The 144,179-nt window shown below is 40.0% G+C and overlaps 3 protein-coding genes across 6 annotated transcripts; all 3 read right to left on the reverse strand.

The window, feature by feature from the left end:
* Positions 1 to 34,168: 34,168 nt before the first annotated feature.
* Positions 34,169 to 59,092, reverse strand: tlr18 (toll-like receptor 18). The gene is made up of 6 exons (XM_044207279.1): positions 58,969 to 59,092; positions 47,398 to 48,409; positions 45,377 to 46,559; positions 43,955 to 44,404; positions 37,707 to 37,847; positions 34,169 to 34,501 (listed from the first exon to the last, which is right to left on the reverse strand). Exons 2-6 carry the CDS (start codon positions 48,381 to 48,383, stop codon positions 34,313 to 34,315), a joined length of 2,949 nt encoding a protein of 982 aa, XP_044063214.1. The 5' UTR covers positions 48,384 to 48,409; positions 58,969 to 59,092; the 3' UTR covers positions 34,169 to 34,312.
* A 6,477-nt stretch (positions 59,093 to 65,569) lies between these two features.
* si:ch211-113g11.6 (uncharacterized protein LOC559008 homolog) lies at positions 65,570 to 107,907 on the reverse strand. Of its 2 annotated transcripts, XM_044209506.1 has the most exons (15): positions 107,681 to 107,907; positions 107,243 to 107,571; positions 101,053 to 101,192; positions 97,952 to 98,014; positions 94,069 to 94,164; positions 93,646 to 93,751; positions 89,877 to 89,984; positions 89,322 to 89,461; positions 87,885 to 88,063; positions 85,459 to 85,567; positions 85,009 to 85,216; positions 75,633 to 75,748; positions 74,788 to 74,960; positions 74,241 to 74,296; positions 65,570 to 71,643 (listed from the first exon to the last, which is right to left on the reverse strand). In XM_044209506.1, the coding sequence occupies exons 2-15, from the start codon at positions 107,319 to 107,321 to the stop codon at positions 71,297 to 71,299; spliced, it is 1,920 nt and encodes a 639-aa protein (XP_044065441.1). In that variant the 5' UTR covers positions 107,322 to 107,571; positions 107,681 to 107,907; the 3' UTR covers positions 65,570 to 71,296. The 2 variants fall into 2 exon arrangements, with proteins under 2 accessions (XP_044065441.1, XP_044065442.1); XM_044209507.1 differs by lacking the exon at positions 107,681 to 107,907 and having other exon boundaries at positions 107,243 to 107,626.
* Positions 107,908 to 112,461: 4,554 nt separating this feature from the next.
* On the reverse strand, positions 112,462 to 132,772 carry lingo4b (leucine rich repeat and Ig domain containing 4b). Of its 3 annotated transcripts, XM_044209510.1 has the most exons (4): positions 132,371 to 132,772; positions 123,050 to 123,156; positions 115,870 to 115,985; positions 112,462 to 115,716 (listed from the first exon to the last, which is right to left on the reverse strand). In XM_044209510.1, exon 4 carries the CDS (start codon positions 115,702 to 115,704, stop codon positions 113,890 to 113,892), a length of 1,815 nt encoding a protein of 604 aa, XP_044065445.1. In that variant the 5' UTR covers positions 115,705 to 115,716; positions 115,870 to 115,985; positions 123,050 to 123,156; positions 132,371 to 132,772; the 3' UTR covers positions 112,462 to 113,889. The 3 variants fall into 3 exon arrangements, with proteins under 3 accessions (XP_044065445.1, XP_044065444.1, XP_044065443.1); XM_044209509.1 differs by lacking the exon at positions 123,050 to 123,156; XM_044209508.1 differs by lacking the exons at positions 123,050 to 123,156; positions 132,371 to 132,772 and adding an exon at positions 118,280 to 118,474.
* Between the last annotated feature and the right edge of the window lie 11,407 nt (positions 132,773 to 144,179).

The raw sequence follows: 144,179 nt of genomic DNA on the forward strand, positions 1-144,179 counted from the left end.
TACAAAATTTACAAAAGATTTTATATTCAAAAATATGAAGAACTTTTAAAATATGTAAAAAACTGAACTACCCAACAGTATACGAAATTTGAGCTAAAACGATTAGTGGATTTATCAATTAGTTAATTAGTCAATTATCAAAAGATTAATAACGAATTGTAATAACTGAACCAAAGTGACATTTGCAGGTTCGTTTACATGCTGCTTAACGTGCTGCAGCCGAGCAGCTAATTAGCTATCTGGCCTGCAAACTGATGTTAGCAGTGCACTTTTCTCCAGTGAATGTTTGTATGGTGGCTCGTTCAACAAGCTAAGGTGCAGGACGAGACGTGTGTTCATGTTTGTAAGTTAGATATGAAGGAGGCTTTAGCAGGATAGCTAACGTGGGTTGTTGTTTGGAGTCTGTGGCTCTTGTGTTGTGTAGCAGGCTGCTGTCTGGCTCAGCGTGACTGTCCGCTCTGATAGAACGCTGACATTAGTGCTTTACTGCTTTTTCTAAAGAGAAAAAAAAACATGTGGTATACACTGGAAAATCTTTACCCATAATACACCATTTGTATGATCCTTTACAGGACAATGTAGACATAATTTGACAGACAGTATTTACCTGCGTAATTTACTACAGGTGCACAAGAATGAATGGCATGGGCGAACCTGCAGTACCTCTACTGATATAGAAACAAAGGAATATTTTCAGGCCTCATACACTCAACCTGACCTTTCAAAAACTACTGCAACTAACTACTAACTATTTTACAGTAATCTAAATGTAATGTAGAACAAAATCTTAATAAAACCCACTCTAAACAATGTTAAACTGACCATATTTATTTGTAGAGCACTTTTCATAAAACAGTTAAAAAGTGCTTTGCAAAAGGCAGTTAAAGTAAAAAATAATATAAGAAAATTGAAAAATGTATAGGTAAACAAAAGACGTTAAACTGGAAAAGAATAAAATAGGTAAAAGAAATACCAGTCGTCAAATTACTTGTTGTCTAATACACACCTGGTACCAGTGCGTAGGGAAATTAAATCATACAAAAGAAAACAGTGACTTCCCTTGGACTGGTTGTTGTCTGATCTCCCCCCTCCTCTCCCCTATTTGACATTCTCTTGGTAATAAAAATCACTTATTTTGCATTGTCCCTCCAGTAGTTTCTGTTTCCATTCCTCTATTGTATTCTGTGGCTCTTGAGATACATTATTTGTCTCATTTCATGTTTTCATATAAATTATAGATGGTGTAATTTTCCCAGTGATTTGACTCCTTTCTGAATGGTTGTGCCTCCAGTATAAAGACGTTGTGAGTTCAATGCCTCACAAATGTCTATGACCAGTCTGTGGAGTTAGTGCTGACAGTGTGTGGAGAATTCATTGCTTTCTAAAACAAATATCAGAAAAATAGCATAACAGAAATAAAAACGACTATTCATCAATAAATAATGAAAAACCAAGGTAAAATCCTGGTCTGAAACACTTACAGCAGTAGTGGAAGTAACAGCAACACCAGTACTCATAATATTAATAGTAATAATAACTGTATTTATAGTAGTACGAGTGGACGTAGTGTTACTGAACAGTAGTTCAAGTGTGTGCGAGAGTCAGGTTGATTTTCCAAGTTCCTGTGTGTGTGTTTGTATGCTCAAACACCTGTGTCTGTGCATGTGTGTGCTCCCACACATTCATTCATTCCCATCCCTGCTACTCCTGCTGCTGCTGCTGCAGGTGTTTCATTCAGCTCAGTCCTTCATTCATAAATACAGGCTGTGGTGGAAAAACAAAAGGAAGGATGTTGCACTTCAGCGAAGCAAAGAATGGACGCATTGTGTCGCCACATCGCCACATCCACCGCACATTTCTCACACTTTTCATTTTAAAGTGGACTTGAGGCTCAAGTTCACAATGTTGGGAAATGATCGTTGGGTTCATTTCCACAGTGCACACTGTTTCTGTTATGGAAAGACACAAATCCTGACCCACATTTTGTCATCAGTGAAAACATGTGGCACAGAGAGCTGAGTGTTTTCGCTCCCATTCACTAACCTGTGGTTGTTGTAGTGTTGTCGCTGTTGATCAATGGCTTTCAGATCAGATAGGTTTGAGTCATTATTGCCAGGTCATACATTGTTACCACTACTGTAATGACTTGGGCAGTAATGATTTATCATGGCATGACATGTGCTACAAAAGTGTGATGACATGCATACAAAGCAGAAAAATATGTCACAATATCAAGTAAATCTTATCATTTGGCTGCCAAACAGGTTACATGAATGGTGTGATGTGAAAGACGAGCATCTTTTTGGAAAGGATCAGTGTTGTACATCTCGTCAAAATGATCTCTGGAATGATTTTGCAAGTAATGTCTTTTGGCCTCAAACAGCCAATGGACAAACCCGCCAAGTTACGAATGTTTGCTGTGACAACAAGCAGCAACTGTGTTCAGCTCAACTTAGAAAGAATGATTTCCATACACCAGTTTTACTTTTTTTTCCCTCCAGACCCTCATTTCACAAGTTCAAATGTTTTCAAGTCAAGTGGATGGACGCGTCTTCACTTCAGTTCATGTAACCAACAGCTGAGCAAATTCATTGTGTCTTTCTATTGGCTTTTTTTTTTGCATTCATGCTGCCAGTAAATATCGCCTCATGTTGTTTAAAGCAATTGAATGGCACCATTGCTTCCGAAACCAAGTTCAGACATGCCTCTTTATCTTTAAATCCAATTTTTATTTTCTCACAAACATAATCATAGCAGTACAATGTGCAGTGAGATGCTTTGTTGCCTTCTCTAGTTGCCTTCATTTGATCTTCTTTGCACTGGTTCCCATTTTCTTTATGAACCCCCGAGAACCCCAAGTGCCAGAGAACATCAATGAATTGCTGTAGGTGCTCCAGAGCCCAGTTTAAAATCGAAGGGTGATTGAGCTTTCGCTTTGGAACCAAAGCCCCTATATACTGCATACACTATAGATATAGTATTAACAATACAGACTCTTAACAAGTCCCAAGTTTACCTCAATAAGGTGTGCAGTTATACTACTTTACTCATATATATATATATAGAGTATATGTCATATATTTTATACACATTTTATTGAGGAATAACAATAACTCTTTTTTAGTCTAACTTTGCTATAATACAGCTCTGATGAAAAAATAGCTACTGTTGCTGCTACTAAAACTCATGGTGGCCTACAGGAGACTGTTATATAACCAGAAAGTCTCAGCGTTGCGTTCATCCACACCCAGAAGTGCTTGAGAACAATATGTTCAAAATGTAGAGAGCCATCTGAAAGGCTGATGGGTAAACAGCTCCATGGATTTAAGTGCTGTAATATGTCAATAATGACTCCACATTGAGCCATACAGAGGCCATGACTGACTCACAGACAAACACAGTGTAACAGTTACCTAATATCACTTGGAAGTATATTTATTTTTGCCCCTCCATTCTTCAGAAATGACTCACTGGTGTCCCAATCAGAGCACAGGTGAGTTCGGCAAATCCCCTCGGTCTCCCTTTCTCCACACCCTGGGACACTCATGACCACACCGCCCGCCCTTTAACCCCAGCCTGAGTCACATCACCATGCACCAACCACAGCCCCAGCCTCCAGCTCAGCTGCCTCGGCCTGCAGGACGGCTAATCCTACAGCCGCAGGCACGCTAGCTTAAGATAGGCCAAGCTAACAATAGTCTTGAGGATTACGCTGTGATGAAACTGTGGTTTGAAGAGGTATTAGGGTATTTCTTGTGTATTTACTCCCCATTTCTTTTTGATCCACGAGTATTGTTTTTGAATGTTTTCAACTTGCTGATATGCAGGCTGACTCGTGTGCGGTCAGACTCCACAGAAAGCAAGGCTAGGAATACGCTGGATTGTTAGCAGTGGTGTGATTTCTCTTTAAATGGCTGGTGAGCTGTCTCATACACAAATACACACACTGACTAACACTCACTCATCAAAACACATGCACACAAATAGAGAAACTGATACATAAAAGAAGCAGTCCTATGGAATCACACCACGTCTGGTGTCACATTTTAAGAATATTTCTGTTATTGATAGTGTTGTCACTAATATCATAGCAACTGAAGACCATCCCAACCATCTCAAGACTGAAGAGGTTGTTTCACAGTGACCACGGAGAGAGACCACTGAGAATACATCAACACAGATGTAGGTTCACATACTGTGTAATTAAACACAAATAAACAAATGCACAAACACACAAATGCAACTAAGCAGATTTTCTAAACTTCCTTCATTGTTTCCATTTTGTGAGACCATATATTTTTATTCTGCTTAATTTCACTATAAAATATGGCACTTTTAGCTCAGCTTCATAGTTTGCAAGTTTTTTGCAAAACATATGATGAACTAAATCGGATCGAATATGATATATTACTATTTGTTACAACCAGCCGCTCTTACAGATAAACTGTTAAACGCTAAAAAGATTAGTTTTAATATGGAGTCAGTAATGCAACTCATAATTAATTCTTTCATTACTCTTTCTCAATAGCTTCCTGGAGTTTTCTGTCCATATTCAAAAATGAATGACGCCCTGTACTGTACAAGAAAAAAGAACACATCAAGATATTAAATGTACAAGATAGCACAATCTGAACACCTGGCAAAGACAAACTACATGATTTTATCAGCATTCAACACCTACAGCTCAAATGGAGCTCTGACAGCGGTTCTCGTGGCTAAGACTCATGGAATATATAGTTGTTGATGTTAAAGTACAAACGGACACCTACATTATTTTTCAGCCTCATAGAAAAAATTATGATAGAAACTCTATTAAAGATAATGTGGCAAAATAATCTTAACTCAAAGGCCACTATACTACCTTTTAATCATATCTCATGATTCTGGTGTTTACCAAAGTGTCACACGTAGGTCACGTGAGCTTTTTGCTGATGAAATCCATGCATATGTAGTTGAAAGCCCCAGATAAAGCTAGTGAGCAGACCTTTACGTTAAGATTATTTTTCAACACTTTTTGTCCTGAGCTCAAGAATAAACCGTCATGCTCCAATATTAGGAATAATTGGTTGGATGAGGATAAGGGGACACATGCTAGCTTGAAAAGAGGGCTGGCTCTCCACCGGGGGAAACAGGCACAAATCAAATCTGTCACATCAAATACGTTTTGGGTGAACGTGATCACTCTGTCTCTTTTCTCTCAAATGTAGTTTTCCTCTTTTACCCGTTTCAGTATCAGAAAATTGGTTTTATTCTTCACATTTAAGCCATTTAACTTAACATGAAATATCAAACAAGAACACAAACTGATGCATGGAAGGATGGTAACACATATAAACACAATAAACACACACACACACACACACACACACACACACACACACACACACACACACAGCAGATCTGTGGTAATAACACAGCGGTCGGTTGGCAGGATCCGTTCTGTCCAGCCGTCCTCCTTCATCCAGAGCTTTGACTCAGACCCACCGTGTGTGTGTGTGTGTGTGTGTGTGTGTGTGTTTCTGTCCTTGGGAGGATCAGTTTAAGTTTTGTAATGACATTTTTAGAAAGTGATGGCATTTGTCCAGTCCTCACTTCTTCAAAGAGCTGTTTGAGGGTTAAGACTTGGTTATAGGGTTGAGGTTTAGGTTTAGGTTTAAGTTAAGGGTTAATGTATCTTGTCAAGGAGGGTCCCCACAACTATAGAAATACAAACTGTGTGTGCGGTAGGATGTCTGAATATTCCTTTCTACTTTTTGCTTTGAAGTTTCAGCAAAATCATCCCACTTCTCTGCTGCACCAACACACACAAACAAACACACACACAAGCAGATGTTATGAACATAGTCATTCATCAGGCCGATCAAAAGACACACACACACACACACACACCCACACATGCACAAAGCTCATCCATCATGCAGCAGAAAGTGCATACAGAGACACACAACAAAATCTGCGTGTGTGTGTCTAATAAACAGGCCTATAAATAACATGAGAGGAGGTGACACACAGCATTTCTGTTGTGGTTTGATGTTTTGTCGCTGGAGGATCCTGCAGACACACAAACATCCCCAACAGTAATTAATGTCTCTGTGGACACTGACGACTGACGAGCCCCCTCTCAGCCAATCGCAGGCCAAGGAGGGGACAGGAACTTTCTAACTCCTCCCCCTGGCTTTGGATGTTCATCACGCCATCCATCCGAACTGTCTGTGAGCCAGCAGCGAAAACAGGTGAAAGTCGAATTAAAACCTCCAGCTAGAAAATAAAATGTCCACAAAGTTATCTGAATATGTTCATTTTTATTAGCACAGCCAAGTATGCATGTCTGTGTCACATTATCACATCACTGGCAATTTACAGTGCTGGCTTCCAGTTGTCATGTTGATATCGCCATGTTTGGCATCAACCAATGGCAATTTCCACTTCCAAGCGTCTTTTTCTGCACAGATATTAAAACGTCACATTCCAAACCCAGTTAGGAAATCCACGGCTAAGAAATTAAAATTCTCCGTGTAAACTTCTCTTATCTCAATTAATCCTTAAATTCAGGGATGTTTTTCAAAACTTTCCTATATGCCTCATGTCTTTAGAGACCTGTTAAAAGAGAAACATAGATCGAGCTACAAATTAAAATACCATACATAGTATTACAGTATTTTACAGTTGCTTCGGTTCAGTTTCAATTAGCAAAACACTTAACACGAAATGTTAATTTTGTCCTCAAAATCACAAACATAGCACACAAAATGAAAACGTTTCTATTAAATTAGGTAATGCATCATGCAAGTAAGTTTATCAGAGCATCACAGCATTCTATATGTTTACCAGCGAATTTTAATCATTATTGCATACTAAAATAAAATGGTCTTTTTCAAATATGCTGTCAAACAATAACTAGTTCTCATCAAAACAGAGAATGCGATGGTCATTTCCTCAAGATTATACAAATAGCAATGAGAAAAAAAATGTGCGATTTGTGCACATTTTAGTGATTGAAATGATGTAGATTAAGAATTACTTTTGAAAACGTTTAATTTTATTTACTGAATATGGTGCTTTACTGTAAATATAGATGATGGAGTCGTGAGTATGACTATACAGTACTCTTACCAGGTAAAATAATAATTGTGATTGTACTTTACTGCATCACTTTACGTTTTATGTTCTGTATCAACCAAAGTTCATTTTTATTTAAGACACCAAAGCTTATTTCAGCCACTTGTGAGCATTGAAACATATGCTAATATGAGTTGCGTTTATTCTACGGACTGAGCATGTGATTTCGAGTTTAGAATTTTGAATGTAAGTTTAGCATTTTGTGTTTAAAGGTAAGAATTTAGCAAGTTTGTCCGGCTTTGCAGATTGAAAATGGCTGTATGCACTGCTCACAGTGGTCCTCCGTTTTGTCATGAAGTTCATGTTCTCTGTGCTCTAATTGTCATTGCATTAGACACAGCTTCACTGTGCTGCTCTGCAGTGAACCTGACACATCAACGCTGCATCATCATATTACTGTGACAATAAACAGACATAAACAATCTTCTTGCTCCTTTTGTCTGCGTTGAACTATAGTGACACAGCATGAGCCCAAACAGTAAACACAGAATTGCCTTCAATTCCATGCTACCTGCATACCATGAAAACCATCAGGAAAACGATGATTTTTAAGTTTTGACACCAGAAAAAGGATTTAAAACAAATAGTTTGAGGAATAAAAGGGACTTGAGGGATGAACTGAAGAAAATGGCAGCTAAGGAAATAGGATCGTCATTTATATGTTGCTTAAGAAATCATCTATCAGTAACTTTCCCTTTCATACAAGCGACGCACATGTGATGCAGGTCTACTGATGCATGTTAATTCAGTTACACCCATTCGATTACATTACATAATCAACAAAAGTTTCCGTTTCACATCTCTCCAACGTATATATGACCACTCCTTCTCTCTCACTTTCCCAGATGTACGCACTTTCTGTTTCTCTCTTGCTCTATCTCTCTCTTTTTGGGGCTGTTGACATACTAGTATCTTTAATTTAACAAAATATTTGTAATAGGGTAGTTTTTATTATTTACATTAGATGGATGACATTTGAAACACACACACACACAAGTGCTCAGCCATGTACAAAACACACTGACAGGCTACATTTATGAAAATGAATGTATAAACATGAGCAAATGAATGTACGCATGTGTGTGTGTGAGTGTGTGTGCCTCTGTGCTCTGAGAATAGCTCTGAACAGGAAGTCTAAATCTAGCCTGGACCAGGAAGAAAAGTGTGTGAGAGGAACAAACAAATCAGGAAATCCCACCCCCGCCCCTTCCACCCCCTCCTTTACATCACACACACACAAACACACACAATTCTTTCCTAATTTTCTTCAGAAAGGCACTGAACATGTGCAGACGTAACTCAGTGACAAACATGTCAGCAGTGTGTTGGGCTTCGTGTTGCACTCTGACAATAAAGCCATTTTTTGTCGAAAAATCCTTATTACTACTGCTGCAATGTTGCGAAGCAAAGCAATAAAATGAAAATGTCCAAGGCAGGAGAATGGTAATTGTAGCTTTAAATTTTCAGATTTATTTTTCCTGCTGTCAAGGACATGTTTAGCTCAAGGGTGTTTTTTGGGGAGTTTTTCTTTATCCGCAGCCCTACAGGTGTGTTCAGACAGACTGCGAGGCCATTTTAGAGCCAGCGCGACTGCACATAAAGTCAATGGAAGGATGAGATGGACGCAATTAGACACAAATTCACCTGTATCCGCTTGAGTTCAAAATGTTTCAACTTGAGATAAAAATTCAGATTTGTCCTGGGGTTAAGAGTTCCTGGTGAGTTCTGAGATCAGTCAGAGTCTGAGCTGTCACACAAATACACACAGGGGCACACAGTCAGAGCGTCCCTTTCTAGCTAGCTTACAGCTACCTTCTGTACAGTGGGTGCATTAGCTGTCTGGGGCAAATCAGCACAGACTGCGCAAATTTGAGCGAATGACACAAAATTTGCTTTGCTCTCTGTCTGAACACACCTTGAGGATGGATGGTGTGTACTGTATAATTTGTTTTGGGTTATATTTATAAAAATGACCTGACTTGACTTGACAGGAGTTCTAGTCAGCATTTGGTCTCCATTCATTTCATTTTTGGCTAACTCTTGAAACATGCTTCAGTTGTCTACCTGTCTACATTAATATTTGCATATTAAAGCTGTGCAGTCATTTATCTGCAGATGTAACTATGAGACAAACTAACACACAGACTAGATGTGATGGATTTTCACGACAACATTTTGATCATGTTTTAATGGAAACCAATGTCTGGAAAAATACATCCAAACAAAATAGCATCATTAGCAAAATGGTCAGATGTAAACACACACACACACACACACACACACACACACACACACCGAGGAGGAAGTAGGATTCGTTTTTTCCCTGAGGAAGTGTGTGTGTGTGTGTGTGTGTGTGTGTGTGTGACAGGTTCTCAGGCCGGCCGGTACTTCCTCCTCCTCCTCCTCCTCCTCCTCCTCCTCCTCGTCCTCTTCTTCTTTTGTCATTTGTTCCTCCTCCAGCTGGAGTCCAGACAGGAAACAGATGCTCCCCCCCTCTCTTCCCTCTTTCTCCCTTTTCTCTTCCTCCCCTACTTTTTAATCTCCCTTCCTCCCTTTCTCTCTCTCTCTCCCTCCATCTTTACTGCCATTTCTCTTTTTCCTTTGTCTCTTCTCTCTTTCACGTATCCCCCCTTCTCCACATCCTTACATCTTTTTCCTCTCTTTATTTTGTGTTGTCTCACCCTCTTCCTCCCTCCCTCTCCCTTTCTTTTTAACTGTACCTCTTCCTCTTGTTTTTTTCCTCCTTTCTTCCCCTTCTTCTAAAGCATGCTTTGGTTGTGTTTTTATTTATTTTTCTCCTCTTTCTTTCTCTATCTTATCAGTCTTTCCTCATGTCCTTCTCTTTTTTCTCCTTCCCTCTTTTCATTCCTCTTTTTTTCTGCTGTGTTCTTACCTTCTCTCTCTCACAGCAGCTATACTGACCTGTTGTTTTTCCTCTATTGAGCTGTGTTACACTCGTTTCTTGTCATGCCACCTTTAGTTTATTTAAAGTGCCAAATAAGCATCTCTCTTTACTTAATATATAAAATGACAATAGAAAACTGTAAATGAGCCATTTCGCAGATAGAGAGCGAGATTAAATTGTATTATCATATCATATCTTATCATATTTTATTTATTTGTTGTTGTGCAGTTATATTTTTAAAACTATTTTCTTAATATAGTCAAGTCAGTATTTTTCATTTAAAAACAACAAATATTGACCATCACCAGAAAACTTTCAAATGCTAATTAAAAAGATAATCAAAATGAAAATAAATAGATGGATAAGCAAATAGATCATTGTAATGGACAAAATAAAAGCTGAAGACTCATAAGAAGTTGTAAAAGATCTTATGGTCTTAAGAGATTTATTTAACAGATGTAGTGGACAGGGGAGATCCGACATTAAGGGAGGAAACTGCTCAGTCTGGGTGCAACAATGGAAAATCCTCAATCACCTTTATATAGTAATGCATATACAGTATATTATAAAATAATGTACTACAACATGTAATATACTATTTAGTATGCGTTCCTGATTTTAATTTTAATTTGAGAGAGAGAGAGATGGTGGACAAATATGAGCTGAATGAGGTTAACGAACAAACATTTGCACTTAAATAACATGTAAGAACAGCTCATTCATTTCACAGGAACTGTTTGTGTATGTCTGCGTGTTTGTGTGTGTGTGTGTGTGTGTGTGTGTGTGTGTGTGTGTGTGAGTGAGAGAGAAATACTGTGTTTTTGGCAGTGTGTCACCACCTAGTGTTCATGCTGAGATTGCTCTGGTTTCTTCTCTGAGTTTCAATTTTAGTTTGCTTCTTTTTTCATTGCAGACATCTTGGCTTGTTATAGCAGGAAAAGCACAGCTTTTAATTAATAAACATTAATGAAGGCTCAGTTCCATCCATCATCTGGATACCCACTGTAATGCCATTGTCATTAATGATATCATTTACACTTGTATTTTTCCTCTTATGACATGCCAAAAGGTCTGCTGTGAAAAGAGTCTATTGTCATGACATGTCAATATATTTGTGTTGCCAAAGCATGTAACTCAAGGAAATACTGGAGACATATAATCAAAATAGTTATCTAAGAAAGGAATTATGATCAGTGAAGGTCTCCTTATGATAATCATACAATCTCTTGTGTACCCTCCTGTGTTGTGTCACACATGTGTCACACATTACTTAATTAGATACAACATTCAAGACAGATTGATGTACGTTGTTATTTGTTGTCGGCCTTCCCCAACAGAAAATGTTGATGTTAATTTGCTCTAATGTTTTTGTATTTTGGACATGTGCAGAGGAAATCTGATGTCTTTTTGGCAGTGATTATCGATATGTGACCCTCTCTATCTGTCTGTGCTGCAGGTTGTATTGACCTTCTTGTATCTGGTTTCATTTTGTCGTGTCATGACTTTACAGCCTGTAGAGAGCCTCCAAACTAATAAAACTTCCCCAAGACACTAAGGTCTAAACTCTGAGTGTATATGTGAAAAAGGGAGAGAGTGAAAAAGAAAGCAAACTAAATATCAGTTTGACACGAGATGAAAAGTGCACACCACTGCTGTCTGTTGCTGTATGAAGAAAACTGATAAAGGTTCGGCCAAAGAGAGATGAAAAGTTCCTTGCTTTTTACAGAGGAGAGTGAAGGTTCAGATGTGGGCTGCTATACATTTACACATATGTGGAAAAAAATTCACGATTATGAATGAGCAGAATGGGTAAAATACACATGGAAACTATTTTCAGCTCTGTCTGAGACCACATTTTGTTTTTAAAAATATCCAATAATAATCATCTGTAAAGAGCACTTACTAAACATGCAGATCAAAATTTTCAGGTCATCTTGATTCTCCTGGATCATTACGTACTTCAGCCAGCTGACGCCCTCCGCTTTGCCCAGCTCTGGGGCATTCTCACTGCCTCTTCGACGACATGCTGCACACATCTGCTACCTGCTAGGCTGGCTAGCGCTGCTCAGGCTGCGTCATTAGCTACACTAGCTGGCTAGCTCTAGCTACATCATGACTTGCACCTTCTAATCTGGTTTAGCACTAGTTAGCAACACTACCTCCCTCCCTGGCTCCCTCCACATCAGTCAAGGTAATCGCTCGTTCAACATGCTAGGTGCACGAGAGCGTGCAATAATGCTTCTTAGTGAAGTGTTTTTTGGAGAGACAGCCCAGAAGGGGACTTTGGATGGGGAAGGGGCATCGCCACACGCTCCATGACGGCCCACGTGCTGGATGATAGCTCAGGTCCCCGATGATGGACTGAGCTCATCACTGACATGATGCGTTTACTCTTGGTTACTGTTACCGATGAGGAAGCGGTTTTTATTATTATTACATTTCTATTATTATCCTCCGCCCTTTTGCCCTAACTGTGCCAGGCGTACAACACCCACACAGGTAAGTGACAACACTGATAAAGGGAGTGAAGACCCATTTCGCGGAGCAAATCGTTCCTTTCCATTCATTCATGAGGCCTCTCCGCCGACAGCACAATTGAGAGTGTTGCCTCTCCTCTCTGTTCGCGCCCTCATCCCAGTGGCATTTTCGGGCAGGCCCCTCCCATGTGTTTTCCTCCATTGTGAGACACTAACGACGGGCGGCCCCACTAACCTATCTCGCACGACTCGTGCATCGCTATTCAATGTGGATATGAATCAGTGGTTCACCCTCTGGACAGGATGCTGAGCAGGGGGTACACTCATCTATTCTGACGCCGACGTACTCAGTTCCGCTGGGATGATGGCACGGTATTAGGAAATGACGAAAGGAGCCATCACTAGGTTCAGGAGAAATATGGTTGATAGTGGATCTGCCCATGTTTTTGAACAGCTATATCACGAAATGGCATTTTGCGTGCTGTAAAATCTGCTGATGCATCAAACATGCGACTGGATGACTGCCATAGATGTGACAGAAGCATATCTCCACATCCCCATACTGCTTCGCCATAGAAAACGCTCAGTTTGCCTCCAGGAAGGTTTTTAGCACTTCTGCCTCCCTTTTAGGCTATTATCTGGCTCATGTGCATGTTTTTCCAAGTTTGTGGAAACTGCACAGAACCCTTTCAGAGACAGAGGCGAGAGTGTTAACCTACATAGACGATTAGGTGATTCTCGCTCCATCCCTTCATGAAAGGAAGTTACATCCAGGTAACTACTATTTTCTCCCTCTCTGATGTTTCTACTATTGTTAGTCTGCACGCTGGAGTGTTTCTGTGTATAGTTTCCTTCTCTCCATGTTTGCATAAGTTTCCTCCCACAGACCAAATGCATGAAGGTGAGGTGAATTTGAAATACTAAATTGTAGTGGTGTGACAGTGTGTATGAATGTGTTTTCCAGTCTATATGGTCTGTTAACTCAATGGATTTTACCCTAGAACAGCTATTAAAGGTAGTGTATGTAATTCTTATCCAATACACATAATTTTGTCAAGTTCAGCGAATATCTCCTCAGGTCAGTTCTGTGTGAGCGCTGAAAAAACAAGTGAAAATGACCAAAATCACGTGATTCAGGTGTGACTGTGAGCAGATAGTAAGGTGCACTGCAAATCTCATTGACTACATTGACTATTAGCTTAAGCAAGCTTGCAATGTATGCACGAACTCTGTGTCTAACAGGAACTCCAGTTCTTACTGTTATTTTCCTCCAGATACCTCTACATTTTTTGTTGTGTCTGTACATTATCGAGTAGCACAGGCGCTGACCTCAGTCCGAGGGGAAAGCTGGTCGCTGGACTCATCTTGGCTTATATACGGTCCCATCAGCATTAAAAGTTTTACTGGTTGAACCCAATTTGATACATTTCTAGTTTAAAATTAAGTACTACTTATTAAGAATTTAGTAACTACTAGTTAGTTTGAAATGATGAGATATATTACTTTACTTTTAAAAGCTTGAATCCTAAAAAATAGAGAGACAGGCAAAAATTGTGTCCAGACCTGCAGTATTAACTCAGCCTTGAAGAGTATGAGCAGCTGCAATGTGTGTAGAGTTTTTGCACCTTTTGTCATTAATTCAAATTTGAATTTTTCAGATCCAAATCTGCAGAGATGAGCTTCCCAGTCAGCCTTTCTTTCTCCAACAAGGTAAAGTGAAGACAAATATCCTCTGTTTGTTTACCGCTGTATGTTGCCTAAAGTGAACATGGAGCACAGAGTTCAGCGCTGTGAGATGTGGGGGATGTTTTCTGGTTTTATGATGCCGTGTAATCCTTCCAGTAAAACCAGTCCACTGTAACTACTACAACTCAACTCAATCAGAATGAATCAGAGTTTCCAAGTATTCTGCTCAAATGACCCCCCTCCTCTGCACACACAATTCAATTCAATGGGGCTTTATTGGCATGGGAAGCAGACGTTAACATTGCCAAAGCACACACACATACACACACACACACGTCCTCTCCTGAAGCCACCACAGCAGTCAGAGGAAGCAGCCTGGAGCTCACGGCTGCAGAGAATTATCATCCAGCAGTGGCTGCTCTCTGCTGGATACTTTTTCGGGATGCTGCTTTGCTTACGTCTTCCAGAATTTCCCTTTACCTTCCTTTAATTCATATTTTCTCGCTCTTTTTCTCCTCATCCTGTTATTGTTCATGTCTCCTTCATCATACCCCTTTTCCCATCTCACACTTTCTTGATAAGTCATAATCACAATATGAAAATGCTGACATCAAGCGAACCCATGTGCATACAATTGCAACTGAACTTTGTTGCAGACAATCAAAACAGATGAAAAATATTCAGATTTCCGATTTGTTTTGTGGCTGCGAGGTCAGAAACTTAAGTATAAATTAAATATTCACTGTTAAATAATTCTGCTGAACTGGAAACTATCTTCCATTGTCATTTGGTTGGAGGACTATCTCTGAGTCCAGCTAGTTTTCTTTGACAGAGGCTTGGGACTGGGATTGCCAGGGAAGCGCTTTGAGTAGTCGAAAAAGACTAGAAGGGCACTATATAAGCACAGTCCATTTACCATTACTGTAACTTTTTCATGTAGCCCAACACAAAACATTGTTGCAGATGTGGAATCTCTCTGGGTGCAGGACTCAGAGTCCCGGTGGGACCTCTGAACTGTGATTTTTTAAAAGTGTGAATCCTTACTATTAACAAATCCCAATGTGAAATGAAATCTGATTAAGCTAGTCTTAAAAAAGTAAATTGGAGTTTTGGTTACTCCTGGGCTGAGCAGCTTCTAACAAGTTGCAGTCTGCACATGATGAACCAGTTTTTGAGCAGTTTCTCTAATATGTCTTTTCGTTTTATTTAATTTATTGCTAATTGATGAATTTGGGTTAAGTGGTTGTAAGAATATAAAGGTTTCCTCTCTCTCTCTCTCTCTCTCTCTCTCTCTCTCCTGGTGTCGGGGTTACCTGCTGGTCATCTCAGGGGCCTATCAAAGCACTCATACATCACGTCTTTATTAGGAGGAAGTCATTAGGTTTCTGCAGCGACCCAGCCTTGACCCTGCTGAAGCTGCATTAAAACCCCCGACCCAGGGATCAGGACAGGGGGGTGGGGCTTATGCTAGGTTTCAGCCAATCACAGATGACCCGGGCTCCCAGTCAGCACTTTGGGACAGGTTCCAAGGTTTTCTGTGCCTGTGTGTGTATTCTTCTTGCTGCCCTTAAAAGTTTAACTATTTTTAGTTTTTTCCCACACAAAGCTCTGCCACCAAAACCTGCCCAATCACAACCGTCTGTCAGAGCACACAGAGCACAAAACCTCTTCGTTCAGTGACAGGAAATCTTCCCTAAGTAGTGCTTACGTTTTCACGTTCTCTCCCCACAGTTCTGCTTTAACCACACAGTAAAATTCTCTGTTTTGAAAGCTCTCTGCGTGCAGGGGAGCTTCATGCACTCTATGTTACCCTTTCACCCATAACAGGAAATCTTGAGCTGAACAGTGCCCTGCTAAAGAAACATATTAGCTGTAATTCTGATTTACACAGTGGATGTGGCCAAATAAAAAAACGAGACTAAGAATCTACAGGCACGCTAGCAGCTGGCTAAACACAAAGCACAGCCGAGGCTAATGGAAAAAGTCATTTGTTTTGCAGGTATTTGGCCGTAAACCAAAGTATTGGACAAATTAAAATTTTGACCTGATGATGGCGCTAGAGGAAAAGTCAAAAAGTTATCGCAGAAATATAAGCTGTCAGTGTCCACTGTGAGGAACATAGTGAGGAAATGGAGGACCACAGGCACAGTTCTTGTTAAGGCCAGAAGTGGCAGGCCACATAAAATATTGGAGAGGCAAAGGCGAAGGATGGTGAGAACGGTCAAAAACAGCCCACAGACCACCTCCAAAGACCTACAACATCAACTTGCTGCAGATGGTGTCACTGTGCATCGTTCAACAATTCAGCGCACTTTGCACAAGGAGAAGCTGTATGGGAGAGTGATGCGAAAGAAGCCTTTTCTGCACACACGCCACAAACGGAGTCGCTTGAGGTATGCAAACACACATTTGGACAAGCCAGCTTCATTTTGGAATAAGGTGCTGTGGACTGATGAAACAAAGATTGAGTTATTTGGTCATAACAAGGGGCGTTATGCATGGCGGCAAAAGAACACAACGTTCCAAGAAAAACACTTGCTACCCACAGTAAAATTTGGTGGAGGTTCCATCATGCTGTGGGGTTGTGTGGCCAGTGCCGGTACTGGGAATCTGGTTAAAGTTGAGGGTCGCATGGATTCCACTCAATATCAGCAGATTCTTGAGAATAATGTTGAGGAATCAGTCACAAAGTTGAAGTTACGCCGGGGCTGGATATTTCAACAAGACAACGACCCAAAACACTGCTCAAAATCTACTCTGGCCTTTATGCAGAGGAACAAGTACAGTGTTCTGGAATGGCCATCCCAGTCCCCAGACCTGAATATCACTGTGGGGTGATTTGAAGCAGGCTGTCCATGCTCGGCAACCATCAAACCTAACTGAACTGGAGATGTTTTGTAAGGAGGAATGGTCCAAAATACATTCATCCAGAATCCAGACACTCATTACAGGCTATAGGAAGCGTCTAGAAGGCTGTTTCTATTTCTGCTAAAGGAGGCTCTACTAAATATTGATGTGATTTTTCTGTTGGGGTGCCCAAATTTATGCACCTGTCTAATTTCGTTTTGATGCATATTGCACATTTTCTGTTAATCCAATAAATCTCATTTCACTACTGAAATATTACTGTGTCCTTCAGTTATTTGATAAATCAAAATGAAATTGCTGATCCAAACACCCAAATATTTATAAATGAAAATCGTGGAAATTGTCAGGGATTCCTAAACTTTTGCATACAACTGTATGTACTCCCCAAATACCCTTGTTAGACTGCATTAGTTTTAGCTAGGTGTACCTAATAAACCAACAGCTGAGGGTATATTTTGTATATAATATTATATAGTCCTGTTTATTTGCATTTTGTTATTTTATTGAAAACTCCTCTGTGCTCTCAGAGGATAATGGTATTGCATTATAAGTTCATGCCAGATTCTGATATATTGCTCTGTATTTCTTAGTTATTTTGAAGTTAGAAAAAAAGACAATTGTTTATTTTGCGTATTTTTGTACATATACTGATATAATTACCACCCTCGATGGTAATTTAGAGCGAGCAAATGTACAACTCTAAGTTATCCGCCTTCTTGATATAATCCACCCCACCCTTGTGTTCCAATCAACTTTGAAATCAAACCTACGCCCTTGTGAATCGAGGCCATTTCATAACAAACCATTACAATAAAAAGTTTAGGAGAGCTGACACTAACTATCTCTGGACTCTGACCTTTGACCTCTGGGCTCCTTGTAGAAGTTGTGTGTCAGTGCAGTGTTTTTTTTTGTCTCATCATGGTGGACCCGTTGATGTTGAATGGTACTCACTTTCAGTGGATGATTCAATGTTTCGCCCATGGGTGGGGCAGCTGGGGGTGTCTGTTTGATTGACAGAAGGCATAATGTGGCGCCGAGCGTCCCCTTACCCTCCATCTCCCCTCTTCACCTCTCCTTTCAACTTCCTCTGCCCGGATCCTCTTTCTGGGGGTCAAAGGTCATTCATTAGGATGCCCCTTCGTTCCTGATAATACACACATACACACACACATGTAAGTGTGGGTGTGAGGGTTATAACCGACACAGGACTCTGCCAGGGGTTGCGAGGGCCGGAGAGGGTTGACAGCTACCATCAGTCTTTTAACAACCCCCAAAACCATCTCTATCACACACACACACACACACACACACACACACACACACACTTCACCCCCAGGGGCATTAGTGTCCTTACTTTGCCCTGAAAGGGAGTTGCACTGACCGGTCACGATGATGATTCAGCACCACTGCCTCAAATGGAACTATTTTACATCTTAAAGTGATACTCCACCGAAAATCTCTCTTTTCAGTATTGAACAAGCCCCATAGGCTTGAAAGGTAGCGGTGTAAAGGTTGTAGTTTTGTCCTCTACAGAGCACAAAAGCTGTAGTCAGCTTATACTCACAGCGGTTACACATGATGGACACAGGACGACGGCAGTCGACTGGTAATACTGGGCGGCTCCCAGTAGGAATGCAATGAAATGTGTTGATCAGGGAGGTGCTGCTGGAAACAAGTTCACTGTTTGTCCTCAGTGAGTCTTTACTAGGTAAACACAAAGGTTCATTTACAGAAGGAAGCTGGATTTGTTTTTTCTCTTTAGATAAGAAAAAGCTTTCAGTATGTTTGGAAACGTGTTGCTATCCCTGGTCACCGACCAAACACCCACGCAGGACATACTTTTGATTCTGTTTCCTTAGAATCGGACACTTCAGAATTGATCATTGTTGTTAGTCATTTTGAGCATGGAGGAGGAAAAGATGAAGATTTGGTCTGTTATTCAACTGGCTCAATAAAAGGCAACTGTATTTTCGGTTTCACTGAGCAGTTGCTGCTTTACATGGAAAAATCTGTGAAGGTACAAAACCATCAGATGGTTTTACTGGCAAAAGCAGATTAATTTGAATCTGAATGTGTTTCTCTGGAAATGTCTGCGGTTGGGATGGAAGCTGTCACAGCTTTGTAAGGCAGATTCAGAAGGTCAGTCTGCTGCTAGTCAGTCATTACATGCATGAAGAGAGATAAAAACTGTTTATATTTGCCTTGTTTACACCAAGTAAACATCTCAACCAGCCCACACACACACATACAAGTATATTTAAAGTATGCTATTTAGATTCCAACTTTCTCTTTATTTCCTTTGTACTACAAAAAAAGAAAAACACACACACACACACACACACACACGTCAAGTATGTTTTGATTCATATTTTCTCTTTCTTTTCTTTCATCCTTCGAAAAAAATGCGCACGCACGCACACACACACACACACACACGCACACACACATCTGCTGGCAATTAGTGATGGGCAAATAAGTTCTTTTCAGTGTACTGATTTATTAGAATCAGTTCATTCAAAAGATTTGTTCACCGAATCGTTCAGTGCTTGACTGGAGCTGCGACTGCGTAGTAGAGGTGGGTGATACCGCAAAAGTTGGTTTTAATCCGATACCAAGTAATTCAGGGCCAGAACTGCCGATATCACTACTAATACTTTTTTATTTTTATTATTAAAAGCGGCTTATGTACTTTTATGTAAGGGAGAGCAGTGTGTCATGATTTATGAGGTGAATGCATCATCAATAGGCTAAATCTGAATACATTTTCATGACCACTAAATGATTTGCCAAAGGTTAGCAATCATTGTAAGGTTAGCTGAGTGGTAGAATTTCTACCTGCCACCACCTTGATACACATAACGCAGTGTGCAAGTTTTCATTCACAGCTGTGAAATAGCTCCAAACGATGCTCTTTGTGTTGTTTGAGTGCACACAAAAGCAGTGGAGAAGCAAAGAGTCCATGCACTCAAATGTGCTCACGACAACGGAACGTTGTTTGCACAGACAGTTCTACTCTTTGATGAAATCCAAATGGGTACAACGTAGAAGAGAGAAACTGATCCCTTTTTTGGCATCAATCCTATTGACGCTAGAATCTATCTTCAAAATGAGACGTAGTATCTGCGTAGTCCCACTCACTGAACTGGAACACGGCCGAACGTTCAGTTCAGCTCGCTAACTAGTGAACTGAGAACAGGCGTCCGTAAAGGAAAGCCAGTGAGCTGAGAATTCAGTTGGATAAAGATACTGTTTGCCAACTGAAAGCTGCTATAACAAAGTCCTACCCTACTGTGTACAGCATGTATATTTTCATGACACCTAATTATTAAATAAAATATTTGGTCCTACTTCAAGACTTCAAGACATGAGAGGGAGGGAGGGGCAGAGGGGCGGGCTCGAGCGACTCAGCGTCCGTCTGTCACTCAGGGCTTCACGTTCACTGTGTGCGTTCAGTAAACGAATCACCGAACATGCAGCGCTCCCTCGCAGTGAAAGGATCCGAGACCCGTTTTTTCATATTGCAGGTTTCACCGCGCATTGTAAACTACGAAAGGTGGTGAGATTTAAAAAGAAATTCAGGGATTGTCAAAAGTAACCTAGCTAATTTTAAATGTATTCGAAATCTCATGAGTACAGATGCAGCCATTTTGTCACAGCTTACTCAGGCAAGGAAGACAACAATGCAACCACTCCATAAATTCTATACACAAACACTGCCATCTGGCCTTCATCAGTGTGTACAAATGCAGGGATAGAATCCCTACTCAAGTAGGTCAGTTAAATTAAAGGGGAAAGCAATCACCAATCACTGTGACTCTCAGACACTCAGAATGGAATTGCAAATAACCTTTAAGTCATTCATTGCTATGCATTGAAGCTCTATACACCTTAAACTTAGCAGTCAGTCAGACATTTTGAATAATAATCATTTAAAACATTACATATCACTGTGGACATCAGAATTTTTAATGGCTTAAAGAAGGGCTGTTAGCTTTAATTGACAGGTCTCTTATCTTATCACAGTCCCCTCCCACCTCAGCTCCACCCACGTTAGCTCAGATTAGGATTTTCTGGCACCAAACAATTGAGGAAGATGACGGTAAACTGTGAAATCAAATTCTAGGCTTCAAAATGTCCCTTCAGTGACATATGATGACCTCTGGCAGCTCCAGTGAGCAGCCAACTGTGTTCTTGGTGGTTAAATAAAGACTAAAGAAATATGAACGTATTTACAGTACAGTATGTTCAGACACTGTAGAGCTGCAAGTAAACCTTCTGAATGGTTAATGCGTCTAAAAATCTTCCTCTAGTTATTTTATTAGCTTTTTATCAGGCATTCAAACACACACACACACACACACCCACACACACACACACACATTAATCACTCAGTCATACAGCCTTTACAGGTTGTGGTTCTAGCTGAGCAATCTTGAGTGACGTCCCACATCCGACACTATAAGTATAGCCTTTCTTTGCGTCTCTGGCTTCTTCTTTTTCTTCTGTAGTTGCACAGTGCATTGTCTGGGCTCAGTGTGACAGCTTGATGAGCCATTAGTCGACATAATTTATCTGTGTGTGCGCTCTGCCTGCAGACTCTCTGTCTGCTGTGGGACGTCGTGCCTTTGTCCTGACTGCTGCATTGGGCAGAGCCAGGGTTTGTCACACACATGCACGCACATACACGCACAGTCATACACCACTGACGTAAAAAATATGTTACTGTTTGGTAAGAATGACATGGCATGGTGTTCCAAAGTTTTAAAAGTTCAAAGATTTTGTAAAGTGATAGAGTCAGGTCAACAAAACATGCATCATCTTTAATGGAAAGTCTCACACAGTTGTATGACTGAAATAAACGCATGTGCCATCACTTTTAATTCATTTTTTGTTTTCTTAAGAAAATTGTGTGTTTTTAATAGCATGGTTTATGCTTTCCCCCCCTGTCCTTTCCTGTGTGTCTGTGTGTTGGTTCTGTGTTGCTGTGTCTGTTAAAATTATACATACCATTTTAGCCAAGAAAAGAGAGACCATCTTGGTTAAGTATATTTTTTTTAAAGAACAGAAAAGTATAGAACAACAATAAATAAATAAAAACTAATAAACAATTTAAACCATTTTAAAATAAATGCTTATTTGTATTTCATAATTTCTCACACTCATATTGACTGGTCAAATATAAACATAAAAAAACAAAACTGCAATAAAATAATGGCGCAACAAGCTGTAAACACAACATAAAGTCATATAGTTGATATGGTGATATGGTAACGCTTAATTGAACAGTTGCCTATTTACGCATTGAGCAGACACAGAGCAGCATTAACTTTCATTCGTGTTTCTTGACAACTGATGAAGTGTAAGTCCAATAGGTTTCTAATAACTCCTGTGAAATAATCAGTTTCAGCATTAGCTGCCAAAATGCTTTATGTTCACCAGCTAATCGCTAACTTTGTCTGTTTGCCATGTTGTGCTGGACAGGCAGTGTACAGTTGGTTTAAAACTAAAAACAGCTGTGAGGGAGAACCAAAACAGTAAAGATGCAGACCTGAAAACACTGAACAATAAGATGAAAGATGCTAAAATGTTCCACAGAGCAGAAGAAGAACTGCAGAGATGAGATTATTCTGTGTGGGTTTGTCACTACAAGCAACCACTTACATTACAGATAGTCGTTTGACCAGTTGTTGATATAAAAATCCAGAATAGAGCAGCTTTAAAGCTGCATTCATTTATGTCTTCTTTATTTTGGCCAACATGGGCACTAATGCACATGATCTGTGGGCCCAAAAACTCAGGGGCCAGAAAATCATATACGGACTGTATGGAAAGCAACTTCTCTTAATACATCCATGATACAGAAAGACAGGTGTGACGAAGGAAAGGGCGATGGCTGTGTGGTGGGGGAGCTGATGGTGACCTCTGACCTATAAGAGGAGATCGGGCAGGGGTCATGATGACGGCAGATCTTCACAAAGATTGAACGCTTTCAAAAACGTAGTGGCTGTCTGGAAACATTGTCAAGTTTGTCCAAAGCTATAAACTAAAGTCAGTTTCTGAATTAATTTCAGAGGAAAAATAGGTCATTCTGTGCAGTTACTATTACTGATAGGAATCATGTCCAAGACTCAAACTTTAAGTCTTTCTACACCTCCTGTTAGTTTGGAGGTCTTAAATTATTCAACAACCTATTTACTGTTGGTGTTTTAGAGCTTCTGAAAATATCTGCACGTCACGTCTTCTTTAGGCCAGTTATCCATGACAAGAAACACGAAACACTAAGCTACTAAATGGACATGACATATATCATGTTGACAGTGTTTTAAGGTGGGTTTCTCCTTTTGACTACACCTGCTTTGAAAGGAAAGAGGAGAGGAAAACAGGCGGAGCAGGACAGAGGGTGAACTCAGAGGCCAGAAGAAAGATAAGAAGCATATAGTCAATGTTAGTTACATTTAGGATTAGGGTTAACCTTTCTGAAAAAGGTTAATAGTCGACAACGCAATGCTCAGTCTTTCAAGTTCATAATACACATTCTTCCACAGGTACTGCCCTTTGAGTCCGCTCGCCGCCTGCTGTGGAGTTAAACGTAACGTCACTGGCGTCTTGTGTTTTCGCGGTTTCGGCTCTCACAGCTCTCACTTTGTTGGTGTTGTAACCGGCCTGTTGCTCAACAGCTGAAGCCACTGTGAAGAGAAGCGAGGAAACACTGAGGGGAGAGGCGAGGGGCTTTCTGTCTGGGCGGAGGGCAAACTCCCAGCTCGATAAGAAAGGTGAGAGGTAAACATTGACTGGAGTCCTATCGCTGCTTGTCCAGGTCCATCTTTCACTGGAGAAACTATGCAAACAACAGGGATGCACTGATAACTCTCTTTCACGCCAAGCAGTAAACTTTAAGTATCGTCTGATAACGAGGACCGGAACCCAGGCATCACAGTTTCTACCTTCGTTTAAGGTTGTTGGGCAAAAATGATCCATGTAATCTATTTTTCAACTTCAGAACAATCTGTGTGAAAAGGTGCTGAATGTTTTACCATTTATTATTAGGTGTTTAATTTGAGCAAATTCTCTGATATGATGTTGTGTGATTGCTGTTACTATTTTTACAATCATTACTGTTAGTAGTAATATTTTTATGAGCTTCTTAAATGCATGTTTCCACTGCTGAATTTCCATGTAATCAACTTCCATTGTGGCGGTGCGAATAATGAAGTAAAGGCGGAAGTAGCGTGACATTGTTGTAGTGCTGCCAAACCTCTTAGGAAGGAGGGTGAGATAGATGTTTGGGTCCTCAAAGCATGTGATTTTGAGATTAGAGACTGCTCTTTGCATCCTGTCCTTTAAAAAAATGTCATTTAACCATTGACCATGATCTCTCCCTAACCTTTACCAAGCAGTTTTTAGCCATGGCTCAAGGAATGGCAATGTCAGTTGCAACTTGTCCAGACTGAAATATCTCAACAAATATTGGATGGATTATCATGAAATTTGAGACAGATGTCCGTGGTGTCCAGAGGATGAATCCTAATGAGTTTGGTGATCCCTTGACTTTTCATCATGCACCATCAGCAGGATAAAATTGCTTAGGTCTCAGCTTTGTGCGTCAATATGTCTAATACCTGAGTGGACTTGCTATCAGCTCTGATCACATGGTGTCATGTCCATGTTAAGTGCAGGACACATGATATGACATGTATCGCTGCTCTTTCCTCTCTCTGTGTGGACCTGTTCGAGTCCACCACTTTTTCGATCGGGTCTAATTGTCCTCAGGCTCCTCCCAGATTGGGTCTCTATTTTTTGACAAATGAATCTTTGCCTGACAGATTTGGGTTTTCCATGGGTTTGTTGCGGACCTGTGAAGACCTCTACTGGAAAAAAATACTCACTTGGCAAAGCAAAAAATTGGTTCCATGAAAAAAAACCCCACTGCTTTAAGACTGCTGATTTTCATGAAAGATCAAACTTACAGGGAGCTGGGAAACGAAAATGGGAGGATGAAGCAGTAAATCCACAGAAGAGTTCAAACAAAAGAAGGAAGGTAATACAAGATGACCCATCTGTTAATGTCTAACTGGATCAGTAAAAGTAGACACACACGCTGCTCTCCTACACAGGCTTCATGCAAACCTGTAAGCAAACATATGGATAAATGTAAATGTACACAAATACATCACCAGAAGAGTGAAATGGCCACTCCACAATGTCATTTTCCAATAACGTCGGTTTAACAACCCTCCACTCGTTAAGATAAAAGCAGTCTTTCTCTCAACGTTCCCATTTATCAGCTCTGTTCTCACTTTTTCCAGCTGAAATTCCAGTCGTTGCACAGACAGCATCTCTTGGACCAAAATGGATAGAATTGGTGTTGGCATGGTTCGTTTCACATATCTGACTCTTTAAACACAGCTTTATTACACTGTGATGTCAGAGAACGCACATTCATTCATGCGTGTGTAAACACAACTGTCGCTCCAAACATGAAGTCAGGATATTGAATCTCTCTGTGACTCTCACTGTTAATAAGATACAGCACATTTCCTGTCTATGTCAGTCGTAAACACCCCACCGACCTGCTAACATACGGCACGGCCATGTTTGACTAGGACTGTACATGATGCCAGCTATATCCAATTTAATGACACGTGAAACAAACAGGGAGGGGAAAAAACACTATTCATTTTAAAATAGCTTGCAGAGAAATCTGGACACAAAATTTGGAACCAAGAACCATGCAGGGGCTTAGAGCCAGGTAGGGGAGACACGCTTATCATCGGGGGTAAAAAATGTCGAATGAATCAACATTACCAAAAAACCCAAAAAACGAGAACTCTGATGCTAGCAAGGCTATGAGATTCACGTTAGCAAAATGCAACATGACACCTAAAGTACAAGGTGGACTGAATTTTTACAGGGAAGAAAAGAAAAGCAAACACGCAGTCAAATCCAAAATACGAAGAAGAAGAAGCCTGTCGAGCTTTCGTGCATGAGAAACATGCAGGGAAAAGAAAAATGCAGTTCATGATCTAGATTATGTTATGCAATGAAATTACACTTGGCTCATTTTGTAACTGGTTTACCCAGTGTTGTTCATGGTCGCTAAAAATTGTATTTGTTTTTGTGGGGGGCATGACAGAAAGACTGAGAGAAGACTGTGTTCATGTTACATGAAAGCTACCATTCGCATTACCAGTTATCATTTTCTGACCTGTAAATAGGCTAAAATTCATGTCAACATCATTACTAATAAAGATGAGAAATTTTGTATTTATCTGAAAGTTTCAACATTTGCCCGTAAATAAAACACTATCAGAATCAGAATCAGCTTTATTGGCCACGTATGTGTGCACATACAAGGAATTTGACTCCGGTTTTTCATTGCTCTCAATGTACATACACCCAAATAAACCTACATTTGTTGGGTCTCTGTAAATAATGTTATAAAGAGTACGGTCTAGACCTGCTCTATAGGAAGTGCAGTTAGACAACTGTTATGAATTGGCGCTGTATAAATAAAATTGAATTGAATTGAATAAATACAGCTAAAAACAAGAACAACAAGCTCAACAAGGTAGACAAACATTAAGCAACTATGTGCATATACAGTTGATATATATATTTTTAAAAACAGTAACAGACAATTAGTGCAATTGTGCAGAATGTAAATGGGGCTGAAATAAATATGATTAACAGGTTGCTTTATATACATGAGGTAGGTGGATATGACAGTATATACAGTATGTACAGCATGCGTAGATTTAAAAAGTGATAATATCAGCCAACACGACTGATATGAGCTTATTGCAGATATAGCTGCTTTGGTGTATTTGACGGATGATAAATAACAAGAACTTGCAGTACAGAAATGCCAAAATAAGTTTGAGGAAATATAGAAACAGTGTCAACATTATATGATTTGTCCACCAGAGTGCCCTGCCAGGTTTTGTTTTCAGCTACAAAATGTCCCAATGAGTACATATTGTGCTCACATATCCAAAAAGGATAATAATAATAATTGATTCTTACTACAATTGTTTGTTTATGTTGTGTATTTATGTAAAAAATTAAAAAGATAATCGGTGGATATATGCAGACTATTTTTGGCCCCACACCACCAGCTCTACCTATCACTGCACTAACACTTAATTAACTATTTTTTCAGTCTAATTACAGTCGTCACTAGTAACACTTCACCATGATGACCTGAAAGCTTGCAAGTGTAATCATGGAAATCTCTCCCATTGGTGCCTTCCATTCCACCGTTGCTGAGCTAACAAACAGATACAATTACCTCTATGTTCCCAGTTTCTGAAAAAAGGCTACAGACTAAAATGTAAATGATTAATTTTAGGCACAAATTAGAGAGGGGAAGATGGATGTAAGTTTGGCATGAGATATCAAAAAATACATTAAATACATTAAATTCTATTCTAGACATATAAGCCATGTAATGTAATATATGGTATTGTCCGTAAGAGCGGCAGTATGTGTTGGTGCTGTTGCATAAAAAACTATTTTCATCTTGTGCTGAATGTTATCAGATGAATTAAGTGTAATTACATGAGGATTATGAGAAAACAATGAATGTCATACACATCCATCCATGTAAACCACATCCACCAAAAAGAGGTAGGCAGTGGCACTGACCGTGAAGACAGCTGGTCATCATGAAGTCTGTGTCTCCCTCTGCTGGTCATTCACTGTACTGCATGATGTGTCCAATTAGAGCCTTATATTGAGGAAGCCATCAAGGCCACAAAAATAAATAAAATATTTCCCAGTGATTTGAAATGCTTTTCTCCTTGATGGAAACTAAAATGTACAGAAAATATAATGAGCCAGTTAACTGATTGAATAAAATACTAAAAAAAACAATTATAAATTAAAAATTAAATTACAATTAACATTATTTTTGGTGTCTGGTAAAATGTTATTTGACTTGGACCTTAGTATTTCCTGGATGTGTCCATTAATGGTTATTGACCAAACCCACTTCACATTACATTACAAAAGGGTCAGAACATCCAAATAAAAGAAAGACACTTTCCTTTCACTTCTAGACATATATAGGCATGCAGGTACTGAAGTTTGGTTTTATTTAGCAAAGTTTTGGGATCGTACTTAAAGAGCTGCATTGTCCTGTGTTTTGTTCATGTTGGACAACATCAGACATCACAGAGTAACACATTTAAAGGGGAGAGCTGCACCCAACTTTAAGTATGCTTGATCTTTTTAGAATTATCCAAGCTCTTTTGTTCCTTGTTTTCTAATTCACGTGCTACCAGCTTCCTCCTTGTTTAAAGATTATGTTTGTCTTCAGCAACAGTAGACGTCTACAACCAAGTTGAGTGGCACACTGAAGCTGAAATGCTCAATACACACCAGGAAACAAATTTAAAGCATGTTGGGTTCACCTGCAATTGTGTAGTCTGACTCACAGGAAGTAGGCTGTGGGCATAAGCCTGCCATTGGCCGACTATTTCAGTCGGAATTCTCCTCCTCTTCCACTATCTGCATGCGTATTTTGAAAGGGCACCGTCGCTGCATCCTGGGCTTAGCGCTGCCCAAGACGATTGTGATTGGTTTTAATGAATGCAAACAAGCCAGAGAGTTTTTCCCCATGGCCATGTTCAATCTGAAAACGGTGTGCACTGTTTCCGGGTTGAATGACATGTTTCCTCTTTGAGGTACGTTTTCTGTCGTTTGGTGGGTGTGTCAGAGGTGTTACCCAGTCAGCAGTGACGTGTATATAAATCTCGCCGTATTAAAAAGGCAATACGCACAATGGATCCAACTAGAACCCAAAATCTTGCAAATGTCCGAAAAAACATAACGAAGGGTTCCTTTGGATGTCAAACTGGTCTGCAACACCCCTGAAGCTCTCTTGGTTTGACAGGAACCAAATGGAGCAATTTCTTCGGGGTGTCCTAGGTTAAGTTTACCAAGGAAGGACCGACTTTCTCACAGAGGGCCTGAGGAAAAGTACGTGCAGCATTAGTTTACAGTCAAAGTTTACACCCCTATGATGCTGTAAAATAAGCTGACACAAATCTTGCCATAATGGCTGTTGCATATACACTGATGCACATACTGCTATATACATTGTGGGAATTGTAGGTTAGTAAATATAACATCAAAATATATTCACAAGAGTAAGTATATTGATTGCACATGTTTATTTTACATCAAAGACAGAACAACTTCAATAATAAAAGCACAAGCATATGGAGCTTATCAAAGTCTGTCTAAATATCATTTCATAATTGCAATGTTTTCTGGTGCATGTCCTTTCCATAGGAAGGTATGGTTGGCTTTGATTAATGTAACAAATAAATATACTGTAGGCTATATTTAAACGACATGGGCCAATATCCACTATTAAAGTGACAGTTCACCACAAAATCAAAAATACATATTTTTCCTCTTACCTGTAGTCCTATTTATCCATGTAGAGTGTTTTGGTGTGAGTTGCCAAGTTTTGGAGATGTCGGCCGTAGAGATTTCTACCTTCTCTCGAATATAATGGAACTGGATGACACTCGGCTTGTGGTGCTCAAAGTGCTAAAAAAATACATATGAAAAACTCAACGGCAACGTCTCTTTCCGGAAATCATGACCCGGTCACTCAAGATGATCCACATCTTGTTGTGAGCAGTTTCATGGAGGAACTATCGGCAGAAAGAAAATAGTTCCCACATGAAACTGTACACAACAAATCTGTGGATTATCTTGATGATAATCTGTTAAGAGACATTGTTGTTGAGTTTTTCAAATGTATTTTATTTGGTGCTTTGATCACCACGGCCTGAGTGCCATATAATCAAATTATATTAAAAAAATGCAGACATTACGACCGATATCTCCAAAACTCTGCAACTCACACCAAAACAATCTAGGTGGATAAACAGCACTACAGGTAAGAGGATAAATGTGCCTTGCCATCCTGAAATGCGAGGCAAACATTGGATCACTATAATTAGCAACAGTTTCCACACACTCCGTCACTCGACCGGGATGTTCTCTGAGTCATCGGTGGTAAGGGCAGTGACTGTAACATCAAGCATATTTTGTAAAGGTAAACATGTATTCAAAACGATTTCATCAGGCTCCGAAAATTCTTCGAAAAGAATGCAAACAATGGCCTTCTCAGCTGCCATAGCTGCAACACTTGCGTAACACAACAGGGTGTTCAATGCACCACCGTTTCGGTCTAATGTTTTGCTATGTTTTGTTGGAGCTGAACACACCTGAGGTGTGGAGATAGGTCTGGCTATGCGAGACTAGTAGGTCTAATAGTCTGTGGTATATAAATAAAATTCCCTTTCCTAATATCTTACCTGTTTAAAAATGACAATGGCTACATTTAATATCTATGTTTTTTATGAATTTGTACAAACTTGTAGGCTAATGACTGAAGGGAGCAGATTTCCTTTTTTAATCTCCACGATGACAGACAGAACCGGCAGGGAAGCTAGTTAGGTCAGTAGTCATCTGCCTGTAGGTGCCATTTGTAGACACTTGATGGCACTATTGACGTGTGGTTGTACAGCTGCTGGTCGGTTGTTGTGGCACCTTGACTTTCCAGTCTGTGTGGCCTCTTCTCTCTATCTTGGTCCAACAAACCACATCACCGCTTTGCATTTTGAAGTCTCTGCTCGTGGCGGCAGTATCATGCCACCAGAGCTTGTGTTTCTGAGGAGTTTCAGCATAAATGGCTGTCAGGCAAGCTGCTGTTACATAATTGAAGAAGCTTTGCGACTTTGTAAGGGCCAGTATTGAGTTTCTCCAGACTGCATCGTGTGCAGTGCTTTGGAGAATGCTGCTTCGCTGTACGTGTGTGAAGACAAAGGACGTAGGCTCAGCGACCCTGTCTCTCATCTCTGCTGCCGTTTGAGTCAAGCTGTGCATTTCATTAAGCTGACTGGCTTATTCGCTTTCTTGCCAAGTGTTAGATGAGAAAAGGCCACCATTCTTATATCTGTCTGTTTAAAATAAAGCTACAGTCGATGGCCTATGCTCACTAATTACTAGCTTCATATTTACCGTACACGAGTCTTCTCATCTAACTTTTAGTAAGACTTGGAACAAATTCTAGTGAAATCATTGGATAAAAACTGAGAAGTGGAGCCCCATTGTGATGATGAATTAGAATGAGATGAGATGAGATTTTGTCTAACTGTTGCAGAGAAAATTGATTATTTTTCCATGATGATCTGTGCTTTGATAATCTACAATAAAAAATTTAAATTAAACATTTAAAATGAACCAGTAAACACTGGATTGGGAGCGGCAGAATGAGTGAACATTTTTTGTTTGTTAGGATTTATGTAATTCATATGCAGCTCAGTCCTTCTATTTTTCTGACTGGTGAGCGTCTCGTTTCAGGGAGCGGGTCCCCTTCCACGGAAGTCGCCATGTTGCACCGCCATGTTTCTACAGTAGCCCAGAATGGACAAACCAAACACTGGCTCTAGATAGGGTCGTTTCGCGAGTTTCACGGCCACTGTGGTTTCTCCTACACGGTTGGAAGGGAAGGATGATGCGAGCGTCTTCAAATGGTTGCAAACTGCAATTTCACTGCTAGATGCCACTAAATCCTACACACTGGACCTTTAAGACATTATTGAGAAGTCCAGCTTGGATCCTCAAAATAAGAGGTATGAGAAAATAGCATAACATCTTTATTGAGAGGATGTCTTTTGGACAAAAGAAAAAAGACATTGAGGAATTGGTTCATCAGTGGTGCTTCTTTTTGCAACATTAGAAGGTGCTTAAGCCAACAACTGAAACCTTTATGTTCATCATCTACAACATGACGAACATTGTTACTGTGTAAATTATGTTAAGAAAACGTAGAAAAGGTTTCAGTCGTAGTCATCTGGACACTGTTTTCAGAATCAAGACGTTTCGGCTCCCATCCGGAAGTCATTCTCAATTGTGAAAAAATTGGACGGGAACTGGAAATTTAAGCTAATCTGAGTTACATAAGCCCTGCCCTCAGGAGGGAATCTGCCTGAGTATCTGTTAATAGCTAGTTTCACCTGAAACTGACCTAATAGTTTCAAGATGGCCCAGTAATCAGTAATCAGGCCTATTGTTCTCTGGCTGCATCTACTTCATCACTGTTAAGTGCCTGATTAGCATGTGATAGGCGTGACCAAGGTGATAATACACTCTGATAGACTTTGGGCAGATTAAATCTCAGACCACCATTTCTGTTCAAAGAGGGGTTCTCTTTCTTCACAAAAATGGCTTCCTTGACGCCCCGTTCAAACCAACTCTTCTCTCTACTAAGAATCTTCACCTGTTATGTTAAGAAAAGGTTAGATTAAATGTAAAATGGCAGACTTTCACTTTTTCTTGAAGAAATGGTCCTCCACCTCGCGTCACTGTTCGAACAATTGTTATAACATAGGCAGAAATTGGTTCTTTTTCTGAGGTTTCTTTTTGCCGTTTCAGTGAGTTTAAGAATACAACCCAGTTTGAAACATTTATGTGCTGTTATGTAAACTTTGTGTCATCTTGTCTCATAACTGAGCCTATTGTTTAGGCCTAAGAATTAATCTGAACAATGTCAAAAGTTGTAACAATAACTTTTTGCAAGGTTTTCATTCCCCATAACTGCCTTTTCAGGGCAATAATTTAATAAAAGAGCTTCCTTCAGAGTGCGGCTGCATTTGCAGTGTTAGTGTCGATCTGCTGCCTCCTGGTGGTGGCAGGGTAGACCTGTGTGTGCAGTAGACAAACCTGTGTTATCTACTGGCTGCAGTATCATGACACCAGAGCTTGTGTTTTTGAGGAGTTTGTGCATAAATGGATGTCAGACAAGCTGCTGTTACATAATAAATGAAGCTTCCAGACTTTGTAAGGGCCTGTATTGAGTTTCTTCAGACTGCATTGTGTGCGGCCCTATTAAAGGCCGAGTACAATCTTAAATGCTTCTTTGCCCTACTTGTGTTAGTGAAAACAGGATGTTAAGGCCACCTCTGCGACCCTATCACAGTTTGAATCAAGCTGTGCATTTAAGCGGCCTAGTTGCACTGTAGTGAGTTTTTTTTTTTTTTTTATAGATGTTTTTGAAGTGAAATGTCAGTATCACTTTTGATTAGTACCAACATACACACCTCTAAGTCTTCAGCAAAGAGCTCTCAATAGACATTTCTCTTTAAATATGTTAGCTTAACAAAACCGATTTTCAGCAATTAGTTTTTGATTTGAATACTTTGTTTTTGCTACATGGTCATACTAAAGGAGAAATGTATGATAGACTCGTCATGATTTCTGACTTGTGTAATCTATTAAAAAAAAAAACGTTAATACTGAAAATAATTTTGTGCTGCCCTAACTTATTTTGAAAGTTTAATTTTGAGTCTCTGAAATTGTGTTTGTATCATCTGTAAACATTGGGGGTAGCATGTATCTGCTTTGGTAATCTGTGTGCATTCATCATTTAAACGGAGTCAGTTAACGTTGGACCAAGAGCTGAGTGCATGTGTTTTTCCTCTAGGAAAAATTACAACTAACAGGCAGCTCAATATTTATTTTTCTGACTAGTACGCATCTCATTACAGAGGAAATGCATTATTGAGTCACTCTAGAAAAAAAAAAAAAAATTCAAACCAGAAGCCATTAAGCACCATGATGTAATAAAACCACATCTAGTGACTTTACAGTATTCTCTTTGAAATGCACAGCCATGATGTGTCTGATGAATGAAAGTGAATAAGCCTGCAGGACTGATGTCATTTAATGTGCCTGGCCAACATTTTCCTTTCAGAACAAACAGGAGCAGAGCTGCTGGATGAGCAGCGTATTGTGGGGAGGGAGGGATGACGTCAGGACCAGAAGGCTGACATGAATTAACCCGATCAGACACTGGGTGGTGCTCAAGGTCGCCACTAAGCTTTTCAAGTCTGTTCCACATAATGACAGGTCCTATATTATTCAGGTTTCATAGTGCGTAAGAATCAAACTGTATCTGGATGTAAACCTGCTGAGTACAGTCTTTTCCTTCAAAGGCTATAAACTGGCTGGAGGCAACAGACTTCTTTAATTTGTCTGTAAAATGTTTTAAGACATCAGTCCAGCTTGCGTCTTAAAATAAGAGGCATGTGGAAACAGGGCAACATCTTTATTAAGATGAAGACTAAGGACAAAAAAAAAAGGAAAAAAACAAACATCAAGTTGATTAGCAGTGACTAATGTAACATTGTTACATGTAAATTGTGTAAAGAAAGGGTTATTGATTTAATGTGAATTATTAGACTTTTTTAGAACCAGGGTCCTTCTCGCCTTTCTTGCTGTTCTTATCGTAGTCTACAAAGAAATCATTGCAGGCGACAGTCAGCGCAGCAACCAGAACGACAAACTCCTGGAAGTCCACTTCACCGTCCTGGTTTTCATCCAGGTCACCCATAATCTTCTCAACCACCATGGGGTCCTTGCTGGCCTAAAACAGAGGCATCATGAGGATAATCGACCTAGAGAGAAATTTCTTTCACAAGATCAAATTGCAACTGCACAGACACTTCCAAAAGTTCTGGGGGTGTTAAGGTACAGTATCCAGTCATAGTCCTTCCTAAAATGCTACAGACCATAATAGCCATGTTCATCTGAACCAAACATCGGACCTCATAAGTGGCACATATGAGAATTTGTGGCATTCCAAAAAAAAAAAAAAATAAATAAAATTCACAAGACCAGACCTGTCGTACAAGTCATGAATTAATCTAATTCAGTTCAGAATTTAAACATGAAAATGAAATTAACAATTATCTTCACTATATCATCATTATCTAGATCAAGTTTAGATGTTATTGGCATATTTTGGCACAGCAGCTTATACATTTCAGTAAGTGTTGGGATAGTTCTCTCACTCTTGGTCTTTACGCAGGTCACTGTCCAGTATCGTCCTCTGTTGCATCCAAGAGTAATATCACCTACTGAAGACTATAATATTGTCCCGTTTAATCTCTCCTTGATGGTCATGTCCCCTAGTCAAGGATAGCTTTGCTTTTGAAAGAAATTTTTAGCATTCCATTTCTTCTTTATTCTGTCACAGTACAGGTGCTGCTGTAATGACAATGCAGTTGTAATACTATATTGTTGTTTTGGGTCCCCTAACTACGGAAATAAAACTGCTTAATTTTAAACTTAGATTATTTAATATGATATGACTGTTTTATTCATCATGAATCTACATTCAGGTGGTTAAAAGTTGTCAGTTGAGTTGAAATGACTAATTTTACAATTTAATGGAGATTACCTGCATGCACCTTTCACCTCCTTTAAGAGGAGAGGTGTAGGTTCTGCCCACCAGCCTTCTACCCTTTGAAGGCTGCACACAGAATGGACCTAAGGCCCGGTCACACCAGAAGTTAGCACTGCAAAATTCATTCACACATCCTTGCAACATATTTGCTTGAGTTGTTGAACAACTGTAACTGGCGAGTTATCTGCTAACACTCTAGCCAGCCACATGAACATGCTGGCATCAGTCACTCAATGGCTCCCTGAGTGATACATCACTTCATTCAATGCAGTTATGGAAGAGTGAAAAAAGCTCTCTTTGTTACCAACAGGACAATAAGTTCAAAGTTTATTCAAAAGACATATTGGTACCATTAACTCCTATGCAAGCCATTCCTGTTGTGGAGCAGTTTATACTCAGAGGGTAAAGTAGAAGATGGTGCAACGCAGCTAATAAGCTGCAATAGCCCCCCCTTTGAACTCCATTGGGACCACTGGCACTCCCCCATTTTAATTCATTCATTTGTGGGACTTTAACTGAACTTTTATTAGAAGACTGCATGCTCTTTTGTTCTGTAAACAAAAGCCATTGAACTCAGTCTCCCACAATCCTTTAGGACTTCACACTTAGGCATTAGGTCACCTCAGGTCCAGCTACCATTGGTCAGTCTGACCTGTGATGTCACTACGTCAAAACCCCAGCTCGGCCATTGTTCTCTCTTCCTCCTGGCTTCATCCACAGCACTGCTGTTAAGCAGCAGCCCCTCAGTGTGAGCAGTCAGCTCTGCTTGGAACAGAGACAGCAGAACCAAACTCTTACAGCAGCGACGCAAGGGCCTGCATAAGATTTCTGCAACAGTACTTAGTTTTCGCCAAATGGCTACTACAAAGTCTGCCAGCTAATGTTAAGAACTAACTTTGAGGAGAACAGACGGAGCAACCGGTTCCTCCCTCTGCACAAACGGACTGCACAGCAAGGACTTTTCTTCAATCGGAACCAACGTTCTTCCCTGCCTGGCTAATCCAACGGAAACCGCCAGATAACCCAATGTCAAAGCAACCTTCTTCCTTTACGGACTGGTAAGGTAACCACTGGACATATAACTAACATATCACACGGCTAAGCACAGGACTGAGTTAATTTTGTGAATGTATCTGTATTGATTTGGTTCATTGCGTTTTATTGTTTTGATGTCTTTTCACTGTTAGCATGTGGCTACCAAAATAGCCTAAATTGATGTTAATGATGTTCACAGACAGGGTCTTGCATGCAATTATCTTTTTTAACCTGGCACCATTTATCCTATATAGTTCACACGTACACTTCTATTTGGCCCTTTAACAGAGCCACACTAACATACATGGCCTTGCCACCATTTTGAGTTTCCTCTTTGTCTAACCATGTTGACGGTGCCATTTTTGGACCCAAGCCGCCATTTTGGATCACACAGTTCTGTAGTTTAGTACATTTAGAGTTAGACTAGTGTGTTTTTGCTTTGTTTCTTTTAATAAATGCTTGCGTATAATTATGCTGGTTTCTTTAATGTTGCACAAGAGTCAATTTGCCAACTCTATTGAACTCCAAATCTTTCAACGTACTAGCTATTAATGCTAATTTTGGTTATAGTTAATTGAATTATTAATCAAAGTTTTAAATTGATAGTTTAGTGTATTTTATGAGACTGAATCAATTAATTTGCTATCCTTTAAGTTATTATTTTTGATTATCTGACAATTCTGATAGCCATAATTAATTGATTGCACCTACACAATTTGATGCTCCTTTAACCACTGTAAATTCCAACAACTCTCTTGCGCTCCAGTCAAATACCAACTGTTTGTCATGCCCCTTGGCGTTGTATACAGACACACAAGGTACCCTTCAGCATCTGTACAGGACATACAAGGCTGCCAGCAAGCCTTAAGGAAGTCAAGGGGCCGTTGTATAACAAGCGACAAAAAGAGAAAGTCTGCCTGTGGAAGTGAATGGACGGGTCAAACGAAGAGGACTTCGTTGCCTACAGACGCTTGGTGGTCAGATTTCTGTTCAAATTGCTCCCGAGTTCAACAAACCAAGACCTCAATACATGAAGGGAAATTTCTAATGCTAAGTTGATTTAACTAGTCTGTTTTGTACTAAAAAAAAAAAAGTTTGTTAACGAAATAAATGTTCTGTGGTTGACGACAACTTTTCACAGCCCAGAGAAGCTGAATAAATGAATTCCACATACAATAGCAGTACTGGTATTTAATTTGTATTTTACATTGTACACTGGTGGATTCAGTGGCCTAATGTGCAAGGAAACGTGATGAAGTGCCCTTCCAATAGCAAAAATGTGATGCAGTGCTACATAGGCTGTATACAATTAGTTGGCCTCTACATGGTTAAATATATAGTTACTCACTGCCAAGAATTCCTTGAGTTCTCCCTGTAACAGGCTCTTCAGCTCGGCTTTGCTCAGCTTGTACTTGTCACCCTCTTTTCCAGAATAAGAGTGGAACACTGTGATGAGGCCCTCCATAGCTGTTTGCAGGTTGGAAGACATTTTTCAGTCCTACAATTAATGCCTGGAAGGACAAATCAAGAGAGTCACTATTAAAAACAATGACAAGTTGAATTCAAAAGAAAAATGGCATTTCGGCAATTTTGTGGATTTCCGCTGGGAAAAACAGGAAGAAGTCATTCAGACAGCTAAGATCAGATTAAGCAAAGAGTTTGATTCAAATCTCTATGCAGAAGACCAGCAGCATCCATCAAAAGAAATCCTAGAGTGCAGGAAGATAAAATGACTTAAGCAGAAGGCTGGAGATTTAAAAAAAAAAAAAAAACTACAGTTTTTAGGTTTCCAGTGATTTTTACTTTGCAGTGGTGTTGAAGGACAGAGGCTGAGATGGGTCGGTGAAGTTTTTATTATCTGGCACACAACAGGTTCAAATTTTTCTTTAAAGTAAAACAAAAATTTGAAAATGAAAATACAAGACATTGTGCAGACTTAAACTTGCCCTGAGCAACCATCACCTAAAAACATTTTCAACGCCAATGCTTCAATGCAGTTTGCACCAGGGTTTCATCTTTATTATATTTCAGCTTTCAGGTTCATCATCTGTCAAATCATCAGCTTCTGTCAGTAGGACACCTAAGCTCTAATTTTATGTAGCGTGGGAAAACAAATTGCTTCGACAATCTTCTGAAAGCCTTTTTAAAATTTACTCCACTAAAATGAAACCATAGTGAAGCGGAAATTAAAGTTGGATCACTTGATTCTATTGCTGATTTTAAAAGTTGTATTCACTTCCTATAAATGCCTGTAACTAACACAAATATACACACAAAAGGCTGGAATACATACATTTCTGTCTCTTACTAATATAGGAATGACATCAAATAAAAATTTCACCACATCTTTTGTGCAAGTCACAAATGAACACATTCATCAAATCAAGCTTTGGTGAAAGTTGTGTTAAAGTCAGCTTGAGGCCAAATAAAATGCAGGTGAAGGAGGCACAGACACCTGAGAAGCTGCTACTGGGGGGCTGAGTCATTTCACCTCCATGAACCAGTAGAGGACAAAGGACAGACCCCCTGCAGGGCAGGGGGCACGTAAAATGATTTAGATCCTGGTTTGCATTACCTTACATAAACTACCTGATGCATTCATGTTGAGGATTAAATGTAGAGGTTGGTCATATTTCAGTCATTTAGACTGTCTGGGGATTCTTATCTCGACTATATGAAGAGAGACGTGCTCGTCAGTAATGCAGGGCTGCTGTATACCTGCCTGTGAGAGAGGACGTGAATAACTCATTCAAGCAAGATATGCTACATCACTTTTCTGAATGATACGGCGCCACATTCCCTTAATTAGTCTGATAATTGCCGTTAATCATTTATCAGGGAGCTAATTAAAACGATTTGAATGTCGAATGCAAAGCTGGTGTTAATTAACTCAGAAACTAAAATAAGAACATTTGGAAGTGTAAAAAAATGTTGCCACTCCACATGAAAATAATAAAATACATTAAAAACACTGAATTAGTTTGTAAGTTTCACCATTTTACTCCCTCTTTTGGCATAATTTATTCTAACTAACTCTCACCTCGCTGACTTCTCCTATCTGCATAGCTTTCTAACCTTTCGAAATTAAATAGCAAACGAACACAAACAGCAGGAACTCACCTGGACACTGACGCTAACAGGTGCTGGTGGAAGTGGCTTCCGTTCTCATCTCATCAGTTTTATGGGCTCCTCGCACCTGCGTGCAAATAAAGCAGATAGGCGCCTCCCTCCTGACAGCAGCGACATCACCTGCTGCACAGGTGAGCCTCCTGGCCATGTAAGGCAGCGGCAGGCGGTTTATGGCAACTGCACAGCACAATAGACCTTTTTTTTTTGTTGTGTAGCTGATATTTTACACAGCTGTGACCAATAACACGGGTTATGACCATTTAGGGTTGCCAGTAAGGAAGAACCCTGCACCTAAGGACTGTAGCCATTACCAATGTTATTGGTTACATTTCACAGAAAGATACAACTCCTGATAAGTTATAAACCTCTGAACAATAACCCTAACACATTAGAAACTAATTTAGTCCCTAATTCAGTTATAGTTAAAGATTAGTGCTGAAATGATTCTCAGTCAAAGACTCTAGCAGATGAGATGCTTGAGAAGAGACTGCTAGATGCTAGCTTGCACTGTATATGTGGTTTTTAATATTTGATTAGACTTCTTATGGATTGCATTGTTTACAGTGAAGTGTGCAGATCAGTGAATAAATCAACACACACAGGTGCTCAGCCCGCAGTCTTTCAAATGAGCAGTTGCTGATGCTGCGGGGTTTTGTGTTGATTATGTGACACATTATGGTTGAGGTTGAAAGGTCAAAATGTAGGTCCTTCCTCAGGGAAACTCCATTGCATATACAGTAGCTTTCAACACAAAAGTCATCCTGACCTGAAGTCCAAACCCTCTGTTACGCTGCTGTATGCACACCCAGTTGTGTGCAATATGCCAAATGTAGCATTCTCAGATTTATTGATTACAATAAGTGACATTTGCCCCCAGTGCTGTTAACTGTCTACTGACAAATACAGGAAATAGGCTGAAGCAATTCCTTACATAGTGCTAGGCCTCACTTATGCTTATTAGGTGTGACTAATGTTTTCCTGCAACATCATTTGCAATAAAGGGAATGATTATGCTTGAATGGCAGTCAATTGATATCCTCTTCTCACTGAATGCAAACCATTGGGGCTGATTTACATCTGTATCTCCAGCTGACCAGTATAAAAGCTTTATGTATATTTGCATGCTTCTAGTTAAAAATTAAACTTGGGGCCCCATTCCTCAAAACCAAAGAATATTTTATACAGTACTGAAAAGAAAAAGGTCACAGTTATGAAATCATTTGATAAGGCTCGAGTTGCTCTTCAGCTTTTCATTAGGGACACAAAATGTACTGTATGTACACAGCACAATATTTTATATATAATGTCTGAAAATCTTGTTGATACGTAATCACATAATTCCCCTGGTGTCAATGTATTTGAAAAATGTCTTTCATGGACTGGCATTATCTTGAAACAAAATAATGTTTCAGAATTCAACATTTGGCTACATTATTAAAGAAAACGTGAAACTTTCTCAGACCAGAGAGATATTTTCTGGTTAATAAAGTAATAGTTGTGCCCCTGTGTCTGTGCCCCCCAGCTATGTGGAGTCCTTCAACATGTCTTCAACCTGAGCCTGTATCAGCGGTGGTGATGAGACTGAGTTCAGGGCTGCGGTGGGGAACTTTGTCTCATGGTGTGAGCAGAACCAGCTGCAGCTCAATGCGGACTCTCTGGCGGTGTCAGAGAGGAGGATGCTGGCCAAACTACACGCCATCTTGGACAGTTTCTCCCACCCGCTCCATGACGAGCTGGTCAAACAAAGGAGCACCTTCAGCGGAAGACTCATCCCCCCAAAAAGCACCACAGAGCGCCACAGGAAGTCATTCCTGCCTGTGGCCATCAAACTCTTTAACTCCTCCCTCTAAGTGTCAGTCTGTATGACCCTAAGTCATTAAACTGGACATTGATCATTAACATCACTGTAATACTTGAGATAATTGTGCAATATCCTGTGTTAATACTCTTGTGCAATATACCCTTTTCAGTTTATAATTCCCTATTTATTGATATTGATATTTATTCATACCTCTATTACTGCTGTGCAATATCCTCCGTCTCATTATAAATAAGCTACACTTAACTTGGCAGTTCATGCACTATTACTTTATACTGTATTATTATCATCAACCGGTAAACCCACTTTGTACTTCACACTTTTATTTTATACTTATACCCACCTGGTACTTAATTTATTTTCTGACCTGTATTATATCTGTATTATATATTTTTTTGCTTAGTACTTCTATTCCTGTGTGCACTGACGTGATAGTGAGCTGCTGTAGCAAAAGAGTTTCCCCTTGGGGATCAATAAAGTATTTCTGATTCTGATTAAAGATGAAACCCTTTCTTTGACAACTGAACAGATCCACAAGTATCCATCATAATCACACTTTTACAGTCATGACTAAAGCAGTTTTTAATTCATTACACAATAATACATCAATGCATAGTAAGAATTAGAAATGTCCAGAATTTTACAAGTAATACAAATGAGGCACATACTGTACTTCTGAATATGACAACTCGAGCAGGAAATACAGAAAGTATAGACATACTAGTAGTCTGCATCAAAAATAAAGTTTGCTTTTCTTTACCTACCAATAAAGATTTCTGTTTTGCATATATGGTTCAGCACACAATATTTTTAACACTTTAAAGAAGCCTGCAATTTCTTGTGTTCCATACCAGCATGCCTTATATTCAGGAAATGCATTTATTACATAGAACATTTTACATATGCAGCGGTAAGGACTTGTGTGGCTTTACTCATCATTAATGCAAATCATTTGCTTTTGCTCTCTCTCTCTCTCTCTCACACACTGTGGGCCGGTAATGACAATGTCAACCAGAAAAATAGGAAGTTCAAGAGTGTCATCTACTGGCAAATTTTGCAAATGGCCTCCTCTTCCCAGATAGAGGAGGAAAAGTGACTGTGTTTATATTGTACACAATACTGACTCAATACTGAATGTGAAAGGAAAGAAGTCATTTGGAAAATAACCCCCCCCCCAAAAAAAAATGCTTTCAAGAAACATTAACCATCATGGCACAAGTGTGAGCACAACTCAACTCAAATTCATCAATAAATAACACAACAGAGCTGCTGTTGACCAAAGTGTTGTACAATAAAAATGCTTAAAAACAATGCTAAATTATTTTAATGTGTCTACTGCACACAGAATGCTTCACTCATTAACATAAAATAATGTTATTTACAAAAACAACATTTTTTGCCCATGAAAAATTAAAAGGCAACCAGTGTTGCTTCCTTCAAATTTTAACCTACGATCGCCACAAGTTCATATTCACATTCTTCATATCTGGCTGACACTGTTGCTTTATCATACTTTGTTTTAGTACTTCTGCTGACATTGTTTTTATTGTTATTTATGTAAAGCGTGTAAAGACACCTAACATTTTGATTTAAGGCTTGTTTACACAACCTGCCCCTTATCTTGCACTTAAAGGGAAATTTGCATTCATTTCTGAGATTTAAGAGATCCTGACTTTAGGGATGATTAAAGCATTTATAAGCTAGTGAGCGTCCAGGCAAATTTAGCTGTAACTCTTCTTCACTATTTCAGTTGAAGGTCTGCAGATATGCCTAATAAATGCATTTAAAGTTTCTATTCAGTTAAGTTCGGATCTGAATGAGTGTAAAGACGTAGTTGCACTAGTCAATATTTTTTTCAATATTAACAATGCATCAAATGTGAAAGAAGTCACTCATAGTGACAAACCCATTATGGCTTTTAGGCCACTTTTAGCTCATAGTTTTGGTTTTACAGCAACTACAGGATTTTGTTCAGTCTCAGCACTCTCATCAACACTGTTTTCTGCAGCTCTGATAAACTGACTGTACACTGCCTTCCCAGCACCAAATGGCAGACAAAGTTAGCGAGTAGCTGGTGAAGAAAGTGGAACATCTAGCAGCTGAAGAGCCAGATATTTTTCTCAGAAGTTGTGGTTTTTATGTTTTTATATTCCTGTGAAGTATTGGTTTTATATGGCCTGTACGGCCTTTAACATGACACTGGAACATCAGAGTTGGAACATTCATGATCTCAAACCTCTAAGGGCCAAGAATGTAACAGAGCACAGTCCATTCACAATGTGGCTCCTGTCACCACATCTTCCTGGCACCTCGCTTGTTATCCAGAGTGCAACATGGGAGATCTCATTTGAGCTGTTGAGTTTGTGGCCTTTCAGCGCCTGTCAGCAGGGCACCCGGTCTGAGATGCTTAGAGGGAGAGCGGAGCAGAGGGCATCAGCTCGGCCCTCAGGGATAACATGACAGAGTGCCATGGGCAGGGGGGGATCTTGTTATTGGCTGTCATCATAATAGACCTTGGCTTTTGCTCCCAGCATGCCATAACCTGCACACAAAAGGTCAACTGAGTTCAGGCCTTTACTGAGACAATATGGAAGGAAAGTAAGCAATCGTACAATCTTTATTTTTTAACCTTTTGGTCAAAATGCCACCAAAGGGATTTGTCTCTGATTTGACAGCTCATCATTATTCCTTTTAATAATTTTGTTTTTGGGTTCTGCTTCTTTGTCCGCATTTGGTTTTGCTTCTTCTGGCCTCCTGTCCTCTGTGGGGGGCCCAGAAATGCCTCCCGTAGACGAGGTTCTGCTCTTAATACTGTGCCCCCCCCCTCTGGTCATTGTTGGCTTGCCCAATGCACTCCTTAACTGAGCCCAGAAAAATGCTTGCTGGTTGACCTGCTGGGGCCACTCCAGGTAGGTCTTGGTACTCAGCATTTTCTTAAGCTTGCAGTACTTGCTAGGCAAGGAGCTGGGATCAATGGGCTCCTTCACCACTAATATGACGTCACTGAAGGTCTTTCCCATTGCTCTCTGCTGAGCGAAGTACAGCTCATAGTTGCACCAGTCACTGTTAACGAAGTGCCGGGAGAGGACAAATATTACCTGAGGAGGGAGAAAGGAAAAAGAAAACATGGATTACAATTACACTGTAATATTTTCTTCCACATAGGATATGGTGAGCTATGGGTTGTGTTAGTTAGGGTGATACTCTATGTAAAAGCATGCCTTTGATGTTAGGGAAATGGTATGGTACTGGCACTGATGAAAACGTTTGTGTTCTGCATTATAATCCCTTTTGAAAATGCCAGAAAGTCTCAAAACACTCTAAATCCCACTGTACTCCACTGCACTGCACTGAAACAATGAGTTCTCTCTCACAATGTCTCTTCGACACCGATTTAACTCGCTGAATCACATAAATGAAGGAACCACCATAAAGGCGGACTACTGCCAACATCTCAAAACTATAGGGGTAAAGTTCAGCTCAGATGCTCAACAACAGCCCAATGGCACCCGACAACCAATTGTCAGCTTGGTGTAACACGATTCTAACGTGTACCCCTGGAGTTTTATAATTGTTCATTTGCTTTTTCAGCCCTTGAAGAATCCATATCACAACAGTCAGCAAGTTTTCACTTGAACAGCACAGCAGGGATTCCCAGAGAAGAAGGGCTTTTTAAACCACCACTGAACAACACCGTAAACCTAAACCATGGCCCAATCCTTAAACATGAGTAACTTAAAGCACTTGATTGATAGATCTTTTGTTTTTATGCGCTATATGCAGCAGGAGGAGAGGAGGAGAGACTAAGCTCAAAGAAAAAGTCAATAGGAGAGAATGAGCAGGCTTAGTCTGTGATTTTTCCATCGCCAACCAAACTCAGCTGAGACATCAGCTAGTCAAAAACATAGTTCCTCAAAAGCTGTCTGCCCACACTAGCTGGTAGATCCTGAAACCTTATGTGGAACGTATTTGCAAATTATGGTTATGCCAAGTCTTTATATACTGTAACAGTTGTGTGTACCAGTAATGCTGTATATGGTTCAGTCTATTTAAAAACTACATTTTGGTACCTTACGACTGCTTTCAATGTTGTCAATGATGTTATCGATGATCCACCTTCCTGGCATGAAGTCCCTCTCATGAATACACAGACGATAGGGGTTCCTGTTGTCCTCCAAACAGGGCAAGAGCTGGTCCCTCACCCAGTCTGCATCAGAGTGGCTGTAGGATATGAAGGCATGATACATAAAAGTCCCTGATTCCCCTGCTGCTTTTTCCTTGTGTGCTCTGTATTTGGTCCTGAGGATCTGATACGTGGCTTTAGTGTACCATGGGAGGTCAAAAATATAGCAAATTAGCATCAATATCAAGATCACTGCTGCAGTGGTCGCAACACAGATGATGATAACTAGTCTGATATCACACGCCACTTGACCTGGTAAGTATTTGGATATGACTGTGTTGAGCAAGGGCTCTGGGTGGTAACACTTGTAGTTCAAAGGCCAGCCTGTGAGGTTAACCTTTCCTTTTGATATTGTGTCCTGGATGAAAGCATGGAGCTCACAAGTGCAATGGTAAGGATTGTTCCCTGCCCTCAGGTGAGACAGTTGAGGCATGTCCTGGAAGGATGCCTTGCTAATGAGACCAAATGAATTCCCATCCAAAGCTAGTGACTGCAGTGACGGACTTTCCCACTTAGATGGGATGAACTTGATTTTATTCCCACTCAGCAGGAGCTCTTTCAGGTTGGTGGCTTTCTCAAAGTACATCATGTCCAGCTGGTCCAGGTTGCAGTAGGACAGGTCCAAGTAGTGCACTGTGGTGGGTAGACAACGGAGGGCTTCACTTTCGAATTGATTGTGGTGAGCGATGAGCCGAGTGATATTTTTCTGCCAAACGCAGTCTCGACTTTTTTCAGCAGATCCCAGTTTGTTGTTGCTAAAGTCCAACACCCGCAGCTGCTGGAACTCCCTTGTTAGTGTTGACAAGTCTTTTAAGCTGGTCAGGTCATTGGTGTTCAAGTTGAAGGTGTGAAGATTGGGCATGGTTCCCTTGTAATCACACCGCTGGTTGAAGATGAACTCATCCTTTAGTCGATTATTGGAGACATCCAGAAACTCCACACCTTCCATCTCAACCCAGGCATCGCAAGGCACAGAGTTGAAGTACACGTACTGGATAGACAGTTCCTTAATTTTGTTGAACCAGGTGAAGCGCCAGTCAAATCGCAGCACATCAGGATTGCTGATATACCTACGAGAAATAGATATTTCTAGTCTTGAAAAGCAGTTACTCAGTCCCCAAAGGAAGGAACAAAGCTTTTTGTGATTAAAATCATAAAATATATTGCCGTTGTGTACCAAATGTGGTATACCAATAAATGGTGCTAAAATCTGCATCCATTTCTGTTATTTTACATTTAATCGTGGTATTCCAAGTCAGCTGTAAACCATGCCGTGTAGTGCTGCCAGCTCGCTACATAACACAAAGGGTTCTTTTTAGAAATTAGAGTAGAAATGGTGGAGGAGTTTGGTCAGAGTGCTTTATAGCCTGGGGGCAATGGCTGTTTGAGAAGTCTAGTTCAAGGGAAAAAAGTCCTTTGCACTATAGCTACAAGGAAGTTTGTTATGTAGTGTGCAGCTTGACTTTTATTTGGCATTGGCTAATAAAAGTTGTTCTGAATTTAATTATTTTATGCAGTTGGTTAAATTGGCAAGCATTCTTCTATGCTTCACCATTTTTTGTGGAAAAACTGCAGGAGTTTTAGAAAATTGCTTATTGTGGGTTTTGGTTGAATTTTTGTGATTACAAGATTGTGAATTCCTGGAGGGACTAAATATTTAGTACATACTAAGTGAATATTTAGAATAAACTTAAAGCGTATATTATGTAAGCTTATACTCTACAAACAACACTAGAAGTGATAGTTGAGCTGCTTGTAAACTGCATTGTGAGACATCATGGGGCAGTGTCAACCTATCAGCATAAGTCTAGCAACATATGACATAATGACAAGCAAGTGCTAAATTTCACATCAAATTACTTATATTTCACCATGGCACATGATGCCCCCAAATGAGAAGATACTCACCAAAGATCCAACTTATCCAGTGCCAGGTCTGTGATGCTGGAACCTACTCCGCTATCAACAAATGTGGGTGAACGGGCAAAGTCGATGTATTGAAGTCTCAAACTTTTGATAGGGGTGACTTCTAAGTTAATTAAAGCCATCCTCAGGAGATTCTCATTGAATTTCCCTCTGTGAAAGATGAGCTGATGGGCTGTGATGTCTTTTAAACCCTGGAAAATGTCCTCCTCTCCCATGTAGTACATGAACTCAAAGAGGTTGCGAAACTGGATGATGGTGAAGGTCTTGTTGGCAAGGTCACGTAACATGTGAAGGAGAGCGTTTGGTCGTTGATCTATGGCCATATCAAAGCCCATCTCCTTTGTCTGGATGACTTCTAAACTTCCAGGCTCGTAGTAACTTAGATTGGAGGAACATTTGATGGCAAAACCTTGTAACTTGATGTTCTTCAGGGACTGAAAATCAGCTTTCTTTAGGCCCTTCACCAGAGGGCCACCCATAGACAGAACTTGGAGTTTAACAAATTTGGAGAAACTATCAGCCAAAGTGGCATGCTTGTAAAGGTTGTTGGACATATAGAGCTTTTTTAGATTCAAGAGAGGAGTCAGAGCTGTGGCAGGAATTTCCTGCAGGGAGTTATTGAAGATATCAAGATGCTCCAGTAGTGTGTTGTTTTTAAAGGCATCATTGTCAATGTGTGAAATGTTATTGTACTGCAGCTGAAGGATGCGAAGCTGAGGGAGGCGGAGGAAGTCATTAGCATGGAGAGCTTGAAGTTTATTGTAGGAGAGATCTATTTCCTCCAGTGTGGACGGAAGTTGTCTCCATGGGACACTGTCGAGCTGTCTTCCCAGACAGTTTGCGGAGCGGCCAGAGTTGTAGAAGTGACAGGGTCCTTCGTCGGTGTTTGTGGTGGGGGGTGAAGATGGAGTTGGGGATGTGAGTGCTCCAATAAGAAGAGCACCAAAATGAACTAATTTCCAAATCATAGTCAAATCAAATCACAATGACAGACCTGTAAAGAAAAAAGAAAAGGAAGGATTTATTTTGCCATTTTATTCTTTATTCCAATGAAAAAGTGGCACTACGTTGACCTAAATTGTTTTTGGAAGCAGGAGTTTACTTTTTGCTTTTCACATGTGCTCCATGAAACTGTTAATGCCTCTCTCCAGAGAGCAAGCACAAGTTTGAAATACTGGTACTTTGTCTGCTCATTTTCTTTTTGTGAAAGTCTCTACTTTTCTTCCAGTAGTACATTTCAGAAAGGACATATTGTATTTTTTCCCTTTACTTTTTGTGCTCTTTTCTATTCTTTTCTTTCTTTCTCTCTTTCTCAAATGTGGGAGAAGTTTCCCTTCAGTGCTTTCTGGCAGAAAGGCTTCCTGCCTTTCTTTTTGCCTAACCAAGTAGTAAGGCTTTCTGGCAAAAAGCCCTGAAGGCAAACTTCTCCTGTGTGCTTCTTTCTCTGCCTTTTATGCTCTTTTATTTATTTATTTATTTCTCCCTTCTTTCTGGTTGTTATTCTCTTTTCTTTTGTTCTCCCCTCTGTGCATTTCTATCCTCTTGTTTCTTTCCCCTTCTTTCTGCGCTTTTTTCATCCTCTCTTCTCTTTTTTTTTTTTTACCTTTAATTCAACTCATTTGTAAGCATGAAAATCCCCCCAAAAATGATAGAAAAGCTTGTCACACAGTGAAGCTAAAATCTACTTCTCTTCAAAAAGTACTTTTACTTTGGATATTTTTTACTATTAAATAAAAATTGCTGCTATTGCATATTCACATTAATAAGTAAATAAGTACATCAGGTCTGAGTACTTTTCAGTAATGCTACTGTCTCTCTATGACACACACACACATGCACACACACACACACATACACACAGTCACTCTCTCTTTCTCTCTTTGAACCCCCTCTCAGCTTATTCCTATTAAGAGATAGCTCTTAATAGATAGATATCTTGATCTGGGTTGTCATTGCATCAAAGTTACTGTTAGCAGAACAGAGAGGGATGTGTAGCTCATAAATTTGCATTGTCTGTGCTATGCAAAAATAAAATGTGGCCACAACATTACACAAGTTCTCTAAAGTAAACTGGCATATACTTCCTGAAAACTCCAAAAAGCTAAATATAGTATTGAGAGACAGCAGAGAAATGATGACATAGGCACAATGAGACAGCGGAAAGAAGCAAATCTTTAGCTCTATCTTTGATCAATTTTCTCTCATTTCCCATTAAATCAGACATGTGCCTTTGCAGAATAAATTGACATTTAGTTTCTTCTGCAGGGTAAGTGAACCTTGCAAGAAACAGACAACAGGCTACACACATCACTCTACAATCATTATGTGCTCTCAGGCAGCAAATCTGCAGTGAAAAGACATCCCACTCATCCATCTGAAGTAGACATTGTCATCGGTCCCCCACTATACAAGAGCATTATACACTGCAAAGTACTTACCCTCTAAAGAAAAGTTTCCAGCTTAAGGCTGTTAACGCAGACTTTTTCAAATCCCTTCTCCTAAACCTTTATTTGCATTGCTGGTCCAAGGCTACACACTGTTTTGGCCCTCATGTGGAGGAGCTGTCAAGCTTTATAACCCCTGTTAAACAAACAGCGCTAGTTTTATCTAGTCCAGATCTGACGTGTCTTGAATAAACATTTATGTCTATACGGATATGGGTAGTGTAGAAAAACATTGTTTCCTTATTTATTTTAGTTTATCTGTGACAGCTTGGGCAACCACCAGAATAAACCAGAGTGGGGGATCAATACATTTAACTTTGATTTGATTCAGAAGGAGAACTAAATTAAAATCACTTCACAGCAGCTGCAAAAACACTGATATTGAGGGTAAAATGGTGAATATTGATTTTAGCTTTTCTTCTTTAACATAATTAAGATAAACTGATGTGTACTGTATTAGTTTGTAATGGCTAACATTTATCACATGATCAAAACCAGATTCAATATTTTGTTGTCCCGATATGTATTTATTACTGAAATTTTCAGCCATGTAAGCAGTAAGGAATGAGATGGATTGTGATCCAACAGGTGTCCATTTGATATTTAGGCAATCGCTCCTCATTCCTTTCAGGTCAACACTGATCCGAATGACTCACTGTTAACATGTTCTTCTAGATAAATACAAGACAACAAATGAAAAACGTTATTCTTTGAATACTTTTAATTAATTAATGTCACCCTGTGTTTACTGCGTGGCTATCATATTCCTTCCTTGACAGATAAACACTGTCTGGGTAATAAAACAGCAGCAGTGATGCTGCTTCGTTGAGGAAACCAGAAACACTCCTTGGCTATCTAATCTGGTCAACAGAGGACAGCTGTTCCTGGAAATTGACAGTAGATTAGATGAACATCAATAATATTGATTTAGTGAAACTCCTAGCATGAAAGGCACTGTTGTAAAATGATGTTGTAATATCACCTGGCAATAGCAAAGCTGTTGGAATCGATAACGTTTTGAAAATGCATTCATGTTTGAAGCATTCAGCTGTTCTTCTCAACTGGGGCTCATGGTCTTTTGCACATAACATAAATATTGAAAGGTTTTTCGGGTGTTAATGGCAGTTTTTTAAGTTTGGGGGAGCAAGTCTAGCGACAGAGGCTCACGGGTACTGCAGTATTTTCTCGGGAACAAAGTTGGAAAAGAACCGGTGGCTGTAAAGCTATAGGATTGTAACATTAGAGTCCCGTGTTTCTACTTTGAGTAACACTGACTCCCTTTACACCGTTGCATTAAAATGCGTCTCGTATACAGATTGTATTTAAATATGACTTAACCTGATTACAATTCAACAAATCCTCCAATCCATACTCAGGTCGTTTGTTCTTACCCTCTAACACACTGGCAGCTGAGGACGGGCTGCAAGCATACGTTACGTAAATAAGGTGGTTAACGTTGTGAATCAGTTAATGCAGCTTATTACGACCCATACTTTTCTTGTTAGGCTGCGACCTCTAAAGTTACGTAGTTGACTTACGTCACGTGACTTACGTAACTTATTTTAACCCTAAACACACCATCTTTTCCTAAACCTCACCCAGTAGTTTTGTTGGCTGAACCCAGCATTAATCACATGTTTAACATCATGTGACTTACATCACGTGAAGTGGTATGTACCATGCTGGTACTTTTCAAAGGACATATATGCCGTTTTGGGAGTCAGTCCTTTGTGGGTTTGTGTGTACTGCGACCATTAGAGGCCGCATCCTTTAATAAACGTACACATGGGTCGTAATAAGCTGCTTGCACACACAACTTATAGGGACGTTTTTCTGGTGAGACAGTCTGTTACATTTGCACCTGGTATTAATTTGTGTCTCCAGTGTCCACATTCAGATCCGATCGCTCTGTCCAGCTCAAACACCCGACGGTCACACGTCCTCCTCTCGTTTGCGTGGGTCCAGCAAAACAACACCAAAAACATTTAAATAAGAAAGATGGTAGCGTGAAGCTGTGAGACTATATGACTTTTGTCACCAGCACCTTCCACCTTCCACCATAAGTGCATCAAGCTCTGAAGACATTCAAGTCAGATAAACACTATCCATTCTCTGTTTACAAAGCATCTGGTCATTACTCAAGTAAAGAAATAAAAGCTGCCTCAGGCAAATTCCTCCATTTCACAAGGGAAGGGAGGTCAAACAAACCTGTGTGTTCCTAACCTACATATGTTTAGAGTTTTGAGTTCATGACCTTCAGTGAGTTTGACATTAACCTGCCGGGCAGGTGTCAGTATCTGATGTAGAGAATTCAGTGGTTGACTCATGTAGGCCCAGTTTCCAAAGGCTAAAACCTTCCTGTTCTGTGGTGTATGTAGCCTTATCTGTAAAATAATTATGCACAAATATGTTGGCAATGCTGCAGGCTGTTCTCTATTTCATCATTGAGTATTATTCTCTGCAGCTTTAGAGATGATGTGTGTTGCAATCACAGCACAGGAAGAGGGGAAATATTTGTTTTCTCTGCATCCGAGAGATAGCTTTCACAAATCCCGTCATGTTTAAAATCTATAGACTCACACTGCCTGGCAACAATGACACTGTTCATCTTTGGACCCAGCTGAACAGGTGTTGCAGCAAAAAGATGCAAATTGACCCTTAATCTTCCCGAGTCAGTCGGTGGGAAGGAAGAGCAAACAACACAAGTGGAAATGTTTCAGTGTGACAGTGAGTCTCATTGTTTGAAAGGTACACTCCCTGTCCTCTGTAAAAAAAAAAATCTATGAAGAAGTTCTAATCTTTTTTTTTTTTTACCAATCAAAGATACTGTGAAAAAACAATGTTAAATCTCTCAGCCAAAATCATTAGCTAGCCAGCCCCTGGAGCAAACAAAAAAGAGTATGTGTGTGTGTTCTTTGTAGACAGTTTATGTTGGGGATGGAGAAAATGTAATCTACCGGTAGCTCAGAAAGGAATGCTGTTAGAAGTGAGATGTTTACTTTGCTTTTGCAGCCTTGGGACATAAGAAAAATAAAGTTTAGTGACATACTATCAAAAAAGAAACTTCACAGTAAAACATGTCCGCTATAAAAACATACACACCACAAACCTCCATTAATGCTGGGAAGTTCTCTGACTTGCAGAGCTACAGCATCAATACAGTAAGGTAAGGTGGCCATTTCAGAACATCACAGACTCAGCTATTCGGACTCTACATTGTCGGACTTCACTTAGCTGTCATCATTCTAAGCTGTGTGATGCTTAGCTCAACATCCATTAGCTTCTGCTGATAGAAGTTAAGCTTCAGTTGTCTGTTGTCAGCTTCAGGTACAGTCTGTGCACTACAAGTGTGATGTGAGTTAACGATAAAAGGTGCACCATAATCATTAAGGCGGTGACTTCAATGTGGATTCATAAAACGCATGAAAATGATAAGCCCAATCTACATTAGGCTGGGACTGTTAGCATAGCATAGCACTTTTGTAACATTAAAACTATGTTATAATGATGCATCAAATGCATTAAGCTTAAAGTACAGTTTAGGATGATAAAGAAAAGCTGATGGTGATGAAGTGCATCTAGGAAATATGGACAGTTAAAGTTGATGGATGTTGAGCTAAGTGTGATTAAAAGAGTACATTGCACTTCTATAACACTGCAACCGACTGAAATCTGCCCAGAACATATTGCAATGTCTGGCTAAAACATAGACTAATAAAAGAAATGACAGTATTCCTTGTCTAAATAAACCTCTATACGTACTGTGTTCAAACTCACAGGAGGATAAGGGTTTTACATGCTGCACTGTAGGCTCCATAGTATGAGGTGGTAGTCCTGCACTAAATTACCAACCAGAAACAATAAATGGCTCTATCATTGATTAAACTATGATATCTCTCTGATATTCCATGAATGGCGTCATCCAGTGAGCTCAAAGCTCTATTACTGTGTCTGATATTTACCCAACAGTCAATAGTTGGGGGCAAACAACTCTTTCCTTAACATGTGATGGCAGCACTGTGCCTACAAAATATTAATCTGCCAGCAGACTTGTTTCACTGATGAGTGCTCTTTGCTCTGATTTAATGATGCTCAATGTTTACGTGCTACACACAAACACAGCTGCACTTCAGCTGTGAACATTCTGGTCCCAGGTCATCATGTTCATCCTCCACAGCAACAGATACTCATGTTTATGTGTGTGTTGGTCATACATCAAGTGATCATTTCCTTTTTTACAGTACTGATGCCTTATAGAGGCTAAGGGCTATAGTGTAGCTAAATAAAATAAATTAGCTGTTCATCCAAATGTGGTGATTTTTCTCTATTTAAAAAATGCTGTCAACAGCATTTATAAGAACTATTATTCCTTGAAAGTAGATTCAATGAAAACTGTCCACAGATGGGTATCTAAGTGGAACATAAAGAGTGAAGTGACCCTTTAAACCTGCATTATGTAATGTTTTAATTAAAAATGTGTCAACAGTGGACTGTAAATTACAAATTGTGGTTACAAAACAGAAAGGGACCGGAGACCGGAGAGGGCAGGAAACTGACGAAACTGACAGAAGGGTGGGACTCAGAGAAAAAGTCGCAATTACAAATCCCTCTGCTACTTCAGCATCAACGACAGTGCCATGGATTTATCAATGCCCAGCACAGTTAGGCTACTGATATTTCAGAGCCATGGTCAGGGCCATAGATTCTAACTTGCAGGTTAACAAGGGGGATGCATTTTGGTCATTTTGCTAACAATCGCCTACTGGTTATAGGCCTTGGTACAGCAGATATTTTAATTTGCCATAGCAGGAAAAGCACAGGTGTATCTAACATTAATGTTACTAGTCATGTTATTTTTTTAAATGTCAATAGCCCACTGTCTCATGGGGATGACAAAGTGAAAATGTGTCTAATGTTTTATTATGGCATTAGGCCATAGGTATTTCTCAACACGGACATTTGACATGTCAAACAGGTGTAACATTACCACCTTTAAATTCTATTTAGGTGCTCTTGTGTTGCACATGCTGGCTCATGGTCACAGCTTATTGCTACACTTAAATGGAACAAAGCCATTGTTGATGTTATTAGTTTCACCTGAGTATGACATCACAATGACAAGACAAAATATCCACAGTGAGAAAGGTCTATTACATGGGAATCATGGGGAATTTTGTATTTTCTTTTCAACTTAATGTTTCTGTTTCCATAGGAAGTTACTTCCGAATGCAGTTTCAGGGATAGAAAACAAGAGAAAAGGTGGTCTAGAGGAGTCTTGTTTTCACTCAGTAACAGTAGTTCCAAGGCTTCAAAATAAAAACAAGGTTAAGGTGTTCTGTCTCATTACAAAAACTTAATTTTTTAAGTCTTTATTTCACAAAATCTAAATATTGTCCAGTGTGGCTCCCAAAAGAGAACAATGCTCATCACAGAACAGTGTATACTGTGTTAGTGTGATCTGACTCCACCTACATGCCATTGTCATCTGTCCTCTCTCATTGTGCTCTGTGCTGTAGGCTACTGTGTGACATGGCCAATGAGTAAGTCATCAATGAATGAGTTACCAATGAATGAATGAATGAGTAATACCAGGACAAGTGAAGCCAATCCAGATAGCAAGAATCTTTGGGCCGCATCAGTCTAAAAGCCTTGTCATCCGGCTGTAGCCTACATACAGTTTTAAGCTGACTTGCCAGATCATGGCCAAATGTGGGATAACTTTAAAAAAGACCTTTGTTTTCCTGTTGCCTGCCAGATTTGGACAAATACAACTTGTCCAAAAGCACAAAAAAACAACAACCTGAGAGTGTGGGCGTCAAGATATTTGTTCAAATTTTAAAACTAATAAGTTTCAAGTATTTTTCCAATAAGGCCAGTAAGGTTTACTTTAATGTAGGTTAGAGTTAGGTTCACTGCATATAAAATAAATTCTGTCACCCTTTCACACGCAAACATTTTTGTTCCTATTGGTTCCGCCCACATTGCTAGCTAAAAATCTTCATCATAAAGCTTTGTTTATGCTTCTGTGAGACACCGTAGTGCAGGCCTACTCTACGAGCACACACAGAGGCTTTTATGCCCAACACATTAACTGTTGCAGTATTTGCCAAAACACCAGGGAGCATGCAAACAAAATATTTTGTAAAGAAGCAAGAAGTCAACAAGTGGTAAGAGACACTCTGCTACATAGATACACAGTATACAAGCTTAACGATCTTTTCTGTCTCCATCACCCACAGATGAATGCTGCATGGGTGTGGTGCTAGCTGGCTAGTTTGTTAGCTTATGTGAATAAATTGGCTAACAAATCAAGGTGAGTTCAAGTCACTGCATGGTTCCCTCATCACTGCACCTGGTGGGTCACGCTGAACTCCGTTCATTAATCAAACATTTTTAGTTGTGTGTTGCTAATACTTCAACGACAGCATATGGTTTTGTAATTTATTCCCTTTATGTTAAGCGTTACTCATTCATTCATTTTTCTTTGTTATGGCGTCCTCTACCCCCCAACTCCTTTTGCCTAGGTTTCTGCATTGTTATCTGTTGGGGGTCAAGACACAAAGAAAGTCACATGGAATGTCCTGGCACGCCTTTCACAAAATGGGAAGCAAAATCATAGTAATCCGTAAGTACAAACCTAAATACTTGTTAGACTCAGATAATAATATTGATACAAATGAATCACTGTTTTTTATGGGTCTGTGTTTTTGTGTATAGGTGCAGTTTGTAAGGTTAGGTTGTTTAATTTGGCCTGTGATTGAGCAGGGCGCCAGGAACGTTGCAAATCTGCAAGCAATGAGGGGCAGCTACGTTAATGGGTTTTGTGCCTTGATAAAGTTTTAAGAATGCATACATTTCACAAATATCAAATAGAATTTTACATTGAGGTATTTTATAAGGGTTGTGTGTATGCCATGTTCAGTTGGCAAATTGTGATATTGACCATGTCTGTGCTTACTGTATGTTACCATGGTTTTTATCTTGTTCCAAACTAAAATAAAATGTGCTATTCAAGCATGACTGATGGAATCCTTTTTGCTTTTACTGATAGTTTGTCCTGTTCTTACTGAGTAAATAATTTTGATTTTTCATAAAAAGAAAAAAAAGATATAAAAAGATAAAGCTGGAAAAAAAGGACATTTCTGGTGGATGTTTAGCAAATTTGGCCCTGATGAGAAGACCAACTCATAACGGATCTGTGCCAGCAGGTGGCCGTGTCAGGTATGGATCCGCAATATGGACCCATGCCATTACTGGGCAGTAGTGAATTTGGAGGCCAGCCCAGATATGTTTGCCTTATCCGGGCCAGATGTTATGATAGATTCGGTTCGAACCTGGCCCAGTCTTTCTTTGCTATCAGGGAAGCAAAGAATTATCAAACTAATGTCAGACTAACCAAGCCAACCGAAAGGGTTCAATGTGGCTCTCTAGTCAACAGAGTCAACAACAGCCTATTGCATAACAATGGAGTTTTAGGACACGGCGACATACACTATATCAGGTTTTGGCTACACAGACAATACTTGATAGTGGGATGTTCATTGCTGGTTTTGGTCTTTTCAGGGAATTAGTTGATTAAAACAGGTTGCTTTTGGCTACTAACGTCAGCATGCTAACATCCTCACCATGACAAAGTTAACTTGCTGATGTTCAGCAGGTATAATATAATGTAACATTAGCTGAAAGTGATGGGAATGTCATCAGTTTTATTTGGTCATAAAACAAAATAGTGAGCTAATTGAAATTTTGACCTGGTGATGACGCTAGATTAAAAAGCAGGGGATTAACAATTACTGAAATTTATTCTGTAGGGAACATGAATGTCTCTATCAAATTTCCCACCAATCTATCCAATATCTGTCAAGATATTTCACTCTAGAGCAAAGTCGAAAACTGACAACTGACCAGGCGACCAACCACCCAACACTGCCATCCCTCGAGCCATACCTCTAATGTGGCTAAAAAGATAAAATAGCACCAGCGGAAACCTGCCATTGCCAAAATGGCATGTTTCATGGATTTGCCATAAGTCGCTAGTGAAACACCAAGATAAATCTAGGTAGAGAAAGTGAAAGAGCTATGCTTGCCTCCTCACTTATTACCACCACTGAGTTGCCCTTGAGCAAGGCCCCCAACCCAAAATTACTCCAGTGGAGCTGCTCAGTGGCCAACAGATAAGACTGTGGATGAACTGGGCAGCTTCCAGGTGTGTCTCTTGTGTGAAAAGGATGCTAATAACTAATCTGTGACTGGTGTTCAAGCCGTGAAAACGTGTGAAATCCGTAATCACCAAACACCCTTTCAAATCTCTTAGCTGCCATTTTCTGCATTACTTGTCAGACAGGTGGACTGTTGAAAGATAAATGTCTTTGCGTTATTTTGGCTGGAATATTGTATCGTATGTAATAACCAGAGTCATCAGCAAAGAGGCGAAGCTCGTGATGGTGACGTACTAGTTTAAACCAGGACAGCTGGGCTGACAGCCAACAGGTAAGATATCGATAAACATTTGCTCTTTGCCAATAATGTTTAGTAGTATACAGTCACAGTCTCATTAAATCAATCAGTGAATTTGATCTGTGACTTACAGACCCTTTTTTGAGAAATATCTGTATAAAACTACAAAAACTAAAACCCCAGTTTCTTGTAGATCCCAAAGCATTTTGACACTATACTTTAAAATGACGGGATGAAAAACATTTAACTCTGCTAGATCAATTAGTGCTATTATTTTATTTATCTTGGCCTTATGTCAGGAAGATTGCTAAACAGTTCTTGCTATAAGACTGTATGTGACAGTCTATCAGTGATGACTGATTAGTGATGAATCAGCCTTCATTCAGAGTCTAATATCTCTGTTTACACAGTGCCAGTGCTTTACTATTGCCATATCCAAAACTTTTATAACTTAACGATTCACTTTAGTCATGTCATCATGGACAAAAGTACAATTAATGTGTGATATTTATGTGATAATCCACTGAAGATAGTCTTAAAAGTTACGAATACAGCAGATTTAAACTGCAACAAACTCGACTAGATTAACGTGCATATTAAGAGACAAAACAAGTTTGAAACTGACATGACAGAAAAAAATCTTTCAACTCACCTCGAGATGATTCTCAACACATTTTAACCTGTGCTGTGTGTTAGACGCTCGCTGAAAAGTGACTTAACCCTGGACGAGTTATTCTCTCTGTCTCTCTCTCTCTCTCTCTCTCTCTCACTCTCTCTCTCGTCTGTGTGTGTATGTATTGCTCAGGAATGTGGAAAATGTTCTTCTGCCTTTCCTGTCTTGACTGAAAAACAGTTTCTAGGCAAACATAAGAGGAAATCTTTCACTACATTCATAAATGTTGTTTTTTGACCATTATTCTAGCTATGCAGGTATATTTGGTTTTATTTTTCCAGGTTTTGAGATATGGATTTGCGCCTTGAATCCAATAAAATGGAATCAATGGAATGAAATTTGTGGTGCTTGAAATATAAACAATTTATATTTTTCTGACAGGTACGGGTAAAATGAATTATAGATGGTGGAAAATAGTTGGGGTTGATGCTAACAGCCAGTAAGAAAAGCAACTGTCCACATAACATCTGTAAATGGGGTTTGAGGATTTACTGAACATAGAAGCTGCTCACTTAGCTTTTCTCCAGATGATCTTACTGCAGCAATTGTAATCTTTTGGAACAGCTCACCAGTACGCAGAATGTCAGCTAAATCCTGTGTTGCAAGACCTAAAAAATCTATGAAGGTATCCATGCTGTGCCAGGTGTGCATAAAATATGCAGGATTTTGGAGTTGTCTGAGTGTGAACCACTTCCAACAAGTTGGTCTTGGCTGAGACGTAAGTGAACATAATCTGTTGAAGATATGGAGGTTGCGTTTGTCTCTGCAATCTGCACATATCACAGTGTTGTTTTTTGTTTATATGATGTATTTATTTACACTTTATTTATTTACAATAATGGCGGAATATTAAAATCTATTTCTGTGTCTGTGTATCTGCCAGTACAACCACTGAGAAGATTGACATGTGAAACCCTTTACTGGATATGTGTTTGTGTGTGTATGAAAGTGTGTTCCTGATAACTGCAGAAGAATGGATGTGCCAAACAAACTGAAAAGAAAGAAGATTTATATTTAATGGCTCTTTGTATTAATGCGTGCCTATTTTCAGCCAGAAAATATGACTAAGCAGAAAATTGCTTGGAAACAGTGAGTGTGCAGAGTATAGAGACTCATACTCATGGTCTTCGCACCAAAGCACCTCTTTGTTCTTGAGTAGAAAGTTCAGGATTTGTTTGACTTGTGTAACAGGCTGATTTTACCTCTGAAGGATCTCAAGTGTTGTTTATGAGTGAATAAGACAAAGCTCAGTTAAAAAAAGGCCTCTGTTGATTTTGCTATCTGCAGAGCTCGGCCAACAATGTGGCTAAACATGTAAGTTTGTTCTGAGGGTGGCACTAGAGGAAAGACCATGGGGTCATTAAACCATAAGGAGTTCATCCTCAGGGGAGCAAGGATGTACTGATTTCACTGCAATGTGCCCATTCAATTTTGGTGTTTCATATAATCAAGTGAAAAGTTTTGGTGCAGGAAATAGTATTATGAAAAATATTAGAATTCATCGTCTTAAAACCATGAATATCTAGAATGTTCCGGCATGTTTTCAGCTTCCACACATCCTACAGTATAGTTTTGCTGTTTAGCAGGAAAATAACTTCTGGGAGACTCAGCTATGATTCATTAGTAGTTCCACTTCCCCTCATTCACTTCCACCCAGCCCTTAGTATTACATAATGTCGAGGCCTCTTGGAGAGGAGAGGCAAGGCAAGTTTTTATTTTATATATATATATATATATAATTATATAGTATTTATACAGTACAATTCAGACACAAAGCACTCAAAGAAATAGTTACAGATTAAAGTCCATGTCTTCAGTTTTACAGTATGACTCATTTGACTGCAGATGTTTTTCCTGGAATACGCTGCATTTATTTTGACATTACGGAGGTTTGGGGAGTTACCCGTTACTCACCTCTGTTTTCAGTTTTCGAGTGAACACTGCCAGCTATTTTCACCTTGCATTTTAACTTTAGTTTTGTGTTTATAATTTCACCCACCTCTTGCATAGAGTTGGTCTTCCTCCTAAATTTTCCCAGCTTGGTATGTCATCCACGTAACTGTTCCCACACCTTGTTTATTTCAGTTTTTATTTAGTAATGTCAGTGTTTAGGTTTTCTTAGCATTTGTAATAAACATAATTGTTCTTAACCTTGGAAACTCATCTCTGTATTGTACAGATTCAAACAAGCCCTTGGTCACACAAAGTTTCAGATGACTGTGTTCAGCCTTTTCTATACTGCATGTAGTGTTCAGCAGAGTTCTTTGCACATCAAGTGCAGACATGCAGAACCTCAATGAGATGTTTTCCCCTCTGGTGAATATTTTGTTTGGTTTCATATCTCAGCAATGAATTTGACAACTCTTAATTTCTTTTTATTAAATTGGAATTTTCTACATTTACAAGTACATTTCATGTCTTTTTAAAAGGAATAGTATATTGTATGTAGCATTTCCTAAAACCACAAACTGTTGATTTACATTTGTTTGTACAGAAGATACATGTTAAGTAATGGTCTGGTCTTATTGCTCACAGTAGCTTACAAAATACTTTATATAAGGTTCATTGTTTCCTTCCTTTAAAAATACCCATATTTTTCACATTGAGAGTGTCACGGCTGGTGCAAGCAGGGTAACAGGAATGCAGGGGAAGGACCCAAATGCAGGTGAGGAGCAGGCAGGAATCTAAAGTCCTATAAAAGGCAAAAGGTCAAACATGCAGGTCAGGCAGGCAAAAACAGGTTCCAGAAACAGGTCTCAGGCAGGGGGCTTCTTAGTGGGGGAAAAATGGGACTGACTGACTGATGTTTTTGTTAATTAGTGTCATAATAAAATTATAATTAGCTGAATAAATCGGTTGAGATTGAACTTTGTATCCAAAAGAAAAATAGTGGAGGGTCTCTGAGGCCTCTCTCACCCCTTACAAAAGGCATAAAATGGTTTAGTCTGCACTAGGATTCCTCTCTAAGGAAGGTAATGGGTGCCTAGTGGCTGCTGATGCTGCATGCACTTAAGTCATGTAATTCGTCTTGCTGCTGCTCTCCCTGCCTTAGGCTTTCCACGTATGTGCGTGGAAGGGCAGGGACGTCCCAGAACAGAGCTATACCGCCAAATTTAACTTAAGACTTTTCTTTGACTAAAGTGGTCCTGACTGAAATTTCTTTCAGGCGAGCACAACTAACACAGCTTAAGAATGGTTTAAGTTAATATCAGCAGTTGTTTAGATTGAAGGTGTCGTATGTTAAGGAGGACACACTGGACCCAAATGCAGACACATAGGCAGAGCAAGTGCAGTTCAGGAATTTAATGAGAAAAAACACAAGGGCTTACATGGGTTGTCAGGCAGGCAAAGATCAAACCAGGAAAGGCAGTCCAACAAGGGCAAATAATTACAACAGGGATAGGCAAAGTTCACAATCCAAAATCCATGCAAGGTCCAAAATAAGCCAGGTAGAAAATCCAAAAGACACAAGAGAACACTGGGAAAAAGAGCTAGAATGCTTGACACGAGGGACAAATACTATTGACAAAGGAAGCACACAGACTAAATACACTCAGGTGAAACTAAGGGTGGAGCAAACAGTCAAAACTGGTGGGAAAAGCAAACAAAGACAGGAAGCAAAACTACCAGACACATGAGGGGAAAAGAGCATTTCAAAATAAAACAGGAAATACTATACATAAACTCTCAAACCATGACAGAAGGCAGTCAGCCAGGAATCTAGCTTGAATCATATTTGCATCATGTAACACAAATTAATCCGCATCATAGCTACAATGTCATAATATTATAACCCATCTATCAACATAACCTAGAAAAGCTTAACATCATAAAACACAGAAACAGCCACAGAGAGTAGAGCAGCGGCAGGTACCTCATTTGTTACTGAGGATGTGAGACAAGGTGAGCTCATGAAGTGGTTACTAAAAGTTATTACAAGCAATCATTTGACATTGAGGTTGCGGACCTCGGGGTAAAGACCCTTCAGATTCATTGCCCCAATCTCAAGATTCATATAATACCACTGGCTAGCTTAAAAACTGCCTTCAAAAGACAGTAATGTGCCAGACGATCTGCCATCATTTTCAGAGGGTTAAAAGTAGGCAAACTAAACCAAGAACTGATGAGGAGAATAATTCCACTTTAAGATCATGGTTATCAATGAGGCAGAATCTAATTAAAATATAACCTATGGTTCTATGTTTCACTTTTAGATGGTTAAATTATGTTAGAAATAGGCCTACCATTAGGCCACAGTTAAATTTTTGGCCTACTCAAACAAGACCATTTTATTTAAAAGATATATATCAGTTTACCTTGTTTTTTTCAATGTGTTACTGTTACATTCTGGTCAGATTTTATTCTTTCCATTATAAAAAGATTTGATCTTCAAAAAATCTTACAAAAATTAAGGAAATACTGTTCTCGTAAGCATGATACTCCAAGCAAACCTTTAACCATAGTAAAAGTATGACACAGTAATTGTAGGCTACAGTATGTTGAGAAAAGAGGGTTAAAATGTGGTGAGATTGAACTTTGTAGACTAAAGCACATATCACAAGCACATATGAACAGTTCATTAGTGATTACCCTAATAACCACTACAGATTCATGTGTATAGTTGTTGGCTCAATTATTCATAAAAATGTTTCAAAAGATGCCTGACAGACATGGATCAAGAGAGGAAGGGGCCCACAGAGATTGCTTAGGTATAGTGCCCAGAATTATGCGCTACACCTCTGGTGTCAGGTAAACTGAATACAGGTACACTGACTAGCGAGGCAAGCCATGTGACACAAAGTAACATAACTAATAATCTCACAAGGAACAAAGGAGGTGAACTGGTAGGTATGGCGAGTAGCTGATGAGGGAATGAGTTGCAGGTGAGGAATGGGCAGAGTAGGCCAGGTAACTGCAGGGCTGATGAGAGAAGTGGGAACAGGTGTGTAGATGGGTGGGGCAGTGAGGTGATGGGGAAATGAGGGCCAGCCTGAGGATGGCAGATCTGGGGAGTTGGGGCTAGAGACAGAGGGCTGGGGATGTGAATGTGTGGCTGCAGAAGGGACTGAGAGGCAAACTGTGACTGATTATTTATTTATTTTTTTTTAACTGTTACCAAACATCCAGAAGTTGTGTTTGCTGCTGCAAGAAGACATTGCTCATTGTAGCCATACAGCCAACAAGGTTCTCTTATGGCATGTGACCACATTGTTCCTACGTCATTTACCTATTCTCTGAAAAACTGGTGCAGCCTCAGTGTAGACATGCAATGCCATTTATGTCCACCTGCACTGTGAAAACACCCATGTTTCCTTGGTGCTGATTGATGGAGTTGATTGCTGGCTTAGACTTATAAAATGCAATTGATCGGAGAGGAGGGGCATCTCGAGGAGAGAGGAGGTTCGCTGGAGGAGCTATGAGTGAGGACACACTGGTGCATCCTTTGCGGAAGTCTTTTCGGCACGTGTTGTACACAAGAGGCGTCACACAGCCGGAGCAGACAGACTCCACATGTGATCCTTTTGTTTTCACAAGTGGTATTAATGATTTAAGACGATCAAACTTTCAGTCCTTCACCTTTTGTGTAGTGCCTCAGAAGGCACTGTTCTAACCCCATTCCTTAATGACATTTCACAACTGATATTAACAAGAGTATGCTCTTCTCTGCACTAATTTGCTGTATTTCATGTTGTCATAGTCTATTGCCCATTATGTTGTCTGCAAAAGTCCTGTGATGACAACTGCAGTTGTGGCTGTGTGCTGAGATCAATTTTACTTTATCAGTGTGTTTGTGTGTAGGCCTATATAACTCAGTCACATATATAATATACTCTGTACATATACACTGTATGTCACTTTATCTGTATAGTACATTTCATACAAACTTTTGTAGGGCTTCCCACAAAATATATAAAGGCTATATACTGTATGTGTGTTATATAAAAGGAAAAAGTATGACATCCGTACATTCTTGTCACATTATTACATGTTGTGAATTGAATTAAAGGGACTGTGACCCAAGGAGAAGAATCGAGGAGGTGCAAATTGAGAAAGGCAGGCCTGAGGAGGCTACAGCTGAACGGATGCAACAACATGGAAACAGCCAAAAAAACAAAAACTGGAATCAGGCGGAGTTTAAGGAGTAACTAGTAGAGACTGGATTTATGACTCATGTCATTGGATTTTAAATAGGCTGTATATCTGTTTAAATATTCTTGTCAATACAGCAAATGTTGGCCAGCAGATGGTGATAAAACCTGCTTGTTTTGATAGGCACCTCCAGTGTCAACCATTTTGTGATCTGGTGTGTGCAGTTTTCCACAATATTCTGCTTGTGTGAAAGTCAACACGCAAATTAATGGATACAATTATGCATCTTAGTGTATTAATGGTTTTTGAAAGGGGGAAAGCCCCTATTACATAAAAAATAAATAAAAAAGGAAGGTCCTTGTAAGGCACACATTGAGGTATGGCTTTAAGGGGTTATTCCACTTTAAAAAGCCCCTTACCTGTATAAAAATACTTTAGTATAGTACAGTCCATTAATTATCCCCAAGTGTTTTCAAATAAACACAATACATACTTTTTGATACTTATATTTTATTAAGTTTCACTGCACATGTTCAAGGAAACACATGTCAATATGGATTTGTTACATGAATATCTATTGTACTAGATATCTGTTTTAAAAATACATGTTATGAGATGGCATTGGACTGGCATGGCACCAATATAAATCTCCTTATTTAATTATAGTTTGGCATGTTACTTTTAAAATTAGATATATCAAGACACAGAATCATGGGCACACATCATATACAGTATTTGACACTCAAAACCCCAGAGCAAACAAAACAGCGACCCGCTTCACTCAAAGTCGATTCGTCTACAGCAGATAGCATGATCCACTAAAATGATTTCCTGAATGCAAATCAAGAGCTTGCTTTGAAGATTAGCCTTTATTGGACTGGCTTACGATGACAGATGTGAGTGAGCGATAACTGAATTTCAATAAAGCAGCTGTGTGAATATCCATATCAAACCAAGGACTTGAACACAGAGGAAATGTGGTTTGAAGATGTCAAGTGTTGTTAAATGCTATAAATATTAATTACACGCATTAGCCGGAAAAGTGTGGATATTAAAGCAAAGCCTTGTCAAGTTGAAGATGACGATTGGGTGCTGAATGATGAAGGTCTGATTCCACCTGCCTGAGGGCCAGTGCTGCTCCTCATGAAGAGGGTAAATGACACAAGGTCCTCTCTCCTGGTGAGAAAACAAACCAACATTCCAAATCCACTCTATATCCCAGATCTGTTGTGTTTTAGTATGTTCTGGAAAAATGTACAATGGCAAAAATACACCTCAAAATGCTAGCATGCAGGGAAGAATCACTTGGTTTTTGAGTGTAGTGTTGATGGACACTACAGTTGCACAACAAACAACTGAGATGGAGGAGCTATTACAACCCGTTCTCATTCCCAGGGTGTCAGACACTGACGTTTTGTCACATCCCTCAGCATTGTATACAGACGTATCCCATGGTACCCTTTAGCGTCTGTAGGAAGTCATATGACGTAAGTGACGTACACGTGTTGGTTAGGTTTAGGCATGGATGTATAATAAGAACTGGCTATGGTGCCTCCGTTCAGCCTTGCAACGAAAAATTCCCAAAACATTTTTTTTCCCATAGGCCACCATTATAAAAGAGATGTCTGTAAAACTGTTGACAGGACACCTCAAACTGCAAACAAGGTCAATTATGAGTCTTTATACTATGAATTTTGATCCATGAAGGTTTTATATTTGTAAAACTTTCCTTGAGCTGAGAAAAGCCATTCCGAGCGGCAACTCATGGGCGGGGCCACTACTGCGCATATTCAGTGGGCCGCACACCCGGAAGAAAAACCTAGAAGCTAGAAAACGTTTTTGATATAAGCGCCAGGCGAGCATTTCTCATTGGAATGAATAGGCGCCACTATGGGGTCCAGCATCCAGTTCTAATAATACATCCATGGGTTTAGGCAACAAAACTACTTGGTTAGGTAGTAGGAAGCCACGTGAGGTAAATGACTTGTAATGTAACTTAATACTTTTAATAACTCAATGTTAACTTTTGCTTTCACACGGGGCTGATGAACCCTGGTCTCCTGGGTGAAAGGCTTGTGTTTGTTTGACCAATCCATCCACCCCACCTCCTCCACAGGCAGACTTTCTCGCTCTTTATGTCGCTCGTTATACGACATCACCTGACTTCCTTAAGGCTTTCTGGCAGCCCTGTGCGTCCCATACAAACGCTAAAGGGTACCTTGTGCGTCTGTACACAACACCGAGGGGCGTGACAAAACGTCAGTATTTGACACCCTGGGAATGAGAACGTGCTGGCTATTAACAGCTGAAAAAAAGTAAAACATTTTATAAAAATTGAATTCAATAAGGTTAATAAAGAATTTAAAGATAAAATAGATTCCCGTGTCAGCAGTAAATCCTCAAAATATAATACTCATATCGTAGTAATCATAATATTTCTCTCAGTTGTGGTACTTATTCTCAAAAGGCTTCTCCTTGATGTACTGTGGCTTGGATTTTACCTCATTTGTACAATATGTCGCTTTGGACAAAAGCGTCAAACGAATACATGTAAATGTGAATGTATTCGAAGTTTTCAAATTTGACATTAGGAGTAGTTTTGACATCCATTGGTGCATTGTATTATTTTTGCAAATGCAGATTTACTTTTTTGTGTACTTAACTTCCCAAAAATGGTAGACTGAAGTACTGTGAGTACATTTAATGACATAATGCCCTTATTTATAGTTTTCCTTTTCGAGGGACTTTCTACTTTTCCTCCACTAAATTTCAGAGAAATATTATACATTTCACTCCACTGCATGTATCTGATGGCTGTAATTGCCAGTTTCTTTGCAGGTTATGATTTGGACAAATCTTTTATTGCAAAAGAGTTTTCGGAAAACAAACAGACACACTTTTTTGTTTTAACTGATGAGCCATTTTTGACAATAGCAATTGTTTTCAAGCGATTCTTGAACTGACAGAAAAAAAAATCTCCAAATGCTGGAGTCCAACCTGGGAGATACAATGTTTTCATGTGACCACAACAGTCAGACACAACTCCACCTGGACCAGCAATTCAAATACTGCTTATTATATTCAAATATTTAACACATTTTGGAAGGGACCATTCTACGTATATTTAACATCTGAATATTCCGATGCTCATACTTGAGACGTGAACCATGGTCCCCCATCTCAAAGTCACATGCTTTGTACGGCATCCACCAACTACCCACTGCAACCTGTTATCTTATTGATTTTGCAGCGGTACTGTTGTCATACTACTTCCACTTTTGCTACCTAGAGTCAAGTCAGTCATGTCAGTTTTATTTAAACAGCCCAATATCACAAACCACAAATTTGCCTCAAGGGGCTTCACAATCTGTACAGCATACAACACCCTCCATCCTTAGACCCTCGATTCAGATAAGGAAAAAAAAACAACAAATTATTAAATATTAGGAAAACTTAAACATACAGTGGGTTTGTATGGACTTGGGACACAGTGAAGAAGCTTATGATACCAGGTTCATTTGCCTAATTAGCATTGGATAGCATAGGCCTCTCATAGTGGCTTGTAATAACAGCTTTCTGAGTCAAATCACGACACATATACAGCAGTTACAGTTATACAGGAGGTTATACAGGAACATGCCTTGAGCACATATGTGTACATTGAGTTAGTTCCCTGTCAAAAGTCTCTGGAGCATGGAACAGCCTCTACTAAATGTTTAGCAGCACTTGGCTGGTGGCTTGTGTTAATTTGCCACACTGGTGTCAACACAAAGACTTGCAGGCGATTAATATTCATGTTAGACCTACAGTAGGTTTGTGTTTGTGAGTTTGGTTGTGGGGAAGACCGATGTTGTACACATGCTCAGGGTTTGTCTCGGACAAAATGTTATGCGAGGTAAGGAGCGAGGGATTTTGCAAACGAACATAAGAAGAAGCAATAAGCATTGGGCGGATGAGGTGGCTCAACATAGCTTTGTTTTTTTCTTTTTTTGGCACAGTCAGTAGCCCGCGTCAGTGCAATGCAGAAAGCAAGCAGATCCCTGAGCAGCAACACACAACTGAGCTGAGTGAGAAACATGACACTACCTCACGATTTTCACAGCTGAGAACATGCTCGCTGCTCATATCCCTGACGATGTAAAATAAAATCTTTAATATGGTGCATGACGAGCCGGCTCCATTGTCTAATTAGCTATTAATGACATGGCTGCCACAGTGGAATGCTCGGCACGGCCAGATTTATGTAACATTACTGAATGGTAATTCTCAAAGCTCTGGAGAACATGTTAATCTGCTGAATAATTCACCACTGCACAAGCCTACTTCTTCAATCAGCTGATCAGTATTCATAAGGTTTGGCATTAATTTTTGGCAATTCAGTGCCGTTGAACTGCAGCTACATTCACTCTAATTTCTTTTTACATTCAGCTTTAATCTACCTTCTTTGTCTTAATACATTTTGTGTTATTAGAAGAGAGGTTAGAGGATGATGCTGCAGATGTAGTGTGATGGTAAATCTTAAAGCCACTACTCTCACCGCAAATTGTGGTTGCTGCTGTACATCAGTGAAGCATCTTATTGGAATCTGTCAAGCCTTTTGTTTCACAGCATAGAGATACAAGTATGAAAAACAATCTTGTCTATTTGTCCCTGGGGAAAGAGGCAAAGCAGTCAATGGTTACTTATCACATTCTAAATAGGGCATAGAAACCCAAACGATCAAGACAAAGTGTCACATACGTAGGCAGCCATGGTAGAAATCAGCATCTGCAGAGCAATAAAATACAGAACATACTTCACGGATTTAAGTACAAGCCTTTTTTTCTCCTAGTAAACTATAAAATGCAAGCCTAATATGCAGTTCCATTTAGCTTCATCTGCCCTTATGATAATGTAAGTATGTGTTTATTGAAATTGCTAGAGCATAACACCTTGTTCACATCTTTACGCATTGTCGGGTTGACAGAAATTGGATGTCATTTGCAGCAGATTAGCTCCACTTTGTCGATGTCCGCTCCGTTTTCTAAAAACTGATGGACACTTGGGATTTTGCACTAATGACATGCCGCCAACATACCAGAATTAACAAAAAAGGTCACTGCTGTTTCACATAACTTGCAACCACCGTCTCTCCACAATAAATTAAGATATCCAGAATTTAACCTTTCACGTTGATTGATGGAGATAAATTTAATTATTTAATGGTTTATAATTAAGATTTTCCCGTTGAAAGATTCTGAGGGTGGTTTACTCCGTAATGCTAACATTAAGTAACTTTTTTCCAAAGGAACTGTAGGCGATGTGTTTTTCACATCATGTAAGAGCGAGTGTTTTGTTTCTGATGCTCTGGGGAGGAGGAAAGACAATGGCATGTATAAAGAAAAACAACGGACAAAGCTGTGAACAAGGCGTAATAACGATGTCTGATACCATCTGATAAAAAGATGCAAGAAACTGCCTCGTCTGAGGAGGAGATGCTGAGACACAGTGATGTTCGAGAATGAGCTCTTGCCCATCCGCCTACTTCCTGTCAAAAAGCTGACGCTTCCTCCCAACGATGTTGTTAGACTCAGCTGCACTAATTATAGCGCCAAGTCCAACTGAGTCTGCAGTATTCTGCTATGACTGCAAAATTGTGCTTAGGAGTTTATGTCCCAGAAGTGTTAAGGCTTTTTAAATCTCAATACCAGACATTTTTCTAAGTACTAATGAGCTATACCAATGTCGTTTAACAAGATGAAAGAATAGATGTGAGAGCGGTATTAAAGGTTTATATATTCACAAATAAGCACAATCAAGTCAATTTCAAAATAAGTCGAGAAATGGTAAAAAGAATTGGCCTGGTATTGGTGTTTTTTTGCCCAACTCATACGATATGTTTATCTTTTTGAGTCAGAGAGGAAAGGTTCGCAAAGCAGCTAAGTATGGTTGAATCTAGATCGTACTCGCAAGACGTTAATGTATGTATTTTCCACTTCTGATCTTAACAGCTGCAGCTGCAGATATGTTCTAAAAATACAGAATATAATCCCTCATTCAACTTACATTTTCTGGAATCTTTCCCTATAAACTGATTTGGAAAAAGGTGAATTTTCACCGTCCAACCCAACCATGTACTTCAGTGCTCTGCGAACCTCACCTCCTAATAGCGGCTCCTTGTCTTTCCTGTCATTGGGAGTCAGTAAGGATGAGGGGTTAGCATTAGCGTTAGCTGCAGTTAATGGAGCCACATCGTAGCCACGGCAAGGAGGAGCGACGGCCCCAAGGTGGAGGCCAGGGAGGCGGCCAGGAGCCTGCCGTTGTTCACCAGCCTGAAGGAGATAACCTCCACCTTGAATCCGTCCTCAGTGGCCATGCAGCGGAAGACACCTTCCTTCAGGGGCGTGTCAACAACCGGCCCCAGGACACAGAAGTCCCCGGAGAAGAGGCAGGGATAGTTCTTGACACAGTTGTCCTTCTCCCAGCGGTAAGTGGCATGGAAGGAGCGCACAGGGCAAGGGAGAAAGACAGAGGTGTTGGACTGCACCAAAACTTCTCTGGGGGAAGTTCGACGCTGCTTCAGAGCTGTAGGGACAAAGAAATGAAGAGTTTTATATCAAAATGAATCCTTTCATATTGTATTGTTGATTGTACTTCTCTATGTGAACACCTGATCAGCCAATATCTAGCTAATTCTTTTAATATTTGCTGGTCTAAACACCAATTGTTTTGTAGATTTTTGCCAAGGCTGGATTACCAACCTGGCAAAGCAGGCAACTGCCTCAGGGCCCCAGACCTTTATATATTCATTATGTGTCAGTTGGTTTGTAGTTATTTGATTTGTTAAAAGATTTGTTCAAAAGATTCGTTCACTGAATCGTTCAGTGCCTGACCAGAGCTCTGCGTAGTCCCACTCACTGAACTGAAACATGGCTCAGTTCAGCTCGCTAACTGGCAAAGTTTGAATGGTCATTCGTGAAGGATCAGCCAGTGAGCTGAGAATTTAGTTGGATAAAGATACCATTTGTTAATTACACCTAATTATTAAATAAAATATTTGGTCCTACTTCCTACTTTGAGACTTCAAGACATGAGAGGGAGGGAGAGGCAGAGGGGCGGACTTGAGCGACTCAGCGTCTGTCTGTCACTCAGGGCTCACGTTCACTGTGTGCGTTCAGTAAATGAATCACTGAACATGCAGCGTTCCCTCACAAGAAAGGATCTGAGACAGTCTCAGGCTCAGCCACTCGTTTTTCACATTGGAGGTTTCGCCACACATTGTAAACTGCAGTGACATACACACAGGTCGCTGTTTATACTGGAAAATGTCCGGAAGAGGTAAAAAAAAAACACACACACACGCTCCATTCAATGAGTGTAAACTTCTAGCTGTCCTCTTTTCAAAACAGTAAGGTTATGTTATAAACATCACAGGATTGAGCTCTTACACTACCGTCAGATAGGTCATAGATAAGACTATTTAAAAATGTTTTTTCCTCGGATCTTGACATAACACACTTTTCTTTTCTTGTGATTAAAAACTTATTATCACAAGAAAACAGTTTGTCATTATTTTGCCATCCTGTTGTAACAGTTGTTTAGTGATGTCGACATAACAAGCTGTGATGACAAGCGTGTTCCGATGATTACCCAATAATTGATTTGTCAACCCCCGAATGTGATTGACATCCCAACATAAAATAACAATTTTCAATAAAACAAAACATAAAGGAAAGTTTTCCACATGGCCTCTGTATTTATCACCACAAATGGCACAGAAAAATAAAACCCCTTCCTGAAATAGAGATTATTTAATCATACCTTAGCGACCTTAACAAGACACGACATGCCTGTGAAGCTTTTTTTATTTCTGGTGTGGACACTAGTAAGAGTGATAATGCAACGACAACGGGGCACAAGACAGTGTCTTCTTGTGCCAGTCCCAAGTCTGGATAAATACAGAAGGTTGTCCGACGTAAAACACATGCCAAATTAAAAATGCGAATCGTGAAAAAAGGAGACACTAGTAAGAGTGATACAAATACCTACAGAAGTACTACCTACAGTAACCAAATGTTAGAAAAAGCCCTGTTCAGGATTGACACATTCACTGCGCAGGAGCCGGTCACAGAAGGCATAAATCCCACCTTTGTGTTGTTTGTCCATGAAACTTGTGTATTTTTATGTTATATTAGAAAGAAACAGTCTAATCTTTACCTGTTTCCTTATAATACTGCACTGTAATACTGCAAAGGCTAACAAGCTGCACTGCATTACAAGAATAATGCTGCTCCTTTATTTCGGATTATTATTCGGATCATTATTGGATTATTATTCGGATTATTAACGGATGAGGATGCTTGGACCTGTAGCTTTAGTCAGAATTATAATGTATGTATAATGTAGCCAACAAATGTAAATACCTTTCGTAGGGTTCTGATTATCATATGAGTCAGCCAGAAACATTAAAAAGTCAGCTGGAGATGGAGTTCAACCAAACAATGGAGTTGTTATTTAGCCAGCTAATAAAATCTGTGACGGTCGCCAGCCGAATTTTGAATGTTGTCATTGTAAACTGCATACATGCAGTGCTACATTGGACAGCTTGGCAGGCCTAGCAGCAGTAACTAAGGAGGGCTAAGCAAAGCATCTTCATTTGTGAAAACTAAACATTAAGTAGGATTTTGTTTGAGAATCCGTATGTATTGTTTTTTTAAATCTAAAATAGAATAATATAGAATAAAGATGATTAAGCATATTGTATGAAACTTTGCACTGTTTTGTATAATTCCTTTTAAAGATTAAAACACATTGCTTCTCATCGTCTTTAAGTATTATTTTCTAGGGAAACAGATCAAAACTTGTTAATGTATCCACAGGCAGGACATGTGGCACCACTGACACCACTGGAAAAAAAATGCAATGTTAAAATCAGATCACTTATGGAGATAGCCGTCCCTTCAGAGGGGAGTAATTGTCATGATTATTCAGGGTTATAACTGGGCTTTGAGCTTTGAGGGCAAGTCATGATGTAAAAAAATCTCTTCCTGTGGGTTTCTGGACTCTGTTCAATTATATGATAATCATCTTTTTACTGTAGCTGCTCAGAAAGGTTCCTATTTTGATTTTTTTCTATTTTTAATTAAGATACAGAGAGAGGGAGAAAGTAGATAAGTGCTCACCAGCAGCTTCCCCACAAACCGAGGAGTTCGAATGGTCCAGATTCTGAACGAGTGTCCTGTTGGAAAATAATAGAGGACAAATTAGCAGCATTAAATAGTTTCATGCTGCATGAGGCTTATGAGCCTCCATATCAACCTACTGTTACTCGCAAATTAAAACATGCAGAGACAACTCATTCAACACTGTCGGGGGGGGGGGGGGAGAAAGGAGCCAGAGGCTTATTACAGCACATGATTGATTTTCATATTCACTCTTAATGCACAAAATCCATTAAACCCAAAAAACTTTACTAACCAAGCAAAACGCACTATTAGTTAACATGCAGTTTTGGTGAATGTCGTGTTTTTTCTTTGAACTGCAGTTTCTTCAGTTAAAGCAAGTTTCATCACGTCACGGTCAGTCAGAACACAAGGCGTTATTTCTTTAATTGCAGATTTATGCTTTAGATCTGGCAGTACTGATACAGTGTTTTTGAAATGGCTAATGAGGTGCCCTCTCCTCTCACACACCAAAACTCTGCAGCAGTGACATTATATGGAATCATACCCAGATGTGACGTTGTATCCAGGCGGGATGGCGACGCACTTCCTCCTGGCCCTGTCCCAGCCGCAGTATGGATCCCGGGAAAGGATGCACTCCCTGCATGTGTCGCCATAGCGACCGCAGTCAGCCAGCGGCAGTCGCTGGACCTCCATCGCTGTACCAACATACAGGTGTCCCTATGGAGGAAAAGATGCAATAGATTAACTAAAACCCAAAATGAGGAATTTCTATACAGATGACATGACTGGAAGACATTTAATACCTTATAAAGGCTAGTATAATCCCAAATGGAATATTAAACAGTCTCATCCATCCATATAAGCATATTCATTTATGTATTCAGATATTGTCAATGTTTTGAATTTTGTAGAAATTTCATAATTAAAAATGAACAATTTAATGATTATGAAGAACTTTATACTCAGCAAGAAATGTAAAATTTCTCCAATCCATTTTTTAAAATTAAATATCAGCTGTGTTTAAAGTCTTTTTTCTGTATATTCATTTTGAAAAAAAAATGCCTTGAATTAAAATCGACCAAATTTAGTTTAATTTGAAATAATGCAGAGTAGATGCTGGTGGCAAACCTTAATAAGAGGATGAATTGTTTCCGATTGAACTCTCTAAGAATGAATTCTGAACTAAAAATGATGAATCACATTTCTTCCCTTCCCCTTTTTGCTTTGATTAAGACTGGACCTTGGTCACCTTATGGCTATGGTATACAGCTACAGTATAATTAATCTTCCTTAAGAATGGGGGCCTGCAGCCTTTCCTACCCCTGATGTGAAAGCATAAATGCAACTGAAATCACCCTCTACCACACAGTGTACCATTATTCCTCATACCTTTTGGGAGTCGATGGCCATGTTTAGAACAGGGCCCTCATTGTGAAACAGAGAGTACTGAGATATGATGAAGACCCCCTCGCTGGTGTGAAGAACTTTGAGAACTTTTCCTTGTTCTGTAGCAATAAAGAAGGAGAAGACATTGTAAATGGAGTGGAGGGATGGATCACAGGTCTGCAGTTATCTAAACTCATCTGACAGTGCACACATACACAGGCCCTTGTTGTGCTGTCCAAAGTGTTTTATAAATACATGGATTTGACTTGGATAGCTTCCACTCTTCAGGGAGGATGGAGGGCCAAAGGCAACATGGCAGACTAGAGTTTTAGAGATTTTTTGAACAGGCATTTGTGAAAGCAGAGCTGCTCTGGAAAGAGAAATAGTGTAACTGTACTTGTTTAACCTCAATGGTTGGAGCCAACACCACCGTACTGGCTACAATAATACAATAGAGGACGTCTTTTATGCAGGCTGCTAATGGTAGGGTGAAGTTAAGAGATTGAGTTCTGTAGAACTTCTTGAATACATTCAGCAGTGGAAATCCAGTAAGTTTTGGATTCAGATCAATTTTGGAACAAGTTCTGTACTTCAACGCAGAGCTTTGTTTCTGACTGAAACCTGCCTCTTGCTGGGATCCTTTCCATAGCAACAGCAGATGAGTGCCATTTGACATACCAAACTGATGGAAAAAGTGATTTCTTATAAACTAAGTTTCATTTGTAACCACTGAACGTAACCCTATAGTATGAAGACTGGATTTTAAAAGCGGGCAACTAACCTGGCGCCCCAGAACATCAGGGGCCTATTCCATGTCAACTGGTTTGTGCTGGTGTAATAAAAATACAATATGTCTGGGAATATGCACCACTAGAGCACAATATCAACTGACATGAGGCCTTTAGGTGGGTCCCTAGTGGGTTCATTATTACAGTTCCGTGCTTACACGTTGCTAATTTCTAAATTAATTTGTGTTTAAATTACCACCCAGCAAACCTCAGGCCAGGTAGTATTCCAGCACAGAAAAACACATGTACAAGTACGGAGTGTGGATGTAACAGGAGACGCTGAATGAGAGATTTTGGCCTGTTTCTACATAAATATTTGGTCATTGTGTGAAAAAATCGCTGCGGGAGCGTGTTTCCTACATCACTTCTATTCCGAAATCCTGTTTTTGGGGCTGACATAAAAGAGAAACCTGCTTCACAAAGGTGTGTGGTCAGGAAGGGCAGTAAGGTCTTCATTGCTGATAGACAGAGGGTGGATACTCAATGATTATGAATAGGGGCACAAAACAGTACAGGGTGAAAACAGGCCATGAGCCATGATACATAGAAACACTCTGTACATGTCCAGATCAATCTTGTTACACGCATTATTGACAGAACGTAAAGCCAGACACACTTACCAGGAGCCACACACACATTTGATTTTATATACTTAAGTTCTTGCAGCATTAGAAATGCTAATGGCCATCAGTTGTTTTTATCAGACCCCCCCAAACTCAAAATTACAGGAGATGAATAGGTTCCCTGTGCCTACATCAGGCCTACAACAAGACTCATGAGTTCAGTAACATTGACGTTATTGTTTTATGTCAACTTTCAAATCTGAATTTATGGTGGGAACAAGTTTGTTAATTTCATCAAGTCTATCCATACTACTAGCTGAAACAATAGCATAGCTCCTGTTAGCTAGGTTAGCTAATTATTCTGCTTTTGGAACTTGCTGCACAAATGAACATAAGGCACACTCACAGCGTTTGTGTGAATATTTGCTCCAACTATCATTCGGTCCAACTGAAGTCGGCTTCATGAATTGGGTTTCCTGTTCTCTGAGCAAAGCGCTCCAGCAGACTCACAGCTCTGCTGGAATTTGGTACACCTTTGTTCAATTTTGCACTGTTGGTCAATTGTGCTGTCTTGCATGCAGCTTGATTTTGAAAATGGAGGAGTCATTATTGTAGCTGTGAGCCATCACTCTGTTTTAATATGCTATTACACTACCAGACAGCGCAGCATCACTCTCAAAGACTGTTTACAGTCTCATGCTCTTCTCAATATTTCTTTATTGCCTAGTACCTTTTTGGTGCTGAGTGTAGGGACATTTCATTGAAAATGTTTTTCTACCTTTACTATTTGCATTCCCTAACTCGCTGCCTCCAGACGACTGCTCCTTCATTTGAATAATGACTTCACAGATTTAAAGGCTCCCTGCAGAAAGACGTTCTAACTTGTTTTGTCTTTTGTCACATCGTAGATTATTTTACCTTCTCCACTGTGAAAATGTGATTACAGTGATGCCTTTTTATCTTACATCTTCATTTCCTGAATGCTCCCTCCATGAGGCACTTTCTCTTTTGTAATTAGGCAGGCAGCTTCTTGCTGTCACTTCTTTTGTCCTGAAACTGTCTTGTCTCTTTTTCATAAACTTCAAATCTTTTTTCACTGTAGTCAAAGATAACATTCCCCATTTTATTCAGTTTATTCTCATATGATTCTTTAATCCTGTCTACAGCTATTTTCAGGTCTTTTATCAAAACAGTGTTTCAGCACAAAAATAGCAGCAAGACATTCTGAGGGGGAAAAGGGTGACAATGCTGAACTCATGTGGCATCTGCTGAGAGAATCAGTTTTTTTTGTTTTATTTATCCAGGGAGAGTTTGCTGAGCGCACATATTTCCTTCCCTACTACCTTTTTACATCTATACAGTAACACACACTTACATATAAAAGCTTTGACTGTTGGACAGAAGGCCATCAGGGCCTGCTAACAGGGTCCGTTTCCCTTCTCTCTAAGGTGCAACTTCTGTACATTAACACTGAGTTACAGAAATTTACTTCCCCAGCTCATATTTTTCCCAGCTGGGCGCCACCTTGGTCTGCCTCTCTAACCTTTAAGCTACTGCCACTTCGAATGTCACACTGTGTGAAAAGAAAATAGCTTTTGATCTCAAACATAAAGTCAACTTGAAACAAGTGTATGGCTCTGACATTTCTTCCATCCCTGAGGGGAGCTTTCTGCTTTATCGCCTCTATGACTGAAATGGTCCAAGCAGCTTTTCTTCTTCTGGTGGTCAATCTGTCAGTGAGTTACAGAAGGAAAAGAAATCTTTCACTACTGCCCGTTCTTTTGTTCCATTTCCAACAGTCGCCAGGCTCAGAGACTAACTACTCCAGTTTTCCTCTGGCTTTCAAAGGGCTACAACCTTTCATACCTCCTTTGCTGATTTTTGTCTAAGTGACTCTTTGGGGAGCTGACGCAACACGCTCACAGTCGGACGTCTTTGGGCAGATTCTGCAATGTGTCCAGCACTGTTGGTTCTAGCTGGCAGTTGTCAGCAGAGCTAACTGACTTGCAGTTTAGCTTAGGGAATCAGTGATTTCACCCATTTAGGTTTCTCCTGAGCTGTCACCTTTGACTTTTCCTTTCTTCGTCCACAAGCCAAACACCACAGGCTGAGACATCAGACATATTGGACATATTCTTAAACTGTATTCTGAGCATATAACAAACATGCTTCAACAGATCAGTTGCATGAAGGTAGCTACAGTAGTTTGTTTTGTCTGTCTTTGTTTTTTGTATTTGTTTAGGAATACAGACTATTTGCTAGTTATTTCTGCAGGCTCAGAAATCCTATGCATTTTGGCTGGCCATAGGCTACAGTCTTAGCAGTGTTCATTGTAATTTTTAACAGAGAATTGTCCAATAGCAATGTTCTTTCTGGTGATACGGTTACACATTATCTCTTCTAGTGACCAAAAACTCAGCAACTTTAAAAAGGAATCAATTTGCCTTTGCCTTGGCCTTGGCATAGTCTAAACTGCCTTTGGACCAGGTCTTGGACTGCCCCAGACTCAACTCTGATTTTAAATACAGCACTGTCTCTAAACTGTATCCACAGCTGGACTTAAGTTACCTCTGACCAAAAGAGGCTCCAATGAAACTGAGAAGACCCACAAAAAAAGACTAAAAGTACCAACCATTAACTGGGACAACAAACCCCAGCATGTTTGGAGGAGGACATTTATCAGAGAAAGGACATATCACCACAACCAAGATGCTACAAAAGTGAGTGTTGTCTATAGAAATCAGGTCAAAATCAGTCAAATAATCAAATAACTACAACATTATTTCAGTTTGATTTCAAATTAACTAAATATGTTTTTTGAGGAAACATGAGACAACATGATTATGAAAGTAGTTTTTCAACTGCGTGCAGTGAATATCCTTGTCTGCCATGTTTTCAAGATCACAAATATTGAATTAACTGGTTATTATATGCATAAATTCTGCTGAATCCTTTGCTGGCTGGTGATCAAAAGACAGAGAAATTCACTTTGTCAAATCCTGCAGCGTTCTGTCAGCCTGCGTCTAACAGGGGAAGTCCCACCGAGACTAGTTAGACAGGTTTAAAACTCAGAGTGTGCGGTAAGCTATTTAGCTAATTAGGACTCTGTAAACTGCATGGCACTGCCCTGTCAGTTTCATCTAGGTCAACATTTTAAAGTGAATTCCTTTAGCCTCTAAATACATCTCTTTGCCAGACGACTGTGACTAGAATAAACAAGATGTGTGCCATTGTGGGTGGGGAAATTAGATGAGAGGAAATTAGATGAGTAATGTTCTTTCATAACAGTCACCATCAAGTTGCCCTTGTGCATGGCACCCACAGTCTAGTCACTGTACTTGAGCTTAAGTGTTGAGCGGCCACTGTTTGCTTTGATCAGCTGAGACCGTGACAAACAAAAAATGACAAACGAAAGCATTCTGAACTGGGGAAGCCTATAGGGGACTATATTAAAAGAATAATGTAAACCTGAAAATTCCACAATAGCATTATAATTTTCCACATATGTGTGAGAAAAAATGAAAATGAAATAATCCAATATTCATTTTCATTTTCATACACTTATATTAAAATTAAAATGGAAAAGCTGTTTAACATTTAATTTCCAAAGTCATACCCCGCTGTACAGTGGAGAATATTCAAATGTTAAATCAAATTTGAAAATTAAAATGCAATATAAACAATGTAAACTGATTTTCTATTTATGCAAGCAATATTTAAGTAACAATTGAAAATGCAATAAGGGAAACAGCACTCCCAGTCTATTGCATTTACATTTACCTGTCACCTTGCTCTTTTGGTGTCAAAGTGAAAATGAAAATGCAATCTGTCGGTCAATCAAGGTTGGTCTTCAGTCAGGACGTCACTTCCTCGTTCAGTGACTTGGTTCATTAACATTTGCAAGTTCTGCCTACCGACCTGGGCCGGCTTTATGCGCATGCTTCAAAACTGGACCGGTAACGCTCCTCTGTCAGTCATCGTATCAAGCCTGTGCCATATTAGATAAACGGCTGTGATTGGCCCATCCACGATGGGTGGAAATCTGTTTGAATGGGAGAGGGGCCAGATGTACCTGCTAGAGCAAACGTAACATGAGCTCCCAGGCTACTGTACAGCAGGTTAAGTCTTTGAAAATGAAATGCCAAATGCAGTTTTCATTTTTAAGTTGTTAGAAAATTGCATTTTAATTTTAACTGTGACTTAAATAATGCTTGTACAAATGGAAAATTAGGCTACATTGTTTACATTGCGTTTTAAAATATTCAATTTAAATTTCAAATTTGATTTAACATTTGAATATTGTTATTATCTGGTTTAGTCTTTGAAAGTGAAATGACAAATGCAATTTTAATTTTCAAATTGTTAGAAAATTTAATTCTCATTTTGACTTAAATGTTGCTTGTATAAATGGAAAATCAAGTTACATTGTTTATATAGCATTATAATTTTCAAATTTGAAATGTCAACTGCACAGTGGGGTATGACTTTGAAAATTAAACAGCTTTCCATTTTCATTTGAATATGGTCAAATGTCCATAAGAGTATGTGAAAATGAAAATACAAATGGGATTATTGCATTTTCATTTGGATTATGCTTATGTCACATATTGGCCATCACGTAGCCACAGAATTGGTCTGCTTTGCATGGTCTGATTTGCGTTCTAACCACAAATAAACGCACCAGAGTTTGTTTGGAAGCAGACATCCTCACAACTTTTAAGGTGGACTCGGTGTGGTTGTTCGGTCTACACACGGCATTCTCACCATAGTAAATGAACCGGATCAAACAGGAAAAATGCACCAGAGTTCATTTAAAGTGCACTAAATTGATTAGGTGTGAATTCAGACTTCAACTGGTCTTCAACAGAAGGAGCCGCATTGAGGGTGATCTCATCCCCTCTCGAAGGTATTTATTGTTTGAACGCTCAGAGTGATATTTGCTCTCCAGACAAGCACTGGTATCAGCCATTGCTTTTTCTTGCACAATGATGAACGATGAGGTTTGTGTCTCTGAGCTCATCTTTGTGAAGGATATTTATTGGAATTTCCATCACCAGGGAAGACTAATGTCCCAGGGCTACCCAAAATTCATCTACTTCGATTTCACTGTCACTGGTCCAGAGGTGGACTCTGGCCCGCCTCTTCTACTCTTCTTTTGGTTTAAACTGCTCTAATGCAACTATCCATTAAGAAGAGCTGTCTGTCTGTCTGCTTCACTCACTAAAGATTGGATTATTTCAAGAAGGGAGCCTCTCTCCATCATTTGTAGAGATACGAGAGCATGTTTGAAATTAATTATGCAGCTTGATGAGCTTGACTTGTTGCAAGCCTGTGAATATTTAGAGCTGGTGCCCTGAAGTGAATGTGATTAATTCAATATTGAACAGGAGAGAAAGGAATGCAATCAAACCAGAATTCAGAAAAGATCAGAGTAGTCCAAGCCTTGTATGTTTCTTTTCACAAAACACAGAAATATTCAGGAGTGACGGCCAACACATATTCTTTCAAATGCCAATGCCTTTTCTTGAAAATGGAAAAAATAAAAAACAGGAAACATTCAGTCAGTGTGACAGCAGATCTCCAGTACAACCTGTTCCTCTGGCCTCAGATACCAGTGCGACTCAAACTGCTCTAGTTTCTTTTTAGACCACCACAGAGACCCGTGGCAGTTAGCTCTCCGTCCTTTCAGCCCTATTAGTGACACAGTTAGTAAAGCCCACAGCGACAGGCCATCATCCTGTCTTTTTAACACTATGTTGTTTTCTATGTGCTATTATTAGAACCAACCCAGAAGTGCCTGATGAATGACAAGCACATATCCACTGCAGGAGCAAGAATTTGGGCTCAAAAGATGAGACTCGTTCATCTTTCGGTGAACTCAGCTTGATGAGATGCTCATACACACATGAACATATGACTTGTGATGGTTGCCATAGTAATCTCTCTGAGGCACAAGGCAATTTTTGGAGTAACTGCTTTGGGCAACAGCAGCGCCTCAGCATTGCTGTTTTGATCAAATAGAAACAGTCGTGTGAAGGCCAGGAATCGTTTGAATAGATTGTGAACAGAATAGATTTTGACCGTATGCTAATTTTCCACACTTTCTACTATTCAGTGCTTGAGTTAAGAATTTAAGTGTATCTTTCAGCTGTGAGTTTTATCGTTTTGCACAGTATAAGAGCATTAATTAAATGCCAGTGATGTTTTTTCATTATTATTTTTCTTATCCTGCTTGTCCATAGTGGTGAGCTTCTGAACTGGTAGAACCTTGGGTTGTATGGCTCACTAGCTCTGATACTGTATATAAGCGCAAATACTGTTGTACAGTTGCAGAGAATAGGATTTCTCCCCTCTCTTTACACTCTTATTGCCAGAATAATCAGTTAACCAACAGAAACAAAGCAGGTGCAGGGACATGAGCAAGATAATATATTCAAAAAATGGGTCCTGCTTTAAGGATTTTTTAACCGTAACTATGTTATTTTTGCAGTTTTGGCCATCATAGCTTTTGGTTGTCATAACTTTATACTCAACAACTTAATTTCTAAGATCTGGGACTAAGACAACAATGGAGTCCATTGGGGAAGGAACATGAGCGGTAAGACTATCAGACAGGTTGTAAACAAGTGCTCTCATTTAAAGCAGCATTAATCAGTATGTTTTAACAATGAATCAGATGACTATGTGTATTGTCAAAGGGACATAGAGACAAATAATTATCATCATACTGTGTCATCATTTCTGCAGCTCTACAGAGATTTTTAGCCTCTCTTGAGCTCATAGTTTTGGTTTTACTGCACATTTAATGTCTGGTTCAGTCCCACCACTCTCATCAGCACCATTTCAAACAGCAGCAGGCAGCAAAAAAGCTCTGATAAACCAACTGCACAGTACCTGCCCAGCACCAAACAGCAGACAGACAAAGTTAGTGACTTGCTGAGGATGAAAATAGAACATCTAAGAGCTAAAGAGCCAGGTATTTGTTTTGACCCAGACCTTCGGGACCATTGTTCTAGGGTCTGTTTTTTGGTGGAGAACAGACCAGAGTAGGGGTGAGCGATAAGGCCAAAATCAATTAAGAAATGGATTAAAATAGCTATACCGCCCCATACTTCATCCACACAAACAAAAACAGCTCCTCCTGCTCTGTATTTACAATTTCACTCTCCTCCTCCATGTTTTCTTGTCACTATCATCTTCTGCGGCGGTTGGCAAACCAGCTTAGAGGTGCATTACCGCCACCAACTGCCGCTCTCACGCCACATGAGAATGTGGTAAGCAGTTCTGCTGCCCAAATCACGATACCTTGCGAGGCAGCTGGATTAGCGAGATTACAAGAGAATTGCGATATCACGAGATCATGTGAGAATCACGCTTGCACTAAGGGATACCTGCCATGGTGTAAACGGTATTGCCAAATCTCTACCGGTGGACACATTTCTACCGTTGCACAGTATATACCGTCATATCGCCCAACCCTAAACCAAAGCTAAAAAAATAAAGACAAACACAACTCCATTGGAATGATAATGTTGCTCCGTGTCTCCTGGATGTGTTAATAGGTAACTGCTTGTTAAAATGTAAAGGTGATAATATGTCATGGCTATATTTCTGCCAGCTTGTTTTGGAGTTCCTCTGCCCTCTAGTGTCCGAAAAATTATAAATGCAGCTTTAACATGGACCCTTCCAACACCTGACCTTAAAACAGAGTTTAGGTTAAGGTTAGAGTTCGGATTCAGGTAAAGATGTGAGTGAGTGAAGGTTGATTTACGGAGCTGCCATAGGCTACACTCTAGCTGACGTGCGGGTGAAAACCAATGCTGAACTATAAATCACAATTCTGTCAACTATAAATCCAACTTGACATGTTACTCCACCCACCAGAAGGCCATGGCGAAGAATTTTTCAATATAAAAATAAATTCTGTTGGATTGCATTAAAGCACAAAACAAAAAGAGGGTGCTGTTGCTACATAGCAAACAGTTGAAGCTTTAACACACACACACACACATATACATGCACACACACCTGTTCCAAGGTACAGGACGCTGTAGTGCTCATCGTTGACCGCCAGGACAATGTCCGCCACAGTGTGTGTGATTTGGTCATCTGTGGGCAGGTCAAGTGGAGCCACACCAACAGGCCGGATCACATCCTCAATTTCTGGGTGGTATCTGATCACCCCCAGGTTCTTGATGTCGTTGTGACCTCCTGCTGTCGAGTTTTTGCGGACACACTGAGAGGAGAAGCGATAATAAACGATTCAGACCAGGCTGGGCTCTTAAATAAACAAAATGCCCTTGGACAAAGAGTTCAAAATGGCATATCTTTTATTAACTCATGCATTTCAAAAATAGCACTTCAATCTTTTCACCTCTGAAATAAAGGCTGACTCATGCAATTGCACATTTTTTTCTCAGTGCTGTTTTTTCAGATTGGTGTGACAAAAAAAAGAAAAATCTTGTCGGTTTTTCTTACCATCCCTGGGCGACTGCCAATGAATGGACTGCTGTAGCCCTTCAGTTTAGATGTGGAGAAAGCCTGGTCAATATCTTCGATGGAGTAAGCACAGATGACTGTTCTGCCCCTGAACAAAGGTAGAGAAAAAATTACATCCTCGATAAAAGCAGGGCAAAGGGGTATAAGGGACATGTAGGGGCAGAGCTAGAAATTCTCAACCAACCCATGGCCCTAAAACAGTAAATATCTATAATCTCTGACTTGTTCTAGGGCAGTGGACCCCTTACAGCGAATCAGTGAATAGGTCTAACATTTGTGACCAGTTAAATTAAAGAGATTTTCTTTTGGGCCAACTGTTATATTTTTTATTCTATTTACTTTAATACTTCTTAGGGTTTACAGTGGTGTACTTCCTATGGGGACTAAATGTTAATCTTTCACTGGCGATACATTGTTCAATCCAGTGTTCTTGTGAGTGTACTAATTCATTCTAACAATACCTTTGGTCTGACTCTTGTTTATGGTACCTCGACTTTCTCTGATTTGTAATAACTATCATTGAATTCATGTGTTGCATGTGTGCACCTACACACAGATACCTTTTTTGCACCAAAATTAGCGCGTATATGCAGGTTTTTTAAACGTGGGTAAACCCGCTAAAAATATGCTATTGAAATTATCTTTAAGCGAACTCTGGTGCAATACATCAAATTGCAACATTTATGTTCTTCCAAATAGATCAATTAGAAAATGTGGTATGTCAGGGCAGAGGGCAATTCACGTTAGTCCTTCCTGTATTCAGACATTTCTCTTCTTTTTGCAGTGAACAAAGCTACACAACTTCCCAACTCACAATATGAGAAAAATACAGAAATAAGAATCTGCCAAAATGAGTTACACTTGTATGACACTGAAGATGTGAGGTCGTACCATGTAAACTTGCAATACAAACGTATACTTCAGCTGATATGGCTGAAAAACTAACTGCATGTGTACTGCAGTTTGAAAACTTAATTGTAATTAAAAATGTGAGTCAGTATTTATTTGGTAAACAATTAGAGGAATCGTTTGGCAACATCTTGCAGAAAATTACACCACAATCTGTTCTGTACTTGTATCATCAGATGTATGACAGCTGATATCGCTGGAACATGGTTTGCAAACTTTGTGAACAATTATTTGGTAGATTCGTATTTGCATAGAAAACTGCTGTTACAGTTAAATGAAACAGGAGCTAACACTGACAAGACACATCTTTTCAAAATCTGATATAATGAGAAACTTGTGTGGGTGTGTATTGTGTGTCTGTGTGTGTCAGGAGGTGCTGCTGGTATGTGGTGTGTACTGATGTGTGGGTGGATGAGTGTCAGTTACTGTGTTATTCTTTTATTTTGTTATCAGTTTGTTTCATTGTATTATTTGCATGTTCTGTTTTCACTGAACCTGACAGACCGAACAGATTTTCTGAATACAAGTCAATATTAAGTCTGACTTAAGTCAATATTGAACCCTGGTTTATGTTTGCTCTCCTCCATAGTTATACTGCACAGTAGTTTACAACCTTAGGGATTTCCTCCTTTGAATTCCTCAATACTACAATTATACAGCCTCAACTTCTGTCATATTAGGTTACTATATTCACATTGTGCTTTCTTGTCCTTCAAACTAAATTACAACACAAAATCTGCATAAAAAGGAATTTCATCAAAACAGATCAAGTCAGTTGCAGGTATCTTGTTCAGTCAAGAGTGATGACAGAGGTGTGTTTTGTTTGACTGCAGTTCAGACAACATGATCAACAATTTCCCTTTATAAGTGTACACTGTCCAAAGGCAGTAAGTGTGGTTTGTATGGGTGACGTTACTGACAGTAACAGTATGTGATGCAGGTATTACACCATATTGTGTCAAAATGTTTGAAGACACCGCAGCTGAACAAGTAATAAATTGTTATGTTTCCAATCAGCTTTCATCTGCATTCACAGATGTTAACATTAAAATAATAAAATTAGCCTATTAGCTACCAAGTTACTTTTGAAACTAAATGTGCTCTATTATAAACCAATTCTCCTTTGAATCATTTATATGCTATAAATGTTTTGAGGGAAAATGTAAGGCTGCCTGGACTTTTCTCGTTTATGTTTGTTTTTCCCCTCCATTTTGAGCCCGCCTCCTGACAGGAGCTGAATCAAACAACGTGTTGACTCCCAGCCTTTACACCTATGGTTACCCATAACACCCTTCTCTGACTAGGTTCACAGAGAGATTTACAGTATCTTCGGAGAAGCATAATTCTAGCCTCATGCAACACAACAAAGCTTCTTTGTTCTTTCATTGTTTTATATCCCTGAAATAGCATAGAAATATGAAATTTACGGCACAATTTCCCGTAAGTCAATTAAACTACAAAGGTAGTCAAAGTGTTTATGATATGTTCCAGCTCACCATGCGTTGGAAAACAGGCCATACATGACCCCGGCTCTCTTGTCCTGCGCTGTCAGCACCACCGCCTGCTTCATGTTGTTGTACTGCTGCTGAGTGTTTCCTGCACCGCACATCACCCGGGCCTTCATGAAGGTGGTCCATGAGTCTGCCAGCAGGGCTTTGATGCCCCCTTCATCCACCTGGAAATAACATAAAAGGTCTGTGACAACAAAGTCATAATAGGGCAGCCAGGTTGCCAAATTGATTTTGAATTTTACTTTGTGTTCCCTGCCAAGATGTGACACTGACCCCTGACCCAGAACACCAGGGCTCCCTTTTCCTCCCTTATAGGAATACTGTGACATTTTGGGGGGAAAAAAGATTTTTCTTGTTCTAACTCTGAACATTCAGTACACAGATTGGTCCAAGATGTGTGTAGTCTACCTTAGCACAAAGACTGTAGGTGGGTGGAAACAGCTATTCCTCCAGCAATTCAAAAGCTGTCCTATTTGCACATTGTGTATTTAGCAAATTAGGAAACAAGCCAGAGTGGTTTAACAAGAAGTTAGCATACAAATGAATGTAGCTATAAAAACAGGTAGCAGATAGAGGTAGCTAGTCTAGCTCAACTATAGGTCCCTTCCAAGAACTCCAAAGCTGTCTGATTTACACAGTCTTGTGTATTTTACATGTGTGAAAATAGGAAATAAACATTGTGGATTAATGAGCAGTAGCATACACTTTGGAGCTAGTTACTGACCAACGACAACTGAGTCCAGAGGGATTGGTCCAGGACGTGTTAACCCCTAGTCCGCGTTGTGATGTGCTGGCTTTGCACACTTTCCTAACTCTGAAGAAATACCAAGTGATTCTTGGATGTATTGATGACTAACTTAAGCTACAACCACACATATCCAGATGTATTTTTTTTTTACTTTTTGACAGAGGCTAACAAGTTCTCAGAGGCTAGATAATTCTAGGCTAAACAGGTTCTCTCTACTTGAAGGAACAGTTCAAAGTTTGAGAAATAATTTGCTTTCTTGTCAAGACTTAGACTAGTTAGTCAAGACCATTACCATTCATGTCTGAATGGTAAATATGAAGCTACAGCCAGCAGCCAGTTAGCTTAGCTTAGCAGAAAGACTGCAAACAAGATTAATTCAGAGGGTAAGTCATGAATCATACAGGAGCAGCAGGTGTTTTGCCTTTGACATCTGATTAGGAAACACATCATCACTGACATCACTGATTGGAAAGTGTTAAGAAAAGCAACATGCTAACAAGTTTCAACATGCTTTCAAGTTTCTTTGATTGCACTGCTCACAACTCAGATATTTGCAATGTGACGAGAGGTTGCAAGAGTGGAAAATGTTGGGAACCACCAATTTAAACTCATGCAAAGACCTGGATTTATTTCATTCATTTCCCCAAACACAGGCATATGAATGGGATTTTTACCGTGCAGATTCGGCCAATGCGGGCCCTGTAAGGCTCCTCGTCCACTCTGGCTGTCTTGTTGATCTCAGTGAAGAAGAAGTAGATCTCCTCCTTGAACTTTTGTGAAGACGGGATTATGGCTGCACCGGCAAACTGTGGATCTGGTGATGAGATTTATACATGTCCATTGACATATCGCCATTTTGTTTCCTATTTACCTTAAAGACGTCTTGTGGGTCAAACAATATCATCTTCTAGTGTAGTCTTAATTCATGATTGCATCACCTTTTTAAGGACATTGTGCTAATATTAAACTGTATGTAAAAAAAGGCAATGTGAGAATCAACAGAAGTGTAAATGGCTGCTCTCAGTGGATATGTTTCTGATTGACGCATTTTACTGCTGTAAATAACATGACCCAATCCATGTGTGACCACAGTGACAGTGAATGCACCTAGATGTTATTTTTCCCATGGGAATGATAGTGGGTGATTTAGAGAGAGTACCACCCACCATCTCCATATTCATTAGTCTAAACCTATACGGTTTCTGCTTGACTCCCCTCCTCCTACTCACTCAGCAGCCAAATGTTCTCCGTCTTCAGGAGTTTCTGGGAGCCAAACGTACGCCGGATCGAGCCAGCATGACCGGTCACCGATGACATAGCAGAATACAGACTCCCATCTGAGACAGCGAGGAAAAAAGATAGAGAGAAGAGAGGATGAACAGTGGGTAAAAAAAGAGAAGGCACAAGGTTCAGAGAGAAAGGAAGAGAGATTGGAGTGACACAGAAGGCTACTGACTGAAGCTGGAGGAGAGGAAGCTACAGAGAGAGAACATTAAACACAGAGAGGGAAAGTGAAGATTGAAAAAAGAAGGCCCAGGAGACCAAAGACAGAATAAAAAAAAAAGGAGGAAAAGGAGAGCAAGAGCAAAGAAGACATCAAGGCAGAATGGCTGACTGCATCGATGAGCAGTCACCAATCACCACATTCTTATAACCCCACTTAGAGATCTGTCTCCATAGCAATACAGAGGGTAAGCATTAGAAATCGTGGCAGTAGCATCTTAATTAGGACAGGTCGTTATTAGAATGCTGCAAAGGGCCGGCTCATTGCTTCAACGATCGATCCCCATCTGGAAGAGCATCCTGAACCACAAACTAACCTCTGACTAATTTCTGAGTGTCTCTACAAACAATCCATCTGTATTAGATGGTTTAACAGACTGACTATTTGTCCATCCCTCATTATGCACACTGACTACTGATTATGCACACTGACTACTGAAAGGACGGTTTAATTTGAAACATCTCTATTTAATTAATCTTACCCTGTACTTCTCAATAATCACACAATTTGGAGTTACTGTCCCTGTGGAGAGGTGCAAGGCACTAAGGTCCTATGTGGTGACCTTGTGAAATGGATGAATTACACCCTTAACAATAGCTTTCAGTCCAATTGAGCTGGATTTGCAAAACACAACATTGTATAAGCAGACCTTTTCACAAAAATACAGGGAGTCATTTTTGCCAGTATAGAGGGTATGAACTTTCACATCTTCATGTGATACAACCTTGCTCACCATCGCTGAGTGGCGAAACGAGCCAGCTGTGGCTGCTTTAAATAAGGAGACGTGATGCTGGAAGGAAAACAATGAAACTCTTGAAAAGATTGCCACTGGCAACGCCAGTCATTGGTACAATGCACCAGACAGTCAGTGGTCTTTGGATGTTGAAATGTGGCCAGGTATTGAGTTTCCTGAAATATATATGCATGTACCTCGACAATGGGGAATTCATGGAAGTAAACAAAACCTGCAGGACATATACAGTATATACATATGCCTGGTCCCATTTTAGAGAATTTGTCATCCTGATCAAAACCACTAAGACTTCAAAGGATATTCTGGTTATCTGTGGACAGGAATAAAAAAACGGATTTTATTATGTTTTATTCTGAAAAGAAATTGCCTGGTTAGTTACCACTGCACAGCCCTACCATCCCTTCTTTTCTGTTTAGCCTTCAGGAGTCCGTAAAAACTTCTGCTTGAATTCTCTCTGAATCTGTGCAGTCACTTGTACAACAGCTCCATTTTAGCTCCAATGTTTGCATGATTTTTTTCATGTGAATGCACAATGGCAGATCGCTGACTCTTGTGTGTTTGGCCCTCAGGGTGGTGTGATCCCCTGGTGATGTTACACTCGACAAATTACATATATGATCTGCTAAGGCACAGGAATAAAATCACTACAACTCTCTGACCATCACCGGGTCATATTGGCCCTACGTTGTAGGCGCTTGCTGAAGTTTCTTCTTTTTTTCCCTGTTAAAGTTTTTTGGGGTGAGTGGGCATCGGGGGCACAAGACGGAGGGAGTTTTTCCATATCCGAAACGATGGTCTAAGGATAGAGGTGTTTTATACTGGACAGATTGTAAAGCCCTTTGATACAAATTTGTGAGTTGGGGCTAATTGAATAAAATGGATTTCACTTGACTTTGCAGTAACGCTTTAAACTTGGTTTTTCAGTTCTCTGTGCAGCTAAATACTGCAGGTAGACCCAGCTCTCACTCAGCTCACACAGATTAAGTGTTTGTAACCCAAATGATTTTCCTGAGTTTAATTCTTTGAAGAATTGTGTGAAACAAATACAAGCTCACCCAACATTTACTCTGAACACAGGAGAAAGAAACCTAGTAGAATGGTTTCTCATTGCAGATATTGACCAATTAGCATGGAGCATTATTTTCAGTAATAGTAGGCAACATACAGTATTAGAGCTTGTTCAAGGTAGAGTACATGTTTCAGCCAAGTACTACATGATCTATTAAAATCTAAAAACACATCTATCTTGTAGGATTGGGTCTTGCAAGGTACTTCAGATAAAGGCATCTACTTATTTGCATATTATGAATACAGAGTGATAATAAGAGACAGATTGCTCCTGGGAGCCCGGGACTCACGTGTGTCGCTCTGCTGCTCCCGACTCAAATGAGCAAAGTTAATATAAAGAGCTGAAGATGGCTTGTACTGTATGGCTTTTGTGGCCAGTTCTGATCAACAAATCCACCAAACTACATCACAAAATATACTGTAATTGCCTTCCAAAGAGACCCATATAAGTGTTATCTGATCTTTGTAGCACATCGTTTGTTGGTGCCTTCAAAAACCATCATCACCTTGAGGCTCTATAACAGGGCTATTCAATTACAAACTCAATTGGGCCAGATTTTAAAACCAGGAAATGTAGATGTGCCAGACATTTTCAGCAGCCTATTTAAAAACTTTTTTTTAGTTTTTGGCTAATGACACATTTTAAACGAATGCAAATGAATGTATAAAAAATAGCAGACGTTTGGAGATGGCGGTAAAATAAACAAATACTTGCCAGTCCAGGAAGGGTTAAGCTGACGTTTTTCATTGTCAGATTTACGTTTCAGGGTTGACAGAGACATATTTTCAGTAGAGCACTTCCCTACTTGTGACTGTCAATAGCCAGATGTTTTGAAAAGCTACTAAGCGTGGTTGGAACTCGTTGATTTGTGAAAGATATGATTGGCGGTCCGTACATCCCTAAACATCCTGCCCGATCGGTACTGCGCATGTGGAACTCTCAGCAGAGATGAGAAGGAAGCGGGATGCCTCACTTGTTAGCTACTTCCATACTCTGTATATGTAGTTTACTTATTTTAAATATATATATATATCAGATTTATGTATGTGTTCTGAGGTTGCTTCTGGGCCGGATGCGGCTTGAGGGTGCTGCCAATTCAATAGGTCTGCTCTACTTTCAGTTTTGCTCCTGACATCGTAATTCACAAGGCCACTAAGTCTTTGTCAATAAACAAATATTTTTATGCATTTTCACAAACCACTGATGCTTTCCCCTTTCTTGGGAGGACAGTCTCGTTGTGATACTCGATGGGTTAATGGTGTGTGTTCTTGAATGTGTGTTGTTTTTGGTTGGTGAGGTAGCAAACCTCCAAGCTAGCTAGCTGTTGTGGCTAGAATAGTAAATTCAAGAGGGAACGTCCATCTGTTTCATATAATCCAATCAAATTAGCTTTAAACTACCAATCTTTCATTTTTAGCCAGACAGGACCCAATTAACTTAACTAAGTGCACCTGTAATCTGCCTCCAGATGATGATTATGGGGTTCATCAGGTTGACTAGCAACAATGAAACTCTCCTTTGTCAAGAATGTTTCATAACAGGGTCTTCCTTTGCTGATACTAAACAATGAAGAATCTGAAATTGTGTTTTTGTAAGATTTTATTCTTTTTCTGCCCAGTGAAGCATGAACTCCTGTAAGCAGACATGTAATTTCTTTCTTGTGTTTGTTACCTGCAGGCAAGCTGATGGACCTCTGGGAAGGGTAGGGTGGTGAGATGTCAGAGGCTGACGCTATCTGCCCGCTGCCCTGGACGTCAGTCAGCACAGTCTCATTTACCTGCCGGGAGAGGGAGGAGACTTTGAGTCTGGAGGAAGTCGAGCATTTTAAACTCTGTTCATTTCAGGCATGCATCATTATGCTTTATACATCTTACAGTTTTCTATCCCACGACCCAACTGTACTCAGAGTTATCTTTTTGTCACCACACAGGGTTTAGGAAATTTCAACTTGCACATATTCATTAGTGAGTGAAAACATCCTCCATAGCAATACATAATGATCTTGAGACTGTTTTAACTTGAGGACCAGCTGCTAAGAATATACAATAATAATAATGACAGCATTTCAAAGAATTTGTATGATGAAACTCTTACCAGCATCCAGCACCTGGGGCTTCCAGCATTTGTCCCACATACTATGATTGTGTCATTTACTTTCTGAATGACGGTAATGAAATTATCACACTCCAGCTGTGAGAGAAAGAGACAGTAAAAGAGGGGGACAAAGGCAGAAAATGAGGCAGAAGCAAGAGGGAGAAAAATACACAGATTGGGAAAGGGATTGAAGATGCAGTGAGACAGAGATCCAAAAGAGGGAAAAACAGTGTAGAATATGTAAAAAAAAGTGATTAGAGAGAATGAAACAGCACAAAGGGAGAGGGAAAACAAGAGACAGACCAAGGGATTGAGAAAAACAGAGGAAGAAAGGAAGGTGGAATCGAGGGATAGAGAAACAAAGTAAGAGTACAACACCAAACAGATTACAAGAGAAAAGGCGGATTGCTCAGAGAGAGCGATTTAAGAAAAATTGGAGGCGATCCATGCTTTGAACATTTTTGGCAGACAGCACACAGGAGACTTAGCCCTGCAGTACAGCACTGCAATACTCCATATGTATCACTTATTCATTAAGTACAGAAAATGGACTACTATATGAAATGAATACTGAGTACAACCTTAAGGGGTAAATGTTGAGTCAAGTTTGTTGTAGTGTGTCTTCAATAAAAAATTGATTTTTAAAAAAACAATCAAATCAAATTCTGATGGAAACAAGGTTAGTAAAAACTGGAGACGGAGGAAGTCCAAAAACAGGGCCAGAGCTTGTGTAAGTGTGTGTAGGTGGATGTGTAGGTGGATGTGTAGGTGGATGGGTAGGCAGATGGGTGGGCTGGGTAATTTGTCTGTTAGTGTATACAAGTTTGTATGTTTTTACTTTATGTGCTTATGTTCTTGAGAGAAATAGTTTGAGTTTGGGCATGTTTGCTGAGTGATTTTACATGGTTCACACTAAAATCCAGGACTGAGGTTATGACATTAGATAGTGGCTTAAATTAGGTTAGGTTTAGAGACTGACTCATGCTTTCTGGCAGAATAACAGATGAGTTTGTGCTGTTGTGGACATGCCTACTGGGGCCAATAACTGATGTAAACCTCCAACCAATGTCTCCTTCAGCAGCTTCATTTGTTTTATCAGGCTAATGCTGGTCTCAAATTCTTGTGATGCATCATGTTATGTTGTTTTACTGCACCACTTGGCTCTCAACACTGCTAACAAACAATGCTCATTGGAATACCAGCCTAGTATCCCTAGGAATTACATCCATATTTAATGATTCCGCACCTCATGATTTCTGTCCAAAGCCAACGTTCAGTGCCAGTGCAGGAAGTAGTAGCGAGGCAGTAAGTAAGGGCATGGAGGTTGGGGTGGTGTGCCGGCATGTAACATGACAGACTTTTGGAGTTCAGAGTTCACATTTCATCACAGAGCTGCAATTAACGTTCGCCTTTTCATTAACTGTAAGCTCAATGTTTCCCTGACCTTAAACAAGTGTTTTAGTTGCCTAATAGCGACCATGCCCTAACCTTAACCTTCACTATACCATAGATTTCATGTGCCAATTGTGTAAAGCAAGAAACATTGGCATGGACACACAAATCACTTAACGTAATCTGGGGGTTTTGCAGCATCTCAGTATCTACGTTCTTGTCTGGCGATAGGGTTCAGAATACATGGGTGAACAGCTATTGTTTTAAAAGCATACTCCAGTGATTCGATTTAATAATGCACTTCTGTAAAGTTGAGAGACTTGAGAGAGACAAGTGTTTTTGGAAGTAAGTAAGTCAAGTAAGTCAAGTGAAGTAACTTGAGTACTTTTCTCAGAATTGACAAAGCTCGACTTGACAATGTCCTCAGTGGCTCTAGCCACAGAGGACAGGACAAATTGACTGTTTTCTGTTTACGCTTTGGGACTAGTCACTGATCTGTAAGTGTAAAATCAGCAGAATGCCCCTTTTAGCAAACTTCTCCATAGCTAAACCTGAAAGCCCCCTGGTGAGAGTTGATGATTGGGTCATTTAGGATGAGGCCTTGTAAGGTTAAAGTAAGATTCAAGATTGGCTTTAATTAAGGTTTAAGATTTTTTTTGTTCAACCTGGACCATGTTTGCTATTGGTGTATTTGTTGGTTGGGCTCAGCTTTCAGAGATTGTGTGTGCTCTGGACAAACAGCAGCTGAGGTGGACAGGCAGTTCAAAAACATTGAGGACTTGGAGATTGGTAATATAGTCTTTCTATCAAATTGGGTGTGCTACCTACTGTTAACCTTGTATCTCTGTCCAGGGGCATTGTTTTCCACAAACCTTGTGTCTGTCTATCATAGAAGGATGTTGCCCCCTGTCCTTCATTCCCCTTCCCGGAACCATTGGCTTTATTGGGGAAGATTTACTGCTTCATTCAGGGCTTTCTCATTTTCCACCATCGGCCACTGCTAGACTCTCTGGAAGCTTTAGCTCTGTTTGTGCAGGAAAGACAGTTCCCTATTTGTGTTGTGCCGTAACTCCAGTAACACGTTTTTTGGATGTATATTCACATCTGTGAGATGGACGGCAATACTGAAATGGTAAAATTCTAAGCCAACTGAATTGCAAAACTGCTCTTGTCCTGATGACAACATGTTCATGGTTGCCACAATACACTCCAGTTGACATGCTGCTTTTATAGAGAACACACGCTGTGTGTTAAAATAGAAATAACACTTCTTTGTTAAACCTGACAGCAGTTTATATGCCTTGTAGACATTGTTGGATTGGAGACTGATCGGCTTTGAGTAACTGTATGTTGCCTCTGATACAGCTACAGTAATCCTGATATGAAAAGAAATGGCAGCTTTCAAAGCACATTCATAAATAGATCAACATTGCTTTTAAGCAAGGTGTTACTTCTTTTCTGTTGTCAGCACTCGGACTGTAGCAATCATCTACTGATACGAATAATGATACAGATTTTCAAGATTTTTTAAATATTATTTTAACTAATGGCTCTGATAACACAAAGAGTCATCTTGGTGTTGATTTTGATGTTCAGAAAAATGAATTCATCATTTTACTTCCATTCTATTTGTGAGGACTGTGTACAGGAGAAAGTCTTATGGGCCAGTGGGCGTGATATGACCTGCAATATCGACTGTGGCCACTATGGCAAAATCGCCGCACAGCTACACCCCGGTGTTGTGAGCTTGACCCTGATATACTCCAAAAAAGATGTGAACAGCAACATGGACAATGGACACACACAGGCACTTCTGTACATACTACTCAGAAGCGATCCCTTGCAGACATGACCACTGACCAAACTTATGTTATGTGGACCCTCGTGGCTATACATATGCTGAAAGTTTAATTTGCCCTTAAGTGTTAACATTGCCTTATAGACCCTCAACCTTTTTTTGTCATTTGGATTTCTTTATTTTCTATGACAAGCAGCACTGTATCCTGTACTGCTGTAACTCCTTTCTCTTCCTCCTGACCCTTTCCGACATTCTTAGACTTAGTTCAGGCAGAATATTGTATTAAACTCCTGGTATTCTCTCTCCATGGAATCTCATGGAATTTTTCACTGCAATTATCAACAGCTCACTCAACTGTGCATTGTTTGGTTTGTTTGTTCTGAGGTGAAGCTGTTTCCTGTGTAATTTTTATCTCATCTGTATAAATTAGCATTTCTTTTGTTATTTATATGTCTTTATTGCATGTTTTTACTGTGTTTATTTCAATTACGTCTTAAGTCCTAGTAAAAAAAGTAAAATGAACCTAATCTAAATAACTGCATTCAAATTTCAACTTCACTGTAGTGCAACTGCAGATGATGATGATGATGATGATGATGACAAACTGGATGACATTGATGATAATACACTGATGGAGGAGGAGGGTGCTTTGCAGAAGTGATGGAGGTCCTGACAGTGAAGATGAGCTTCTACCTCCAGTGGTGCAGCCTTGGCCTTGCAGGTATCAATTGCAGTCTGATCGGATGCCGCTGGGATCTGTGGGAGGAAGGACTGTTTAGCTTGTGCCAAGTTCTTTCACCCTGCTCTCTTTCAGCATGAAAACAGCAACCCTGCTGCAGCTGCTAAAACACAGTCCTCACAGCAAACATCACCCTTATTAGCTAACAACACTTTGTGATATTCACTGCATTCTTGTTGTACCCCTATGTTCCCTCAACCAGCCTCCTGTTGCCTACTTCACATTTCCCAGAATTCCTTTCAACAACCCACAAAAGCAAGGCCATGAACTTGTTGCTCTCAGTAAATGTAGGTGGAGAGAGCAATAGAAAGAGCAGTACAAAGAGGCAGAATGAATTTATCCTTTTGAGAAAACTGCTGAGCGTTGTGCCTTTAGTCAAACAAGCATTGTTTCTCCATTGTAGATAACTGAGTTTACTAACCCTTTAATAATAAATGTCTCCCACTACAATTGTTGAATCTCAGAAAAGAAGCCCTCGCTCTTTCATTCTGTCTGGTTGACACCAAGAGTTGTTGTTTACTGTTTAATTGAAAATTGTTATTTTTCTACTGTTCCACCAAACTAACTGGCACTGGAAATGACAACAAAATGTCACTTAACCGTGAGTAAGAAAAACTATGACGGCATGTTAGGGCTATGTAAGTTAAAAATAAATATATAAATAAAATAAAAATAAAAAATATATAGATATATATATATATAGATACACATATATATTACAGAGTTGGGTGAGGGAGGTAAAACGAGAAAAACACTTGGATATTCTTTGAGATTATAAAGTCATACATTTGCAAGAAAAAGTCAGAAATTCTCTGAGATTAAAGTCACAAATTTACAAGAAAAAACTTGGAAAAATTGTGTTTTCCGAGTAATAATACAAGACAAGAGTCAGTGCAGACATAAGAGAAGAGGTGGCGCTTTCAGACAGGCAGATATGAGGGACTGCAACAAAGCCACTTGAAAGCATGTGTCACATCTTAGTCATTTATAAATGTCTGCATGTCTTCCCCATTTTTTTATGCTTTTGATCTTTGAACAGAAGGACGTAGCTCATAATACTGGTTGCAGCTTAGATGTGACAGCTGTTATTAACAACTGCATACCTGGCTTTTAATGGAGTACAGAGCCTTTAATAACACAAGCACATCTAAAAAAACAGAGTTTTTTTCTCGTAAATTTGGGACTTTATAATCTCAGAGAATATTTGAGGTTATTTTCTCCTAAATGTACCACTTTAATCTCTGCGTTTTTTTCTGGAATATTTCCCCCCTCCCCCGGCTCCGTATTTTTCTTTAACCTACAATGGCCCTAAAACACTGTCATAAAAAACACACCATCAAATATCAAAATAGTCCCACAATGCCAAACACATCACCAACCAATGTTTTTCCATCTGTCTTTATGTCTCCACAGAGGAAAGCCCAACATTAAGCCTGCAATCATTCCGAAAAATAGGCCATAGTCACATTTGGATGAAACACTGAGCTTACAGTCTCTTCAATTTGTCAGGCTAGTCAGTGTAATCTTGAGCCTACTTTGACATTATTAGCTCAGTGAATTATGTTTTCATTCCTCACAGGTAGAGATATGTGTAGCTTTATTAATAAATGCATGACCCAACTTCCTCTGCCCTCAGCTGCTGAATTGGGTCAGCGGCAGGTCGGCCGTCTCATCTCTCTCTCTGCCCTCACAGCTGGAGGGCAGCTATATTTGTTGTCATCCAGCAAAGTCTGGCAAACACTGTTGGAGGGAATATATATTTTTAAAAGTAATAAGCTTAGTTTTACTTACTACATAGTTCTCATGTTAAAAAGTTACTTTCACTGAGTTAGTAGTTGTTGTTAGTTAGTTGAGTTGTTGTAATTTAAAATGGCATGCAACGGTATCTTTTAAAACAACAAACTAAACTGATTTACATCAGGCCTAACTTTTTTTTCCAGGTTGCAGCCAGTTTGACTCTGTGAAATGCAGTGGGATTTTGACTTGTCCCCACTTATTCTTAAAGTTTGAAAGACTCAAAATCATAATCTACTTGCTACTTACTTTCTTCAATTGATCACAAGATCATAGACAAATGTGTAGAGTCGCTATTTATCACAAAAAAGTTCACTGACTACTTTCGCTATATTTTTTAAAAGAATACTTCGACATTTTGGGAAATATGCTTATTCACTTTCTTGCTGAGAATTAGATGATCTCATGTCTGTCTGTCATGTCCCAGCTGAAACTGGGAGCAGGTTAGTATAGCTTAGCATAAAGAGGGTTTGCTGTTCTGCGGTCACATATCCACACTTGCCCATTGCAACCACAGCCAAATGCCTTGGAGCACCTCAGCAGAGACAATGAGGGCGAAGCAAAGGGGTCCTTCCCCAAGCAGCGCTACAGTGCCCACCTGAGAATCAAACCAGGACCTTCTGAGGCAAGTTTGCAATTAATAAATAAAAATTACTTGACTTGACTTAAAGGCCCTGCACACCCACACTGGTGTTTTGAGTTAGTCTGCCTGATTAGACCCCTGCTCAGGCTAAAGGTGGGCTGAGCTATGCTGGGAATTATGTGACGTCGCCTAACCCAATGTACCAGTAAATGTACTGATAAAGGTGTAAGTTAACAACTGCCACAGGAGATGTCAATCAAGCACCCACTGTACACGCCTAAACAGTCCTGGGAGGAGGTTTTATCACGCAACATAAGTGAAAATACATATGCGTACCCAAGGTGTGCAGGGCCTTTAACTCTGATTTCACGCCTGCCTCTTCAACCTTTAGGTTCCTGCTGCCTATTTTACCGTGCAACCTAAGTTTTATGTACAAACAGTACTTCCAAACATTGGTTGGTTGCCAAAGTTTGAAGTGGACTGACATAAAGATTTGGCAATATTTAGTATTTCAACTGGTGGTTGGAAACCTCCTATACTACTACCGTACTCTCTACATGGTAGCAGAGCGGTTTCCTGTTAAAAAGACTGTCTGGAGCTGAGAGATTAAATCCCCGAAAACATCCTATTAGAGCGTCTGTGTACAAGTCAGTAAAATCAACTAAAAGTAAAGTTTACCTGAAGGTCGCGGACCCCTCTGTTAGTGAACGTCAACACATAGACCATTGCCTGGCCGCCCACATACAGCATGTCGCTCCCTTCCTGGTGGTACATGCTGATGTAGTTCTCAGGTTTGTTGAAGTGGAACCTGGATGGCTCTGTGAATCATAACAAAATATATTAGAGATAAGCTGGCAGACAAGAGCTTTGCTAGGGTACATTGTTGTTTTAATTGTTAAAATGTATGTTTTTCTTTGTGCAATGAAAATATGCCCTGTGGTAATAAAGTTTAATTAATGTAAATGAACTAAACTCAATTAAATGTATTCTAAAAACAAAACAAAAAAACAACAACAGCAACCATTTTGGATTTTAATAACATAAAACTTCTGCTGTCACTAATTATTACTACTACTAAGTTAATAATTAAGAAGGAGAAGGAAGAAGAACATGTACAGCATTTTTCCAATCACAGTTTAAAAGCAATTTCCAAATGATAGGGAATCAATCAAATCAACAGTTAAAGCAAAAAAAAAAACAAGGTACTGTGATGAAAAAGATTCATAAAGTAAAGGTTAAACACAATAACAAAAGGTCGATGCATAAAAGCAAAATTGAGTTTCAGGAAGTTATTTAAAAAGATGATCCAGATTTAGTCAGCCTAAGCTCTTCGGGCAGGTCGAATCAAAGTCTAGAAGCCCCGATGGCAAAAAGCCAAACCTCTGGATTTTAATCTACATCTAATCTGCCGTCAATACGAGAGCCAGCTCGAGGACTCCTGGCTATGTACTGGTTTGATTTACCAAAACACTCGATCTGATATTACTGTCCTTCGTGGTTTTAGATTAAACTGGGAGCCTTTTCAGAATCCTGGCTTGGGTGTTAGAGGAAAAGGGCATTTGGTGGGAGCATAAATATCACTGAAATAATCATGTGAGCAAATTCCATCACAGATGCTTGGTTGAATTACACTCAGGACACCTCCAGTAGCCTCAAAAGTTCCTTTTGCCATTTCTGATTCACCCATCCAATCAGACTCACACTTACCTACACTGCAACTGTGCCTGCATTTAAAAATAGATTAAAATCACTGCTACTATTTAAACGATGTGGTTACATGCGGAACATGTACTAAAAGTCATCTTGAAGATATAAACCAGTTCTACAAAAAACTGCCGTGCCTAATAATGGATGCTATATAATTAAACAAGGGGTTTATAAAACATCATGATTTCAAGCCCTTTAATAGGCCTGCCAGCCCTTTTCTTTCATTTGGTCTCTGCTCCTGTAGTATATGTCTCCATTTATTTTGTCAAGAGACATTTCAGAAAATTCCAGTCTGAAGAGTTTAAAAGCTTTTGAGGCAAACCAACCAGCTACCTGTTAAGGCTTCTGACAATAAATAAAATAAAATAACAATACTGTATGAAATCTGAGAAGAAAAAAGATAAACTATTACAAACAGGGTCATTGCCAGGAAATGTAGAAAAGGGGGAAAAATAAGAAATGAATTGCTTATCCAGCAATTCATTTCTGAACAGCTTTCATTTTAAACAAAGATACTTCATGACTTGAAAATAAAATCTAAATTTAATTCTAAACTGATGATGCATTTTTCTCTAAATGTTTCAATATAGATAGATAGATAGATACACTAATAATGAAGAGGGGGTTCTACAGTCATGGTTACATGGTGTTTTGTAATGATTTTCTTCTCATCCCTAAAATAAAGACATCCAGTCTGACAGCAAAGCCAGGATGAAGTGGTGGTGATCACTGATACAGGTTGCTAGCCAACCAACTAAGTTTCTATGGAAACAGTGGCCTCTCTGATTGGCGGGAATCTAATTGATGAAGCTTGTACTTCAAGGCCAGTGTGGCCAATGGCTTAGGTAAGAACATATATATTAATTCCACTATCTGACGATCTTGAGAGGAACTCCTTGTAGCTGGCAGAGCACACAGACAGATAAATATTTGCTACAGAAGTTCAGAAGCAGAACATCATAGCTTCCCAAGTATGCCTCTGTTAATTCAGTCTGGTTTCAACAACAGAGAAAAGGTTAATCTTCTGTTAAATAGGCCCAATGGGCCCAATGCAAATTCCACCTAGAATTTTAAAATAATAATAACATAATGGTAGTGGTAATATTAATATCAATAAAGTAATAATAATAGGAATGATAGTCATAATGACAATAATAGTAACAAGGCCAATAACAACAACTGTAGTAGCTGTTGTCGAGCAGGAACACGGGGGCAGCAGGTGGCCCACAACCACAGATCCAGACTCTGCAGCTCCGGAGGCAGAAATACCTGCTGAAAGCGACAGAAGGAGAGAGGAGAGAGAAGAGAAAGCACGGAACTATGGGAGAGAGATGTCAAGTTAATAACATACAGTAATGGGATGAAAATGCATACAGATGGAGAGGGGGAGGAGGCGAGAGGAGCGAGGTGCATCATGGGAAGTCTCCCGGCAGTCTAGGCCTACAGCAGAATAAACTCTGAATGTAACACACAAACATTGTTTGTTTACCAGAAAACTCCACAAGGCACCTTTAAAATGCCACCTAGACTAAGTTTCTCCCCCACCTTTCCCTGACTGGACAAAGTGTCTGACTGTCATAGATGCTGTCCCACCTCTTTAAATAACCAAAAGCATACAGGAGGAACAGGATGTACAGTCATTTTAACAGTGTCTTATTCCATGTCTTTCTTAACACAATTTCAAAAGGGTCACACATCTGGTATGTCACATTCTGGATGTAATTTCAACTCCTAACTTCTCTCTTACGCTCCACGTGTGAGCATGTGTTTCTTTTTTCCTTAGACATTCAATCATTGTTGCTGGGTGAAAACATTGAATTTTCAAAAGGTCAGCTTTTCAGGAACTAGGAAAAACAGCCTTGTTTTTTAGCTTGTTTTTCAAAAAAAGGCTTCATTAAACTCAAGGGCTGTAGAGTTCCTTAGTCTCAGAGGAGCATGTTTCAAATTAGTGAATCACTTTTAAAGAAACTAATTGCTAATTGCACTAAGAAATGCTAATTAAAGAAGAGTAAAGCGCAGATGTTATTTTTGGGAATATTTTCCAGTTGTACATGAACAAAGCATTCTGGATATTGAAAAAAACAGCAGAGGCAAAGTCAAATGGTTTTTGGCCTTGAAGCTTTCAAAACTTTTCTATTTACCAGCAGATCATATAACACAAGTTATTTAATATACATAGAATCATTCACTGCAAAGTGGTTTTGTGGATGGACCTCAAGGCCCTCCATTATGAACTTGACAAAAATCAGGCTCATGGTTCAACAGGGTTTTTGTAGTGAGGTGTTCAGGCCTTCAACTGAGAGAAGGTCAACACAAACGATGGCTGAACTTTGGCAAAATGATCTGATATTTGGGATGCAGCTGTATATGTCAAATTAGCCTTGAGATGAGCTGTTGTCTGTCTTTCAGTCCTTTACTCACTCTCACTGTCTCTTTCTTTGCGTTTGTCTCGATATCTGTCCTATTTCTCTCCTTTTATGTCTCTGATTTAGATTCTCTTTGTGTTTGTCCTGCTTTGCGTCTCTCTGCCTTTTGATATCCTTGTCAGTGTCAAGCAGACATATTCAAAATGAGGTGTATACACATAATGTACAGTAAAGTAAGGCAGACTTTCATTTTCTCTCACCCTATTCACTACCTAAACCAAATGCTAATGCAGTCATTTAAAGAAGTGAGGAGAAGCACAAAACATTTGACCAACCTTTCTCATATTTTCTTACCTGAACAAACATACTTTCACACACGCATGTGTGTATACGTATTAAATATTATTATTGTTTTTTTATTATTTTGATTAAAGCTACACTAATCACTATTTTTATACTATGATTGGGTTAAATGTCTATGTGTAAAGTGAAAATGTTTGCTTGTAGCGATGAACCCACAGAGAATTATCACCGCTCAGCTCTACGTGTCTTTTTAGCATCTTTCAGCCCATTGCTTTGGTTTTCTGGCCTGTAACTCTACTGTTTTGGTTCTGCCTCCCTGTCACACCAATTCCACCAGCAGCAGGGAGCAGTTTTCAGAGAAAAAGATCTGATAGACCAACTTTACTCCACCTGCCCAACAACAAACAGCACAAAGAAGTTGGAGACTAGGTGGTGAACATAATGGAGCATTTAGCAGCTCAGCCACTTGTACTTCTCAGGAGTTGCTAAGGAACAAAAACAGAACTAAAAGCAGAGTAAATATTGGATTTAAATTCATCAGGATGACAGACGACTCCACGACACACAACTCATGAATGCTAATGTGTAAAGTGTCTGCTTGCTAAAATATTAGCCACATCAACTTAATAAGGCGATGATATGTGAAATGTGTGTGATGTTCTTCTTATTAAGGAATTTTGGCCCAAAGTGGCCAAAAAAAACAAACAAAAAAAAACAGTAATGCTGTGTTGACAATGTTTTTTTGCATTAATATTAATCAATATTAATTATTTTTTGTTTTCTATGGTATGTGCCTATTGCATGTCCTGATGACAGTTGCATTCATATATACAGTATATAGGCCTACACCTGGCTGAGACTAATGCACTCTAATATAACAGACCTGCAACAGATCCTACCTTCACTCGGGTAATAATTATAATGATCGGTATGTGTTGAGAATGCTGTGTGTCATCTGGGGTTGCAAAGCGGGACATTTGGCGCTGTCCACGGTGCTGAAACAGCGCCAGCTCCTTGTGAAGGTTTTTGCACTTCAGGCTCAAACTGCGCCTTTGATGGATTTCCTGTGACAGTTTTCTACCTGTACACTGTGTGTGTGTGTGTGTGTGTGTGTGTGTGTGCGCGCGCGCCCGCCCTAACGACAGGCATTTATAGCTCACCCTGCAATAGCATAACAACGAGTTTGATTGATATGGCATGCACGTCTGGGGCCGTCATCTTGTGCGTTTTGTACTGTGCTCATCCGCGGGGAGGGGAGGGATAGAGATACAGATAACTTGACACACACTGACACACAGCCCCCATCTTTACTGATTGCTGAATACATTAGAGGACTGTGTGAGGTGTAAAAAGGCGTGAGTGGAATAGATAACTAGGAGTCGGCGTGGAATTTTCCATTTATTGCTCCCCCTTCTCCCTTTGTCCATTTCTGTAGGCTATAGTTGTACATGTATGTATGTGTTTATGGCGGCTGCTACCCTAAAGAAACCCTCTCTTTCGCGGGGCCGGACTCCTCTGCTGCAGTGTGAAGCAGCTGCCGTGTCCCGCATTGCAGCTCCGCAAGGACGCGGGAGCTACAGCGACTGTGTCGACCTCAAAAGAGTCATATTTCACAGTAATGATGCTTTTCGGCGGTGGTAGGCGGGTGTTTAAAGGGTGCAGTCTCGCGGTGTGTTTAGGACGAACTGGCGCCATGTTCCTCCAGAAGGCAGGGGAGAGGTTGCTTTTGAGCGCTTCTGGTTTTATTTCGCTCGGTGCGCCTGGAGGTGAGGATTTGGAGGTGACGGTTGCCAATTGGAGCCTATGTGTCCATAACTGATCAACAACGGCGATAGTGCATTTTAGATACGAGCACACGGTGAACTTGTAGTGCACAGAGATAAAGCGAACACACAAGTTGTCAAAAAGACCAACAGAAAAGCCACAAGTTGCAAAAACCTGATCCAAATCATTCAAATGTACTTTTGTACACAGTGCAACCCGGACATTTAATGGAAACATGAAGTGAATGACCGAACTGACCACGAAAACACTCAAGCCATATTCTGTACATGATATCTTTTTAACATTGAGATAATACAGCAGAATTAGTTTCCCTCCAGATGCTCATCATGTTCCAGCCTGTGAACATGTGTACGGGCCTGAATGGTGGAGCGCGTAATTTACTACTCGGTCAGTGGGGGGAGGGCGGTGTATTCAGAGATGAATCCAGAGGTAGCCCCATCAATATGGCTTTATTGGTACTGTTTGTGCAGCTTTCGCAAAAGACAAGACAACATGGGTTAATGAGAAGAACTGGAAAATAACTGGCTACATCACCTCGTGACTAAACCCTCACTCCATTCATTCATTCATTCACTCATCCCTCCATCCATTCACCCATTCATCAATCCATTACCTACCATACACATAACATAGATTAATAAAAACATGCTTGGCGACATAAATAATTGGCTGAATGACTGAATGACAGAAAATATAGCACTGCCTACCGTGCACAACAAATTTCAGCCGAGGTGACTTTCCGGCGATAACCGTGGCAAAAAGCGACAGCAGGATGAAAGAATTCATCTTTCTGGAAGCTCTGCCGTGTGTAGCCGGTTTGTGGAATTATTAAACCGTACGAAGCGCTCCACAAAATCCTTCTTCTTCCTCGCAGCCGCCTCTATGGTCTCTCCCCGATCTACTGCGTCCCAGATCTTTGCCACCGACTGCTGGTCCCAATTCTATCTTGTCCGTCTGCTTCACCGGCAGTTCAGTTTGGAGAAGTCGGGGTATCAGGCTCCACCTCGGAAACAAAAGGCAAAGGGGGGAGTGTAGCCTTTCAGCAGGCACGCAGGAATGAAAAGTGGGATTGAAAAAATTAAATTGACTACAAACAAAATCACTTTTGGTTTACAATTACAGGCGTGCAGGATTACGCGTCATACCTGTTGCTGAGAGTGAAAGATGGTTTTCACAGATATTTCTGCATCTAACTGCACCGTCAGAATTCTGTTGCTCATCTTTTTTTTTTTATTAATCTTATTTTCATTTCACATCCGTTGAGCATCACATAACTTTCTCGTTCGTACCAGCTTGAACATATTTTATAAATTTCACATTTTGTAATGCTGTTGAAATCAGGCCAAAACTATAACAACATAAATAGATACACGTCCTTGTGCAAATGCAGGATAACTAAATGTCATCATTTCACATGAAATTCGGAGATAATATATGAGCCTACAGGCCATTCTCAGGGCCATTTTATATTTGCACACAAGCCCTCACACCAACAGCCAATAATGATATTGCCTCACTGCTTCTACTGTAATGTGGAATCAGTATGTGTCAATAGTCCCTGAGTGCCTGAATGGGAATGAATCAGCAGTCTGGCTCTGCTGTGCTTGCATTTGTGAAGTTAATTGAGTCAAATTTGAAAAATTGAACCATTCTAAATGGTGAACGCCTGTTACTGGAAGCAACCAAACAAATGCTTCCATTTTCACAAGATTGCTGTCTGTGTTAGGCACCATCTAAAGCGTCATCTGGGTTTCTGTGAGAAATTTGAGAGCAGCAAACGTCTTGCAGGGAAAATCAGCATGATGCTATTTTGAAAAACTGAGAAGAGATATTCCTGCATTTCCTCAATTCAGAAAGTACTATATGCCACTCACAGGCGGGTCCTTGGTAGAAACAAACCTGTAAAAACCCTTCCACTAGGGGGGAAATTTCCCTTTTTTCATCATCTTTCAAATGCCCTAATCGTCTCTCAGTGTTGCCCCTTAAATCAAGGCCTCAGAGTTCAGTCAAGGATGTAAACCCTTATTTACAAATGTAAGAGCAAACTCTATGTGGATTCAAATTCAGTTGTTTTACTCATTAAATGAAGTAATTTCACCACACACGTTTAACCTGAATCATTAAAAGTATAAAAGCTGTAAAAAGAGATTCTGTTCCCTTGTCAATTGGGTTAATTTTAGCCTAGATATCCGGGGCTGAAATCAGTGGTCAGCAGCCAGCTAAGTGTGCGTGACAGATAAACATGTGTATATGGCTAATTTGAATGTGGAAGGTCCGCTAGACTAGTTAATAAGTATTAGTTAGATGTTTTGAGTGACAGCATTGACCTTATTTATTCATTTAGTCATTGAGCTTCTTCCTCTCTTTCTACTTGCCTTGCTTACTTCGTGAACATCAGTCTAACATTATCCTAAATGGGGATGACACCTCTATATGTTCAAACTTTCAAGTCTGATGCACATATGACCTCACTCAACAGTGATTCAAGTGACTCAACAGTCATTTTGTATTATGCAGTCAGTCTAATGTTGGGGTGGGGAACTTCCATCCACTAGATGGCAGCAAAATCAAGTTTTTCAATTTTTGTTTCATCACTCCAAGTTAATGATTCTGCCTACTAAATCATTACAACAGGGTCTCTTGTCTCCTTCAGCAGCTTACTGCACTGATTATCTGTCTCTCCTAGAAGGTTTTGTGTGAAATCACCTGGTGTGCTCTTTGTCTTAAAGGTTACAATTTCAGGAGAAAGAAAGGAATATGACTTAATTAACTAGTTTGCATCCAGTGATGGAATCATCATCATTCAATCTTGTTGGGGTTTTTTTTCATCTAGACCTGACATGAAAACAAGTCTGAAAAGTGGATTGCATGGATGCCACATTAGCATTATCAGACTGGATGCATTTTCTTTTTTTCATTTGTTCATAATGATTGAACGCAAAAGTCTTGATCCAAATCTTAACATCAGTCACCCTACCACCAAAATACAAAAAATTAAAACCACAGGATTGTAATTTTTTTTTTTTTTTAGCTCTCAAATTGATTGACAGGTCATTTAATACAGGGAGTAATACTATAAATAAATCATCAACTAAATCTAACATTGTTAGTAATGTGGTTAAATGTTTGTTTACATTAGCAATGTGATAAAATAATGAAGTGAAGTAATATAAATTAGGGATAAAATGGTAATAAATGATGTCAATAAACATGGAATTACCTGTTTGTACTGTTTGTGCCTAGATTGAAAAAGCGGAGGCCTATAACACATCTAATCTCAAAACTAGCTAAATATATTAATCAAAGCTACAAAGGACAAAAAACACAAATGGCAATTGCAGGTACAGCTTAATTGGATGGCAAACCTTAAATGAAAACGTTATACAACTTGATTGAAAAATGTTGGACATTCATATCAGAGTGGAAATAAAATAGGTTTAAAGTCAGGTAGTATGGGCACACACGCGTGCAAAGCCAGGCAGGCATTGTCTTCTTCTTAATAATGAATTCAAGACATTCTTCTTTTATCCAAACCCAATCAGGGTAACGAAATCACACGATGAGCTTTACTGACTTTGATGTACTTAAAAAACACTGATAGTAGATACATGGTAGCTTAATGTTTGTAGTTTAATGTTTGTAGTTTACCTTGTTGATCTTGTTGTCCTTGTTTTTAGCTGTATTTATGTCTATTTCTGTGTATGTACATTAAGAGCAATGAAAAGCCAGAGTCAATTCATACCTTGCCAATAAAGCTGTTTCTGATTCTGATTCTGATAATTGATGCAAACTGGTATATGCTTGTTAAATGTTATGAATCCCTTTCATTTGAAAATCAATATAAACCAGTGGACTGCAGGATAAAACTGGACAGATGCAATGATTTTATGTCCACCCCAGATGCAAGATTATGAATTCTATATTTTGCTAACTTGTTTTTAGTTATCTGCGTTTTACAGTGATGAAGCTATGTGATACAAAATTCAAACACAGACACAACCATTACTTCATTTCGCAAGTGAGAGCGAATTCCTGCAGGGCTTTAAAACATCTCACCTTTAAGTTAACATGTAAATAACCAAAACCTAATTTCAGACAGAGTAGCAGTGTGGCTCAATTGATAGCCATCGGATGGATTGCCACGTAATTTGGTACAGACCTTGATACTCCAAAGAGGATTAAACCAAGTCGTTTTTTGGTGGATTCTTTCTCTAGTGCCACCAAAATGGTCAAACGTTCCAATTGTGTTACACTCGGCCTAGGGGAAACCGGTAAAAAGGGAACCTGGTCTATCGATGTAGGTCTGAGTCAATAAAAATGGCCACCGTACAGAGGATAAGCCCCATGCTGAGGTCTAAATTAATTATTTTTTTACTCCACTGGTGGTAGGAATCTAAGAAAAGCAATGTTGTCTTTTCATTATTCATCCAGCCAACATTTTTGTTTTCTGGCGTGTAGTAAACATTACTGCCCCAAAATGCCGCTAGTGTGACTGATCACACAAGAAATTAATACAGTATTTCTTGGGCAAACAAGAATGTCTGTCTATCTACAGCCCCCCTACAAGCCCTTAAAGGGATTAGGGTTTTTTAAGAACATGAGTTAATATGTAAAGTCACTTTTGCCACGGTAATTCAGCTAGAAAGGTTTTTTTCTCTTTTCTCTCATCTCAAGGACCTCTCGTCACCGCTCATCTCCTCGCTAAAGGGCTGGAGAGACCACCATTGTCCAGTAAAGGCCAATTCCATCTGAGTAGTAGCTAAAAGAAAAATGTAGTCTTGCTTCTTACTTGCTATTCTATTTCCAGCATATATAAACTGCAACCACAGGAATACTCAGTTTAGCAACCCTCGCTGTTAGCTGCTTGTAATTTAGGTGATCTAATCATTTAAGCCTATTCCCCTGTCACTCTGGATAACAGTGTCAGCCAAATGCCTACAACGTAAACGTAAAATGCATCTCTTGTTATAAATAAATTCTGCTCCTATCTTTGCTGTCAAACCAGAGGAGGAGCCTGAAACTAACCCAACGGCAGATGCAAAAGACCATAATGTTCTCGGTGGTGTGTGCATGCCAGTCATGGGAGTGGCTTATAAACACCACTTTAATCTGCCCCTTTGGCTTTCTGTCCAATGGGAGCAAATAGTTGTATTAAAATAGATAATGTGACAGGCCAAGCTGGGCCAGAGGATAGCACCCGCCAGACAGACCTATATAACAGATTGAGACATGCAGAGGTAATCCAGAAGGGTTTAAATCTCTGCTCATACACGTGATTATAATTTATTTTCTTGATTTTTGGGGGGGGATGGGGGGCAAAATGATGTTCTGTTCAGTGAATCCACTCTAAGCAGTGCAAGTCTCTAAACTGCACTAAGGTAAAGTGAGGGTAATTCATCGGTTAATGTTTGGCTTATCACTCTCAAATGCAATATTTTGTTTTTCATGGGGAGTCAGCAGTGAAGGATATGCAGCAGAGGAGACAGGAAATGTCAGTTTATGTCTAAAGAGATTCATTGTATTTCAGCAGGGCTACACATGGCTCTGAGAGAAAACAGACAGCCACAACAGTATTCCTCTGCACACATAATCCTTCATCTTCACTCAGAAAAAACAAAAGACAAACGTACATTTGTGTGGCAAACTGCCAGCCGTAGCTTTGTTGTCTTACAAAGGGCCAACAAGGCCACTTTTTGTCTCTGATTGAAACACAAAGTCCTCACAATGGACTCACAGCACAGAGATTAAGTGCTTTGGTTATGCAAGAAAATGTGTCCTCTCGCCAATTTCCCAACAATGGAGTCATTTCAGATGAAGATCTACTGAGAGATTGGTTTTATGATGATTGGATCCGTTTTTCCCCCCATTTGATATCATTCCAAACTGGTTTTCATGAAACAATTAAAGGCAATCCATACACACGAGGCAGGTTTGAATACAGGCATTTAATAAAGTAAATTGAAGAAAAAAAAAGTCAGTGAAAAATAGGGGAACTGGTTGAGTCATTTATGATAGCAAGATAGCAAAAAAAAAAAAAAAACCTGTCATTGCTATATGTGTGCATCATTTACATCCTTTTTTCCTGGCATAATAAAGCATTGCTTTGTGCGTAGTGCATCTATATAGTTACGTTTATACACAACAAGAGTGGCATATTTGAGTGACACTAATCCCCAGAACTAGACAAAATGAGAGAATAAACCCAGCGCACACAAACGCCCTTGACCTAAATATTTACAAGATAACAATCAGGTGAGCATTCTCTCTGTCGATGGTGAGAATGTTACTGAGGCACATATTTTGTGTGGGTAAAAAATAAAAAAGTGGTTTCTTGAATATAAAAAGAAGAAATCATAGCATCTTGTGATGGAACAAAGAGTCATCTAATGTAATTACATGATAAAATAATATGTTACAAAAGAAAGACAGTGATCGAATTTGGACCTGACAAACTTGTTTTAAGTATGAAATGGGAAAGGATACATTCCTATGTACATTATGGTATGCTATCAGTCCCTTTACACTGCTACATGATCATTTAAAGTAAGCAGTAGCCATTACAGAAAAGCACGTCTCCAATGTAGCATACCTGAAATATACTACAAAGCTCCAAAATGTCCAAGATTTAACCATAAAGTTGAGAATTAGAAATGATTTGGCTAGTCTATTCCATATATTTATTGCGAGTATCAAAAGCTTTGTAGTCACATATTAACATGTTAAAGTCTTACAGCCAATGCTGAATTGGCAGTCTTTGACATGATCCTCTGTGGGTAAGCAGAAATAGCAACTGGTGGGTCAAAAGGGCAAATGTTTACTTGGCTTGTATTGGCAAGTGAAGACATAAAACTGAGCACACTTGTACAAAATGGATGATTAAACAAGCACCTGATATGTTTTGACAATGCAGAAACCTTGATAATCGTGTCAAACTGAAATTGTCTTCATGTGTTAATCCCAAAATCTGTGAAAATTAAAACTGTTTTATAATTACATGCTACATAAAAAAGACACCTGTGCTAGGTGAGTGGTCATTTGCTTATTCAAGGTAAAAGTTGTTGAAAACAAATGCACTGCAACCACGAGACAGCTCTGCCAACAATCTGTTAACATCTTTCTATTCCAGGATCATGAGATATTCATTAGTTAGATAACACAGCAAAGTGGGTGCTGAGATGTAACTTTCCACTCTAAAATTAGAAGAGGCCTAGCACAAGTCCAACAAACTGGTTCTGATTTGTCTTCTAAAGGGGCCTTTGAATAGAGGTCTCTGTCCTTAAGTGTCCCAATGGAGGTCAATAGTGCAGAAGAACTCGCAGTCAATATGAAGACCCCTTTCACCTCTTCGTTGGCTTTAAATAAGTTTCATGGTGAACCTGCCACCATCACCTCCATCCCCTCCTCCACCACCCATTGAAGACCGAGGAACAAAGTCAATAGTTGCCGTGTGCTTGATCTGACCTTTGCTCTGGCTCCAGAAGAACATGAAGACAAAACAGATGGCCACCGAGCTGAGGAAAGACAGGAAGCCCATGGTGGTGGCGATGATCAGGGTCTTTGCGTCAAACGGGTATGGCTTGGCCATTTGAGCTGAGGAGTTGGCTGCTTGGGGATTTGAAGGCTCTGCCCAGCCCTCCTCTGAGAGGAAGGGGATGGTTCGGTTACGAGGGAGTCCTTTTACGTACAGACCAACAGTCAGGCTGTCATTGCCCGCTGGATTGCCCGCCAGGCACTGATATGTGCCACTGTCCTGAACTTGGGCAAAACGCACTTCTAGAGTACCATTGAGCAAAACTCTGATTCGTCCTGTTGGAGAAACCACATTCTTATGGGATGAGATCCAGGTGATAGATGGGAATGGATCCCCATCAGCCTTACAGGAGAAGTGAACTGTAGTGCCCTCTTCTACTCTCGCCTCCTGCGGCCTGCGGTCCATGATACGGGCAGGGCGGCAGGTAAACAGCCTCGGGAGCTCCTTCTCTGAGAAGTCTCTGAATTCACGCTGTCTCACCGCATCAGGAGACGAACAAGTGGGCTGATGTCCATCAAAGTTCAAGCGCAATCGGCGGCGGACCACCCAGAGGAGCCGGCAGTCACATGCTAGGGGATTCCCATCCAACCGCAACACCTGAAGGTTCCCTACAGAGTGGAAGACGCTCTCCTCCAAAGTAGTGAGCTGATTGGATGTCACATTAAGCATGCGAAAGTAGGCCAGTCCCCTAAAGGCACCCTGCTCTATTCGTAGCAGCCCCCCCCCTGCAAGGTGCAACTCCTGGAGTCTCAGGAGGTCTCCTAGCAGATTACCTTGGATAACAGTGATAGGGTTGTAGGACAGGTCCAGGAAGCGCAGATACACCAGGTGACGAAGTGCTGAGTAAGGAATAGCACTTAGGTTGCAGCTGCTGATGACAAGCGAGGTCAAATTAAGACCGATCAGGCTGTTGCTAGCCATAGTGTCCAGTGCTGGCCAGTTTGCAATCATGAGGCTACGCAGGCGGTGGAGTCGTCGGAAAGCATTGTTGGGCAGTGTAGAAATCGTGAGGCGTAGCATGCGGAGACGTGTCAGGCTCTGGAGCTGGGATAATGCCTCGGTAGGAACAGAGGTCAGGTTGCTGCGGTCTATGTTAAGCTCCTGCAGATTCTGCAGACCAAAGAAAGCCCGCTGGGAGATGAAGACCAAGTCATTCTCCTCGGCATCCAGCGTTTGCAGGTTCACCATTTCTTTGAAGGTATAGTCCAGGAAGACCAGAATCTCATTCTGGCTCAAATCCAGAAAGCGCAGACTGGACAGGCCAGAAAACACCCCAACCGGGATGATCTTGAGTCGGTTATTCTTAATCCGAAGCGTCCTGAGATTCTGTAGGCCCTGGAAAGCCTCCACCTCAATCATGGAGATTATATTATCACTGAGATCCAACTCTTGAAGTTGCAGGAGGCCAGAGAACTGGCGGCGCCCCACAGTCTTAATCTTATTGTGGGATAAATCCAAACGCCTGGCATCGCTGGAAAATCCCTCTGGCACTGAGTTCAAATGTTTGCCAGAGCAGATCACTTCTTTAGCCTCAGGTCGACACACACAGCGTGGAGGACAACCTCCTGCAGATACACCCAGTCCAAACTGGAGCAGGATGCTCCACGCCCCCCACTGGACGACTGACTCCACAAACATCTTACCCCCAGCCTGAGAAGAGACACAGACATAAATACATTAGCTTTGATGCTTTTGACAGTTAATGCTGAATTTTATTAAGAAATACAGTGTTAAATCCCAACCAAGATATGTTTGTATTGGATTTAGTTTCCCAATTTGGTTTAAACTTGTGTCAAGACATACCGTTTCAGTCTCGGAGTGCAGATTTTCATAACCAGTGGCAGTCAAGTTGGAATCAGACTTGAGTTAAGTCCTCTGTAGAGATGTGGTTCCGTCAATAACATGCCCTTTAGAGTGGCCTGGACAGAACAAAGAGACAGAAAAACAAGTCTTAACAAAATGAAAGAAACAATGTTTTTAAGGCAAAGTTTAACTTAATGTCCAAAACACTTGAATTGGTGGATTTAAACAACTGTTCCCCTTCAGTTTAAATTCATCTAACCCCACCACCACAGTGAATGAGGAAATGTGCCATTGGTCTATTGGTGTAGTGTTATGTCCATAAGCTTCAATGTATGACAAATAGAAATAAGAAAAATGTAAAAGAACTGAAATAAGAAAAACTCTGTCCATGTCATCAGCTTGGTGCTCCAACTTGTATGTTTTCCTGCTAATACCAGGAATACCAGGACAAACCAGATGAATGAAAAACCAGCTACAAACACAACTTTCTGAGCAGGCTGCCCTGCCCTGGCTTTAAATGGTTCATTTTGTACCAGCTCTTCTCATGGAGAAGAATACCAGGGTACCAAAGTGGATCTTAAATGAAGGGAAGACAAACTGTTTTTATTAGTTTCTTGCATTTTAAGCTTGCTATTTGTTGAGTCAGGTTTATAGCAGTGGATGCCATATTAGACTCATCCACCCCAAAAGTCCTCAGATGTGTGATGAAGACCAGGACAACAACATGGTGACACTGTTTCTACTGCTGACAGTGTCCCATAATTAATTTCTGGTGCTCCCTTGGTACATATTTTTATACTTGTCATTTGATATGATGTCAATCACAACAAAAAGTCCACATTTTGGAGAGTGTGCCCAGTGTAAAGCAGATGTCGCAGCTGATAAGACCGGCCTACATCTCTGTACCGCAGACAACAAAATCCCTACTTAACTGATTATCAAAGAATACGTGTCACTTATTACTCAGGACATTTTATCCTCCCAAAGACTGGAAAAGTACCATTAACAGTACTTAACACCCGTGGAAGTGTCCACATACGATCTGCCCTAAAAAAAAAAAATTAAGTATTAGTGTGCCCAGCCTAATACGCAACGTCTCTGACAGAGCAGATGAGGCCTAAGTGGGATGACAGCTTTGCCCCCTGGGCCAGGCATCTGAATTCAGGCACACATACTGGAGCCTGAGCCAGCAACAGGGTGAAGGCAATATAGATTTTCTGAATAAAATTAGTTTATATACCAAATAATCAAGTACAACATTTAAAAACAATAAAGAGTATCTCAAAATGTAGTTAAATCAGGGTAAAGATAGCAGGTAACTCTGTCTACCCTTTATATATATAATACCTATTGCATGTAGGCCTATGTTTGCCCTGAAAGAGAGATCCCTACTCTGTCTCATCTTCCTAAGGTTTGCTGTTTAAGTATATATTTGTGGAGTTTTTTTTTTTTATCCGAATCAAAAGTCTATGGTTGGAGTGTGCTGTAAAGATTGTAAAGCCCTTTAAGAGAAATGTGTGATTTTGGGCTGATTACTTGACTTCACTTGTAACTTAATGTAAGTCATAACTGTTGTGTTTTTTTGTTCTTTAATTATTTCATCATTATTTGTATTTTGTACTGTACATAGTGTTTTAGAATAATGACTCTGTATACAGAAACAACTCCTTAAGTTCAACCAAATCTATATAAGATTTTGTTTTAGGATAGTTTCCAAAAATTCCAAAAGAATCAATACGTTTTGATTAATGACATACATTTTTCTTTAGATATATAGTATTTAGAGTGAAATACTTAATCACAATTCAGGTTTAGAGAACATGAAAACATAGTTGCCAAAATGAATCAATACTGGTATATCTCAAGTAGAAAAATGTGCTCAAAACCAGATCAAATCCTAAATCACGAAAGTCAAGAGACGGATCAAAACCGACAATTTAGAACAAACAATAATGTCATTGATAACAACACTGAGTAAAGAGTAAAAGTAACCTGCACACTGTTGAAAGGAAAGGGAGTCCAAAAAGTGGCCCACTGATGTGAAATGTGGAACGGTGAAATATTACATACTTACATTATTCTGCCAGTGTCTAGTCTTGCCAGTTGAATAAACAGGTGCTGGGAAAGTATGTGATGTAAATTATGTATTTCACTCTCCAACAACCACCGCTGAGACCTGCTACGGTTCATGCAACAAAGGAAACTAACCTTAAAAGATCAACTCTAATTCTTAACACAGCACCTACAATGTGCCACAACTGCACAGAAAACTCAAAGCCCAAAACATAAACTGCACTCAAATAGAGCAAAGTTATATTTCATAACAAGCAGAGATATTATATATAATACTTCAAAAATACAGCTAAGACTATGCCGATACTTTAGCATGAAATGCCAGACTGAGTCTAACCTGCAGCAGCTGCAGCTTCTCGCTCTCCACCATCAGACAGTTTCCAGTGAGTGGACTCGCCCTCGCTGCAGCCTCTCCTCTGAGCGGCAGAGTTGTCGACAGTCCCAGAGCTGCACAGTCTCTGTCTCATCCCTGCGCTTCATGCAAACAGCTCTTATACTGGTTGGCTGGGAGCGCTGACTCCCAACCCAACACTTGTGCTCTTAGACTCCCAGGACTCCTGTTAGACTGATATATCACAGTGCAGACACACCAGATACCGATACTGGCTTTTTATTAAATGTTGGACTTCAGCCAGCTACGATTGATCAGGAGGAAGTTCTCTTGACTCCAGCTATAGTAAAACTATCTGTAAAAAAACGATATTAAGTTTTAACGTTCATTTATTTATTTTTTATTAGTTTTTGCAAGGTAATTCTTGATTTAAAGGTCTGATGTAGTTTGGCCTTTAAACATTGAGTTTTTCTAACACGATATGTTGACAGTGCCTTAAAGAACAATATGATTTATTTTTAAAAATGTATTTATCTGTGATCGTGAATTAAGTTTTATTGTCCCATGATTGTCTTTCAGACACTTTTCAGGCTCTCTCTTCCTTGGATGCAAACATTCAAACGTAAACAAACTGATTATCGGCAACAAATATTGGCTTTTAGCCATCAAGAACTCATATCAGTTTAAAGCGCAATGAGATAACTTCTGTTATGAATTGGCGCTATATAAATAAAATTGAACTGTGTGTAATATATGGGAGGGCTGGCTCACAATTTAAATGTGAGCCAGCACCCCCCCCCCACCAGCCACCTTGTGAAAGACAGAGACTGGCAGGTGTTTGATTTCTCAGGCAGGTGGGCTGTCAGTTTCTGAACCCTCCCAGCCAATCAGGATCGTTCCTCCTCTGTATCTCTGCACACATCATAAAGCTACAGTCCAGCCAAAGGTCACGACCCCAGAGTCACGGCCAAGACTGATCCGTCCGTCAAATTAGAAAGTGAGGGAATAAATGCATTTGGAATCTATTTCTCACCCTGCATGGAGCGTAGTCACATGAGTGTTGTGTTACAGTGTTAATTACACTAACTATTTTCTATTACGCACAGCCACTGGTTATTTCTGTTAATGATGCCATTTCAAATTCAAGCTGACACTTAAAGAGCTGTTGTTGCCGTGGTCGAAAACTCTGAAACAGAGAACTCAAAACAACTCAAACTTGTGTTACCCTCAGGAATAATTCAGAACTGTTTTATGCCAAATGAACAGGAATCTATTTTCATAACCATAATGTTTTTAGGAATTAGACAGTATACTCCTACCCCAAATCCCTCTATTCAGAGCCTTGTTTCTGTAGTTTCCAACTTTGAGTCATGCTCATAAATGTTGAATAACCCTGTAAATTACAGGCTGGAAATAAGTCCAAAGTTAGACCGAAATAAGCCCAGAATGTCTCAGAAATTACCAGCAGAATTATGGTGGCCTTTAATTACTACTAATTGCTGAGATATTTTCTGTATAATTTCATAATGCCTGGCTGATAATTGATTTGCTAGAATTGGAGAATTAGATATTAGCTTTTCTTAAAAAAGACATTGAATTGTCATGATTATCTTTGTGTTTTATAATTTGCATGATTCACTATATGACAGTCGTGTATTAATTTGAGGATTTTTTTTTCAATCTTTAACTAGGTATTATGAAACTGCACAATTACTGTAACATTTTAGCTATTAGCAGTAGTCACACTCGTTTATCCTCCTGCTCGTCATTTCGCTGTTTCGTCAAGTTTGTTGATTATTTCTCTTTAATTTCGTTTAATAATAATGTTGTTTGGTTGGCCATCTGTAAATATAGTGCTGATTGTGACGTTGTTGTTATATTGGTTTGAGGAAAAGCTTTTTGCAGTTTTCATTATGAAATTACACAATTACTGTAACAGCTTTTGGTAATGAAACTCAACTTCCTGCTTTTTCTACATCTTGCAGTCATTTCTGAGAAGTCCATTGATCATTTCTGTTTAATTCAGTTTAATAATAATTTTTGTGTGGTTACTGAGGGAAGTCTGGCCATCCAGTTGTTTCTTGGATTTGCTTGCATAGCCTGGCCAGATAGAGCCTGGCTGACCAACATGAAGCTGCCATTTGATGTCCCTGCAAAAACCTTTTTGCATAGCTCAAAAACATCCACTCTCCTAAAGCCAAGCGGGAGCCAGCTCTTACCTAATAAACCCTCACAATGCCAAAATGCAAACAATATCAAAGCCAATCAAATGTAACCTCTCTTCAGACAGTCCTTTGGCAGAGTCCAGCCATCTTTTGGGTAAACTCCCGCTATTCCTTAATTCTTTGAAATAATTCAACTTCTCTGGCTGTGCTCTGTTTGCCCTCTCTCCTCTGTCATCAGACAAAACTCATCAAGTCTCTTAGCTGGGTCCCTTATCGCCTTACATCAATCTGTGGACAGTTGCCACCCCGTGTTAAAATTAGGACTTTCTTCACCGACTGCACACAGCTGCAGATTTAGTTACAGCTCTCCACAGTTGCTTTATGTTTCCCTGATGGTTATGATTATGAAAGGATTATGTTAATCAAATTACTAGTGAAATTCAAAAAACAATGACAAAAATTATTAATTTAACGTCATTAATGTTTTTTGGTGTGGAGGGGTAGTGAGGGATAACATGTATGGTGTTTGTTTGCTGATTATGATGCTCACCAGAAATGCTCAATTCAACAGCTCACCTCTGATGGAACATTTTTAGTGTTCATCTAATTCACCAAACTGCCAACATGAGCATTTCTGCAGGATCATATTCAACAAAGTGCTATAGAGAACAGCGACGCATATCATTATCTTGCTGTAACAAGGCCAGAAGCAAAGAAGAGGCAATGATTCTCAATTGACTTGAACTCTCCTTCTCGCCTGCACTATGGCTTCATTAGCTTTGCAAAGGAACTCTCTCTCTCTCTCTCTCTGAGCTCGGGTCTTTTAAGTATTACCTTATCTACCATTCCTCGACACTCAATCTCTGCCTGTGACTTGGGGACCTGCAGCAAAATGAGAAAAACTTTGAAAGACAGCATGCAATTGCGGAGATGAAGAATTTAGGTGAAAACTTCCATTGCAACATGTGCATGAAACAGGAACATGACCTCACATGGGCCACAGGGTGACAGTCTTTGTTTCCTTCTGAGTTCGGAAGCCCAGAGCATGAATCCCTGTGCCAAGCAGCCCATCTGACGGAGAATGCAGTCTGAGCCTGGCTGGGTTTTCTGACACTTGTCAAAGAGCTATTTTTAGCTTGTCACAGTGAGAAAGACAAGAGCCTGGCTCAAATCCCCAATTAAAGCGGCTGGAACAGAACAACAGCGCAGGGATCACAGAGCGTGAGCTTGTGTCTTTGCACTTTTGTGTGTTTTCTGTGTGAGCATGTGTGCTTGAATTGTTAAAAGTGTGTTTGAATGTGTGGTGGTGGTGGAGTTGGTGTGTGTGTGTGTGTGTGTGTTTTTTTTATGGGCTTCTGGCACCTGCTGCAGTGTGACGGCCCCTGAGACTTCCTGCATGCAAGCAGCAAATATTAAAAGGTTTGCTGGCAGAACAGCTGTCGGGTGCATAGCAGGAAAACAAAAGTCCCCTGGTCTTTCCCCTTTGGGTTTGTTGGGGAAAGAGCTTGTAAACAAGATCATGTTGGGAGCCTCATCTATGTTTAACAAAATGTTTGAAATGCAAGGGAAATAATGAAGAAACCTTTCCCACTACAAGAGGAGTCTGTGACAGATATAAAAGTAGAAACAGTAAGATGTTTAATATTGAAACATGGTGGACAGTAACAACCCAGGCTCATATCACCACATCTAGATCCATCAAATTGCCACATGCTTACTCTTACCTTAATTATTAGCTATACTTGGTGAATGGCACAATGGTGGACAGGTGAAAATTGAGCATCTATTGTTATCACATAATCCAGTTTGAGCTGAAGCAATGTCATGTTCACATAATTAATGTCTACATTACATAATATTTGCACTCATTGCAGAACATTTTACGGACTGTGTGGACGTCAAGCAAGCCACCAAGGAAGGGTGTGTTTGCCTGGTTGCATAGTTGATATTGGCATGTGGGGGGAAAGATAAAGAAAAGTGTGTGTCAGTGTGGCTGCAAGCTTGTGTCTGTGACAAATAGGATTATATAAATTTTTTGCCTCTGTGCCTACACATTGAAAAATATTTATTTAATCTGAATGTTATGGATTGTACTGGGTTTTATGTAGCCTATTTTGTAATGGTAAACTTTTTACTCAAGAACAAACTGCCTGATGACATGAGATCTGTCACGACAGTATCCACATTCAGAAGTGACCTGAAAACATTTCTATTTTCTCTGGCTTATGATTAGTGTGTGCCTGTGTATATCTATGTTTGTGGATTGTGTGTGGGAGGTAGACGCAAGGTATTTTATTTAAGGAAATTTATTTTGGAGTGTGGTTTTTCTTTTTTCTTTTGTTGCTATTACCTGTTTTATGCATTTTAATTTCACTCGCATTGATTTTACCTGTAATGTGCTATATAAATAAAATAGTCTCGCCTTGTTATTAATCAGTATTTCTCTTTTTGTTTTCTCTAATTGTCTGTTCTGTTCATTTGGTAACCCAGATGTATTTACATGAAATGCCTATGTAAAACTGTAAAGGGACAGATGCATTAAGTATGGCTGTGTTTGAGTATTTACACCTATGTAATGTGTGGTGGAAGTGGGTCACAGTGATTCACTCACATCGGTCTTGTTCCAGACTGCATGTTGGGTAAAGCACTCTGTTGTAATTCCTCATTCTGACGAGGAGAGAGTTAAGACTCTGTACGACGTCATGCAAAGTGCGCCGTCTGCAATATTAATAATAGCACAAATAAATGAGGGAAGGGAATTAGTCTCAGTGCAGCGCCTATGCGATGTGACAAATTAGGTCGTCTCAGCTAACAGCAATGATGTGTCGGATCCATCGACGTACATCAGAGGGATGAGGGGAGGTCACGCATTAAAGAGAAGCTAACTGATGGGAGACAGAGGGCTCCTAACCTGGAAATCATCAGGGCAACATACGTACTGACTGTAGACTTCAACTGCAATCAACTCCTCCTAAAATGTGGAGCAGGGGACTGTTGCTGTTTCACTGGTTGTTGAGAGATATAACGTGGCCTCATGTTTCTATTATAGAAGGACTCTTTGACAAAAACTGAAAGTCCCTTATTCCAGTGGGAGAAGAACTACTCTGATCCTAGTCTAAAAGTAGTAGGTAAGTGGTAAAAGTATACTAAGTACAGATACATAGTATAAGGGTAGAGTTCATTTTTCAGATCATTGAAAGAAACAAAGAAGAAAGCGATCAGGAAAAAAGGGAGAAAGAGGAGGGAAAAGCAAGAAGGTGAAAAAGGACATAAAGAAAGCAATATGGAGAAAACGTAGGAACAATCACAATATGGTGGAAAAAGGACGGGAAGAATGCAAAAGGGAGAAAAGGAGAGAAAGAAAGCAATAATGAGAAAATAGAAGGGGGAAGCAATAAGGGGAAAATGTTAGGAAAAAACAAGAAGAAAAGGGAGTGAAAGAAAGCAACAGGAAGAAAAAGGAGGGGACAAAAGCAATAAGAAGAGAGGGAACAAGAGCATTAAGGATAAAAAAAGTGGGAAAACAAAAAATAAGGAGAAAAAGGAAGATGTAATGTAGAGAAAGTACAAAGTATTAAAAATGTTTTTGTGACAGAGGTTCTTGAACAAAGGTGCAAAGTACAGTAAGTCAGTACTCAAGTGTCTCCAAATTGAATGAAAATTACTTTTTCTTCCAAAAACTAAAAGTTGTGTCAAAGAAAGCTATATAGGGACTTTTCATGGCTCTACAAGTTTTCATTTCTGCAGGTTAAGAGGAAATGAGGTAAGCTTGAGAACAAAAGAGGAAAGAAATCACTATTGGAATTTTTTTGCTATTTCACAGAAAAGCGATCAACTGCAGGTGTGCAGGTGGAGCTTTTCCTCTTTGGCACACTTACCGGCCTGCATGCTAATCTGACGTGGCCGATCCACAATCCAACCTGGTTTCCAACTGAGGCTGAGCCAGACAGAGTGGCGCAAAGGCAAAAAAGGGTGCCAGTGTTGTACATGTGTAGGAGGATTGGATGCTTCCTGTAACTGGCAAGTCACAGACTTGATTCCCCACAGCCACTGACGTAGATAGATCATCTATGCTGTCCTAAATTGAAACTGTTTTTATAGAGAAGTTTGTCATTTTTTATGTGACAACAAAGTAACTTCAAATTTAAATATCCAGAAGTGCTACACCAAAGGGGGGGAGTCCCAGACATTGTATCCCCTTTGGTGACACAGCCTGACAGTGACATGTTGATGTCCCCCACCACTCAGGAGAACAGAGGAGGCCTCTTGCATGAAATATCTTCAACAATATAACAGCTAAACTAGTTGCCTTGCCTACCTTGGTGACTCTTCGTACACTTAACACACGTGCAAACTTACATGGCTGTTCTAAATAAATATGTGATAAACTGCAGTTAACCATAGTAATGGTATTTTGCTTCATGCTACATTACCAGTTAAAGGTGGAGTATGAGATTCTGGAGAAATACCAATACTACAAATACCATGACAAATACCATGATACAGAGCGAACAACGATACAGCAAGTAATATAACTAACGTTTGCTAGGATGTGGGTTAGCTTAGCTAGGTTGTGGGTTAGCAAACTGTTACTACAGCCAGAGAGGACGAGACGATTTCCCAGAGCAGCACACCAGCTCTAGACAGCGATACTCACAACTCTCCTGCTTCTATAGCTAACATCACAACAACAGCATATCTTGGCAAACTAGAAAGTAAGCTGAAAGTCCGTGGGCAAGTCATTTAACATTACCTGACACACAAATCATGGCTGGAATAGTGTTGTGTTGCTTGGTCCAAGCAACTTTGTTTCCCATTTACAGAGCCAGGGCTGTGTACAAACAGCGCACACACTGAACAGACAGCTAGCGGACGGTGAGGAGATATTCACTGAATTTGACAAAAAGATGTGTATTGGATTAGAATTCAGTGGTGAGATTTCTTTTTTGAAATTGCATTTAGGTTCAGGTTTTTCCCCTTTTCTATCAAATTGAGGTACCACAATTCTGCTGTTGTTGTTGGTTTGGACAAGGAAGAAGAAGAACAACAACAACTTCCAATTTCGACAATGTTATAGAAGTGCAATGCTAAATCAGTGGAATATTCCTTTAACGGGCTTTCTGATCTGTACAGCATACGACACTGTCCTTAGACCTTCAGTTTGGATGGGAAAAAACTCTTTAAGAGGTTTTGTGGTGGTATCACACTACTTCTGCCTTTGCTACTGAGAGAGGACAATCTCACGATTGCAAGAGGTCACTTGTCAAGAACGCTTGAACGCCGATCATTTCAAGCATTTGAACAAATTACCTGTGCTGTCATTGTTTCTGGTGATAATAGTCTTGGAGTTTTGTCCTTTCACAGGGAGAGCGTGATGCATGTGGAGGGAAATGCAACTGTACAAACACTTCGACCAGCCAGCAGCAGGCAAGAAAGATCCTTTGACCTGATAATTTGACTGCTTCTCCTTATCCTCTATATGCCACCTTAATGTATGACCGTGACATCATCATATCAATTACTTTTAGTTATTCTTTTGATAATTTTTTGGGCCCCTGTGAAGGATCGGCCACCTCTCCAGGGACCCTGCCTCTTGCCCATCGCATGCTAAATAGGCTCTAGCCCCCACAACCTTGGCTAAATGGGCATAGAAAATGGACTTTTGGAAATATTGAACATACAGCCAGTTAATGGTGGCTTTTAAATTTGATGTTCTCCTCTGCTGGACAGGAATTAGTGTTTCCAATAGCAGCAAGAGTAGTTTGTCTGGAATTAATAGAAGAAGAAATGGGTAGGTTGTTAAGGAGTTTAGGGTGCTTGAGAAGAATTAGTTCATATTTTGTGTCATCCAACCACATCTAAAGGCTAAAGTGTTAGCCTCCTAGCTGCATCACACTTCTTCCCTGATCTCTCTCTCTTCAAAAATGCTGTGTCATTTGCATGGCTTAGTAGTCTCGATGCAATTAATCGTATGAATGAATATAAGGCATTCATGGTGTTGCACTTGGTTGTACACACAAACAGTGAGGGAAATAGTCCTGTGAAGAATGGCAAGAGAGAGCTTGAGAGAGAAGTTCAAACCCTGCCTGACTTTCAAATCCCCACATACCTGGCCAATCACTGCGTGAAATGGGTGTAATTGTCAGGTTGACAGTTTTGGTAACCAAACCTACATGGCTCTGTGTGAAAAAGTGATTGCCCCCTAAACCTAATAACTGGTTGGGCCACCCTTAGCAGCAACAACTGCAATCAAGCGTTTGCGATAACTTGCAATGAGTCTTTTACAGTGCTGTGGAGGAATTTTGGCCCACTCATCTTTGCAGAATTGTTGTAATTCAGCCACATTGGAGGGTTTTCGAGCATGAACTGTCTTTTTAAGGTCATGCCACAGCATGTCAATAGGATTCAATTCAGGACTTTGACATGGCCACTCCAAAGTCTTCATTTTGTTCTTCTTCAGCCATTCAGAGGTGGACTTGCTGGTGTGTTTTGGATCATTGTCCTGCTGCAGAACCCAAGTTCGCTTCAACTTGAGGTCACGAACAGATGGCCGGACATTCTCCTTCAGGAGTTTTTGGTAGACAGCAGAATTCATGGTTCCATTTATCACAGCAAGTTTTCCAGGTCCTGAAGCAGTAAAACAGCCCCAGACCATCACACTACCACCACCATATTTTACTGTTGGTATGATGTTCTTTTTCTGAAATGCGGTGATACTTTTATGCCAGATGTAATGGGACACACACCTTCCAAAATGTTCAGCTTTTGTCTCGTCAGTCCACAGAGTATTTTCCCAAAAGTCTTGGGGATCATCAAGATGTTTTCTGGCAAAAATGAGACAAGCTTTAATGTTCTTTTTGCTCAGCAGTGGTTTTCATCTTGGAACTCTGCCATGCAGGCCATTTTTGCCCATTCTCTTTCTTATGGTGGCGTCATGAACACTGATCTTAACTGAGGCAAGTGAGGCCTGCAGATCTTTGGATGTTGTTGTGGGGTCTTTGTGACCTCTTGGATGAGTCGTCGCTGCGCTCTTGGGGTAATTTTGGTCGGACGGCCACTCCTGGGAAGGTTCACCACTGTTCCATGTTTTCGCCATTTGTGGATAATGGCTCTCACTGTGGTTCTCTGGAGTCCCAAAGCTTTGGAAATGGCTTTATAACCTTTTCCAGACTGATAGATCTCAATTACTTTCTTTCTATTTTGTTCCTAAATTTCTTTGGATTTCGGCATGATGTCTAGCTTTTGAAGATCTTTTGGTCTACTTCACTTTGTCAGGCAGGTCCTATTTAAGTGATTTCTTGATTGAGAACAGGTGTGGCAGTAATCAGGCCTGGGTGTGGCTAGAGAAATTGAACTCAGGTGTGATAAACCACAGTTAAGTTATGTTTTAACAGGGGGGGCAATCACTATTTCACACAGAGCCATGTAGGTTTGGATTTTGTTTTCCCTTAATAATAACAACCTTCATTTAAAAACTGCATTTTGTGTTTACTTGTGTTATCTGACTAATATTTGAATTTGTTTGATGATCTGAAACATTTAAGTGTGACAAACATGCAAAAAAATAAGAAATCAGGAAGGGGGCAAACACTTTTTCACACCACTATATTTGTAATTCATAACAATAACCTTGCCTTGCGCCCCCCGGACTCAACAGACGATGGCTTGACAGATGGCCACCAAGAAGAGCACCAACTAAAGGATATCAATCCTCATCAGCTTTAAAGCCAAGGACAAATGAAAATCTATGGGAAAAGAAGGCAAAAACATCCCTAAGCTTTTCTGAGGGAAGCATACAGGACTGCCCCAAACGGGGCTACTGTTCCGCTAGCCCCTGCAGATGCCCCCAGAGTTTCCCTCTCCCTACCCAGTTCCTTCCTGCCACACCTGTCCTGTGTTCTCTCATTTAGCACCAGTGTACATATCGGCCACGTTCCTCCTCAAATTTGCCAGGTCTTCTATGTTGTTTCCTTGCCATTTTCAGCCAGGCCTGCCTGTTAGTATCGTGTCCCTGTTCTGTACAAGAACCATGACACTGAGCATATATGATATGAATATTAAAAACAGATTTGAACTTAAGCTGATGATCAGATCTGTTATGTTTTGTTCGTGCCGTGACTCATATTCTTTACTATAGATATTATAGATCTATCTAACGCTTCAGGTGGATAGTTCTGCAGATACAACTACTGATATTTGATGCTACTGAAAACAGAGACAGGCTGGAATGTGGTTCAGTTCTACTTAATTCTTTCAAACCTGATTGTGCAGATGTATGTGCATATGAGACAGGAAGTCCATACAATGAAAACAGATAAATATAATCAGACTGTAAAGGACACACGCATCTTGGAAAAGGAAACATGACATGAAAGAAAACATGCATCATGAAAGAAACCCTCTAATATAAAGATGCTTTTTTGAAGGCCAAACAACACAAGGCTGCTGCTGACACAAGCCCCAGGCCAGTGGCATTCAACTCTTCATTCATGCCCTGACTACATTTGTCCTGTGGCTGTGAACATCTGATCTCTCTATTCATCTAAAGACTTAAAATGACTGTGTGGCCTAAATAGTGCTTATATGTACAGTGGGTTCAAAAGTGCTGTGCACCACATATTCTGGCCTAGAGATATGTTTTCATGTGCAAACCCTCCAAAAGCAGGTCTGGTTGAGATTCAGATGAAAAGACAACCAAACCAACTCAGGAAAGACTTGATGTGAAAACTAAGACATTTATTCTTTGCAAAAACAAGAGAAGTGCTGAACATAACTGCAGCGTTAATCTCATGGCTGTTAAGACTGAAAACGTGGTGGGTTGATGTGCGGATGCATTGTTCCGGGCTCAGATACATCTTCTCCCAGACAGCTCGCCAACATCTTTGGCTAAGCCTGGAATTAAGGCGCTGCAGTTGGAAAGAAATCAAAGCTGCAGTGACATAGTGTGCAAGCAGCATTTCGATATTTTTACGTTTGCTAATCTGGAATACATTTAAACATGAAGAATTATTCAAAAAATATGAAGTATGTTCGCAGCTTTTCAAGGCAGGCTGACCCATCACACTCATTAAATGGTGGGGAAACGCAGGGACACATTATTGACTTTAAACATAAAGTTTACTTGAAAAAATAAATGGAAAAATAAAATAGACAAAGATTTCTTGATTTCATGTCAGGTCTCCCAGACTAGCCTGATATATCTGTGTTCAGGGAGATACTTGTATAGTGTTGGTAGTAGATAATACATTGGTGGTAGACACTGGATATTCAATGAAGGCTAATATAATCTCAGAGCCTGATTCACTTTAATTCTTTGGTGCTTTGTATGAAAATTAATAGCTGTTACATGTTGGTAAGGCTGTTTATTTTTTAAGATTTCCACCTACCTTATTTTCTTTGTTTTAAAGGGGTAAATGGGTTTCTGTTCCCACCCCTAAAAAATGTCATCGTAGTAAGACATTAGTTGTGGTATCATAGAAAAGGTTTCAGTCGTAGTCATCTGGACACTGTTTTCAGAATCAAGACGTTTCGGCTCCCATCCGGAAGTCATTCTCAATTGATTCACAATTGAGAATGACTTCGGATGGGAGCCGAAACTGCCGACTGAAACCTTTTCTACGATAGAACACTCCTGGACGAATGAGGGACTACACCGTCTTATTAGTTGTGGTAATTGTAGGAAAACAAAAGAGCTCCCAAATTAAAAAATAAATATTGGGCTTGAGAGTTCATTCTTGAAAATAGCAGTTTAAAAAAAATTCTCAACACATGGTGTTTCTGAAACTTCCATCCACATATTGTGGCCTTCCTCAGGAACTGAGGAGTCCTGACAATTCCTGACAACGAAACCATCCACTGAGGAAGGCTACATGATGAGACTGAAAGCTTTGATAACACCAAGTACAGTAAGTGGAGCTTGTGATTGGAATTTTTTGCCAAAAAAAACCCTCATATTGCAAAATTTTCATGCTACAAAATATCATGTGAAACAGAAATATTGATCTCAAAACCTTTTGGGTCTTCTGAACTCAACCAGGGAGGCCTTTCAATGAATCAAACTAAGTGAAACCATGACCAAAGCTTTTCTCATTATGCCCCAAATCATTTGGCTTAATTTAACCCACAAACCTAACAAAAACTTAAATCTCCTAATTTCTTCTGAGCTCACTCTTATTGTTTAATAACTTACAGGGCTGGGAGGAAATGTTTTAGATTTGGGAGCACTATTGGATGCAAAAAGAAACTCAGGGAGTACACATCTAAAAATCCAGGTGTCGTGGTAATGTTATAATATTTGAAAAAGTATAAAATATTTTGCTTTTTGTAGGGAAAAAAAAGCCACACTGCCAGAACAATGTAGATCATTGTAACTGCAAACTGCTACATTAGTGTGAGCCAGAATGCACTGCATAGACACAAAGAACTTCAATGCCTGGGCCCATATTTCTACCACTGAGGCCATGAAGGCAAAGCAAAGAAACTAGTTAGACTCGTCGTCTTTGCCTGAGGCAATCAATTGAGGTCTGGAGCAGCTGCCCAATATAACAGTCCAGATAAATCATTCCCTAACAAGGAGACTGACATACTTCCTGTGCATAAAATGCCCTCTGATTAAATTGCCCATTTGGCAGAATCCCAAGCGTCAAATCCTTGGTTCTCCCTTGATGGTGATCTTCTCCTCCTGAGCCACATTGCAACCGATGTGATGTGTGTCCTCATTATGACAGTAGGAGAGGACAGAGAGTTTGCTGCTGGTCTGAGTTCACCTCTGCACCCTCACTAAAATGCTGATTCTGGCTCATATCAGTTTGCAGGTGAGATGATAATCAAATCTAACATGAGAAGTTTGGAAGCGATAAAGTTTTTGACAAACAGAGGTTTGATTAGAGTCACTGTGAGAGTGAAACATCTTGATTTAAAAAGAAACACACACAGCCTCACGCTGTCCCAGGGGGAAATGAGGCTGCAGTTACTGATGTCTGTAATCCTGCTGAAATGCAGTTAAAACACAGTCTGCTGTGGCCCTTTTTAGGTTTATGGAACAAACTATCCTGAGGATTACTGTTCACATGGACAGAGTGTAAGTCCACAAAAAACAACAACAAAAAGACAGATTCACAAACAGCAAAGCAACTCGGCTGAATAGTAAAGTGGTAATGACACATTTTTCTAGGTTTATAGAAAAGAGAATATAATACAAATATGAATGGGTCAGTATTCAAACTCAGACACAATCTAAGTTACTAATAGTATAGCAGTGTTGTGGGCATTTTTATAATTGGATTTTTCATTGCAGAGACTTGGTTTGGACTATAACGACATTAGAAAATAAAAAAGTCCCCATGCTTAAACGTCAAAATAGGTCGTAACTGTCGACCTTTTCCAGAGGGAAACAAAACCATCAAAACAACAAGAATAACAAAACCAGCCAACAACAAATTATCAGGAGACTTTGCTTCAGATATGACAGATTACAGATGAATCACTAGATTCAAGTTTTCGTTTGTTAGTGCCACCTTCAATCTGATTTGAGTGAAAATTCTGCGCAATCTGCGCAAATCCAACCACAGAACGCAGTGGCAGCACCAAAAGGAACATTTGAGAATAATTATAGTGATTCCGTAACAATGAACGAGGTACAATGAATAGCATAAAGTCAGTATTGAGTCGCTATTAGGTACCTAGACACAGTACAAATCTCTTCTATATTATAGAAATCAGAGTAAAGGAGAGGTCAACATCCCATCAAGACCTAACTCTAAACTCCATTCATGCTATAAATAACTACGGGGTTTTATAGAAATGATGCTGGGATGTTTTAGCTGTTTTCAGATTCAACAACAAGTAAAAGTGATGGAAACCTGGAAGTAGTTTGGGGGATGGGGGTGTTAGAAAAAAGAATAAGAAATCGTGAAATACAGAGTAAACTCACCAGCTGAAGCTTTCAGTGAAGGAAACATCGCAACAAAGCTTCCACCTCTTTAACGCTCATCGTCCGCCTCCAACTGAAAAACGTGTTCATCTCCTTTCAGGACAGTTTCCCTCTTCCTCTTCTTCTTCTTCCTCTTCTGTCTACATTCAGCCAGACTTTTCCAACATCTGTCACAGCAGAGTCGGTCAATTTACTTCGCCCTCCTTCTTCATTAATTTCCCTTTCCGACTGCTGAATACCTCGGGGAGTTTTAGGATAATTGCGCTACTAAAATAATTTAGGTCGACTGTGTCTGTGTCTGTCTTGTTGTGTGTGGTGATGCTGTGGAGAAGCTGCTGCACTCTGACCGCGGTTCTGCTGATGCTGCGCCCTCCGCATCTCCATCCCTCCGCTCAGCTGGAACACAAGTCCCACAGATTTAAGGCTGGATCCGCGCCATGCGTCGGAGCCGTAATGCCTTAAAATCCCCTTGTAACGAGTAGTGTAACGAATAATGGCTCTATTACAGTTTTAACCAACACAAATGATGTCGTTACTTTTGTTACCAGAACTCCCTTTTCGCTATAAATGTTTAAGAAAGATAAATCCCATCATCCTGTTCGCATCAACAAATGTCCACTACTTGTGTGTATCAAGTAAGTGCATGACAGTAAGAGGACGTATGTGCTTTTCGAGACTAGTTTTGGAAGTAAAATATCAAATGTATGTAATATATCACCACTTTCAGTGAGTAATGACTGAAGTTTTGACGAGCAGTATAAGAGGCTACATTCAATCAAATAGCCTGCTGTACTTTTGCAGTTTGCATGATTTATTTCAATTTACTGTATTACATTCCAAATGGGAAAACTGGAAACTGGAAAAAAAACAAACACTTTTTTTGATTCCGCTGCACTTTTCTGGTCATTGAAGTGACTTTACTTTGCAAAGTATAAGGGTTTGTATATGGCTATAGGATTGATGTAATGCTTAATAAAAGTCACCTAGCTGACAGAACTGGCAGCTGTTTGACCAAAAAGACAAAAAACACAACAACAACCCAGAAAAAAAGTGATATTCCTGTAATTTCAAAGAGCAGTAAAGAAATGTTACAGTTTAGTTTAAGGGTTCCAAGATCTGTAGCCCAAAATTCTTTACTGTAAAGGAAGGAACACTAAAGCTTTCTACAAACAAGGAATTTGCTTTGGTATTTTGCTGCATAACAATAAACATAGTAAGAGAAAATAAAAATATTAAAAAACAAGTACTACAAAAGTATAAATAGAAAATAGAAAACTTGACAATAAAAATATGAAAAAGATATTATAAGTAAGCATGTACAATATATCTGTTTTTAGAATTAAAGAGCTGTATAGTCTGTGCAGGAATGTGCTAAATATTGATCAAGGAATGTGCAAAAATTCACAGTATGAAGTACAAGGAATATGTGCAAAGTACAGAGATAATAGTCCAAAAGATGTGCGTTAATGTATGGCATTGAGACAGATGTGGAGACTGTACGTTAATGTAACGTGTAGGGTCTATGGGGGATCAGAGTACGTTTCAGTGAGGGTCTTGTTGATGAGGCCAGCTGCAGATGGGAAGAAACCAATCACCTTCTCAGCAGTGCAAATAACATGCTGCAGTCTGCCCTTGTCTTTGGCAGTGGCAGCAGAGTACCAGATAGTGATGGAGGAGGTGAGGATGGACTCAATGATGGTGGTGTAGAAGTGCACCGTCAATGAACTTGGCAGGTTGAATTTCTTCAGCTGCTGCAGGAAGTACATCCTCTACTGGGCTTTCTTGGTGACGGAGCTGATGTTCAGCTCCTGCTTGAGGTCCTGGGTGATGATGGTGCCCAGGAAGCGGAAGGACTCCACAGTGTCGACTGGGGAGTCACACAGGGTGATGGGGGCCAGTGGGGCTGGGTTGTTCCTGAAATCCACAACCATCTTCACTGTCTTGAGAGCGCTGTGGTCCAAGTTGTTCGGACTGCACCACTGGCAGTGTTCCTTCTTGCCTTAAGCACGCAGTAGCACACCCACTTCTTAAAAAAATCAAGCTTTGACCCTGTGGATTTTAAAAATTTTAGACCCATTTCTAAATAGCCATTAAATTTAATTTGCCATCAAGTTTTAGAGAAGACTGTTTACTTAGAGTTGACTTATTTTACTTGTGACATCCGAGATGTGACAAATTTCAGGTTTCCGTGCATGTCAGAGCACCGAATCAGTTCTAATCAAAGTGACAAATTACCTTTTACTCACAGCTGATGCTGGTGATTGCTCAGTTTTATTTCTTCTGTATTTAAGCTCTGCATTTGATACTGTGGATCACTCCATCCTTGAACAGTGGGTTGACTTCAGGAACACTGCTCTAAAACGGTTCAAATCCTATCTATCAAACAGGACTTTCTCAGTGGTCATGGGTAATGCTTCCTCTTCAGTGGCCCCTCGTACCTGAGGTGTTCCCCAAGGGTCCATCCTTGGCCCCTTGTTGTCCTGTATGTCCATGCTACCACTGGGACAGATCATAAATAAACACAAAATCCAATACCATTGTTGTGCAGATGACACAAACATTTATGTCCCATTAAAAACCAGTGACCTGATCTGGAGAAGGTCATTCATGCTTTTGTGTCTTCTCAGTTTTGCTTTTAACAAGCACTAGAAGACATGATCATACCAGACCTGTTTTAGCCTTTCTTCAGTTACCAGTTAGTTTTAGAAGCCCCTCAGCTCTGGAACTCCCTGCCCGAGGATCTGAGGCTTGCTGAATCAGTGACATCTTTTAAATCACTTCTCCAAATTTATCTTTTCAAAAAAAGATTTGCCTCAGTCCTGAAATGTTTTAATCCTGGTTCAACGTGGTTCATCAGGAGCTTGACGGACTGGTGACTGGAGGTGCAGCTGTTGGTGTACAGGGAGACGAGTGGAGGGGAAAAGACGCAGCCTTGAGGGGAACTGGTGCTGATGGTTCAGGAGTCAGAGACGTGCTGCCTCCTGTCGGACAGGAAGTCTGTGATCCACATGCAGGTGGAGGGGGCACACTCAGCTAGGAGAGCTTGTCCTGCAGCAGAGCCGGGATGATGGTGTTAAAGGCGGAGCTAAAATCCACAAACAGGATCCTGACATAGGTTCCTGAGGAGTCCAGGTGCTGGAGGATGAAATGGAGGGCCATATTTACTGCATCGTATACAGACCTGTTGGCTCTGTAGGAAAACTGGGTCAGTGATGGTTTTGGCACAACACAAGGCGCTCAAAAGACTTCATCACCACACAGGTCGGGGCGACGGGCGTGTAGTCATTAAGTCCTGTGGTCCTTGTTTTTGTTTTTTGGATGGGGATGATGGTGGAGGTTTTGAAGCAGGCTGGTACGTGGCATGTCTCCAGTGAGGTGTTGATGGTGTCCGTGAACACTGGAGACAGCTGATCGGCGCAGTGCTTCAGGGTGAATGGAGAGACAGAGTCTGGTCTGGCTGCTTTGCGGGGATCCTGCCTGTACTTTGACTCTCTAAACCTGTCCTTGTCCCCACTCCTGAACACCTCTTCCTTTTCCAACCTTAGCTGTCTGAGTTTAGCTGTGAACCAGGGTTTGTCAGTGCTAGAATTCACCCTGGTGCGTGATGGTACACAGCAGTCTCCACAGAAGCTGATGTAGGACGTCACAACCTCTGTGAAGTCATCCAGACTGTTGGTAGAGAATGACCGAGCCAAGATCCTGTGGGACTTCCAGATTCAGACTGGTAAAAAAGCAATGAATAGAATAAAACAGAATGGTAATGGCGAACCAACCAGACATCGTGGTGGTTGACAAACAGCAGAGGAAAGCCGTTGTGGTTGACGTGGCAATACCAAGTGATGGCAACATCAGGACAAAGGAACATGAGAAACTAGAGAAATACCAAGGGCTCAGAACCCTCAAGCTCCCAGGCCTCTGGTAGAGGACCCAAGCTCGAAGGATGAGACCACCCGCGGAGGGTGAAGGACGAAGTTATGTATATATATATATATATATATATATATATATAAAGTATATTTCTTTGCTAATTCTTTGATAAGGTACACGCTGGGATTTTAATACAGTGTGGCAAATCCCCAAATTTCTCTGAGCTGGGAAGTAATTTTAGGATTTGGGGTCACTAGTAGGCACTTCAGGGAATGTATGTTTAACTACATTTCATAGCTAAGACTTTGATACATTTCATTAAGCAGAACTTTCCATTAATGGAATATTCTGGTTTCATGTGTACAACTTTGGTCTTATTTTTGTAGTTTTAGCCACCTTTCCTAATGACAATGTACTCACCAACTTAATTGCTAAACTCTAGGAACATTTACAGCCTGTTTGGTCGTCTGACAGCTCATGCTTCTTGCACCGTCATCTTTCTTCTTTTTATAAGATTAGAGTTTTTCTTTCACCACTGTTGGTAAGTACAGAAAAATGAAGGAGTAGTGCTTTACGATGAATCCCAACAGGCTGATGCACATAAAAGCAGCTTTTTGTCAACAAAGTAACTGTTAGAACACATCCAGGGTGCCGTAGGCGTGCAAATAATAATATGGGTGGAAAAATCCCCAAGCTGTCAGCTCTGAGGAGATTTGTGATTATTATTTTTTTTTTTTTTCCTTTTTTTATCCGCCACATTGAGTGAGTGCTGGCATGTTACCACAGCAGTATACTATCACAGCTTGGAGGGAGAGATGGGCAGAAATGCGTGGGTCAGCCAAATCTCCGGATTGAACAACAGCTGGATACAATAAAGATGAGCAGGCTTTAAATCTGTAGTAGAGGCGAGGAATACCCCCTTCCCCCTCCCACACATACATACAGATACACATAAACACTACTGTACAAACACACTTGCACACTACCTGTGTTTATTAATGAGGCTTTCAAATGCAATCTAAAAAAAACCCTCAAACTATTGGTTTTAAAACCTTAATGGCCCTGGTGACAATCCATCATACTTCTCAGTTCAGTTCAACTCAGTTCAGTTCAGTCGTCCTGTGAGAGAATTATCCTTTTTAACCAGGATCCTCATGGTCATATGGACAGCTATCACTTGCTCAGACTGAAAAGTGAGTGGGCTGACAGTGTGCAGCTGTTGTTTATCAGTGCAGTTCTGAATGACGGTGTTGGAAAATAGGAATAGTTCAGAACAAGTGAGTCCTTCTCTTCACAGTCTAGTTTAGCTTCTCCTGGTGGACTGACCTTTTCTCTCTGGTCAGAACAACAGAGATGTTCCCTACTGCAGGCTGAAAACTCACCTGCTTAACATGGACCTCAGGTTGCACACACAAACACACATTTGTACTTACTGTACTTGTGAGGACTAGTTGGTAGCTGGTGTTCTCCGACCAAGTCTAACAGCACAAGTGTTTATAGCTGTTCTGAATGGATACACTGGAAGCCTGCCATCATTGAAACAGGTTAGACGCCACAAATTAATGGTACAAATAGTATAATGGCGCAGCCCTAGTGTGAAGAAGGAACAAAGAGCTTGAGTGAGAAGTTCAAATCCTGCATACTTTCTCAGCTCCGCACACCTGGCCAATGGCTTTGTGAAGTTAGCATGATTGTTGAAATGTCGCTTTCTGGAAGTTACAAAAATTGTCAATAACAGCCCCCCCATTCCAACATCAGAAAGGTATGGGGCAAGGGGATTTCAGACACTGTTCGATGATGCAACAAGCACTTTGTGGGCCCTTAAGCCTAAACCTAATTCTAACCGTAACCCTAAAACCATGTCTGAAACCTCAAAATGTCCTTTGAAGAACCGAGGATGAGACAAAATGCCCCCACTTTTCAAAAATGTTCCTACTCTCAAGTTATAAAACTGAAGTTGGTCCTCACAATCCTAGAAGCAAGACACACAGCAACACACACTATATGAAATTCTCTCTGCAGAATTTATTTGCCCTGTATATTACCAATGATACTCATCAAGTATCTCTGGATTCCAAACCAGGTAATGGTGATGGATTGAACTTGCTGTTGCAAAGCGTGGGTGCTGGTCTCCACTAAATAGCTGAATGGACGCACTGATGTGTGTGCTCTCCAAATAAATCTCGGGGAGCGTAGATTTTTTTAAACATTTAAAATGCTCCATGCGCATTAAAGGCCTTTTGGTACACTATAGTGTTTTTAAACATCACTGTTTTTGTCACAGCTGCATTGGGTTTCAGCCCCAACACACCCACCAAATGGGAGCAAACATACCTCAAGGGCTGTTGCCGAACTATGCCAAACTATTCAAGCATTCAACTGTTGCAAACGGGTGCAGAAACATTTTCACAGTGAATGCATCCCAGCCTGCAAAGTCACCCATCCAAAGAGACCTTCTCTCTCGATTTAAGCATGTGTGCCTGTCAGAGCTCCACTCATGAGCAGCAGGAACATACGAGTACACCTTAAAAACAGAGGCCGAGGTGAGAGCAGACATCCAAATCCGAGGCTGTCTCTGGGGATGAACAGAACTCAAACTAAATTCACTTCATAAAAGAAAAGTTGGGTTCAAAACTTTTGGTGCTCCTAAAAGTTGCTTTTATCAGGACAGGTTATGTTTCAAACAACAGAGGGATCTTTAGAGACTGTCCCCACCAGAAAAATGTCAGTTCAACACTTTAAATGACCTACCGTATGTTTATGTTTCCTGATAGCAGCAAAGGCGTAACATGATGTTGATTAATTGAGGCTGGTGTGAGGACCTGGCGCATGGCTGTCAAAATTTGTAAAATCGTCATCAGTGGCCATGCCGACTGGCTCCTCGTTGATGATTGGCTCCTTGGTCTGTGGTACCCTTGAGCCAATCACTTCCTCTTCTGCTTCCTTCAAAAACAAACTGCTAACGAAATAGCTAACTATTTTCAAAGACAAGAAGAATGAGGAAGCAAGTAGGAGAAAACACCAACACATGACATACACAATGGCAGCAATTGTGAAAGTTTAAACAAAGAGACGTCACATGCAGCTTTCCACGCTTTCATTGACCTCAAAAGCATCCTTCCCGTGTGCCTGCCCACGTTGCCCACTACTGCAACTCCCACATGGACAAGAGCATGACTTGTGCGAGTACGTACACAACAATTGTTGCCTTAAAGAAGGAAGTCAGAGGGGTGTCTGACTTTGACACCAGAGGCCGCGGTCGGGTAAAAAAGCACACAGTTATTACATAAGTTTTACAGTTATCAGTCTCACCTGAAGAGGTGGGTCAATGTTGGTCAGCTGGTCCATCCATCTTTCCAACAGTTTAAAGCATTGTATTTTCAGAGGTAATGGACAGATTGCTAAAAAAAAAAATGCATTAGATATTCATGGTCCCCAGATGATGATTCAATGTTCAATTCAATGTTTCTGACCTTTGTTTTTGTTCACTTGTTTGTTTGCTTTTTTTTAGCTGTGATGCTACAAAAACATTTTCTAGATTTTCACAAGAAAAACTTTAAAAAAAAGACAGAAAAGTAATTGCTCCCAAGAGGATGAACCTCATCCATTTTGGACACTCTATGACCTGTCCTGTAGCACCATCCTCTGGACAACCATTGAACCCTTATGAGAATAAAATCTGGGGTCTTTATTTCACTTTCGCAACAGATTCTTACCTTAACAACAACTGTAGCAAAGATTTTGAAAGTATCCACTCTAGTTGTTGAAAAGGTATATGCAATCAGGGATTTTCCTCGCAACACTGAGATTGTTTTCTCAGACCGTAAGCAGATTTTCAGGATGTTTGAGTTCTGCATTTTGGCTCCCAAGGCGATGCTGGATTGGGGTCAACCTCACACTCGATTTTAATTAATCCTGTGGTTTTCTGATTAGAGTAGGGCAGCCTTGCGCTTCCTCTTGTCCCTGAAGCAGAACACGGAGCATCTGCCAGGCAGGAAGCTGCTCTTGACGGACGACAGGAGAGAGGCTGCAGTTGATGCACAGAAAGGTGCAAAATGTTATTAAGAGGCAGCACACAGAAATGTTAAATTAAGTATTGCTGGAATATATTTGAGTTAGCTTCCTCATACAAGCAACTCTCTAGAAAAGATCTAAACAATAAAACAACAATAGTAGCATTCCACAATTGAATGAATCTGATGCATTTTTAGATATGCCTCCTGCGTTTTTCAGATGCAGTGAGACCTGGAAAAAAAGGGTGCAGACAACTCATCAATAGCTGTACATGGAAGCGACAGTGTAGGTGCAGGTAAACTAGACTTCTACATATGAAGCTGCATCAGTCAGTGTTTTGGGAGGAGAGTGGTACTCTCTGCAAATTCCGGAGGGGCTGTTTTAATTAGATTTGGTCCTCGGGAGGGGTCAGCACTGCCTTAAATAAACAATAGGAAAGTGGAGCCAATTAGGAAGGAGGAATCATGAAGTCTGACCTTTGGACCCCAGGAGGAGCTCCTGTTGAAATCCTAGCAGCACTGACAAAGAAAGACAAGTGATTGGCCAATAGGGAGCTATTTACTTTATATATTCACATTGCAGCCATATGATTAGGAAAACAATATTAGAAATGTCAGTTGTAAAATTGGATATTCCTTGGCATTAAAATGTACCTATGAACTTAATTTGCTTCTATCCCGATCCTTTAAATTAGTGTAATTTGTAGAGAGCAGTTTCTGCATGATTAGGCAGAAACGTGACCAGATTCTCAATAGCATGTGGTCGCTTTGCAAGACAAAAATAAACAGCTGAAGTCCATCGTGTCCATATGCATGTGAGGAGAATAATTTACAGGTTGGTTACCTCTGAGTGCCCTCTTCGTTTTTTTTCTTTCTGTTTGTTTTTGTGTGTATGTGTGGTTACATTTACGTTTGAATTAAGGCTTGTGGCTTTAAATTGGACCATAGTAATGTCTCTGGGTTCTGAACTTTCCTCATGTCAGGATAGAAAAGCTACAAAAAACAGAATTGAAAACTCTTCACTGAAACAATAACATTAAACTTCTTTAACCTTAAAGAAGTTTAAGTTTAGGTCGACCCACTGTGTCTATTCAAGTGTAGGGAAACTTTCTGCCACAATGCTGACTGGCTGATATGATATTTAATGTCTGAATCAGCAAAGCAACATTCTTGCTGGCTTCTGCCCAGCATGCACCTCAGCACAGCAAGCCAACAAGAAGTGCTGCAGGGGGCGGGGGGCTTCTCACGTGCCTGCCATCCTTTTGTAATGGCTGCCAGTGACATCTGGTCATCCTCCTGCCATCCTTATAAAAATGAATATTACGTAGGGATTATTTCTTCAGCAGATGCGGTCCATCCTGTAATGTTTTTTTGTAATGAGAGACAGAAAACAAACAAAGGCCAGTCCCCTCCCTCAATCCAAGATGGTGATAACGAAGAAATGTAAACTGCAGTGATTGCATCATGGGGGCACCTTTGTTACAAACGGGGCTATTTTTGGAAATTAAGCTGAGGCAAATACGGAATACTTGTTCCTTAACACTGCCCTGCAACAACTGACAAATTGTGAGCAGCAATACATTGCGCTTACAGAGGTTGCATCGTAAAGCTCGGCAGTCATTTTTTAATCCCCTTTTGTTGTTTTTCTATTGAACATTTTCCAACATGGCTCTTCTCCGAAGCCTTGAAGCTTCTGACAATTAAACCTCCATAAACCCGCTGATGTAAGTCTCTGTCTTTGTGAATGGAAGCTGTGATGGACTATCAACTCGTTTCAAAGGTCGCACTAATGCTATTCCACAGATCAAAGCATACAAGAACAAATAGACCATTTAGATTTTAAATCCATGTTGAGGTCTCAGCTGTTGCCTCCTCTAATGAGAGTCCAGCTAATGCTTAGCGTTCAAGTATTCTTTAGGGTTAAAGTATTGGCACCACTATAAAGAGAGTGTCACTTAAGCTACAAGCCTTGAGCTCATTTAATTTTGAGTGTCAGCAATTTCTGCGTAACCCTCATCTAAAAATATGAATTAAAGGACAGAAGCGTAAGGCACTGCAGCACTTTAAAATCTCATGTCGAGTACTAATCCCTAAAGAGCGATCTTGGAGACGGATCAGCACATGACAGATCAACCTTTGGAAAAATTATGAATGTGTGCCAGCAGCTTGTGTTTATGAATTGGGCTTTCAGTGTGCGTGATATGGGAGGTTTTCTCTCTCTGCTTAGAATAAATACTAATCCCTTAAACATAACAGCACATGTGTGCATCAACGGAAGGCACAGACGCACAGCGGCCGGGCCATATAAAGAGATTGGATGCCAGGAATCATGAATGACTTTGTTTTGCTGCCAGTTTCTGACGTGATTTGTTGATGATTTTCTCATTGGCTCGTGACAAAGATAAACAAAGGGAAGGTCCAGAGTGAGCTGATGGGGCAAGGCACACTAACACACACACACACACACAAACAAACACACACGTACTGTGCAGATGTCAGAGTTGGATTCAGTGATTCATAATCACGCTTCATTTCTGAGCACACATGATTATGTTTTTGTTTACTATAGTCTACTGTCGTGGAATAACACATCTAAAATGATGGTTGCCTACATGTGTATCACACCTACCTGGCAGGTGACAATTCCCAAGTTCTTTGTTGTAGGTGACTGTAATTTGAATGCTAATATCACAGGGTTCCCTTTCATAATAAACATATACATACACATACACATACACATATACATACACACACACACATATATATATATATATATATATATATATATATATATATATATATATATATATATATATATATGTGTGTGTGTGTGTGTGTGTGTGTGTAAAGGAGGTTGTATTATCATCAAGGACAATGTGTGATGTTTTGGATATTAAAACTATCTTGGAGATATAGTTATTCCCGTTGTAACATAATATGTTCATATCTAAGTATGCAATGTTATTTGCATGGTCATGGAGAGAATTTCATATCTAGAAGTGAATTGTTTGGTTATGGTGGCCTACTTGGATTCTAGAATCAGTAGACCAAGTGGGAGGTGTAGAACTTTCCAGCAGGTGTCACTATTTGTTTTGCGTATGTATATGTGAAGTTAGTCAGTGCGCAAGCGCCACCTAGGTTAAAATTTCACTCTGTTGTTGATCAGGGCTGGTGCTCTTGCTGGCATTGCTAGTAATTCAGATTAAGAATCAATGTCTCATGATTGTGCAATTTCATTAGTTAATTCTGATGTTTGTTTTGTGTTTTCATTGCAGGTTTACAACCTAGCAACTTAATTGAGTAGTTAATTGACGAGCTAAATGTTACACATAACTAGCTTGTGGATGCTTATTGTGTATGTGTGCACAATAAAACTCAAAAAGTGGCTCGAGTTGTGTCCACCGTGCTTGTCCTGAAACCCTTCCAGTGAGGAGTTTATTGAGCTATAGCAGGTAGCTTAGTAGATAACTGGACAATGTGTGTGTGTGTGTGTGTGTGTGTGTGTGTGTATCCATCCTTCAGCTGGGAAGTTCAGGTATCCGGTCCAGACCTCTAAATATATTATTATAAACTTTTGAGTTTTGGGTGTGCACCTGTTTGGCCACAAGAGTGCAGGGAATGCTAAACAGGATGTGCTGGTATTGAGTGGCAGTAAAGCCATTTCTGCTTCATTATCCTTGGAGGTAGAACATGTCTGTCTGCAGCCAAAGTGAACTGAATTGAATTTTAAAGAGGTGTGAAGGACAGAACTCCTGATATATTTGTACAAATTTCCTTTCAAAATGAAGCATTCTGCATTTAAAAAAAAATATGAAGCCAACTCTGAAAAGATGATTGCCATCCTCTGGGGAGCATGAATGTCCATACCAATTGTTATGGTAATATGGCCAGGAATTGTTGAAATATCTTGCTTTAAAACTAAATAACAG

This window comes from Siniperca chuatsi, linkage group LG9, assembly GCF_020085105.1.
Source record: "Siniperca chuatsi isolate FFG_IHB_CAS linkage group LG9, ASM2008510v1, whole genome shotgun sequence".
NCBI lineage: Eukaryota > Metazoa > Chordata > Actinopteri > Centrarchiformes > Sinipercidae > Siniperca > Siniperca chuatsi.

Bases quoted from the DNA above. Each gene is read 5' to 3' on its own strand.
- tlr18 (XM_044207279.1), bottom strand. From the start codon at position 48,383: ATGATTTGGAAATTAGTTCATTTTGGTGCTCTTCTTATTGGAGCACTC. The intron at 46,560-47,397 runs GTGAGTATCTTC...TATTTCTCGTAG, and splicing joins CTGGATAAGTTGGATCTTTG to GTATATCAGCAATCCTGATG. The intron at 37,848-43,954 runs GTGGCATTTTGA...TAGGACTGAAAA, and splicing joins ATCAGAGACAAATCCCTTTG to ATGTCTTCCAACCTGCAAAC.
- si:ch211-113g11.6 (XM_044209506.1), bottom strand. From the start codon at position 107,321: ATGAATTCTTTCATCCTGCTGTCGCTTTTTGCCACGGTTATCGCCGGA. The intron at 89,985-93,645 runs GTAACAAACACA...TCGCTGTCTCAG, and splicing joins GTCCATCAGCTTGCCTGCAG to ATGGGAGTCTGTATTCTGCT. The intron at 85,217-85,458 runs GTAAGAAAAACC...TTCTCCTCTCAG, and splicing joins TTGGCAGTCGCCCAGGGATG to TGTGTCCGCAAAAACTCGAC.
- lingo4b (XM_044209509.1), bottom strand. From the start codon at position 115,704: ATGTTTGTGGAGTCAGTCGTCCAGTGGGGGGCGTGGAGCATCCTGCTC.